General features: G+C 40.8%; 1 protein-coding gene and 1 long non-coding RNA gene across 8 annotated transcripts; one reads left to right on the top strand and one right to left on the bottom strand.

Moving 5' to 3' along the window:
• The first annotated feature begins 4,536 nt into the window (after positions 1–4,536).
• RGS20 (regulator of G protein signaling 20) lies at positions 4,537–109,539 on the top strand. 7 transcript variants are annotated; one of them, XM_004435701.3, is made up of 7 exons: positions 4,537–4,701; positions 34,400–34,417; positions 36,403–36,702; positions 90,336–90,484; positions 97,541–97,627; positions 102,661–102,895; positions 108,436–109,539. In XM_004435701.3, exons 1-7 carry the CDS (start codon positions 4,537–4,539, stop codon positions 108,622–108,624), a joined length of 1,143 nt encoding a protein of 380 aa, XP_004435758.2. In that variant the 3' UTR covers positions 108,625–109,539. The 7 variants fall into 7 exon arrangements, with proteins under 7 accessions (XP_004435758.2, XP_004435759.2, XP_087276693.1 ...); XM_004435702.3 differs by lacking the exon at positions 34,400–34,417; XM_087420567.1 differs by lacking the exons at positions 4,537–4,701; positions 34,400–34,417; positions 36,403–36,702 and adding an exon at positions 37,268–37,544.
• On the bottom strand, positions 21,970–36,645 carry LOC147913058 (uncharacterized). The gene is made up of 3 exons (XR_015549259.1): positions 36,484–36,645; positions 26,118–26,181; positions 21,970–22,250 (listed from the first exon to the last, which is right to left on the bottom strand). It is a non-coding gene; the product is annotated as an uncharacterized LOC147913058 (long non-coding RNA).
• Positions 109,540–112,322: the final 2,783 nt, after the last annotated feature.

Below are 112,322 nucleotides of genomic sequence, written 5' to 3'. Positions count from 1 at the left end.
CATTTCAGGAAGAAAAATAATTTGAAATGATGGTTAGCTCTTTAATGTCTTGTGAAATTTTCATAAATAATCTAAACATAATTGTTAAGAACAAGTGAATTGAATAGATATAAGTAAAAGTTTATAAATGAACTTTTCAACAATAATTATGTTTTATGTATCTCTACTTAAAAATTGTGTCAAGAGTCTTAAATGTGTGTTCATAGCCATCAGATGGTCTCACTGAGCTCAGAGAAACAGAACAAGGTGAACAACGAGATGAACAGAAGAAACCTTCCACAAACCTGACATCATGACCTGTGAGTTTCACAGTGAGACAAGAACAACGTAACCCTGATGGTGACTGAGAGTGGCACTAGTGCCAAATTTTTGGTCAATCGCTCATGTATGAGAGGATGGCCAAATGGGGAAATTGTTAAAGTCATTAAGGAGGCCCTTAAACTGAGATGGCTCTAATGCCTTGGTCGCCTATGTAACCCAGGGTCAATTCCTGAAATGCACTTATATCCTAGAAAATGAAACTAAAACAATCACAAACAGCCAACTAACCTTTCCCAAATTAGGTAACTGCTTAAGCTATAGCCAATCAAATAATTTCCTTGCTTTGCTTCCACATCAGCTCTATAAAAGCTTTTTCCTGAGCTCCTGTTAATGGAGCACTTTCAGTTTGGTGCTGTCCAATTCAAATTGATGTTTGCTCAAATAAACTCTTGAAATTTTTAATGTGCCTCAGTTTATCTTTTAACACTATGATCTGAATGTTTGTGTTGCTCTCAAAATACATGTATTGAAGCCCTAAACCCAAGTGTGATGGTAGTTGGAAATTGGGCCTTTAGAAGGTAATTAGGGTTAGATGAGGTCATGAGGGTGGGCCCTCAGGATTAGTGCCCTTGTAAGAAGAGACACCAGAGAGAGAGCCCTCTCTCTCAACATGCACAAGCACTGAGGAAAAGCCATGCAAGAATACAGCAAGAAGGTGGCTGTCTGCAAGCCAGGAAGAGAGCTCTCACCAGAACCTGACCATGCTGGCACCCCGTCCTCAGACTGTTAGCCTCCAGAACTGTGAGAAAATAAATTTCTGTTGGTTAACCCACACAGTCTATGGTATTTTGTTACGGCAGCCCGAGCAGACTATTACACAATATAAATGAAGCCACTTAATCACACCACCAGAACAAAGTATGAATAAACATCATTGACAACAGAGAGACACTAAAACTCCTGTGAACAGGTACAAAATGCGAAAGCAAGCATACTTAATCCCTCTCTTTCTCATTCAGTTGGAGACACATTTATTGAGTATCCGAAGTTTGACAGTCTCTCCAATTTTCTTTGAGGTTTCTTTGGAGTTGTTCAGAGTCAAGTTGAGGAGCACAGATATAGTCAGATAATTTCAGCAAGCGCAGTAGCAGGGATGCATCTAGAACTACTCTGTGCACCTGGAAGAGGAAGCTGATGCTGCTGCTCACCGAGAGGAGGGGGAGGTCAGGGGGCTCCATTTAAGGACTGACACTTGCACTAGTCCTAAGCAAGGCAGGCACATTAGGAAACAGGCAAAGGGCATTCCAGGCAAAAGGGAGAAAGATTGATTCTTAGATTCTGAATGAGTCCCTTTCCTTCTTTCTACTCTTAACCCACTTGAAAATGTTGTCATTTTTAACATGAAATAGTTTACTTCATGAGAAGTAAAATGCAGAGCATGTTTCTCTGCATAACCAAGCAAAGCTGGTGATCAGGTCTGCTCTGCACATCATCTTGCCTGTACCTCCCCAGCCGCAGACCTGTCATTATGCGGCAGGTCTCATCAGGTTCCAGAAAGAACTCCTCTTTTCAGAGGGGTGTGGAACAAAATCAGGAACAAGGCAGTGAGCAGAACGGGCTGCTACACCGGTCAGCTGGGATGGCTTTCTTCAAGCATCATGGTGTTACCAGATATCTATCTGGCACTAGGGAGAAGAGAAGAGGCAGGTGGTCCCCGCTGCTATTTCCCTTACCTGATCTCTTCAACACGTCTATCGGTGACCTCAGCTGGCATAATTACATGTTACAGCATATGCAAGGTATCCTCTGAGCTGTTTCGTAATTTCTTCATAATTGAGCTCCAGATTTACTACTTACAAATGACATAAGGGAAATAAGATAAAACTGTATTGACAGGAGAAAAATAATAGTAATAATTAATGTATTCATCAAATTAAGTCAATAGCCCCCATCTTTAAGAATTTTTTCACTAGAATAGGGTCATATTATATGTTTGGAGAAAATATACCACCTAGAAGTGATCAGAGGTGGAAAAATTATGAAATTTCAAAGGAATTTCTTAAGTTTGAAATATATGAAATGTTACAAACATCATCATTTCCAATATTTTCTTTCCAACTGTGAATTGAACTTACATTTGCCCATAGAAATAGAGGAGTTCTAGTCAAAGGAAATCCTATTCTAAAAAGATGATTTATCATGAAAAACATACTGCCTCCTAGTGAAGATTATGCTACCAGCCTACCTTCAGTTGTACAAGGACTTTAAGAAGTTTTTGCAGCTCATTGAATAAATTATTAGTTTAATGAAAGAACAGTTTTTCCATTCTCTTTCATACAATAGGCTTTTGCAAGAAACTGACCTACTTTGGCCTAACGGTAACTCTAAGTATTGACACCATGATGCTTTTACAAAGTACTCTAACCAACTATCCTAACAGCTTCTGACTGCACTGGTATTGCCAAAGCAGGTCTAACAGCAATCACACAAGATTTCACTCACTCACTATACCAGTGCCCTAAGTTCTTATGGCAACCAAGCTTCAGGATTTTCCAGGTAAGTTAATTGTATTACACTGCACCATTGGTGCCATAAGGACAATCTCCCACAATCTGAAATTTTAAAAATATGGCCACTGTAGTAGACAGCTTCTAAAATGGCTCTTAATGATCCCCACCTGCCAATAATTCATGCCCTTACCAAATCCTCTCTCCTTGAATGTGGGCTAGACCTACTGACTTTCTTCTAAGGAACAGAATACGGCAAAACGGACGTCACTTCCGAGATCAGGTTACAAAAGACTGTGACTTCTGTCTTGCTTGCATTCTCTTAGGTTCTCTCACTTGTTCACTGTGATGAAGCAGGCTGCCAAGTTGTGAGCTGCTCCAAGGAGAGGCCAACATGGCAGGAGCTGAGGGCTGCCTCCAGTCAACAACCAGCAAGGAATTGACGTCCTTAGTCCAATAGCTTTTAAATCCTGGCAACAACTATGTAAGTGAGCCTTGAGTGAGTTCGACTTTTGTCGACTCAAGTGTCAACTTTTGTGGACTTTTGTGCCTGGCTTCTCTCACTTGGCATAGAGTTTTCAAGGTTCATCCATGTGGTAGCATATGTCAGAATTTCATTCCATTTTATTGCTGAATAGTATTCCATTGGATGGACATACCTCCCTTTGTCTATCTATTCACCGTTTGATGGGCATGTGGGTTTTTTCCAATTATTGGACATTTGTATGCAAGTCTTTTTGTGATCACGTGTTTCACTTCTCTTGCTTTGGTAGATATCTAAGAGGGAATTGCTGGATCATGTGGTAACTCTATGTTAAACATTCTAAGGAACTGCCAAACTGTTTTCCAAACTGGTTGCCACATTTTACATTCCCACCAGCTTTGTATGCGAGTCCCAATTTCTCCACATACTCACTAACACATGTTATTGACTGTCTTTTTGAGTAAAGCCAACCTACCAGGTGTGAAGTGGTATCCCATTGTGATTTTGACTTGCCTTTCCCTAATGGCTAACAATGTTGAGCATCTTTCCATGGGTTTATTGGCCATTTGTATATCTCCTTTGGAGAAATACCTATTTAGACACCTCACTCATTTTTAGTTAGGTTTTTTTCATTTTCAGTTGTAAGAGCTCTTCATATATTCCGGGTACAAGTCATTTATTACGTGCATAAGATTTGTAATATTTTCTCATAAGAAAATCACTTTAATTCACTCTACATGGCATAAATAGAAAGTGTAATAATTCTTGGGCTTAAGTTTGGGTACGAGTTTAGCATACGTTTATAGCTACGAAGCTGACTGTTATTAAAGTGACCTCTTAAGAAACCTAGACAGATTAGGGGGACCATCTGCCTCTTGATTGCATAGCCCAAGATTGTCAAGCACTATTCCCTATCACACAACTAGTAATACAGAATTTTGCAGAACAATCTATTTCCTTTATCATTATAGACTAGACAATATATCATTTCTTTCAGTTTTGATTTAGGATTAGAATTAGGAATACATTGCTACCTGTAGAGGGCAGTCATAATACACCCAGACAATCAGAATAGGAGGCTCTACCTGGAATAGAACACTAAGGATCTGCGGATAAGCTGCTGATCCAGAAAATAGATAATCCTTTTGCTTCCCTTGGTGTAACTTTCCAGGGAGGCCCTCAGCAGACTGAGAGATGGCCCAGCATCAGCCAAAAGAAGAGAAATAGAGTGGACCCGGAGCCAGTGTTAAAATCAGGCCACAGGACTTATTCGGAGCCCTTATTATGCCCCAGCTTTCCCAAGAGAACCAAGAGTGCCTCCAGAAACATTTCTCCAGGCCATCTATGTGGAAGCAATTTCTGCCCCTGCCTCAGGCTGAGGGATATAATGCAAACATTCAGCAAGCCATGGAAAATGAAGGTGGGACCAAGGCTGGGCATGATGTCCAGGTAAGACAATCTCCACAATCCATGATCCTTTCTTGACAAGGAAAGGGCTTATGCAGAACGAATATAAACCATAAGCAAGCTTTAGTGCCATTGCTCACTTTATCTCAGTGATGATATCTCAAAAATGTTTTCAAACCAACGCCAAGAGAAAAACTAGAACCTTGATGATAATTACCTGATCTGTCTAGCTTTCTCCAACCTAAACAGCTTCTCTTTACCAATACAAATGACTATTGAATTATTTTTGTTTGTTTCAGGGGGTAGTGTTTTAAAAAGCAGACGACCTAGACATAGATTTTTGTGGCAATTGCTAGTAACCGTTGAATGTTTTTCTCTGATATAAAGATTATATCCCATATAATAATGAAAGAAAAATTATAGACTGCTTTTTATAAAAATTGGTAGAGAAAAAAATTGATAAATCAATACAGAAACATAAGAACATTGAGGAGCTCAAGGGGTGTTTTTCCTAAATTCATGGTTTCCTAAGGTAGATTTCCTAAGCATGAATTTCCACCGCTAGATAATATTATTTTCCCAAAGAGTGACAATTTTCCTGCTCAGTGTTGTGTGTATCTTTGCAGAAAGTACAGTTTAAGTCTGTAAATCCTCTTAACTATTAATAGAACCATCTCTTAAAAGGTTATTTGGTGTGGAGGGGGACAGGCATGTGTTAATGTCTAACAAATAACGAGCAGAGCTTAGAATTAAATGCTGCAAAATCATACTACAGCAAACCCATCCAACTGCTGTAACACTAGAAAATTCATCTGTCCCTGTGCCACAGCTCATATCCTGATAATAATCATCATTTATTTGCAGACTTTCTATTTAATTCTCTGGATCTGCCCCTTCCCTGATGTTATTTTAACCAATTGGCACAGGAGAAAAAAAGTTTTAAAAAAAGTCATTAGGAAGCTTTTTCTGTAGAAATGTATTCACCTTTGTTTCTGAGCTTTCAGAGATCTGTGAACAAATAATACATGAATTTCCACACTCCCTATTATCACCTAAGCACTAGGTCTTTAGGAAACTAGAATGAAATGGGATATCGTGGCCAGAAGTCCTTAATTAATGGGAATCTAAATCTAGGCGACACGTGCAAAAGAGATTTCTAGAAGGTAGAGTTTGGAGGCTCCTCTGAGGAAACAGACAGCAACAACAATATACATATGTTGTGTGTGTGTGTAAATATGTATAATATATGGACACACACGTATAATTTCAAAGTCAAACTGTCTTGAGGGTATGCTTTAAGCAGAACCATAGGCAAATGAATTGGAAAGGTATTTAAGAATCAGCAGTACCTTTCCATAGTGTCCTGGAATCAACTGCACTGCAGGTGCCAGGCGATCCAAGCTGCCATCCTGACCTCATTAACCCAAGTACACCAGCTCCAGCCTGTGCAGCAGCGGGCGTGGGCAGTCAGGAGAGATCCAGCTGGGATGCTACTGGCCTCTCCACTCAGTTTTGCCTTTTTAAAAAATCTTCCTATATTGCATCTGAATATAGATGCACATGTCCCTCTTATAGCGAATATAAGCATGGCAGAACTCAGTTCATTTTAATTCTACAAATGTCCTTGAGTCCTCGCTATCCCCAAAGCCTTGAGCTGGGTTTTGAGAAAGAGAAGGATATGCTCCTCTCTCTCTACAGACTCACGATATATGGGGAAAGACAAACATATCAACATATTATCATCATATTATCATATTATTGGCATGACTCATGTCAATGTAATTCAATCAGTAAGGCAGTAAGAAATTAGGGATGGAATATAATCAATATGAAGTAAAACAACCGAAAAAGGCCTAATGAAAATGTGAAAGAGGTGAAATTTAAGGTAGACATGAAATAGGAATGGAGGAACGTAGAGAAGTAGACAGGGAGAACATAGGCTAAAATGTGTCTAGACATCCAAGGCCCGTGTTACAACCCTCCAAGATCCTCACAACCTAAGCCTAACACCACATAAAATATTAAACCAAAATGGATCATGTCCTTAAATGTACAACAATATGTAGAATTATAAAACTTCTAGAAAAAAATGATAGAAAATCTTTGCGACGTAAGTGAAGGCAGAGTTCTCAAACATCAAAAGCATAATCCATAAAGGAAAAATTGATAAATTGGGCCTCATCAAAAATAAAAACTTTTGCTCTGCCAAAGTCCCTATTTAAGAGGATAAAAAGATGAGATACAGACTTTGAAAAAACACTTGCAAACCCCATATCTGATAAAGGCTTTGTATCTAGAATATATAAAGAACTCTCAAAAGCCAAAAGTAAAAAGCCAAACAATCCAAATAAAAATATGGGCAAAAGACATGAACAGACATTTCATCACAGAGCACATACAGCTGGCAAATAAACACATGAAAAGATAGTCAACATCGTTAGCCATTAGGGAAATGCAAATTAAAACCACGATGAAATATCACTACACACCTATCAGAATGGCTAAAGTGAAAAACAGTGACAAAACAAAATGCTGACAAGGATGTAGAGAAACTAGATCACTCATACATTGCTGGTAGGAATGCAAAATGGTACAGCCAGTCTGGAAACAATTTGGCAGTTTCTTATAAAACTAAACATGCAACTATCATATGGCCCAGCAATTTCACTATTGGGCATTTATCCCAGAGAAATGAAAACCTATGTTCACGCAAACTCTATGTGGTAATGTTCATAGCAGCTTTATTCATAACAGCCAAAAACTAGAACCAACCCAAAAGTCCTTCAAGAGATGAATGATTAAACAAACTGTGGTACATCCATGCTATGGAATACTATGAAGCAACTAAAAGGAGTGAACTATTGATACACAAAAGGAATGAACTATTGATATCTATCCTTTGGATATATCTCAAGGGAATGATGCAGAGTGAAAAAAGCCAGTCCCAAAAGGTCACATACTCTATGATTCCATTTATATAACGTTCTTGAAATAAAATTAGAGAGATGGAGAATAGATTAGTGGTGCCAAAGACTAGGATGGAGAGAGGGTGATGGATGTAGCTACAAAGGGGGGGTAGAGGGGAGCCTTGTGGTGATGGAACAGTTCTTTATCCTGATTTCCATGGTGGTTACACAAACCTAGACATGTGATAAAATTGCATAGAGCTACACACACACATACATGCGAGTGCACGTGAAACTTGTGAAATCTGAATAAGCTCTTTGAATTGTATCAATGTCAGTTTCTGGTTTTGATATTGTACCAGACTTATGAAGTTCCCACTGGCGGAAACTGAGTGAAGAGTGCATGGGATCACCTGCACATTTTTTTTTTCTTTAGAACTTCCTGTGAATCTGTAATTATTTCAAAGTAAAAAGTTAAAAACAACAAACCTCCAAAGGCAGCTTAGACTAACGGTACTAACACAACAATTGCCTATATTTATTGTTATGGTTCTTCTGGTTGTTCTTTCCATTTGGATCCTTAACCAATTTCATGAGGTCAGTAGCATTGATGTCGCTAGATCTGTTTTAGAGGTGACAAAACAAGTTTGGAAATACTGTTGGTTACATGTGTGAAGTCAGCGGAGGGTGATTTGAACCTAGGTTTTTCCGACACTGATTTCAATACTAATTCGATTGCTTCTGACAGTGATTTAGAAAGTAGGCCATAATTGCGTGGATTTGAAGCCAACCTTCTTACTAGGGTCTTCCCTGTGCATTCTGCCCAAAGTACTCCAACATGGGTCACTAATTTACTACAAAATAAATTAATACCCACACACATATGTGTGCTCATGCACACGCACACACACTCACACACTCAGAATTATTTTCTCCACAAGGATTTTTGCTTCCTTTCATTCAGGGCAGGGAGTGCAAGTGGGAGGCAGGGTGCACCTGGGCCAGGCATTCTTCCTAAGTGATAGACATGAGAAAGAGAAAGCTTTTTTTTGTAGTACACATTTTATTTTATTTTATTATTGAAGTAGCAATGGCCTGTAACATTATATAAATTTCAGGTGTACATCATTGTATTTCGACTTCTATGTAGACTGCGTCATGTTCACCAACAAAAGTCTAGTTGCCATCTGTCACCATACACATGCGCCCCTTTACCCCTTTCACCCTTCTCTCACCCCCCTTCCCCTCTGATAACCACCAATCTGTTCTCTATATCTATGTGTTTGTTTGTTTATCTTCCACATGAGTGAAATCATATGGTATTAGTCTTTCTCCATCTGACTTATCTCACTTAGCATAATACCCTTAAGGTCCACCCATGTTGCCTAAAATGGCAGGATTTCATGAAAGAGAGAAAACTTTACAGCCACGCTGGCAAAAGTCAAATATCTACCTATCTATCTATCAATCAATTGATCGATATAGATATACATGTATATGTGTGCGTGCACTCTGTCTCAGTAATGAAAGTGGTCAGAGCTTAAACAAGAAAGTTGTTTCCACAAAATTATTTTTTATATCATTCCAACGTCAGTGCCCCTCTAAGAATGCAGGCGTCTAAGTGCTCTCCTGCCCCAGACGTGTGGTCCCTTGAGCAGCTGATCAAAGCACTTGTTTTGAGACATTATACACTGAAAGGAGAAAAATCAATTTCAAAGCCCCAAAGGGTAGCTACAAAGACAATGGAGCTTTGTGTGATGAAAAAAATAGAGGAAAGAAGAAAGGAAGAATATCTTAGTAAGAAAGGAATTGTGCTTCTGGTATCTAATACCTTAAAATTAATGTATTCAGAGGACAAAATTATTATATCCTGCCTCCATTCGTGAAAGAGTAGGTTCACTGAGAAGGACAAAGTTGGTTCTTATCTTTTTGAAGGCCCTCTGAAGAGAATTCTATAGCAATTAGTTTAACACTGAAGATGTTCACAAGCCTCTTTGGGAAAAGGCTCATTTGGAAGTCTGTCATGATTACATCGTCCACAGTAAGCCTGCACGTGTTAATTGGCAATCCTCCAGGACCTATTGTAGGGCGTTTCCAGACGAGGCAAAGGGAGTATGGTTGTCTTTAACCCAAAGGTAGTCTGGCTCACCAGACTCCAGACTCAGGGACTTGAATTCTCAATGAGCTATGTGCACATTGTCTTCCTTTGAGGGGGACCATAAAGAAGCCGGTGCAGGTAGCCTTTGGGAAGGTGAAAGAAGTTCTTCAATTACTCAGTCTCTCACTCACAGAACCAAGGACAATTGTGTAACACAAAATTGTGCAAAACAAAAATAAAGTCAAATAGTATTTCAGATTGTCATGAACGGTATTATTATCATCTCAGAGTTTTGCTAACATAGCTAATTTGGACTCTCTTTAACCTTGATGAAGCATCTAAGATACCAGCTAACGACTTTCAAAATAATAAATGAAACGGTGATCGATTTAAAAGTGAATGGCAAAAGGCAACTGCCAAAATTTCTCACATAATTTTCATGAATAACAAATATGATTCACCTTGACTGGCAAAAACACAAGACACCAAATGTTAGATCCTCAGTGTAAGCAGGCCAACTCAGACAACCCATCTACATCAGTCAGGAGGGCTAGCTCATGCTTCAGTAACAATAAACCCCTAGAATCTCAGTGGCTTGCAAATAAAAGCATATTTTTCACTCACAGTGTGAAGTAAGTCAGGCTATTCTCCTCTAAGCAGTGACCCCAGGACTAGGGTTGCTTCCATCTTGTGGCTCTGCCATATTGTGAGTCCAAGGTGGCTCTGGAGGCATATTCAGGAAAGGGAGAGTGGGAAAGGCATACTGGAAGCTTAACTCCCTCTGTGGGAGGTGAATCCCATTGCTTCCACTCATGTTCACCTTTATTAACCAGAGCCGGGTACGTAGCCAATCTGAATGCCAAGGAGGCTGGAAACATAGAGAAGACCAAGGTACTGATAAGCACTCATAGGCCCCACCACACCCTCCACTCAACCCTAATCTCTAATTTCTAACAGAAAACTCAGATGACTACCAAAAAAAAAGTGTGAAGCATCCTTTATACTTCAGAAAAGAATGTATATCTTTAAAAAGATATGTATATATACATACATACATAAAGAATGTATAATGTATATCTGCACTTTCCAATTGATTTAAGAAGTCAATCCTCTGAAGTTAAAGAATTCGATCATTAATTATTTTACATCAACTACCACAAAGTGAAGCTTCTGGAAAAGTGTGACTTTTTCACTCCTCCAGTGGGAATACCATATAAAAAATCCAAGTGTTTGCTTACTAAAACACAATGTGAGCATCTTCACTTTCCACAGTGGAAGTAGAGACTTTTCTACTCTGAAAATAACAGTATACAAAGAAGATCCACATCAGTCCTGTTCTTCAAAGTTTTAGATAAAAACTTTTAAATACAAGTGTTGGTCATGTTTGCCAATTTCTTAAACATTTAAATAATTGTCTTTCAGAGTTTTACATTAAAGATTGAGTTTCTCCACTGGATTATATTTTCAGAGGCCAACATCTTCACCAGCACCACAAAGTGATTTGTTTTATCAAAAATCAATAGTATTTTAATGGGTTTCTTCACTCTTCTGAGTTTTTCTGAGTGAGAATGGGTTAAACGATAAATCGCATTATGTCATTTTCTAACTTAGCCTGAGTTTTCATTCGTTAGTGAGAATATAAACCTAAAGTTTCTGAAAACACAAGTGAAGGACGGTGATCCTAAAATTGATGGTTCCGTGTGGCTTCCTACACATTACCAGTCACACCAGGCTCGGGTACAGCAGGGCATTCACTAACAAGCACGTTATTCCCCGCCGGTGTCCCGGTAGTCTCAAACACTTCATAACTTCCAGGTGCCGTGGCATTGCTACGCCCTGTAGAGGGTGTTGTCCTCCCTGATTATGTGAGGGGAGGACATTCACACTTCAGTGGAAGCCCGTATAGGGCTTCTGTGCAGCCCCATGTCAGGAATACCACCTGGAGATTCTGCCCACCGAGCCAGAATGCTTTCTGCTGCCACTGGAGGCTTTGCTATAGGTTGGTGTTGGCTGTAACACCATGCCATACTCATGTAGGAAACAGAAGAAGTTAAATAATGTATACCTGAGTTATATTCATTATAATATGCAAGCAGATGTTGCATTTCTGAAATTAGTGAGGTGTCACAAAAAAAAGAAACACTCTAGAAAAAGAAGTTTTACATGGAGATAAGACATAAGGTTACCAATTTAAAAAGGGAGGGAGACTTTTAATCGCAGATTGGACACCACAAAAATTAAAATTATCAGAATAGAAAATATCAAAATAGAAAAGTATGTTTGAGAAAGTCTATCAGAACACAGAGTAGAAAGGTTAAGAAATTAAAATTATGAGAGAAGAAATAATAGATATAGAGGACACATCTTGGAAATTCACCTTAGGGATGGATAAAAGGAATAGATAAAAAGGGGATCTGGGTAGATGAAACAGCAATAATCAAATTTTTTAAATACATAATTTTATATTCCTGATATAAAGATTTCAGACAATAATTCAAGAATACATATTGTATTCCAAGCAAACTTAATGAAGATAGAACTAAACCTAGAAATATCCTCATAGAATGTTCAAATTTCAAAACTTAAGACAATATTTCTATAACTATCCAGAGGGGAAAAGACTAAGATTACCTAGAAAGAAACAAAAGGACCTTCACCTTATAACTCTCTGAAGCACTAAATAACTGAAGACAATGGATTTACAGCTAGAAAGGCTTGAAGAAAAAACTTTGTGTCCCAAGAATTATTCATAACCAAGTGTCATTCTTGACTTAATGCAAGAGAAAGACGTTTTAAGATATGCAGGGATATGGATAATACATGACCCAGCCACACTTAGAAATACTAAGAAAACATCAAATGAAAGTCAGCAAAAGCAAGACCCAACCCAATAGCTATGAAAACAAACACAAATGGGTGAGTGTTGGATGAGCAGAGGCCTCAGGAAGGAGTGAGCAGGTCTTCTGGAGATGGGGAGGCTTGAGACCATTCTTTCTTAGAGAAGAAAGAATGAAACTAAATGTACCTGGCAATGCTATTTATGGATGTGGCAGGGGAGGGCAAGACGTGGGGCCCAGGGAACAGAAAGGTCTCCCTTCTCCTTCAGGAGAGCGATCTATTGCAGGGGAAGTGTCAGCACACTTTACCTTCAGAAGAGGCTGCCACCGCAGGAGGCAGCACCTGAGACTTGGGGAGCAGGGGAGGACAGGATCCTGGGCACAGGCTTCCCTGCCCACTGGGTGCGTGGCTGCCAAGGTAATATAGCAAGTGTCAGAGGCGGCAGTGCTAAATAAAGAGGAGCGGGAAGGGGGCGACGGGGAGTAGTGGGTGAGAGCTGAGAGAACTTGGTCACCAGCACATAGAGACACTTTGGAGACTTCTAGAAATAGCTGAGCAGACTCTAGGTAAGGAAGTCTGTGTCTACCATGGTTGGAGCAAGCTCAAAAGATTATTTACTACTGTTAATGTTGCCCTATTTTATTAAATTGTAGGCAGATAAGGCCTGAGACCATCTGTAATGTCTCTTTGACTGTCTGAAAAATATCCAGCTTAAGTGGGACTGTGGTTATGCTTTTTTAAAAAACATCCCAAAGATTCTGAAAAGTTCAGAAGAAGAGTTAAATCACAGACAGAAATTTATTGATCTTAGCTGGTTCTTACCCACCAGTGCTTTTTTTCCCGAGCACCTGGCACGTAGGTTTTCAATATTTGTTGAAATATTGAAACATTGAAATATTTGAGTACTGAAATAACTGAATAAGTATTCTCAAAAATCTTATTTGACCATATTCCCAGGAAGGACATCGTCCTAAACTACATTTGGAGTCCTCTGCTCTGACATTTACTTCTCCGGAATTATTCTCCTAATCTAGATCTCTGGATAGTCTCTCTGCAATTGGCTTTGAAAAGATTACTGAGAATGTGAATTATGTGATATTATTTTATTTTATTTTCATTACTAACTAGCCACACATAGGCTAACCACAAACTAGCCTAATAAACCATGGTTTAACAGAATTCTCTGTGACAATCAAATAAATAGTGAAATAGTTTTTGCTGTTATGAATTTACCACTTACTCAGTCTATGACCACGGGCAAGTTTCTTGACCCACTTGAATCTCAGTCTCTTCATACATAAAATGGGTGTAATAACAGTACCTACCTCATGGGATTGTTATGAGGAAGAAACAAGATAATCCACACAAAGTATTTATCATGGCATTGAAAAGCAGAAAGGTCACAATAAACATTTACGTTATTATTCCAATTTGTTAAATAAACACATCTAAAGTACCTAAGATGAAAAAGAAAAAAAAATCCCACAGAGGCACAAAGAAGTGTTTCTGGAAGAAATGACATGTAACCTTCAATGTGCTTTAAAATAATCCAGGGGAAGCGGGGGGTGGTGTTGGTAAGAGATGAAGCAGAATTGGCAATATGTTGGTAATTGTTAAAATGAACTGATGGATATGAGGGCTCGTGAGTATGTTTGCTCTGGTTTTTATATTTTGAGAATTAACATAATAAAAAGACTTTTTTTAATCTCAAAGACTAGAGCTTAGAATTTATCCTTTAAAATTAAACGACAAATAAATACACAAATACAACTTTCCATATTCTGTTTATATACCACAGTGGGAGCTGCTGGTATATGCTTCAGACATTCACTGGATGTCACAACTGGCCTTGGCCTTTCAGAAAGATCTTTAAAAATGGCAAAAGATAGCCTAGTGGTTAAAGTTCTGCGTGCTCCGCTTTGGTGGCCCAGGTTCTCGGGTTCGGATCCCAGGTGTGGGCCTACTCCACTCACCGGCCGTGCTGTGGTGGTGTCCCATGTACAAAAAAATAGAGGAAGACTGGCACAGATGTTAGCTCAGGGCTAATCTTCCTCAGCCAAAAAATAAATAAATAAAAATGGCAAAAGATCCTGTCTGGAAGTCTAAAAAACGTACTGTAAAAATCCTGCTGGGCCTCAGTGTACGTTTGATTTTCTTTTCATGAATTCTATAACTCTCAGATTTTAAATTAATGGTTAGGAAAAAATATATTGAAGTCTCATTTCCACTGTTCAAAAGATCTCACAAAATCATGTCAGCTTTCCTGCCAAAATCAAGCCAGCCTTCACAAAACTGCAAAATCACTGCAAACTTCCTGGAAAATTTACATTAAAGTTTTGCCTTCTTGCAAGGTAAAGATGTGGATGAACTTTCCTGGGAACCGTAGGTAGTAAACTTGTTGTTAAAGGCTCTGTATGAACCATTTATTTCCATTCTGTGAGTAAAAGCAATTCAGGTTAGATGTGTATCATTTGAGAGTTTATTTTAGAAACTTCTATAGAATGGTTTTGGAGTTACTGCATTTAAAATGACTGAGAAAAGGAATTTTAAGATGAAGCAAATATGTTGAAAGATAATAGTTCACACCATGTAGTGACCATTGGAATATATTCAAATATTCAGGAATGGAACCCAAATTGAAGACTCCATAAGTAATTTAATTTGACATCAATGCTCTAACCAAATATGTTTTTCCATAAACATTTTTGCTTATATTTTGAATTTTCAACACTAAAAACTGTAAGGATTCATTTTCAAATGAACTAAACTATCATAAGCATAGTCTCAACACATTTTTGTAAATGCCTTTTCAAATTGCATATGACTAGAAGATTAAAGGAAACAGCAGCAAGGCAGGAGACTGCCAGCTCGGGAACCTGGGCCCAGGAGTCTGTGGAAGATGCTAGAAAGATAGCTCAGCACCAACAAACAGCCTCCCATTATTGCATCTCCAGGTTCTCATTTCCAATGCCCAGGAGCGAGAATCTGGCCCCGTATGGGTCTAGTATCTACCCCCAGATCAATCAGCCCTGGCTGTCCTGTAGGTTGTGAGACAATCTTAAAGGAGTTGTCCAGCACAGGTTTTGAGCGACTGCAACTTTCAACCAGCATGTGGGCCTCCCAAAGCAACCACGATACTTGAAGAAGACAGCCTGATCTAGATGTTTGAGTCCTGGCATTTTTATATCTATCACTCACAAGCTCTATAATCACATCCCAGACATAAATCCACACATTTCCTCTGTTTATTCCCTGTCTAGCAAAGATCTATGGATGGGCCCCACAGCAACTGAAGTCTAGAGTCACCAGACACACCCACCTCCCCCAGGGGACACAGGTGAACTGTGACATTTTTGTGTGACCCTCTCTGCTCTCTTGAGTCAGGCCAGACACACTGGTATGTGAATATTTTTACCTATAAGTTATTGGTAAAAGTTGTTCGAGGTTGTGTAAAAATAGTTGAGCAAAACATGACCAAATGGAATGAGTAAAACCTTACTAGAAAGAAATGATCAAAGGATTTGATATTACCAATTTCACACTACATTCCCCAATTCTATAATAAATCTGCTCTCTCTGCTTCTCAAGTTGATTTAGCCCTGTTTAGATGAGACTTTTCTCTGTGGCCATTTGCCCAGAAGGTCACATGTTCTGAAGGATATATTTTTTGAAGTTTTCAGTTGAAGAAAGAGCTTTATTACCATCAGCACCATCCAAGGAGGACATGTACTTAATTATGAAGATACTTTTGCTGCAGAACAAGTTTGCTGGATTGAAAAATAAGCATATGATAAGCAAGTAAAGCCAGGTACTACTTTCTATTTTTGTCTTTTCTTAAAACTAGCTGCAAAATGACTTTTTTTTGGTGAGGTAGATTGGCCCTAAGCTAACATCTTTTGCCAATCTTCCTCTTTTTGCTTGAGAAAGATTGTCCCTGAGTGAACATCTGTGCCAATCTCCCTCTATTTTGTAGGCATGGCTTGATGAGCGGTGTGTAGGTCTGCTCCTGTGATCCAAACCTGCAAACCCAGCACTACCAAAGCAGAGCATGCGAACTTAACTGCTACACTGCCAGGCCAGCCCCTGCAAACTAACTATTTTTAACAACTTACTAGTGTCATTAATATCTGTAAGCTTCCCCTTTCCCAGAGTTGCAGTTTTGGAGAAGAAAGCCAGGCATCTTCCATCACTTGTTGGCCCCTGGGGGCCAAAAGTCAGGCTTTTGGGGGCCAATCATTATCCCATGTGCATTCTTTACAATACTCGAGATAGGCAAGGTACAGATGTGGAGAGTGTGAGGGACAGGAAGCAAACATAGGTCTCCCAGGCACCGTGTCCACGAGCCTGGGCCACACTGAGACGTAAAAGAAGTTTGCCTCCCTCTCTCTCTTCCACTTCTCACCTCAGACCCTTTCCCCAGCACCCCGGGGCACACCCTAGGCAGCCCATTGTCTCATTCTGGCCTGGTTTCTCCCATTACAAAAAAAATAAAGTTCAAATTCATTTGCACTTAGATGTAACTGAATTAATATATTGTGCCTACTCACAAAATCTATAGAGAATGCTAATATTAAATCCACAAGAGTGAACTCCTAATAGTGTAATTTGGGGCATATAAAATCTGAGCAGGAGGGAGAACTGCTGTTTGAGGCTATTTCTGGCCCCTCCTCAGGAGCCACACTCCAGCCTGGTCCAAATCCCAGCCCCATCTGGCACTGGCTTCTACTGTTGATTACGGAGAAGCCGGGGCATTCCTGTCATCTTCCCTTCACTTCAAAGCCTCCTTTTTTCTATGCAGTCTTGGCCAAAGGCCAGGTTATAACTCTGCTTGGCTCACCCACCAGAAATGGGCTGTTTTGTAGATACATCAAATCACAAGGGGGAGAAAAAAAATGAATGTCTTTGGGTTTTAGGAAATCTGGACAGCAGAGGGCTCATGACATTTTCAATTCCTTCTCACGGAATCAGATTCGGAGCTCAGCCGCTTCCTCTTGGCACACAGCCCTCCAACATGGCGTGCCCTGATGCAATAGCCCCAGAGCAAGAGGGGCTCTTCTTTCCTAATACTTTTTGAAAGCAAACCTGGAAGGAGTGAAAGAATGGTAAATGGTGACATCTGGTGGAAATTCAAGCATTGCAGCATTTCAAACTAGTAAAACTTGAGGCTAAGTTGTAACTAACCGAAGTCTGATTACTTGAAGACATCCTTTATCCCAACTGAAAAAGTGCAGTTATGTGCATCCTTTTGTGTATCCAGGTACAAACTGCCACCAGGCAGGGTGATGACATAGAAGCAATGTCTTTGCAATGGCAAGAACTGGTTTTTAAATTCAGGTCCAAGTCGGGTTTAATTCTCTGAGTCTTGGTTTTATATCATTTATAAAATCAAGACAATAATACCTGTCACATATAATTTTATTAGGTCTTTTTTTAATCAGATATGTAGAATTGAAAAAAACCATCTACATCCACGGGTCCAGGCTTCCCATTAGTCCTGTGTTGCTGTCCTGGGGAACCCCTGGAACACACGTGCTTGATTTATAGCCAGTTTCTCCTACAACAGTTGTTAACCTGCCATTGGGACACATGATGAGAGCATAGTCAACACTGATTGGCTGATTGACTAGTAGATAGAAATGCATTATTTCCTTACTTCATTCCCACCATGTGGGTGACCTCTTTAAGCTAAGGTCATTGTTAAAATCTTTCTTCAGTCAAATGTCTCATGTGCCTTGAAGGAAATTAATGATAGTTATGAATCCTGAATGCCCCCAAAATGTGTAATTTCAAGTCAGTGCCAACCTCCAGCTTCCTCAAGAAAAACACCCCTTTTAAAATGCAAAGCAAAGCAATCCAATTCAGTTGAGTCCAACTCAAAGAAATCAATGACCGCTAACAAGTTCTCCGGCAGCCAGGCCAGAAGAGGGAGAAAGCCTTAGAGGGACAGGGCCCCGCACGGCCGGGTGAGGCTCCACAAAGCCTGGTTTATTTGGAACTGCTGGAAGAGCTACAAAGCCCGAGCAACCTTCCTGAGCCCTGTCACAAACTGTCCACTTTGGACAGAACAACACCTTCCCTTGTTCTTATCTTCCTGTTTGTTGATTTTTGTGCTCCACCAGTGTGAAATTGGTGGATCCGGTCCTGGACGATGGGGAAAAATGGAGTGGAGGCTCCTCAAGGAAGACCTGCTGGTGTTCCCTTTGGCATCAGGCCGTCTCTGAACACCCATTTTAATAAACCTCGCACCCTGGAGGCTTGCACAAGGAATTGTGGCAGCATCTATGCCACTGGTTCTCCTCTATTGCAATTTAAGAAGAGATAAGATACATTGTTTAGAAGTTAAAAATCATGTCTTTCAAAAAATCTTTTTATTACAGAAGATGTCAAATATACATAAAAGCAGAGAAAAATAGCATTAAAAAACCCTATGTACCCATTACCCAGCTTCAACCATCTTCTGCTCCCAATCGTGTCACTTCTAAGTCCACTCATTTAACAACATTGATTGAATACATATTATGTCTCTAGCAAAGTCTGAAGTATGGCTTTAGGTTTTTGAGACACAGGTCTGAATAAGACGATGTGCTGACCCTCAGAGGGCTTAGAGTCTGTGGGGAAACAGACTATCACAATACAGTGTGGGAAGTGCTATAAGAGGAAGCAGACAGGCAGCTAACCCAACCTGGGAGAACTTCCCAGAGGAAACGGCATCTAAGCTGAGACTTGAAGGCTAAGTAGGAGACTGCCCCGGGAGAGAAGAGGAGCAGATTAGGAAAGGGGTGAGATTCAGGCAGAGGGAGCAGTTACACAAAATGCCCGGACTGTGAATGAGCAAGAGGATTTTAGGAACTGAAGGAACCTTAATACGATTGGAGATTTGAGTACAAAGGAATAGTGAGAAAGAAAGATGAGTAAGTAAACAATACAGATCAATAAATCACGAAAGGTCTTATATGCCACATTAAGTCCTATAGAGAAATGAGGAGCCACTGAATGGTTAGAGAGAGGGAAGTAACACGATCACATTTGCCTTTTAGAAAGATCACTCCTCTGCAGGGTGGGGATCAGGTTAGAGCCGACAGAGGCTCTGTGTAGCCTCCAAGGTGGGACCTGTTTAGGAGGCTGGGTAATTTAATTAAGCAGCTGGGGAAGTCGCAGGGCGATTGTTGCTAAGTGGATGCTTGGGGAGGCTGCTGGCCCTAGAGCTCTCTCTGTGGATTCTGCTCTGCCTCTCCACTTTAAAGTAGGGCCAGGGTTTGGGATTGGGGTTGATGTGTGTCTATGTGTTTGTGTGGGGGGGTGGCGGGTCCCCAAGAAAGGGCAGTGGAGAGTGATTGTGTATCAGAGAATGGGTGCCACACTGAACCCAGAAGTCAGCTCTGTTAGAAGCCCTAGAGACCACCTTCACTAAATCCCTCTGCACAGAAAAGGAAACTGCAGCCAGGCGAGCGCAGACTTACCCAAAGTCACAAGGGAGACTGCTGGTAGGGCCTCCTTCTCCTGGCTCTGCCACCCTTCCTCCATCCATGGCTTTTCCACTGCTCTGTGCTTTGCCAGCCTTCTCCCTTCATTCCACTAGGCACATTAGGAGAGCAACAGAGCCCAGGGAAAATGTTAGGATTCAAATGACAGCAGTGTTGGAAACTTTTGTATATATACTACTTAAGAAAGAGAAGATTTTGCTTACTGTGAGCAGCTCCATCCCCTGCATTTCTCATGCTTGCATTTTTCAAGCTTGTATTTGCCTCCAATAGCTCTTAGGATTTTGACAAAAGTGTTTTTCATTTCTCACAGTTACTAAATCAATCCTTGAAAAGCCTTAGGATGAAATATTACAATATGAACCTTTGTTGACCTGTTCTATATCTTCTTAAGAGAAACTGTATATTAAGTGAAAAATAAATGCATGATTTACAATTATATTAGAATATGACTATCAATCATTTTGGAAAGCTTTGCTGCACTAAGATTACAAGCTTTCTTAAAAAATAATTCAATAGAAATTTCAGAAGTTATACAGAGTTTCAACTATGTTGCATTTCATTTCAGAATAACGATATTCTGGACTCCATGGGTTTAATTTACCAAATTTGTCTGGCATCATATTAGGCAGATTCTCCTAAAGCCTTCACCTTGGTGTGTAGTCCCTAGTATCTAAAATGCCGGGGGCTTCTCTGTTAGCGCTGAATATACTATTCCTTAGTTTTAGGTAAATCAGGCTATTATAGAAGTTGTATTACTCTTTTAGGACCTTAGAGAACTAACCAATTTACTAAGGAAAGTGGAGAATTAGCAGCCACATGATTAACTGACCCAGTACCTAATAGAATTGAAGTCAGTAATTCAATCTCCAGTGGAGGTTTGGAAGCATAACTAGTCCTGGAATTCTCATTACTTGCTGAGTGTGAGAAGAATGAGAAATTGGAATTTTGGTCTAAGAGAATTAATGTGGCCAAAGGTACTTAACTACAACTAGAAACTATCATAAGTATTCAGAGACTGTGAGTCAACAGTATCCCCGTCATCAGTTGCTGTCATCGGCATCAGTCAATAATAACCACGTCTCCTGGATTTGGGTCAAGAAGCATCACAGTCGGGAGGCACAAGCTGGTGGCCCAGTTCTGCTCCTTACTAGTCCTAACAGAAATCACCCAACCTCACTGGTCTGCAGCTTCCTCATTAAATAGCGGAGAGGGAGAGGGTGGTAATGAGTGACCTAACATATAGGAGAACGTTCTGTAAATGTTTGTACATCAGGGTAAAAAAATGTCAATTACTTTTATGATAAAAATAAGTATGCAAAATATAGTGGGGATTATGTTAGGGTACCGCTTATATTCACTAGGAATAGCACGTTTGGTAAAAATATATACATGCAGAATTAAATTAAAAAATATATATATACACACACACCCACACAAAATTTTTTGAATTGTAAGCGTCCATGATAAAAAAAAAAAAAAAAAAACTATAGTAGTTTGGACAAATGCAATTTCTATAGAGCTGGAGATTTCTGAAAAACATCACTAAAGCTTCAAAAATGAGTTTTGAATTTTTGTTTTCAATTTTCTGATATTTTGTGTAATGATAATTGCCTTCCTGATCTCTGAAGATACAGAATATTACAGAAGAAAGAGCACAGATTTTAGTTTAGTTTTGTTTTCTTTTCTTTTTCAGCCTTTATAATGAGCTAACAAATAACAAAGATGGGGGAGAAAGCCCAGGTAGATTTTGAAATCTTAAGACTTTGGTACATAGACCTTTTTTATTCTTACCGTTTAAAAATGTTTTAGTTAATTTACATTTTTGAATTAGAATATTCAAAATTATTCTAGAATAGCACAGCCTGACAGTTGTGAACCAATATAATTGTTGTGGTCACCTCCACATAGGCAGAATGGACCCCCCACACCCAAAATTTGGTTCAAGTGTCCAGACCAATGAGGCCACACACATATGAAGAGACCATAGAAAAGTTTATTATTCACATCATGAGGCCGTCTGAGTAGAGCAGGGCAGGATGCACACAGGTCCAAAAATGGCTTGAGAGAGCAGAGAAAGAGAGTGGCTTGGGGCTTTATGGTGGGGCTGAGCCGAGGGCTCTCCTCTGCAGAGGCCAGGACTTGCATGGTGTGAACTTGCCACAGGTGCCAGAGGAGAGAACACGTAGGCCTTCATATCAGCTTGCCCAGATGTGGGGCAGAAAGGCAAAGCAGAGTAGTGGGGACAGAAAGCTGTCGGCAGTCAAGCTTGAAAAAAAAATGGAGTCAAACTCTTTATTACAATAATACAGAGTATGAAAGTGTATACAATATAAGTAAGCGTATACAAGTAACTCTCCATCCCGCCAGTCACCAACCTCCATTCTCTTCACTCTTACCAGTTTCTTTGTATCCTCCTAGAGACAGTCTATGTATACACCAATATGTGTGTACACACACACACACATCATTCCTTTTACTAAAGATCAAAGGGTAGAAATTAGATAGCCCAGGGTTTGCTTAAATTCCTTCAAACTTGTTCTGCTATTTCCTAGATAAGAGTCTTTAGCCAAATCATTTCATCTTTCTGATCTCCATACAGTCTCCTGTAAAATGAAGATGAGACTAACACCTGCATCCAGGGTTATTAACAGGAATAAATGACATAGATGTTTAGTGTCTGGAATGTAACAATGTCCCTTTTATCTTGTTTTCCTTCACTTTCTCTGGCTGCTCTTTTTCAGTCTCTTTTGTGAATTCCTCTCCCTTTATTGACCCTGAAATATTGGACATTCTCTAGGTTTTCATCCTTGGCCCTTTTCTCTTTCCACTCGACTCATTCTCCCTGGCTAATCTTGGCTGTGTCAATGGCTTTGAGACAGCTTATGGGTTGATGACTCCTGCTGTGACATCATGACTTCATGTGTGGAGATGAATATACAAATGTCTACTAACCATCTAGATTTAAAGGTCTAACAGACACTTCAAAATTAGCAATATGTCTTTACCTTTCCCCAGACTCTTCTAAGTTCTCTATCTCAGTAAAATGGCAGCATCATCCACTCAGTTTTGAACTAGAAATTTGGAGGCATAACCCTTCACCTTGCTCTTATCCTCATTCCATACCTCTAATCAATCCCCAAGTTTTGTCCACACTATTCCAAATTATCTCTTTATCTGTTCATTTAGTTATCGCCATCCCATTTAACACCTTCCTAGATCAAGTCACTATCATCTCCCAAAAAATTACTGCAACAGCCTCTTCCCTGGTCCCCTCTTTCCAGTCATGCCTGCCTCCAAGTAACACCAGAGGAGAGAGAGATCTTTCCAAAATACAAACCCGATTGCGTTAACTCCCTCAATAAATTTTGTCAGTGGCTCCCCATTTCCATCTGGACATGGTTCAAGCTCCTTAAGTTGACTCAACCTTTGTCTATCTCTTCTTCTCTTTCTAGGGATCTTACGCAATTCCAATAGCTTCCAATACCACTTTGTGCTAATGACTCCTAAATGTGCATCTCCTAGACTCCCACCCAGACCTCTACCCTGAGCTCGAGGCTCTTTTACAACAGCCTACTTGATATCTCCATTTGAATGACTCATAGGCATCTAAAAAATGATTTTACCAGGATTCTTGATTTCCCTCCCTGTCTTCATCATTTCAGCAAGCCACCCAACTGCTCAAGTCGGAAAAGCTGGGAATTATCTTCGATCCCTTCTTCTCATTCTGTACATTCAATCCACCTGAAGTCCTATTAATTCTCTCCAAAATGTATCTCAAATCTGTTCTTTCTCTATGGTTTATTCTCATTACTTGGCCAAGTCATCATCTTCTTTCACCTGGACCAGTGCAAAGCCTTTGGTTTCACTATTCCCACTCTCACCCCCTTTCTAGTTCACTCCACGACCAAGTAGTCAAAGAAGTCTTTAAAAAATATAAATCAGATTATGTCACTCTCTTGCTTAAAACATTTCAGTGACTTCTCATTGCTTTTAACATAAAATCCAAAATCCTTCCCATGACTTGCTTGCCCTATTCGGTCTACATAGACTCTCACGACCTCCTCATCCACCACACTATGAGGACAGGTCATTTTCTTCCTCACTCACTTTGAATCCAGAGCATCTAGGACAGTGCCTAGTACTTAAGAGACAGGTAATAAATGTTTGTTGAAACAATGAATAAATGAGTGGCTCACAAGACCCTTCTTGGTCTGGTCCCTGCTTCAGCTGTTCTCTTTCTGCTTCCCCATATCACAATCTTTGTTCCACTAAATGCTGGGAATAGAACGAGAGGTAGCAAGGCCTATCTTGCAAACACTTTTAGTTGGTGGCAGCAGAAATCAAAGTGAGAGAACCCCAAGATATAGATGAAAACTCTGCAGCAGAATCAGGAGTGATTAACTCAGCTGTTCTTCCCCACTGGTGGACTTTCTCAGGCTCTCTCAGCTCACATTTTGAAGAGTTCTGAGTGTTTTTTTTAAATTGTGGTAAAATATAAATAACATAAAATTTACCATTTTAACCATTTTTAAGTGCATAATTCAATGGCATTAAATACATTAACAAGATTGTGGAACCATCACCACTATTTATTTCCAGAACTTTTTCATCAACCCAAACACTCTGCATCCATTAAACAATAACTCCCCATTATCCTCTCCCTAGCCTCTGGTAATCACTATTTTGCTTTCTATCTGTATGAATTTACCTATTTTGGGTACCTCATATAAATGAAATCATACAATATTTGTCCTTTTGTGTCCGGCTTCTTTCACTTAGCATGTTTTCAAGGTTCTTCCATGTTGTAGCATGTATCAGAATCCCATTCCTTTTTATAGCTAATAATATTTGAATATTTTAAAATTCATTTGTCCAACAAATATTTGTTGAGCATTTTGCTAAGGGCCAAGTACTGTTCTAGGCAATATTGCTCTAGCTATGAACAAAAAAGAAAAAGTTACTATTTACCTCATATAGATAAACAAGTAAATATACAGTATGTCATATGGTAATGTGTGCTATGGAAAACCAGTACTACAGGGATAGCTGTATTGGAAGACATCTTTGGGGTAGGGTGGGACCATTCATGTAGTGCCTTTAGGGCTTGTATAAGGACTTTGGATTTTACTCTGAAATAAGAAGCCAATAGAAAGTTTAGAGTTGCAGAGTGACATAATTTGACCTACGTTTTAAAGGATAACTCTGGCTTCAGTATTGAGACTAGACTATGAGGAAGAATGGGGCAAAGGGGAAGTAGAAATACCAGTTAGGGGGCTATTCCAATAGTCCAGTGAAAGATGATAAGACCCAGGGTGTATTAGTCGGGGTTCTCCAGAGAACCAGAGCCAATAGGATATATATGTGAAAGACAGAGAGAGAGAAATTGATTGATATTAAGGAATTGACTCATGCAGTTGTGGAGGCTGGCAAGTCTAAAATCTGTAGGGCAAGCCAGCAAGTTGGAAATTCAGGTAAGAGTTGATGTTTCAGTCTTGATCTGAAATCTGCAGGGCAGGCCAAACAGGCTGGAAACTCAGGCAGGGTTTCTATGTTTCAGTCTTGTGGCCAAATTCCTTCAGAGGGAGAATCTGTTCCACGCCTCTTCCCAGCTTCTGGTGGTTTGCTGGCATCTTTGGCGTTCCTTGGCCTGTAGATGCATCACTCTGAGCTCTGCCTTCATCTTCACATTGCACTCTCCCTGTGTACCCGTCTGTGTCCAAACTTCCCCTTTTTATAAGGACTTCTATCATCCTGGATTAGGGGCCCATCCTACTCCAGCATGACCTCATCTTAACTAATTACATCTGCAGCAACCCTATTTCCAAATAAGGTCATATTCTGAGGTACTGGGGGTTACAACTTCAATATATGAATTTTGAGCAGACCCAATTAAGCCTATAAGATGGGTTGATAGCTGTGAATATGAGAAGAAGTTGGATTTGACTGAAGAGTATGAAAGAAAGAAAGGAGTCAGGGATACTCCAGTGTTTTTAACCCGAACAAAAGTAATCAAGTTGCCACTTACTAAGATGGCGAAGACTTCAGGCAGAGAAAGTTTGGAGGGGAAAATCAAGAGTTCAGTTTTGGATACAATTCAAATAAATATATGGATATATTCAAATAAAGACTCACCTCCTATCTTAAGCTCCTCACTTGGTTAGCAATACCAGCAGGGAGGCAGAGGGTCCAGTTATCTCTGCAAGAACAGAGCAGACAGCTTGCAAGTGTTTCCCTTCCCCAGACATACATGTCACCTAAGTAGCCCTAATATCTAGTCTACTCCACTTCTGTTCCTAGCCCCACCTTCCTCATTATCATTGCTCCATTATAAAACATCTCCATATGATACCTCCCCATAAGCCCTAGAATGGATGGAGGGTGATGTCAGCATCATGGCAGAGTGAGTTGTTCCCCTTGTCTCTCCTCTCTAAGTTACAATCTGTGGGGCATCCACTGACCAACAAAGGACTCCCTGCACAGCACACCAGAATACTTGAGAGATCCATGCATCTACACATCTGAAGTGGCAGAACCTGTGACCCAGCCCCCAGTGGCAGCACCCCTGATGCCAGCTCTACCAGCAGCAATAGCTGCATACAAGACCCCGGGCCCTGGCAGTGACAGCAATACCTGTGAACCCAGTGTCCCTAGCAGGGGTGCTGCCACCGCCCCCAGATAACCCAGGGGCAGCAGCACAGGTGGTGCACTGGGCAGCAACACCTGAGCAGGTGGAGAGTGCACATGGAGAGCTAGTGGGGGACACGAGACCCAGGCAACCCCAGCAGCAGCAGGAGTGCTTGCAGCCTGGTGACCCCAGTGGTAACACCCGAGATTGCAGCAACATTGTGAGCAGCAAGGCACCAGCAACCTCAGAGGCACAGCAGCACAAGGAGGGCACTGACAACGCCTTGCAGAGGCAGTGGAGGGTGAAAAGTGCAGGGTTCTCAAATACAATCAGAAGTAGCTCAGAATGAAAGTAGCCAAAGCCTTACTCAAATAGGAAAGGTGTTTATTACCACTACAACAAATGCACCAGCAGAGGACCAACTCATCAAGTACCATGAAGAACTACAGAAACACCTGCAGAATAGAAAGAAAATGACACCTCTCCAGAAACCAAACTGGACGTCACAGAAGATTACATTCTAACTGACAGAGAATTCAAAACAGCTGTCATGAAGAAACTCAACGAGTTACAAGAAAACTCAGAAAGACAGTTCAATGAGCTCAGGAGAAAGACTTATGAATAGAAGGGGTACTTCACTAAAGAGATTGAAACTCTAAAAAAAAAAAAAAACCAAACAGAAATTCTGGAGGTGAAGAACATAATTAATGAAATGAAAAATAAAGCAGAAAGTATTTGAAAAAAAGCAGACCATACAGAAGAGAGTTAGTGAGCTCAAAGATAGAAATCTAGAAATGATTCAGATGGAAGAGAAGAGAGAACTAAGATTTTTAACAAATAAAGAAATTCTACAAGAAAAATCCAACTCAATTAGGAAGAGAAACATAAGGATAGTGGATATCCCAGAAGGAGAAGACAGAGAGACAGGTGCAGAGAGCTTCTTCAAAGAAGTAAAAGCTGAGAACTTCCCAAACATGGAGAAGGAACTGCATATACAAGTATATGAAGCTAATAGAACTCTTAATTATCTCAATGCAAAAATACCTTCTCCAAGGCATACAAAATTAAAGCTATCAAAAGTCAACGACAAAGAAAGAATATTAAGGGCAGCCAGAGAGGAGAAAATAACTTACAAAGGAACTGCCATCAGGCTATCAGTGGATTTCTCAGCAGACACTCTACAGACTAGGAGAGAGTGGAATGATATATTCAAAATATTGAAAGAAAAAAACTATCAGCCAAGAATACTCTATACAGCAAAGTTACCCTTCAGATATGAAGGAGAAATAAAGGCTTTCCCAGACAAACAAAAGCTGAGGGAGTTCATGGCCACTAGACCTGCCTAACAAGAAATGTTGAAAGGAGCCCTCCTACCTGAAACAAAAAGGCAAAGGTTTACAAAGCTTTGAGCAAGGTGATAAATAGACAGAGAGATCAGAAAATTGCAAGTGTATATCAGAATCAGTTAGTAAACACTTAATTATAACATGAAGGCTAAAAGGAAAGAAAACATCAAAAATAACTACAACCAACTCAAATTGTAACAAAATCACAACACACAAGAAAAGGATAATTTGTGACAACAAAAACATAGAGGGAGAGGAGGAAAAGGATGGAAACTGCATAGGCTAATGGAGATAAGATGCCATCAGCAGAAAAAGGACTATCTCATCTATGAGATCTTTTATACAAACCCCATGGTAACCACAAAATGAAAAATCACAGCAGAGTCACAAATCATAAATAAAGATGAAACAGAGAAAAACATCACTGAAAACCAACAAACTGAAATGGCAGACAGAAATACAAGGAAAAAGAAACAATGAAAACATAGAGCAACCAAAAAACAAAAGATAAAATGGCAGTATTAACTCCTCATATATCAATAATCACTCTAAATGTAATTGGATTGAATTTACCAATCAAAAAACACAGAGTGGGGGCCAGCCCCTCGTGGCGCAGTGGTTAAGTTCACACACTCCACTTCAGCGGCCCAGGGTTCACAGGTGTGGATCCCAGGTGTGGACCCACACACCACTTATCAAGCCATGCTGTGGCAGGTGTCCCACATATAAAGTGGAGGAAGATGGGCACAGATGTTAGCTCAGGGCCAGTCTTCCTCAGGAAAAAGAGGAGGACTGGCAACAGAGGTTAGCTCAGGGCTAATCTTCCACACCAAAAAAAAAAAAAAAACACAGAGTGGCTAGATGGATTAAAAGACAAGACCCAGCAATATGCTGCCTCCAGGAGACCCACCTCAGCTCTAAAGATACACATGGCCTCAGAGTGAAGGGATGGAAGATCATACTCCAAGCATACGGCAACCAAAAGAAAGTGGGTATAGCCATACTTAAATCAAACAGACTTCAAACCAAAAAAGATAACAAGAGACAAAGATGGACATTATATAATGATAAAAGGGACATTTCACCAAGAAGACATAACACTTATTAATATATATGCACCTAATAAAGGAGCACTAAAGTATATAAAGCAACTATTAACAGATTTAAAGGGAGAAATTGACAGCAGCACAATAACAGTGCGGGACTTTAACACCCCACTTACATCAATCGATAGATCATCCAGACAGAAAATCAACAAGGAAACATTGGCCGTAAATGAAACACTAGATCAGATGGACTTAATAGGTATATATAGAATATTCCATCCCAAAGCAAAAGAATACACATTCTTCTCAAGTGCACATGGAACATTCTCAAAGATAGACCACATGCTGGGAAACAAAACAAGTCTCAATAAATTTAAGAAGATTGAAATCATATCAAGCATCTTTTCTGACCACAATGGTATGAAACTAGTAATCAACTACAAGAAGAAAGCTGGAAAAGTCACAAATACGTGGAAACTAAACAACAGGCTACTGAAAAACTATTGGATCAATGATGAAATCAAAGGAGAAATTTTTTAAAAACCTAGAGACAAATGAAAATGAAAACACAACATACCAAAACATATGGGATGCAGCAAAAGTGGCACTATGAGGAAGGTATATAGCAATACAGGCCTACCTCAAAAAACAAGAAAAATCTTAAATAAATAATCTAACACTACACCTAAAAGAACTAGAAAAAGAAGAACAAAGAAAGCCCAAAGTTAGTAAAAGGAAAGAAATCATAAAAGTCAGAGCAAAAATAAATGAAATAGAGACTAAAAAGACAATAGAAAGATCAATGAAACTAACAGCTGCTTGTTTGAAAAGATAAACAAAATTGACAAGCCCTAAGCTAAACTCACTAATAAAAAAAAAGAAGAAGCCTCAAATAAATAAATCAGGGATGAAAGAGGAGAAATTACCACTGACACCACAGAAATACAAAGGATTATAAGAGAATACGATGAGAAGCTATACCCCAACAAATTGGATAACCTAGAAGAAATGGATAAATTCTTAGAATCATACAACCTCCCCAAACTGAATCAAAAAGAAATAGAGAATCTGAATAGACCAATCACAAGTAAAGAGATTGAAACAGTAATAAAAAACCTCCCCAAAAAACAAAAGTCCAAAAACTGGTGAATTCTACCAAACATTCAAAGAAGATTTAATATCTATCCTGCTCAAACTCTTCCAAAAAATTGAAGAAGATGGAGGCTTCCTAACTCATTTTATGAGGCCAATATTACCCTGATACCAAAACCAGACACGAACAACACAAAAAAAGGAAAATTACAGGCCAGTATCGCTGATGATCATAGACACAAAAACCATCAACAAAATATTAGCAAATTGAATACAACAATACATTAAAAGGATCATACACCACGATCAAGTGGGATTTATTCTAGGGATGCAGGGATGGTTCAACATTCGCAAAGCAATCAATGTGATTCAACACTTTAACAAAATGAAGAATAAAAATCACAGAATCATCTCAATAGATGCAGAGAAGCATTTGACAAGATTCAAAATCCATTTATGATAAAAACTCTGAATAAAATGGGTATAGAAGGAAAATACCTCAACATCATAAAGACCATATATGACAAACCCACAGCCAACATCATACCTAACAGTGAAACACTGAAAGCTATTCCTCTACGAATAGGAACGCGATAAGGATGCCCACTCTCACTACTCTTATTCAATGTAGTATTGGAATTTCTAGACAGAGCAATCAGGCAAGAGAAAGAAATGAAAGGGATCCAAATTGGAAATGAAGAAGTAAAACTGTCACTCTTCTGTGGATGACATGATTCCATATATAGAAAACTGTAAAGAATCCACAAAAAAAACTATTAGAAATAATTAATGAATACAGGAAAGTCACAGGGAACAAAATCAACATACAAAAATCAGTTACATTCCTATACACTAACAATGAACTACCAGAAAGAGAAGTCAAGAACACAGTCCCATCTACAATCACAACAAAAAGAATAAAATACCTAGGAATAAATTTAACCAAAGACGTGCAAGACCTATACACTGAAAACTATAAGACATTATTGAGAGGATCAAAGAAGACATAAAGAAAAGGAAAGATATTCTGTGTTCATGGATTAGAAGAATAAACATAGTTAAAATGTCCATATTACTTAAAGCAATCTCCAGATTCAATGCAATCTCATTCAGAATCCCAATGAAATTTTTCACAGAAATAGAACAAAGAATCCTAAAATTTATATGGAACAACAAAAGACCCTGAATAGCAAAAGCAATCCTGAGAAAAAAGAACGAAGCTGGAGGCATCACAATCCTGACTTCAAAATATACTACAAAGCTATAGTAATCAAAACAGCATGGTACTGGTAGAAAGACAGACACACAGATCAATGGAACAGAATTGAGAGTCCAAAAATAAAACCACACATCTATGGACAGCTGATTTTTGACAAAGGAATCAAGAACAGACAATGGAGAAAGGAATATCTCTTCAATAAATGATGTTGGGAAAACTGGACAGCCACATGCAAAAGAATGAAAGTAGACCATTATCTTACATGATATATAAAAATTAACTCAAAATGGATTAAAGACTTGAATGTAAGACTTGAAACCATAAAATTCCTAGAAGAAAACATAGGTAGTATGTTCTTTGACATCGGCCTTAGCAGTATGTTTTTGAATACCATGTTTCCTCAGGCAAGGGAAATAAAAGAAAAAATAAACAAATGGGACTACATCAAACTAAAAAGCTTCTTCACAGCAAAGGAAACCATCAACAAAATGAAAAGACAACCCATCAACTGGGAGAAAATATTTGCAAGTCATATATCCAATAAGGGGTTAATTTCCAAAGTACATAAAGAACTCATGCAATTCAACAACAACAACAAATGAACAACTGGATCAAAATGGGTGGAGGATATCAACAGACATTTTTCTAAAGAAGATATACAGATGGCCAACAGGAACATGAAAAGATGTTCATCGTCACCAATTATTAGGGAAATGCAAACCAAAACTACAATGAGATATCACCTCATACCCATCAGAATGGTTATTATTAAAAAGATAAGAAATAACAAGTCTTGGAGAGGATGTGGAGAAAAGGGAACTCTGATACACTGCTGGTGGGAGTGCAAACTGGTGCAGCCACTATGGAAAACAGTATAGAGATTTCTCAAGAAATTAAAAATAGAAATACTATATGATCTAGCTATTCCACTTCTGAGTATTTATCCAAAAAGCATGACAACACTAATTCGAAAAGATACATGCACCCCTATGTTCATTGCAGCATTATTCACAATAGCCAAGACTTGGAGGCAACCTAAGCACCCATCAATGGATGAGTGGATAAAGAAGATGTGGTATAAATATATATGTACACAATGGAATACTAATCAGCCATAAAAAAGACAAAATTGTGCCATTTGTGACAATGTGGATAGACCGTGAGGACATCATGCTGAGTGAAATAAGTCAGATGGAGAAAGACAAATACTGTATGTTTTCACTCATACGCAGAAGATAAACAAACAGACACATAGATATGGAGAACAGATTAGTGGTTACCAGAGGGGAAGGGGATGGAGGGAGGGTGAAAGGGGTAAAGAGACACGTGTGTATGGTGACAGATGGCAGCTAGACTTTTGGTGTGAACATGACACAGCCTATACAGAAGCTGAAATATAATGATGTACACTTGCAATTTACGCAATGTTATAAACCAATGTGACCTCAATAAAATAAATTTTAAAAAAAGAATGGATGAAGTGAGAACTAATTATAAGCTGCAGCGATATTCAACAGTTGTACTTTCACTAGGAACACTGAAATTCTAAGTGAAACTTAATAGAAACATGTTATTAATAGCTTGGATGACCTCAAATTAATATTAACCTGGGACTGTAATATCCATGGTCTGTTTATCTTATTTATTGTCGTTTTGCAATCTGCATGATTTATAGTCAGCACAAGCAAAGACTTGCCTTTATAGTTTTCAATCACTGTCAATTAGTCTTAGATCCAAGTAGAAGAACTACTTCTCCAAATAACGGAAAATGAAACTGTATAAAATAGCTAAACCACAGAGAATAGAACTTTTTAAATAAATTTCAGGAAAAAAATAGTCATCTCATAAAACTAAACCTAATTTCAAATTCCATTCTGTGATTTTAATTCTAAAGGCTCTCAGAAATTTTTGGTAAAAAAGTAGTTTAATTCTGCCATGGGTATTTCCCTTACGAAATGGTGCTATTTAGGGATGAATGAAAATTTCAAATTTGCCTTTTAAAGGGGTGAGATTTTGTTTATATTGATTTGGGGTGGTGATTTTCTCGTGTGAATGGTTCAATAGCCAACATGATTAATTCGGGAAGTGGATACTCAGTCAGAAAACAGTATTCCCTCAGTCTTCTGGATCCCTAAGGAGCAGTGCTTTCAGGAACACGGATTCGTTTTGGTGGCTAACGTTATTGAAGCCCTCAGACTGTCACCTAGAATCCCGCCTAAACGGAAGACAGGGCTCTCTGGAGCGATCAGCACTGAGGGCAGCTGAAGGTGTTTCCTCAGATGAGTTTTCTCAGATCGCATTTTGTGGCTGCATTGATAACTCCCTAGCTCTGTCCCTGCAGCCGGGCCAACGGAAGTTGATGGATTGCAGCACCCTATACCTATCATGCTTCACACCCTGGCTAGTTAGAGAAGCCTTTAGTCCCTCGCCAGTGTCGCCAGACTCGCTGTGACTGCAGAGTGGCCAGACTTGAGCGAGAATCGGGGAGCAGGCTGCTGATCCGGAGGGAAAAGACCAATCTAGGGAAGGGTTAAAAGGTGAATGTCTCCAGAGGAGCAAAGGAGCCTGGGCTTTGTGTCTCTGGGAATGAGTTTGGGACTTTCATTCTCCTGAACATTTCCACTATTTCTCTCACAAGCATCTCTGTCTTGAAGCACAGGACCGAAGCAAAATGCCTAATGAAGCGTACCCGGGGAAGGGGCGTGCAAGTGACTTGGGAAGAAGGGCTGGGGCGAGAGAAGAGAGAGGAGTCAGGTTACAGATTCGCACAATCTCACAAAACCGTTCGAAATCATGAGCTGGAGACACAAGTTCTGGGACCCACGCAAGGCCCATGAAGCTTCCTTCGGGCCCCTAAGAATGGGGTGTGCGTCGCAGAAGTGTGTCCGCCGCTCACTTTCGGCGTTTTCCACTTAGTTCAGCCCTTGCATGAAGACCGGTGAGGAAGATGGTGGGTGGGCTTAGCCAAGCTCTGGGTCGCCGCGACCGAGCCGGTGCTATCTTGATTTGCCTAGCATAGGGTCCCTCCGGCCCCGGCGCCCGCATCCGCTGAAGTTCCTGGCCACCCCGCAGCTCTCTCCAGGCAGACGCGGCCGCCCCCGAAGGTGCGCACAGGGTTAGCTGTCACCCGCCCAGGTCCAACTGCCCCGAGGCGGCTGAGCTCGTTTGGCACCAGCTGAGTCCCCACCCCAACCCCAACCCGAGGGGCTCGTCCCCTGCCCTCCTCCCTGGCGAGACAAACGCTGGGCGCCAAGGCCAGCTCGGAGCGGTTTCCAAATCGTTCATTTCCCCCGTCGAGCGAGCTGTTGGCGCTTCTCCAGAAGCCTCCTGGGCTCCCCGCTCCAACCGCTAAAATAACTACACCGTGCCAGAAAGCGGGGGTGGGGGGAAGCGAGAAGGATTTGAACGAGGAGAATGAAAATACTAGGAGAACGACCCCATTCTCCAGGAAAAGGTAATGAGGGGAAGCGAAACAGTGTGAACTTACTCGGAAATGCAAACCAAGCTCCACTCTCTCCCCGGGCGCATACCAACGACCGAAAGACAAATCAGCCAACGCGCTCGGCGGCTTCCCAGAAAGGGCCTCATGAATGAGAATGGGTTGCTAGGTTTCCTCCCTCCCTTCCGACAATCGCTTCCCACAAGTCTTCCACCGCCGAAAGAAAACATGCCGGGCCTGGCGACTGCAGAGCTGGGGAACCGCGCCAAGCCATCCAGGCCGCCCGCGGCCGCTCCCGCCTTCAGGACCCTGGAGAGCGGCCGCCAAGCCCTTGGGACCCACGCCCCGGCCCGCGCGCCTCGCCCCCTCCCGCGCCTCGCCACCCTGTCCCTTTTATTCGCTGCTTCCCGCCTCCACCTTCATTTTTCTTGGCAACCACCACTCTTGTTTTTCACAAACAGATTAAATTGTCTTTTTGTTTTGCTTAAGGGGGCTGTTTGGATTGCCTAAGTTAAGTTCCAGTTTGTAACTTCACTAAATGTTAGTGGACCAAGAAGCCCTGAGAGCCGCTCCAAAGTGAGAGGCTGAACAAGGCAGGTGACCTTAAAAACCCACTGAGTTCAATCCTTTTACCCTATAAATGAAGCAGACAAACTCAATGAGAGACTTTCCCAAGGTTAGCTGGTCAAGTCAGTTGCAAGGCTGAGTCTAGAACCCTGGGCTTCAACTTCTAAATTAATGCTTCCCTCTACTTTCCAAGAAAAAAAAAAATACTTGTACCTTCACCCTGGCCACTTAGATCTCCTAAGCGACAAGTGGAAGGTGGAAAGGCCTGTGTTCTGGAGAATAAGATGGACACATCGAGTGCCTGCGGAGTGTGCACCTAAGGACCCCAACACACTCCTGGTCTCCCACCCCACCCCACCCCACCCCACCCTACCCCACCCAGCACAACCAAAGTCAAATTGGCCGTTGCTTTTTCTACCCAGCGTGAGATGGGTCTCGGATTCCTCAGTCTTCTGCCACTATCTGAGTCTCCCCTAGACACCTATCACAATGGAACCTAGTAACCAAGGCCAACTTCTGTGCTCGAGCAGGTAGAGCTCTAGTACTGTGAGAGGTGGGGAAGGACAGAGGAAAGGTAGAATGAGCGGAGGGAGAAGAAGAACAAAAGTCACAAAAGTGAACTAGCAGATTTTCATCCAAATTCTAAAGAACCAAGAGATGTGAACACAGACGCTTCTGTACACTGCATCTCACAGTTAACGTGCATAGAAATCCCCTGGGAATGTTAACATTCAGATTCTGATGCAATAGGTCAGGATGGGTTCCGAGCTTCTGCATTTCTAACAAGCTCCTGGTTGTTATGAAGCTCCTGGTCCAAGGACCACACTTTGAGTAGCACGGAGTTAGAATGGTGGGGAGGGAGAGAAGGGGAGCGGGAGGAGAGCAGGGGGGAGAATCTAACCAAAGGCCTTTCCTTTTGCTCTCACTGACGTCTTGCACCCCCAAAGTAAAGCCTCAAAATCCTGTAGTAAATGGAACTAAGTGCACGTGTTCTTCACCCTTAGCTGGACCCAACAGTAACAGTGCGCTGGTTTTGTTTCTCTTCTTGCCCTGCCTCTTGCCCTGCCCGCCGGCCCTGCACAGCTCCCAGACTCGCCCGCTGCCCCGAAGCTGCTCAGCCTCCTTTCCAGCACGCTCTCCGACCTCGCGCGGGTCTTCTCTCACCTTCTCCGGCGACACCCTGCTGAGGCTCCCCAGCGGCGCCTGGACTTCTCCTTCCCGCTTCCAGCCCTGCCGGTGGCTGGGCTCTGGCAGAGGCACGAGGAGCGGCCGGGTCGCCTCTCGCTCCTGCTCGGGGCAGCTCTGGCACTGCCCGGCCGACCCCCAAGGGGACACCTGCCCAGGGAAGAGGACGCCAGCGCTGGGCAGAGCTCGCCCATGCCCGTGAGTACAGTTGTCTCCACCACGCCCCACCCCCGGCCTCACTCGGACGCCGGCATCCTCTGCTGCTTCCTAACCCCGACTGACTCACTCACGCGGAGCTAGCAGGGGCCCGGCCAGCGAGCGGGGGAGCGTGGCGGCAAGGTCGAGACAGGGATGAGCGCGCTCAAGGAAAAGGCGCCGGGGCTCGCCTGACACCCCCTCCCCGCAGGAGACTCTCGAAGCTACTTTTACTGGGCCATTTCCTTCCATGGTCAATGGAAGCGCGAGGGAGCCCTAGCCCTTCTTGAGGCTGCTTCTCAAACTCACGTTCTGAATGTGTCTCTCTCCTCCCTCCTGCAAGCCTTTCTCAGACGCGCCTCCGCCCCCTCCTCGCGCTCCCACTCCCCTGCCCTCTCGGCTTCTCCAGGCTCTGGAGGCCGGGAGGAAATGACGTGATGTTATTTTTGTGTCAGGTCGGCTTCCAGCTTCAGTTTAGCCCTCCGAGCCCGGGCTCACAGCCCCGGAGGTCCGACTGCGTCTCGCTGCTGAGGACACACCGGGGGCTGTAGGGACACGCGGCGCTCTGTGCACGCAGAGCTGGGCGGCAGGGTTCCTCCGCCACCCTCCAGGTCTTCGCCCTCCTCTGGACTCCGGAGTCCCCTGGGGACGGCTGCCGAGGGTCTCAATGGCATCCGGAGTCGAGAGTTAGCCCCTTCCTCCGCCCAGCCAGGTGGGGCCTCCGGCTCCGGCTGGCCAGGCGAGGGCGAGGAGCCCCCTTTCAGTGCGGGACAACCAGAGAAGGAGGCTGCCCCGTGGTGGGGCGGGGGCAGAGCTCGGAGAAGCACCCTGGGGAAAGGGAGAAGGTAAGGGGCGGCCCTGCAGAGGCGGGGCAGTCCACGGCGTGGCTCTCCAGGGACCAAGCACCCCCCCTGCGCTCGGCGCACCCCCTTGCGCGCACACACACACACACTCGCACCTCCCTTCGCCCCCTTTCATTCACAAGGTCGGAGCACGCATTCCCGCACAGAGGAGTCTCGCTTGGCTCCCGCGCGCCGGAGCAAAAGGAGAGCAGATAGGGGTTTGCAGATGCCCTCAGCGCTCTCCTGGCCTTGCCCTCACACTCTCGGTACTTCCTAATCCCGGGGTGGAGAAGGGGGCTACGGTCCCAGCGCGGATTTGGTCCTGCGTGGGGCCTCGGGCGACCCCCCCAGCCCCCGCCGCAGTGGAGCGCGCCGCCGCCAGAGGGGGCGAGACCTGGGATTGCCCGGCGGGCGAGGAGGGTGAGGGGGCGGGGAGGAGGCAGAGCAGAGCGAGAGAGGGGGAGGGAGAAGGCGGCGAGGGAAAAGACCGAGAGCCAGAAGGAGAGGAAAGCTGCAGAGAGCAATCGCGGTCGTAGTAAGGACTTCACTTGGGATTATAATAAAGATAAGGCACACGCGGGACGCATGCGCACGGCCGACGGAGACGAGCTGGCTGGAGCTTCCCCTCTCGCTCGCCCTGTGGACGGTGGAATCGTGAGTACCCCGCTTCCTCAACGCCCCCTTCTCCTTCTCGGACTCGCCCCGAGGCCTCGGGCCGGGAAGTGGCCGGGACCGAGCAGGGAGCGCACGCTGGGCAGTACCTGGCACTCTCTTCGTCGCCACGGTGGCGGGAGCGGGTGCGAGTCGGTCGCCTCCTCTGCCAGTCCAGCCCAGTCGGTGAGTCAGTGCATATTTTGGGGGTGTGTGGGCTTCGGGTGTGTCCGTGTCTGAAAGGGGGCTTTGAGCCACCAGGATCAATTTCTACCGGGTCCGCCAGGGTGTCCGCACGATTCAACCTTCGTGGCCTGGGGTCAGTGAGTGGGTGGGAGACGCAGGAGCCTAGCCCTTAAACCCTAAAATGTATGTTGACACCCCAAGTATATTTGGGAAACTCCAGGCGGGTTTCCCCTGGTTTGGGAGAAGGACGAGGAAGGGGCCGGGCGCCGGAGGCGGACAGCTTGAGCGCAGGTGGGAAGGAAGAGGAGACACTCCCTGAATCGCAGAACCTCCCTTTAGGAGAAGCCCAGTTCAGGCGGGGGACCGGAGGAGCGGGGCTGGGAAGTGGATACCCGCACGTGGACCCTAGAGGGGCTGACTCAGTGTCGACATTTACGCTCTTGAAAACCGAATGGTGGGCACTGTCCCCCACCGTTTGCCAGCGTCAAGGCGATTAAGGTGCGGGCGCCGTGGAGATTTTTCTTGGACAAACCCGAGCGATTGACTCTTCCGCACTCTTGGAGCCGCTTCGGGAAGTTGGAACGCGCCTGGGCACCCGGGCTGCGGAGACTGGAGAGAGGAGTGGGTGGGCGCGGGATCTAAGGAGAGGCGGCGCGCTGGGAGGGGGGTGGGCTTTTAGGGGTCGGTGTGCTCGGCGACTCTCCTCCCTGCAAACGTGGGTGAATGAGCGGGGGAGGCGCCTTGGACCAGCCGGCGCGCGGAGGAGTGGGCGTTTTCGGGCTGTTCAGTGTGCGGGGCGGCCCTCCTGCGTCTGGGCGGAGTGGGCGGGAGGGGGTGGGTATTGGGGAGTCTTTGTGCTCTGTGACCTGCCCACCCCGCCTGTGGGGGCGTGGGCGGGGAAAGGGCCTTGGCAGAGGCGGAGCCCCCTGACAGGAGAGGGTCGCGAGCCTCCAGGACTCGCAGATGTCCGAGGAAAACCCAGGCGAGCGACCCCAGCGGCGGTAACGAGTGATCGCAGCCGGGCGAGGGGGCGCGGGCTGGGCGCCCGGGGGAGCCCCGCGGCGGAGGCGCAGAGGAGTGAACGTGGATGCGGAGTTTCTGTCCGGGAGGAGGAGAGCGCTAGAGAGGAAGTCTCTCCTCCCTTCGCTCCTTTCTCAGAATCCGGCAGAGGCCGATCGGTCTTTGTGGAGCCCCGGCTCCCGCCAGGCCGTCTGGCTGGAGTTCGCTGGTTGTCCCAACCGCAGCCGGTGCCTTCGGTGCGGGCGGGATTCCTCTCGCCCACCGGCGAGCAGAAGCAGTCACCTGCCCACCAGGGCTCCGCGTGGCCCCCGGAGTGTGGGGAGCAGGGGGCTCCTTGCATCAATCTCCAGTCATCCTCCTTGAGTCAGTCCCCTTCTTCCGGGGCACAGGTCGCAGGATCCCTTGGCTTCTTTTCACTTCTAATGGTTCCAGATTGTGAAATTGACTAAACAAGGGTCCGAGTTGACGAAAGGGTCTGACTTCCTCCGCAAACTTGGCAAGGACATTTCTAATGAAATGACTCTATCTGTAAATTCTTATTTTTTGCTCATAACCTAATTTTCTACTGCGCTTCATCCTGTTTATCTTCTGTTCATTAAGTGGCATCTTTTGTATTACGTATTAGTAACGCATATGAGAGGCAGTATTGCCTAATGGGTAGGAGTCCTGGGCTCTGTAACTGTTTGTATTCAAATCCCAGCCTAGGTGTGTGACCTTAGGCAAGGTACATGACCTCTCGGTGCTTTAGTTTTATCATCTGTAAAATGGGATAATAAAAGTACCTGCCTGGTAGGGTAGCTGCCAGCATTCAGTTTAATACAGTAGAGCTCTGGCACATATGAAACAAAAGCTATTATTACTATTATTATTATATTGATGCCAAATGGGCTAAGTAGACTTCAAAATATAAACAGGTGAGGAACAAAATGCATATTTTTGTATGCTATAAAGAGTATACATAGTGAAATAGATGTCCATCATCAAAATTAGAAACAGTAAATGTTTTCTATGTCAATATTTAAATTTAAGTACAATGCGTTTCTTCATCATCTGGACTCCTTTTATTTCAAATAGTTATGAAATATTTACATACGAGCTTCAAACAGTATTAAGAAAATTATCTCTAAGCTTCAAAATATTTCGCTTTGTAAAACATATGCTTAAAAATACACATTAGGTCATGGTATATACGGAAAACCCATGTCTGCGTTAAAATATTGCGCTGTCATTTTTTTTTTTTAAAGAGAATCTGGAAACTTACCTTAGGAGCTAGAAATGCTAACTTCTCTAAGATCATTTTAGGCAAAATACCCTTGATATCAAGAATATAGAGCGATAAAAGTAAGATTACTTATGCCACCTCCTTCACTTTACAGATGAGGAAGCATTCAGAGAGCTTAAGAGTTGCCGCCAGAGATCTCTAGCTAATAGGGGCTGACATAGGATTAGAATTGGGTCTTCTGACTCACTCTCCAGGGCTCTTATACACCACACTGATGGTTTCCTATTTACTACAGATTTATGAACCTTTAACAAGTAGGAAACCAGAAGGTTTTACGTGAGGAAAAATATACACGCATGTGTTATCTCCAACATAAGAGAGACCAGGAGGTAATGTGGTGACTGTTGTCCCACGGCTTCATCAAGGTCCCTCACAGCAGAAGATATGACTGCATGACTTGCCTAAGATAAGGTAAGGTTACAGATGAAGCTAGAGGCAGAGCCCACATTAGAATTTAAGGTCCCACTGGTTTATACAATTAGTTGCATATTCTATTAATTCCTTGTAGCGGTTTTAAATTAGGAATCGTTTTGAGCTTTTCTTAAATTCTTAAAATCTCCTTCCTGCTGGCTTTGAAGGTCTTTCCAGTAAGATAGCTTTTTAGGAAAGGCCTTCAAAATTACACAGAAGGAGATTTTATTATTCCAACTTTGGGGGACAAGAAAGAGTGAAAGAGAAAAAAGTTCTCGTATTTTAATGCAATAGCCTGATTAGTGATTTCATTCCAGGCACTTGACTATCAATTTCTAAAATCCTACTGGTCTTGCATTTCTGCAAGTGGCAGGCTAATGACATTCACCTTCCACAGACAGATGCAGCTGGTGGCTTAAAGGTCCAGCCCTCACATGAGTGGTTTATGAATTACATGTTAGAGCCTTTCAAGTGAGCATCTGGTCTTGCAAAGTTATTTATAGAATGGTGTGTCTTCCAGGGAAGACACTTCTAGGAACTATGCCTGCATCCTTGAGAAAGGAAACCATGGTTCTTCTCTCCGGTGCGTGAACTGGATTTCCTACCCTTGACGTTGCATCTCTGTATATACCCACCACGTGTTCTTAGATAGAAATACAGGGTAGTAAGCAGGGAGTGACTTCTAGCATGCTCCCAAGCAGAACTGAGTTGTGAAATCACTTGTGTTAAGTCAGGTCCCCATATGATTATAATGTGAATCACTGTCCAGTTGAGAATATCGTGGATTGGTTTTCACTGCACCACCAGATGACTCACAGTGTGAGCTTCAATTCAAATACACATAGTGTCAGTCAGGAGCTAACAGGTTCACTCTGAGTCAGAGCTTAGCATTTAGTACAATAAGTGTGAGTCACTGACTACCCGGCACTGTCTTAGATGGTCCCTGAATGTTACCTTGAGCAGCTCAAGAGTTTAGACAAGGCTGCATGGGGTGAGTCAGTTCATAGCACAGTTGAATGGGCTTTTGTAGCAGCCATTCACAATAAAGTTTGATGCCACTGTGTGCTCAAGGTAATATTACATGATTAAGAATTCATCGAATAAGTTACCTTGATTCTAAGCCAGCTGATTAGAATCCAGCTATTTGCATGGTGAATCATTTACGAAATATGAGTAATGAATGCCCTGTTGCCCAGCAGTGATATTTTACTTGAGTTATTTCAATGATTATTGAATCATTTTGGGAGTGCTTGATTTCTAGTTATTGTTTAATTTTACTCCAAATTGTAAAATTCTTTTGAAGAATGTATTAGCATTTGGATTTTAGATGACAACATCTTGTGCAGAGTTACCCAGGAGTTTGACTTCCTCAGGTCCTGGTTTGTGCAGTGTGTACCTCAGCCCAGCAGTGAAATGGAGGAGAACACTTTGTTCTTGGGTTTCTCTCCTTTTGTGCTCCTGTCACCTCTGATGCGAATTGAACAGTGTTTGCTCAAGGCTAGAACACTTTGTGGTGCTGTTCTAAGGTTTGCAACCTCCAGCGCTACTAATCCTTCTGGGGCTGCATCGCTCAATCAACACATGCTTGCATAGCTCTTTGGTTGCGCAAGATGGTGGAAAGAAGATGCAGCCTATGCCTTACCCCACCCTTGTAAATTACTTTTGTGTTTCAGGGTGGGGTGATAAGAAGATTTAAGGGACTAGTAGATTTCTTGTTGGTAATTAGTGTCAAGAAGTTATTATCCTTGGAACCTATATAGAAAGATATAGATACTTCTTTGCATTTTATGGGGACTGTACATAAAGAGTTCCATTCTTTCTGACTTAATGAAATTCCTGGCAAATTCAGGTCGTTAGGACTCTTTAATAAATTAGACTATAAAACTGAAACAAAGTTTCTACATAAGTGTTGCTAAATTTCAGCGAGGAGCTGTAGGTATTTTTGTGACATTTGTGATTGCTTTTAACTTTGTTTGAGTTAAAACTTATGGTAAAGTATACACATCTTAAGTGTGCAGCTTAATAAACTTTTCATAAGTGAACCCCCATGTAACCATCTTCTGGATCAAGACTTCTCAACCTCAGCACTCTTGACATTGGGATTGAACACCTCCTGTCGTGGGGACTGCCCTTTGCATTGCAGGATGTTAGCAGCATCCCTGTCCTCTGCCCATGAGATGTGCCTAGATGTGACAACCAAAAATGTCTCCAGACTTTACCAAATGTTTTGGGGGGGGCAAGATCACTCACCGTTGCTCTAGATCAAGATATAGGATATTTTCAGCCCAGATCCATAAGACCCCCCTCTTGCTTCCTTCCAGTCAGTACTCTCACTTGTATGTTCTCAAACCACGTATTAGTTGGGCCTGTTTGAACCTGGTATGGAATTATACAGGACGTATTCTTTGCATCTGGTTCTTTAGCTCAGCATTGTGTTTTTGAGATTCACCCGTTGTTGTCGCCTGTGTTGTGCCCTGTCAGTGCTGTGCAGTGTTCCTTTGTGTGACTACGTCGCAGTTCATTTGTCCATTCCGCTATTGAAGGACACTTGAGTTGTTTCGGGTGTAAGGCTATTATAAATAATGCTAATATGAACATTCTTATTCATGTCTTTTGATAAATATAAGCCCTTATTTCCATTGGATCCCCAGGAGTGAAATTGCTGGCTAATAGATCCAGTGTATGTTTAGCTTTATTAGATACTGTCAGTTTTTCAAGCACTCCAAATCAGTTTACACCTCTACCAGCAATATATATACAGCTTCACATCCTCACTAGCACTCGGTATTGTCCACTCATTTAATTTTAGGCCTTCTGGTGGCTCTGTAGTGGTGTGTGGTTGTGGTTTTAATCTGTGTTTCCTTGATTACTGATGATGTTGAGCACCCTTTTTTGTCCATTTGTATATCTTCTATTGTAAATTGCCTCGTAGGTCTTTGGCCCATTTTTCCATTGTGTTGTGTGTCTTCTTCTTATTGATTTGTAAGAGTTCTTTATATATTCTGGATATAAGCTACTGTTAAAAATGTGTGTGTGTCTGTGTGTCTCGTAAATCCCAATCTATGCTTCCCTTTGCACTCTCCTTCCATTATCTTTTGACTTCTGTAGTTTCTGTTGAAAAGTCATGCTTCTCTGAAAGTAACATGTCTTTTTCCTCTGGCTGATTTAAAATTTTTCTCTTTGTTTTTGGCTTACTACAGTTTGAATATAATGTGCCTAGAGGTGGTTTTATATTTGTCCTGCTTTCAATTCACTGAGCTTCTTATATCTGTGGATTGATATCTTTCATCAGCCTCAAAATTTTCGCTCAGTATCTCTTCAGATATTTACCTGTTTTCCCTCTTTCTATCCTGCTTCTAGGACTCAAATCTAACATATGTTAGAATTTTTCCTTTTATCTCCTCATGTCTTTTATTCTGTGCTCTGTTTTGTCCATTTTTTTTTTTGTTTCTCTCTTCTTCAATTTGAATATTTTCTTTTGACCTGTGTTTTAGGTTACTTAACCTGTCTTCTGCTGTGCCCAGTCTTCTGTCAAACCATCTAGTGAGTTTTTAATTTCAGAAATTGTTTTTTTCTAAATGTAGTATGTCCATTTGATTCTTTTTAATACATTTAAATTCTCTGATGAAATTTCCCATCTTTTCATCAATTTTGTCCATCTAATTCACGTCTACTAAATCCAATATTGAGATTGTTTGTGAGCCTGTATCTATTGTTTGTTTTTTCTACCACATTTTTCTATCTCTTCTCATATCTAGTAATTTTTATTATATGTAGACATTGTGTATAAAGAGACTGTGTAGGTTCAGATAGTACCTTCCACCTGCAAGCACTCTCCCTGGAGGGATTTTCTCTGTGAGGATGAGGGGCTGATGCCTTTAGTCCTGACAGGTATTGAAGTGGGTTGGGGCCGGTTGCAATTTTAATAAGACTTAGATAACCTCTGGTTATATCCCATTCCTCAAATATTTTCTCCTGGGCTTTGGATTTAGAACCTAGTGGATTTCTATCTCCTCAGTTTTGAAAGATGAGAGACTCGGTCTCACCTTCACAGGTTGTGAGCTTTGCTTTCTGCCTCCGCCCTCCCCAGATGGCTTCCACATCTGGTAAATGTCTTGAGGAGGCCAGCCATGTGTTTGAGGAAGGCCTTATTACTGAAGGGGGACTTGTTCTCCCACTTGAGACTATAGAGTCCCTTTGTATCCTCAGCCCATGCCCAGAGTCAGCAAATGCCCTCAGGGAAACAAACACCAGGTAACAGATTGCTCACTTTTGAAGAGCTCTCCCTCTGATAAATTTTAGTTAACTTAATCTTTTTACTTCCACAGCTCTCTGATGTCTTTAGAAATGTGATTTTAGTTATCCAACTTTTTAGTTGTTGCATGAGAACAGTGGTCTGCTCTGACCTATTATCATTTTTCTTGAAGTAAGTTTCTTTTTCTTCTATCTTTGGATCACATTTTTATCTTTCTATTAGATCATTTGTTTCCAATGAAGCTCAGAAACTGAACGTTAAAAATTTTGCTGTTTACAAGTATAAAATGTAATATGGGTTTTGTGAGGTTAAAAACATTAGAAGGAAAAGAAGCTTGTTATAATCCCTGCAACTCTTTATGCTTCAAATTAAAGTTGTGTGATGTAAAATGCATGAGCATTGAAAGGAAAGAGAACTGGGTTTGAATTTTGACTTTGCTTGCTAGTTTTGTGAGCCTCTAATACTGATATGTGTAACAGGGATAATTACACTTACTTTACAGTAAGAAATGTATAGCAGAGGGTTCAAGAGAGTATTCAGTAAGTGGTCCCTGTTATCGTTATTCCTCTAATATTTATTCATCGTTATTTTAGGCCCCTGAACATGGTTCTGAAAAAAGCTTTTTAATATAAAAGGCCTATACCTATAACTTAATATCCATGAAAATATTACCAAATAAGTTTATGAATTCATATTTTGCCAAAATGTTTGTCTTTTATAGACCTAAAAATAAATAAGTAAAATTTAGTGGCAGAAAGAGTTACACCCAAAGTAGCCTGCTCTCAGTAAAATCCATATCTGACTGCTTGGTGTCATATCCAGTAGGGTTTATTACAAGATGTTGGCAACAAGAAAACAATATTAAGAAAAGGCTAACAGCATTTTCTGGAAAAGACAGCTGGTTGACCTTTGCAGAGGAGAGTCTGTGTGAGGGCTGTGAGTAATTTTGACATTATCTCCATGAATGATTTCAATGTAATTAATTTTCATATTAAATTTCCTGTTACCAAGCTGCTCTTTTGACTTCTGCATTTGTTTCTTTAAAAAAAGACCACACTAATATACGGAAACAATTAGCTTCTACTCCAAATGTAAGATGAAAATAGGAGTCTTGGAGGCAGTTTGGTGCTTCTGAAATACGCAGGCCTCTCCTGACTTCGGCCGGAAGGACGGCGCTTCAGCCGGTGTCCTTGAGTGTCTCCATCGTCAGCTCCTTAGCTCCGCTGGTCGAATCTCCATATTCCGAGACGGCACTCCTTACGATTTGTGGGCAGATTCAAATTAAGGCACAAGGATTATGGGATCTAGTTCTGTGAAAACCTGGAATTTATCAAATTCTCACTAAATTGAAGTTTTTCCTAAAGGAAATAAGTCACTTCTGGCCCTTTAAATGACTTGTAGACTGGGCTGTTCTTTTGGCAAAATGAAGTACTTATTAATAAAAACACAGAACATCAGGAGCTGGCCTGGTGACGTAGTGGTTAGTTTCACATGCTCCACTTCAGTGGCCCAGGGTTCACAGGTTCAGATCCTGGGTGGGGACCTATGCACCACTTATCAAGCCATGCTGTGGCAGGCGTCCCACATACAAAGTAGAGGAAGATGGGCACGGATGTTAGCCTAGGGCCAATCTTCCTCAGCAGAAAGAGGAGGAATGGCAACAGATGTTAGCTCAGGGATAATCTTCCTCACAAAAAAAATAATAAAAAAATCAATAAAAATACTTAAAAACCACAGAACATCATAAGCAGACCATGTCAAATAAATTTTGGTTAAAAGCGGGTTAATGAAAGAGTACAAAGAGGTATGAAAACAGTAAAATTATGCAGAATCTAATAGAGTAAAAAACTCACCTTAGACATGTTAAACAAATGACAAACTAAACAAAAGGCTTTATTTCTTATCCTTATCTTCTAATGATGTTTTCAAAATCATGAAGGTATTAAACTATAAATACTAATTTAGGTAGAGCATATGTTTGTTAAAATATGTCAAATGTAGTCTGAGAATCATGAGACTACATATAAATTATGTTAATTGAAACTGGTCCTCTGTGAGCCTTTTTACCTATTCCTTAGGGTGGGCGTCTTATTCCTGGATCTCTATATCTAACTGCCTTATGTTGTCTCAGAAAAAGATTATCAAATAGTTACAGTTCCCTGCAGATAGTCTAAAATGCATAACCAATGAACATTTAAATTCTTTGAAAGTTCCTCAATTTTAGATCTGTTTGTTCAACATATCTAGCTATTTAACATTTCATGACAAGGGGGGATGGGAACCCAAAATTCAGTAGATATTTTGGCACAAATTGTGGAAAACCAAAACCGTGAGGAACAGAGATCCTCTCTATATGAGAGAAACAGCACCCCAGAAACAGCAGACAAAACATTCTGTCAGCTCAGCCCCCAGAGAGCTGTCTTGGAACACTAAGTCTGTGTGGAGCCAAGAGAATGCGCTGGAGTTTCTATTAGCACATTCTAGTCAGCAGCAGACCTGCTGGAGAAAGGACTCCAGAGGCATTCGCTGATGGGTGTCCAAAAATAGCCCAAATCTATCTAATTGTGGTCCGTGCACAGCTGTGGTGTGGAGAGCAGGGCACCGTGGGGTGGTGGGATGGCCCCAGCCTGGAGCCGAATGATCTAGATTCATGTCAGTTTGGGGGCTGACTTCAAGATGCTGGGACATCACACAACCTCTCTGAGGCTGAGTTTCCCTGCTGATAAAATGGGATCTTGAAATCTGCTCCACAGAATCGTTTCACAAATTAAATGTAAGGTTTGATTACTACTACATTTGTTCATGTAGACAAAGGGGGAAATTGTGCATTAGTTGGAAACTGTTTGTGGAGAAAGCAGGCTCTGATAAAGAGTTTAGATGTTATTCTAGTGTCGTGGACTGCCATTGAAGGCCACAGGAGGGACAAACAAAATCTGGATTCTGTTTTAAAACAGTAAATATTTTAGGCTTTGTGAGCCATATGGTCCCTATTGCAACTACTCAACTCTGTGTCTGTAGTGGAAAATCTGTAGGGGATAGTGGAGAAGGGGCAGGTTAGGGGGCTATTGTAGCAGCCCAGGCAAGAGATGGTGCCAACCTGAGGAGGGGGCCAGTGGAGCTGGAGAGAAGTGAGCAGACCTGACGTCCATGCTGGAGATGGGCAAGGTTGCTAAAGAGTGAGATGCAGAGAGGGGAATCGAGGTGACTCCTAGGATGTGGATGGATGGGGACACCATGTATGGACTTGGAGGAGAAATAGAAGGGGCAGGAGAGGAGACTCAAGAGTCCATTTTAGATCCTAAATTCTGAGATGTCCGTGAGAGCTCCACTTGTGGTGGAGAGTAGGCAGTTAGACTGATGTGTTTTGAAATGAAGGGATTGGCCTGGGCTAGAGGCAGAGTGTGAATTTGTTAGACTCTCTATGACATGCAGCTTGCTGTGCTGTGGTATGCTGAATTTTCATGAGGTTATGATGGGAAGTTCTTTAGCAAAATCAATGGAATATTATGTTACTACTCTAGAATCTGCACTTCCTTTTCTCAAACTGTAAACAATCTACTGAGAGTTTTTATATATTTATTACAGAAGTCAGCAAAGTAAGGCACATGGGCAAATCCAGACCATTGCCTGTTTTTGTATGGCCTGTGCACTAAGAATGGTTTTTACATTTTCAAAATTTTATTTATTTATTTTTTATTATTATTATTTTGGTGAGGAAGATTGGCCCTGAGCTAACATCTGTTGCCAAGCCTCCTCTTTTTGCTTGAGGAAGATTGTTGCTGAGCTAACATCTCTGCCAATCTTTCTCTATTTTGTATGTGGGACACCGCCATGGCATGGCTTGATGAGCAGTGTGCAGGTCCACACCTGGGATCCAAACCCAGGAACCCTGGGCCACCGAAGCGGAGCGTGCGAACTTAACCACCATGCCATCAGGCTGGCCCCCCAAATTTTATTTATTTATTTTATATGTAGAGACATTTATTTTGAGGAATTGGCGCACAAAATTGTGGAAACTTGGCAAGGCCAAAATCTTGATGGGGTAGGTCAGCAGGGGGGGACCCAGGGAAGAGTTGCACTTTGAATCCAAAGGCACACTGCTGGCAGGATTCCTTCTTGCCCCAGGGAGGTCAGTAACTCAAGAACAGCCAAATGGAAGAGATGCATAGGGCCAGAGATGGGGGGAGGGCCATGGAGCTTCTGTGCCCTCTCTCCCAGTACCTTGATGTGTTCACCAACATGGAAGCTCAATTTTTACACTTTTAAATTGTTGGGGGAGAAAATAAAAAGAAGAAGAATATTTTGTGACACATGAAAATTTTACAAAATTTGAATTTCAGTGTCCATACAGTTTTATTGGAACACAGCCACAGTCATTTGTTTACACGATGGCTGCGACCGCTTTTGCGCTAATAGAGGCAGAGTTGAGCAGTTACAGTAGAGACCATGTGGCCCACAAAGGCTACAATATTCACTCTGGTCTTTTACAGAAAAGTTTTGCCTACCTCTCATCTATAACCTAAATGTAAGTGTGGAGTATTGCTAGGTTCTTGTAGGAAACAATCTATATGAAAGTAAATATGAAGTTCAACCAATAACAATGTTATCTCTTAGCGAAATCGTGCACTCTTAAGAAAAAAAATTCAGATAGACCAAAAATTCAATTAAAGACAATCTCCTATAAGGAATAAAGTCAAAGAATCCAACTTAAGGTTCGTTTTGGTATCCACCATTTCAACATTCAGCATTTTCATATTAAAAGGAAAACTTAATGACAATTAACAAGCCCCAGAAGTGCTAATGAAGAAGCTCTGAAGGGAAATAATATGCACAAAGGTTCTGTGTGTAAGAGAGCTCAGACGCTAGCGGCTTTCAGGGATCAAGTTAGTTATAGCCTAAAAGCTGTAAATAGGATGGGAGCCTGCCATTCCACATCATTTACAATAGGATCATCATCACAGGATGAAAAATGCTAACTAATAATGGACGTAAGGCAAAGTTTGAGGAGCCAATGCTACTGTTCACTAAGGGATCATGAGGAATTTTCTATACGGAAAAGTAGAATTTGTGGAAAAAGAGACATGGCAGGAAAATTTGCCCAGACAGACCAATAAGGAGTAGAGAAGGCTAGTTAGTTACTTATGAACACACCTTTTTGTGCATTTTTATTATCCTTAATTTGCATGTATGTTAACACATTTCATAATCCATCTGCTGTAATTGGTGGAAAAGAAGTTCTTCAACCACCAAATATTCATCCAGACCTGATGTCTGTAAGATTTATGCCCAGCATAAACAGAATGGGCTAGGAGAGCCCCAGCAGGCCGGACCAGAGGGAAGGGGGCTTCTTTAGCACTGGGTGATTTCCTACTCTCACTTGTGATCAAACAAAGATGCCCTGTCCATAAGAGTTTCCGCAGTTCCATCCAATAATAGGGGCAGGGATAGGAAGCTTCATTACAAACGTGATTCATTAAAGACAGTTAAAATAAAAATGTATGTTACTTTTAAGAAACATAATAACCGTATAACAAACACACTTAAAAATATAATATCCATATAATAACAGCAATGTGTTTGTCATACCCAACAAAATTGACACTATTTTAGCATCATTTAATACCAGCTATGTTAGTTTCCTACGGCTACTATAACAAAGTACCACAGACTGGGTGGCTTAAACAACAGACATTTATTTTCTCACAGTCTGGAGGCCAGTTCAAGATCAAGGTGTCAGCAGGTTTGGTTTCTCCTGAGGCCTCTCTCCTTGGCTTGCAGATGCCATCTTCTCACTGTGTCCTCACCTGGTCTTCCCTCTGTGTGTGCACATCCCTAGTGTCTCTCTGTGTCCTAATCTCCTCTTCTTATAAAGACACCAGTCAGATTAGATGACCTCGTTTAACTTGATCACATCTTAAAAGACCCTGTCTCCAAATACAGTCACATTCTGAAATATTGGGTGTTAGGACTTCAACATATGAATTCCTTTCATATTTAGTCCATGACACTAACCATATTGCCTTCTTTCTCCTCAGTCTCTTTACTCTGACTGCTTCCTCTACCCTCCACCTTCTTTTTCACACAGTAACTTGTGGAAGAAACTGGATCTGTTGCCCCGTGGATCGTCCCACATCCTGAATTTATTTGCTTCTTCTTCATGATGCTAACTTCTTCCTCTATTCCCTAAATTCCTGCAAACTAGATGTTAGACCCAAAGGCTCGAATGGAGCAGACAACCTCATGGATAGTGCTTGCATTTCCCGCTGCATCCCATAAGAGGGACACGGTGTCTGCATGGCTCGCCGTCCACTTTTAGTTGTGCTAAAGACATTATTTGATAAAAGTCCTTCTGAACACTTGGTAGGTCACTTCACCATTTACAGAGTGGCTGATAGGTGTGTCTGGGCACATGCTGCAAAGGTAACAGGTGCTACTCTTATTACAGGAGCCTTCTGCTTTCCGAAAGATGTTGACATTGTCCACTCCAGGCAGACTCTTTGAAGCCCTGTCCCTCGGCAGGACTGGAATGACTCTTTGATGCCTACGCAGTAGATCTCTCCTCCTCCCCTTGCACCACCAGGAGCTGCTAGTTCCTGGTGTTATAGCTAGATATAACTTCCCTGGCTGGACTAGGGAGCGATGATGATGATGATGGTGATGGTGATGATGATGATGATGATGATGATGATAATTGATGATAATGATGATGCCTTTCCCCTCTGCATGGTTAATTGGGAGAAGTGTTCTAGGTTGAGGAAACTGCATCACCTCCGGAAATGCATTTGAAGATATCAGATGTTCCCAGACCCTTGTCCTAATATTGAAGGGTATTTGGAGGATAATTAGAAATATGAGTGGCCATTAGAGGAACATGGAAAGGGCTGTACCCTTTTTTCCCTTGGGAGGATATATTCCTTGTGTCACTTTAAAGAAAAAAACTGGATTAATTCTTTTTATTATTATTATTGAATAAATTTGATGTGTAACATTGTGTAAGTTTAAGGTGTACAGCATGTTACTTTGATACATTTATATATTGTAATATGTTTATATATTGTAATATGAGTGCCGATGTAGCAGTGTTTATCACATTACATCATCATAATACAACATTATTGTCTATATTCTTTATACTGTGCATTAGATCTCTATGGCTTATTTACTAGTCTGTACCCTTAACACCATCTCTCTTATCCACTCCCCCCATCCCCTGGTAACCACCATTTTACTCTGTTTTTACAGGTTTAACTTTTTTAGATTCCACATATAAGTGATATCGTACAGTACTTGTCTTTCTCTGTATGACTTACCTTACTTAGCAAAATGTTCTCAAGGTGCGTCCATGTTGTCGCAAATGGGAGGATATCTTCCTTTCTCATGGCTGAATAATATTCCATTGTGTATATGTACCACATATGTTTTTATCCATTCATTCATTGATGGGCACTTACGTTGTTTTCATATCTTGGCTGTTGTGAACAATGCTGGAATAAACATAGGTGTGCATATATCTTGTTGAAATCCTGTTTTCATTTCCTTTGGACATATACCCAGAAGTGGGATTTCTGGATCATATAATAGATCTATTTTTAAGGAACCTCCATCTTGTTTTACGTAGTAGTTGGACCAATTTACATTCCCACCAACAATGTATAAGGGTTCCCTTTTCACCACATCCTCACCAACTTGTCATTTGTCTTCTTGTTGATCCTGACTTATTCTTAATGCTCTATTGCTTTCATCATTACTTCAGGCACTTTCATAGAAGTGTGCATATTAAATTCACATCAAATTTCAGTTCACATTCTTAGGGTTATATTGAAGCATGCATAATACACGATACCCTCTGGGCTCTGGATTTATTTAGATTTCAAAACCAGAGATAGATATGAAATACATATGATATTGAACACAGTAAGGGCTTATGTGGCATTAATGCACTCATTCATTGTCTTCTTTATTAAGTAAAACCTGAAATGTAATTAGTTAAGCTTTATGCTTCTCTGGATGCACTTTGGGAACCCACTTCTCCACTGTTCAATGTAGGAAAGACTCTAAATGGAATAATTGTCTGGGCCAAAGAGCACTTCAGGTGCTTTTAACAAAGTAAAGAGCTTGCATTCCTAATCTTTGTGCCAACCTATGTCTATAAAGGAAATCATGGAAATGCCACATAATGTGACTGCATATTCCTCTGAATTTCCCCCTGTAACATGATGTTCAGGGAAAGTATGTTCATGGTGTATTTTTTTTTCAAATACACTCTTTGAAATTTCTGCTGAATACTAGGAATGATACATAGTTCCGGGCTTTGATGTGACATTTCCCTCAGGAGCCAGGCTGCTCATCTCCCTGCTGACTACACCCAGTGCTGGGTGATGCTCTTGTTCTCTCCTCCTCGTCACCACAGTGCCTGTGGCTCTCACATCTGTTACTGCTCCCACTGCACCAGCACCCATAGCTGCTGTTCCTGCTCTCTCTCTCTCTCTTTTGTTTTTTTTTTGTGATGAGGAAGGTTGGCTCTGAGCTAACATCTGTCCCCGTTTCCCTCCATTTTGTACGTGGGACACCATCACAGCGTGGCTTGATGAGTGGTGCATAGGTCCACGCCCAGGATCTGAACCCGTGAACCCTAGGCCACCAAAGCAGAGCACGCGAACTTAACGATGACACCACCAGGCCAGCCCTCCTGCCCTCTTTTATCTCTCTTTACTGTTCTTCCTTGGGTATTTTTTCTTTCATATTCTGATGTGTCTCAGCTTTAGGTCATGGAATACCTTTGTCATACCCAACAAAATTTACAATGCCCAATTAAAATTAACTTTATGAAACAGAAAGGGGGAATGACTTGGCCAGCCGAAGCCTGCTGCAGGCCAGTGACTTTGATAAGGTCACCAGTATGGGGACAGAACAGAATTGACATCTAGTGTTCCTGTTCTTCTGGCCCTTGTTCTAGTCCACCATGCTACCTATCTAGTGAATTAAAATAACAGCATTTTAAAACTGTTTTATTGAGATACAATTACATACCATACAATTCACCTATGTAAAGCATACAGTTCAATGGCTTTTGGTAATTGAGAGTAACTGTCACCATAAACCATCTTAGAACATTTTCATCCTCCCAAGAAGAAGCCCAACACCCCTTAGCTGTCACCCTCCAGGCCTCTTTCTCCTGCAGCCCCTAGCAACCACTCTCTGTTTCTACAGATTTGCCTGTTTTAGACATTTCATATAAATGGATTCATACAATTTGTGGCCTTTTATATCTGGCTTTTTCACTTAGCAATATTTGCATGGTTCACCCATGTAATAACGGCATCTTAGCTTAAGAAGAAAAGCTTAGTGATCATCTTGCTCCTGCAGTTTGCACATGAGAAAACCCAGGCCCAGGGAGGGGGTCCATTGCTCAGGCCACGAAGCCTGAGTGTGGAGAGTCAAGCTGGACCCAGCGCTCTGCCCGCTCAGACCACTGGGGGGTTTCCTCATTCTTCCTTAGAGAAAGTACACAAGTGTGCTTTTGCTCTGCTCGGCCAGCTAACAAGTTTACACCCTTCTCTCGTCTTGCCATTTTCAGCTTTCGCAGCTATTTTGTTACGACTCGCATGCACGCGGAGGCATGTTGGGTTCCTTCTACGTTTGTGAATGGTCGAGGTGCCAGATGTCTGAGTGGATAAGTGAGACCTGCCTACTTGACTATCTGTTAAATGTAGGCACAAGGTATAGGATCAATTTGTTTATGATCTTAAAACACAATTTAAGGACTTTCCATATTACTCATTCTATCTTTTACATTAAATATCACCAATAAGTACTAAGTTAAAATAATACTAATTATGGCATTGGAGTAGCACTTAATAGTTTTCAGAGACCTTTCATATACATTCCCTCATTTACTACTTTTAACAAATCTTGAGGTAGCTAATATTATACAAATGAGGAGGGGGAGGCTTAGAAAGGTGAAGTAATTTGGTCCAGGCCTCACAGGGGGCAGAGGTCAGAATGGAAGAGGACCTCAGACTTGAAACCCCATGCTCTCTTCCCTATATGGCACAGGCCGCTCCATGGACTTCTTGAAATTCTTGATCGATTGCTCATTATTTTTCAGTGACTCTTCTGTAAGTAGCAGCTGTGAGCTGGAAGGCCAGCCGAGACTTGCAGGACTCCTCCAGATAGACCTGATATTCCCACTCGGCCTCTGATCCTGGTCACCACAGGGATGCTCATCTCGTGATCTGGCTTCATTGGACGCCCCTCTTCCTCCCATCCATTGTGCTCTCTGGAACTCAGTCTGTCATTAGCAAAATGCCCTATTTCTTCACAGTTGCCTCTTAATGTCCCTTTCCCTTTCATCTCTCACTGAAATCTGGCTGCTCTTTGAGGACAGTGCTTCCCCCATGGCCCTGGTAATTGGAGACATTGTTCTGTTCAAATTCCACTACCTAATTCCATTGTTAGAAGTAAAGGCAGGTTTCTCTTTGCTTTCTGTTGCCACTTCCAAAACATGTCGTCCCTGTCTTCCCTCAAAAACCATACCTCTTAAGTTCTGACACAGGCTACAATGTGGTGAACCTTGAAGACATGATGCTAAGTGAAATAAGCCAGTCATAAAAGGACAAATATTATTTGAGGCACCTGGAAGAGTCAAATTCATAGAGCTAGAAAGTAGAATGGTCGGTGCCAGGGCCTGGAGGAACCGGGTGTTGGGGAGTTCATGTTTAATGGGTACAGAGTTTTGGTTTGGGAAGATGGAAAAAACAGATGGTGGTGATAGTTGCACCACAGTGTGAATGTACTTAATGCCAGTGAACTGTACACTTAAAAATGGTTAAAATGGTGAATTTTTTTTTATTGATGTTTTAATGGTTTCTAACATTGTGAAATTTTGGGTTGTACATTTTTGTTTGTCCATCACCATATATATGACTCCCTTCACCCCTTGTGCCCACCCCCCACCCCCACTGCCCCTGGTAACCACAGTCCAGTTTTCTCTGTCCATGTGTTGGTTTATATTCCACATATGAGTGAGATCATACAGTGTTTGTCTTTCTCTTTCTGGCTTATTTCACTTAACATAATACGCTCCGGGCCCATCCATGTTATTGCAAATGGGATGATTTTGTCTTTTTTCATGGCTGAGTAGTATTCCATTGTATACATGTACCACATTTTCTTAATCCAATCGTCAGTCGAGGGACACTTAGGTTGCTTCCACTTCTTGGCTATGGTGAGTAATGCTACAATGAACATAGGGGTGCATAAGCCTCTTTGGATTGTTGATTTCAGGTGAGTTGGATAGATTCCCAGTAGTGGGATGGCAGGATCATAGGGCATCTCTATTTTTAATTCTTTGAGGAATCTCCATACCGTTTTCCATAGAGGCTGCACCAATTTGCATTCCCACCAGCTGTGTATGAGGGTTCCTGTTTCTCCACATCCTCTCCAACATTTGTTGTTTTTTGTCTTGGTGATTATAGCCATTCTAACGGGTGTGAGGTGGTATCTTAGTGTTGTTTTGATTTGCATTTCCCTGATGATTAGTGATGTTGAGCATCTTTTCATGTGCCTATTGGCCATCTGTATATCTTCCTTGGAGAAGTGTCTCTTCATTTCCTCTGCCCATTTTTTGATCGGGTTGTTTGTTTTCTTGTTGTTCAGTTGTGTGAGTTCTTTATATATTATGGAGATCAACCCCTTGTCAGATGTATGCTTTGCAAATATTCTCTCCCAGCTGGTTGGTTGTCTGTTCATCTTGATTCTGGTTTCATTTGTCTTATAAAAAAATGGTGAATTTTATGTTATGTAAACTTATCATATATTTTTTTAAATACCTCTTTTGAACGCATGTCTTAGACTGACCCCCTGCTACTGCTCCTTTCAGCCTGCACGCCCTCTGGGCCCGGCCCGTCAAGTAGACTCTGGCGTGTCACCATTTCCTCTCCAGCATTGTTCCTGTCCTCATTCTTGATTTCTTCAACATCCTTGTAAACGACCTGTGCTACACTCTGGCCTCTCAGCTCCTTCATTTTTCGGCCCCAGAAATCTATTCCTCTACCACACCTCAGGCCTCGTTTACATGACCATCCCCTGGAATCGGTCATGACCAACTGCACCTCCTCAGAAATCTCATCCTCAAAACCCCACCTGTGACCTGCACCTCCCTTCCCTCCCAGTCGCTCATGCTGGTCCTTTCTCCACAAGTTCTCTGGTCTCTGAGGCCTCCAGCCCATTCTCATCCCCCTGACTCCCACACGTCCTCAGTCTTTTCCTTGTTCACTACACCTCCTGCATGTTCCAGGAACATGCCAATCTCATTGGTATTTGCAGTTCCTTCTCCTGAGAAGCCTCGTCCTCCACGTTTTTGTATGCCCACCTCCATATCCATGGTCTCAGCTCAGGTGTTCCCTCCTCAGAGACTTCTCTGGCGCCTAACTGTAACGGTGCCCTCCTCTCATCACGTTCTCATGTATCAACCATTTTACCATCTTTGTAGCACTTCTCAGACCTGACGTTCTCTGTTCTACTCATTTCTTGGTTTTTGTCTGTTCTCTCACTAGAACATAAACCCTTGGCAGAGACGGTCTAGCTCACCCCTATAGGCCCAGCGCCGGCAACACTGACTGCTATAGGAGGCGCTCAGTAAACATCTGTGACCAGTTTAACAGGAAAACCCTTTGAAAACAAACAAGAGTCATATTCTTAACCTTTTTACCCAGATTTATAATAGGGTCATTCTTTACCTCATCTTCCTGATAAATCATCAAACAAAGACCCAGCATATTTTCAACATTTGAGAAACTGTGAAACAAAGCAGCCAGGAAGGATGTTACGAACATATCCCCTCTACCATGTTGTACAATGTCTTGTTGACAATATCCCAGGATGCTGGAGAATATAAAAATCTTTAGCAAGGCTGTGATTGTGCTTATTAGACTCCAGATTTATGCAAAGAGCTTTGTAGAGCTTCTACATGAGACAGATGCCATCTCAATCACTATTATACTTTTTTAAAAAGTTCCTCCTCCATCATGCTTTCCATTTCTTGAACACAAGGGTCAAAAACATTGAAACGACAAAGAAAACAACTTGCAGTAAGAGTAAAATAATGAAGGAATATTTATTTATTGATTGATTTTGTTGAGGAAGTTTAGCCTTGAGCTAACATCTGTTGCCAATCTTCCTCTTTTTGCTAAGGAGATTGGCCCTGAGCTAACGTCTGTGCCCATCTTCCTCTATTTTGTATGTGGGACGCCGCCACAGCATGGCTGATGAGTAGTGCGTAGGTCCACGCCCAAGATTTGAACCTGCAAACCCTGGGCCGCCAAAGTGGAGCGTGTGAACTTAACTGCTGCGCCACCGGGCTGGCCCCAGGAATATTTAAATGTGAGAGGAGGCAGGCAAATGTCTGAAGTCCAACATGCGTGCTGTTGGAGCTGCAAAGACTTCCCAGGGGAGTGGTTCACCTGCCTCACTTGGTGAGGCTCACGTAAGTCCAGTGCCCTGGCAGGTGACAGGCGTCCTGATGATTATAAAATCTATGTTCCATCCTTCTTCCAGTATCATGTCTCCCTCTAGCCTTTCTTGTTTTCACGTTGGCTTTCTTTAAAATTATGCCATACAAATAGAAAAGTGCACATATGGTTTGATAGATTTTCACAAACGGAACACCCCCGTGTAACAAGCACCCAAATTGTGCAACAGCACCCAGAAACCTCCTCATCAACGGTGAGTGCTATTCTTTTTTGTTGTTATTGTCTTTGTTTTTTATTATTGTGGTCACATTGGTTTGTAACAGCGTATAAATCTCACGTGTACGTCATTATACTTCTATTTCTGCATAGATTACATCATGTTCACCACCCAAATAGTAAGTACAGTCCATCACCACACACTTGTGCCTAATCATCCCTTTCGCCCTCCTCCCTCCCCCCTTCCCCTCTGGCTAAACGCTGTTCTGACTCCTGACAGCATGGAACAGTTTTATATTTTCTTTAGAAGACTCATACAGTATATAGCTTTTTTGTGTGGCTTCTTTCACTCAACATTGTTGGTGAGATTCATCTACAGGTTGAGGTATTTGTAGACTGTTCATTCTCATTACTGAATAATATTCCATTGTATGAATATACCACAATTTATCCATTCTACTCTTGATGAACATTTGAGTACAGTCATGCCCTGTATAACAACGTTTCAGTCAACAGTGCACCACATATATCCCAGTGGTCCCCATAAGATTAGTACCATACAGCCTAGGTGTGTAGTAGGCTATACCATCTAGGTTTGTGTAAGTATGCTCTATGATGTTCGCACAACGACAAAATCACCTGACGACACATTTCTCAGAACATATTCCGGTTGTTAAGCGACGCATGACTGTAGTTTTAGGCTATCATGTGTAGTATATCCAAGAACATCCTAATGCATGCTCCTGTGCAGCCTTTCTGGGGAGGACAGACTGATAAGGACTGAAACGGCTGGGTCAGAGCACGTGCATATGGTCAGCTTTAGCTGGTACCAATTGGCACTCCCATCAGCAATGTAGATTGCTCCGTATCTTCACTATCACTTGGCATTTTCTTCATTATTTTAGCCATTCTGGTCTGTGTGTGTGTGTGTGTGTGTGCATGCATGCTGTTCCCTTTATTTTAATAGTTGCAGTATCTGCACTGGATCATTACACTTTTAGGTTGTGGATACTGCTATGAAAATGAAGAAAAAGATAAACTTTTAAATGTAAAAACAAAATGACTGATTTTTCTATTTTTGACAGAGGGATCAGGAGGATCACTTCATCTGCTGGCAATTAATTTTATTTCCTCTAAATCAAAATGGGCAGGTTAATTTATTTAGCAGTCATGTCATCAATATTGTGCACGTGTTTGTATACATGTATGTTTATATAGATATGTATATATGTACATATATAAATATGTATGTCTTGTTTGACACTTATTTATAATATTTCTAATGCCTACTGTATGCAAGGCACTATTCTACCATCATGAAAAAATCACCGCATTAATGTTTTTTTTGTGTGTGTGTGAGGAAGATCGGCCCTGAGCTAACATCTGCCAATCCTCGTCTTTTTGCTGAGGAAGACTGGCCCTGAGCTAACATGCATGCCCATCTTCCTCCACTTTATATGGGATGCTGCCACAGCATGGCTTGACAAGCAGTGTGTCAGTGTGCGCCCAGGATCCGTACCGGCGAACCCCGGGCAGCCGCAGCAGAGCGCGTGCACTTAACCACTTGCGCCACCGGGCCAGCCCCTGCATTAATGTTTTAATGTAGGTTTCTTTTAAAAATATTTTGGATATGGTGAACAAATAATGAGACGTGCAATAGTTGTTATAGGAAAAGGAATATCAGTTTAGAAAAAGGTGTCAAATTTGACTAATCTGGAATGCTAGTTACTCGTCCCAGAATTAATTTTAACCTTGATCTTGGCTACATCTGCACTCCAGCTGGTCACTTTCCACAGCGTTAGGTCCCTGAGAGACTGCACACAAGAAACTAGAAGCAAACCATATTCCTGACAGTTTCTGTCCATGATCTTTGCAGGGTCTCTAACCCTGACGAGCTAGGTTGATGGCCTCGTACTCTCCATGCTTCTTCTCTGGCAGTTCTTCAGCACCTAAGCTGGAGCAGCAGGGCGTAGCCTGTTCTTCTCTCCCTCGGCCTGGCCTTCTCAACTACCCAGAATGAAAATGTACAGCCAGGCCTCGCTGCAGGCTCCCATGGATTCAACCAACCGCAGATCAAAAGGCCTGTGATGGTTGGTTGTGTCTGTACTGAACATGTTCCTACAGACTTCTTTTCTTGTCATTATTCCCTAAACAACAGAGTATAACAACCATTTACATAGCATTTACATTAAGTATTATAAGTAATCTAGAGATGTTTTAAAGTATATGGGAGGATATGCATAAGTTTTATGCAAATACTATGCCATTTTACATAATTGACTTGAGCTTCAGTGGATTTGGGGGGGAAGGGGGGAAACTGATACTGAGGGATGACTCTATTTCCCAAGCAAAAGCACATTCATCCAAAGTCACCTCCCTCCCTACCAAGTCTCACCACCTAAAATACTGCTTCAGAAGGAGGAGTGACAAAAAAAAGGACCACAGAGGGAGGAAGTGCATTTATACCTCTCTCATAGCTCCTTCCAGAATTGTACACTTTCTCTAGTGATCTGAGGTAAGAATGGAGGCAGAGTGATTGCTATGGAGACTTCCTTCGTAATCCAGGGCTGGAGATGTCGACTAGGGCCGGGCTGGGCACATGGAGAAAGAACATGAGAGACATCCTGGGATGTAGACTTCATTTGGTTTTGCCACAAGTTGGAAGTGGGAGGAGTTGAGGGTGACTTCAAGCTTTCCTAGACAGCTAGATAAATAGTAACGCTGCTTGCCAAGATTAAAAAGGAAGAGAGTGTGTAGGTTTGTCCAGGGAAATGATAAGTTCAATTTTAGACATTGATTTTTCCATATTGCAAATATTTTGTCCTGGTTTTTTCTGTAATTTGCAATGATTGCTCAGAAATTCTGTTAGAGAGCCTTTTCCTTGCTGTGAAACACTAAAAAGCTGGCAGAAATTCTCATGCAAACTGTTAATGACTGCCTGACAGCAATTTGAAGATTCCCTAAAGCAGCCCAGAGACAAAGATTTTAGTTAAGTGTTTCATGCTTTCAGAGGTGCCTCTGGGCTAGGTTATCATTGGGAATGCACCAATCTCCTTGAGAAATTCCCATGGTCTCCTGGGATCGGGAAAGCCCAATGTAAAGATTTCAATCAGTATTTGCAAAATGCTATGTAATTGTTGGTTGGTATTAAGAAAGAACAAGTAAAAACATGCATACTTTATTAATTTCCTTCAGATCATATTCTGTTGTTATTTCTAATATTTCCCAAAGGCGATTGTAAAAGTTGAGTAATAAATATGTTCACTTAGTAACAGCATAAGAGACAGACATTACTATTGTAGTCTTAAAACCTTCAGTGGCTTAAGTTACAAACTTGGCAACAGCTATATAAACAAGAGTAAGATTTCCATTCAAAGTCACTGAAAAACAGATGGTAATATACTTAAGTAGTTTTTTTAAAGGTGAGGACATGTGTAAGCGGCCATCTGGAAGTGATTATAATTCTGAAAAGCCTTGTTATTATTAAGCTTTCAGTTGACTTCCCCTACTAGAACAATGAACCAGCTTTTTCTTAAAATAGCTCCAAATTATTCAGACAATAAAACCAAAAGACAGAAAATTTTGAAAACTCATAGTTTTGCAGAGAGAAAGAGTTAAGAACTGCCACTAAGACCCACTAGCTACTAAAGGTTGTTAGCTCTCTGTGTCAGATAAAGTGGAAGATACAGCTTTGATTTGATTTTTGGTCTGTTTGTGCTGAAGTCAGGGCAGGTAATTCCAGCTCTTCATTAATATTTCATGAGCCAGAGTGACCTGGACTTTTTTCTGGTGATGACTGTACCACAGGATAACATTCCAGCGTTCTCTCAAAACTGGCTTATTTCAGGATCCTACTAAACGAAATAGAAACATCCCTGTTGACTGGGAGTCAGCTTATTTGCCAGCTGCTAATGATAACAGGTGGAAGCCTTGGGCAGGCGGAGGGCCTGTTTGTGACTTAATTAGCATCAGGTGATGGTGTTTATGCTTGGGGTATGAGATTCAGAGAAAGCTGTATTCACCTGTTGCTATTTTCAGAAGAGGTAGCTAAACCCAGGGAAGAGCTCAGCGGTGAAATTGGCCCTGCTGGTTTCGGTTAGTCTGTTTTTCAAAGTTCATTGTGTAGATTCTTGAATGAGAGAGAATGAGCAGCCGAAAAAGACTTCCTGTGGATTCATCAGTCTCAAAGCCAAACATCCTCAGAGACAGCTCCCTTCAGGTTCTGGAAGCCTAGTGCTGGTCACACCAGATTTGCACCTCACTCCAGCATGCTTAAGGACTTTAACAGTTCTCTTTCCCCAGCTTGTTCACTTGATTTCTTCCAGTTTACCAGAGTGAGAGATACGGGTAGAAAGGGACCTGGATCGTAGCTCCCTCCATCCCACCCACAGGTGAGCACCCAGTGTTAAGAACAAATGTTTGCAGAAGAACCTGCAAGAGGCTCACACTCAACCCTCTGCCACATCGCTGCTGAGCACATATTGGATGTGTTTGCCCAGTAGGCAGGGTCGCGGTATAGAATATATAACTAATAACTAAAAAATGTGATCTCTGTGAAAAATCATCCTGCTTCCAGGGAAATATAATGTTAGAAAAGCTTTCCCTTAGGGAAACTCAGAAGGCAGGAAGACCAAAAGGAGAGTAAAATTAGCAGCAAATTGTGCCAAATACTCAGAAACGTTACTTGAGAGAACAAGGAAATGAGGTTATCTCTTGAGGCCACAATACAGAGAATATTCCTGGAATATCGCCGTTCTTTTGATGCACCTGGGTACCATGGTCAGTGGGAGCTCAGAAAGTAGTGAGAGAAAAATGAACAGGAAAAGGGGTTCATGGGGAAAGGAGCTTTGTTCGTAATACAGAGCAGCAACAAAAACCTGGTCATTTGAACCAGCTCAAAAAAAATATTGGGAGAGATATTTATAGGGCACAACTGAGGAAATAAGGTAAAATTAGCATGCCCTAGTATAATGCAAGAGGAAGTCTTGCACTTATGGTCCAGGAGGGAGACTCTCCTTATTTGTAGTCAATCTAGTATAGTTGGTGTGTTTGGAATTACTAAAGCTATAAAATACTCAAAAATAGTCTCTGTCTTCACCTCCCACCCCATTTTAACTTCATTAGTAACTTCTTCGATGTGAAAATAGAAAAGGGGCAAAACTGAAATCAGTTACTTTTGCAACATCCGGTAACAGAAATCTGGTAGGAATGACTGAGTTGGTTGGTAGCATGGATCAGTATCCTGTGCTGTGTTCCACCTGTTCTGACCAGTCCCACTCTTCATTGTCTCAGATAAGAGAGCTGCACAATTCCTCACGTTTATAAATCACCTTTCTTGTGAAACATTTGATATTTCGTATATGTTGACAGCCTTCTTATAACTATAAAGATTTAAAGAATCCTTCTAAAATATTTAAAGAATCAGAGAGACTCCATTGGTTTGGGAAGTAATGATTCTACAGTGAGGCAAGTGGCCAGGCTAATAGGCTGTTGCATCCAGTGATCCCAGAAAATCAATGGAAAATTCTAGAGATGGCTGCGTACTGAATGGTTTCATTCATGACATTCTGGAAAAGGCAAAACTGTAGGTAACCATAGCTACATTTTTTTAAACTTTGAAGAAAGTTACAAAAAAAATCTCAGTATATTCAAAAATGCTAAAATTGTACGGGCCACATTGTGAAATCACAATGCAAAAAATGTATAAGCTAATGACAGGCTAGTCAAGAAATTAAAAATAAACTTCTAAAAAACCTTGGATAAAAAAGAAATCTGGAGAGAGTCACGTCAGCAACATGGCAGAGTGAGCTGTTCCCTGTGTCTCTCCCCCTTCGAACTACAACTAAAAGGACATTCATCGATCAGTGGAGGATACCCACACAGCACACCAGGACGCCTGAGAGACCCGAGCAGCTGTATATCTGAAGGTGGATGGACTACCACCCTGCCCCCGAGGAGGTGGTGGAGATAGGTGAGCACCCCACCTCCCGAGGAGGTGGTGGAGATAGGTGAGCACCCTCCGGACCCCAGGCAGCCCAGCCCATGTGTGTGACTACTTTCCTGGCTGCAGTGATCATAGTACCGCTGTGGCCCTGAGGGTGGGAGAGTACCTCAGCATGACTGTGGAAACAGGTGACAGCAGGCCCTAAGGGCCGCCCATGTGATCACTTCCCCACCTAGTGGGGGAGCCCTCAGGGCCATGCAGCCCACAGAGAGTGGCACAGGCGTGGACCCAGTGGGGAAGCCCCGCCCTCCAAGCACAATGGCTGGTGTGACCTAGGAGCAGAGAGCAGCTGAGATCCCATTCTGGGCAAACAAGCTCCCGGCTGCCATGAACACCCATAGTACCACTGTGGCCCAGAAGCAGGGTGCACAACCCCTGGGGTCTGTGGGAGCAGGTGACAGTAGCCCTGAGTCCCCCACATGACTACTTTCCCATTCAGTGGGAGATCCCTCAGGGCCACTGTGATCCCAAGGAGTGACCCAGGCTTGGACAGGCATAGCTGACAGGGATTGTGGCAGTGGGCTCAGATTACACAGCTCCTGCCCCTCACCCCAAGTGGCAGCAGGTGGAACATGCATCCAGAAACTATCACTATGTGCCAGCACAAATCCACTCCATCAAATGGTATAAAGAAATTTATTAATACTCCAGACCAGAAGGAAAAAGACAAACACCCAGAAACCAATCCTGAAGGCATGGAAACCTGTGATCTAAATGACAAAGAACTCAAGACAGCCATCATAAGAAAACTCAATGAGCTACAAGAGAATTCTGAAAGACAGTTCAATGAAATCAGGAACCAAATTACTGAACAGAGGGAATTCTTCATAAAAGAGATCAAAACTATAAAGAAAAACCAAACAGAATTGTTAGAGATGAAAAACACAATGGATGAGATAAAGAAAAATCTGGAGTCCTTAAATAACAGGGCTGATAATATGGAGGATAGAATTAGCAATCTGGAGGATAGGAACACAGAAATGCTTCAGATGGAGGCGGACAGAGAACTTAGACTAAAAAGAAATGAAGAAATTCTCTGAGAAATATCTGACTCAATTAGGAAATGCAACATAAGGATTATAGGTATTCCAGTGAGAGAAGTGAGGGAAAAAGGAGCAGAGAGCTTGTTCAAAGAAATAATAACTGAGAACTTTCCAAACCTGCAGATAGAGCTGGAATTACATGTAAAAGAAGCCAACAGGACTCCTAATTACATCAGTGTAAAAAGACCGTCTCTAAGGCATATATTAGTAAAGCTGGCAAAAGTCAACAATAAAGAAAAAATATTAAGGGCAGCAAGGCAGAAGAGAATAACCTATAAAGGAAGCCCTATCAGGCTTTCAGTGGATTTTTCAGCAGAAATCTTACAGGCTAGGAGACAGTGGAATGATATATTCAAAATTTTGAAAGACAAAAACTTTCAGCCAGGAATACTATATCCAGCAAAAATATACTTCAGATATGATGGAGAAATTAAAACTTTCCCAGATAAACAAAAGCTGAGGGAGTTTGTTGCCACAAGACACCCCCTACAAGATTTGATCAAGAAAGCCCTCATACCTGAAAAAAAAAGAAAGAAAGAGTTTACAAAGCCTTGAGCAAGCAGATAAATAGGCAGACAAAATCAGAAATTGCTAATCAGTACAGATTAGCAAACACTTAATTATAACTCTAAAGATAAAGGAAAATAAAATATTAAAAATAAATATTATCACTTCATTTTAACCACAAATTTACAACACATAACAGAATAAGTTGTGACAACAATTTAGAAGGGGAAGAGGAATGGGTTGAAACCTGCTTAGACTAAGGGAAGAAGAGGCTATCAGGGAATGGACTATCTCATCTACAAGATTTTATACAAACCACACGGTAACCACTAAACAAAAAATCAGAACAAAGACACAAATTATAAATAAAGAGAAAACTGAGAAAACCATCATAGAGAGCTCCCAAACTGAATTAGCAGTCCAAAATACATGGGACAAGAAACAAGGGAAATACATAACAACTGAAAAACAAGAGATAAAATGGCAGCATTAAGCCCTCATATATCAATAATCACTCTAAATATAAATGGATTGAATTCCCCAATCAAAAGATACAGAGTGGCTGGATGGATTAAAAAACAAGACCCAACAATTTGCTGCCTCTAGGAAACACATCTCAGCTCTAAAGACAGACACAGGCTCAGAGTGAAAGGATGGAAGACAATACTACAAGCTACTGGCAAACAAAAGAAAGCAGGTGTTGCCATACTTATATCGGACAAAGTAGACTTCAAGATAAAAAAGGCAATGAGAGACAAAGAGGGGCAATATATAATGATAAAAGGGACACTTCACGAAGAAGACATAAGACTTATAAATATATATGCACCTAACACAGGAGCACCAAAGTACATAAAGCAACTATTAACAAACCTAAAAGGAGATATTAACAACAACACAATAATAGTAGGGGACCTTAACACCCCACTTACATCAATAGATAGATCATCCAGACAGAAAGTAAATAAAGAAATACTGGACTTAAATGAAAAACTAGACCAGATGGACTTAATAGATGTATAGAGAGCAAGCACTCCATCCAAAAAGAACAGATTACACATTCTTCTCAAGTGCACATGCAACATTCTCAAGGATAGACCATATGTTGGGAAACAAGGCAAACCTCTATAAATTTAAGAAGATTGAAATCATAACAAGCATCTTTTCTGACCATAATACTATGAAACTAGAAATCAACTGCAAGAAAAAAGCTGGGAAAGCGACAAAGATGTGGAGACTAAACAACATGCTGCTGAACAACCAATGAATCATTGAAGAAATTAAAGGAGAAATCGAAGAATATCTAGAGACAAATGAAAATGAAAATACTGCATACCAACTCATATGGGATGCAGCAAAAGTGGTCCTGAGAGGGAAATTCATAGCCATACAGGCCCACCTTAACAAACAAGAAAAATCCCAAATAAGCAGCCTCAAACTACACCTAACAGAACTAGAAAAAGAAGAACAAACAAAGCCCAAAGTCAGCAGGAGAGAAATAATAAAAATTAGAGCAGAAATAAACAAAATTGAAACCAAACAAACAGTAGAAAGGATCAATGAAACAAAAAGCTGGTTCTCTGAGAAGATAAACAAAATTGACAAACCCTTAGCCAGACTCACCAAGAAAAAAAGAGAGAAGGCTCAAATAAAATTAGAAATGAAAGAGGAAAAATCACAACAGATACCACAGAAATACAAAGGATTATAAGAGAATACTATGAAAAAGTATATTCCAACAAATTAGACAATCTAGAAGAAATGGATAAATTCTTAGACTCATACAACCTCCCAAAACTGAATCAAGAAGAAATAGAGAATCTGAATAGACCAATCACAAGTAAAGAGATTGAAACAGTAATCAAAAACCTCCCAAAAAGTAAAAGTCCAGGACAAGATGGCTTCTCTGGAGAATTTTACCAAACATTCAAAGAAGATTTAATACCTAGCCTTCTCAAACTATTCGAAAAAATAGAGAAAGATAGAACACTTCTTCACACATTCTGTGAGGCCAACATCACCCTGATACCAAAGCCAGACAAGGACAATACAAAGAAGGAAAATTACAGGCCAATATCGCTGATGAACATAGATGCAAAAATCCTCAACAACATATTGGCAAACTGAACACAGCAATACATTAGAAAGATCATACACCATGATCAAGTGGGATTTATACCAGGGACACGGATGGTTCAACATCTGCAAATCAGTCAATGTGATACACCACATTAGCAAAATGAGGAATAAAAACTACATGATGATCTCAATATCTGCAGAGAAAGCATTTAACAAGATCCAGCATCCATTTATGATAAAAACTCTCAACAAAATGGGTATAGAGGGCAAGTACCTCAACATGATAAAGGTCATATATGACAAACCCACAGCCAACATCATACTCAATGGGAAAAAACTGAAAGTTATCCCTCTGAAAACAGAAACAAAACAAGGGTTCCCACTCTCGCCACTGTTATTCAACATAGTATTGGAAGTTCTGGCCAGAGCAATTAGGCAAGAAAATGGAATAAAAGGAATCCAAATAGGCAATGAAGAAGTGAATCTCTTGCTGTTTGCAGACAACATGATTTTATATATAGAAAACCCTAAAGAATCTATCAGAAAACTATTAGAAATAATCAACAACTACAGCAAAGTTGCAGGGTACAAAATCAACTTACAAAAATCAGTTGCATTTCTATTCTACACTCTAACGACAAACTAACAGAAAGAGAACTCAAGAATACAATCCCATTTACAATCGCAACAAAAAGAATAAAATATCTAGGAATAAATTTAACCAAGGAGGTTAAAGACCTATACAATGAAAACTATAAGACATTATTGAAAGAAATCGATGATGACATAAAGAAATGGAAAGATATCCCAGGCACAGGGATTGGAAGAATAAACATAGTTAAAATGTCCATACTACCTAAAGCAATCTACAGATTCAATGCAATCCCAATCAGAATCCCAATGACATTCTTCATGGAAATGGAACAAAGAATCCTAAAATTCATGTGGGGCAACAAAAGACCCAAATAGCTAAAGCAATCCTGAGAAAAAAGAACAAAGCTGGAGGCATCACAATCCCTGATTTCAAAACATACTACAAAGCAATAGTTATCGAAACAGCATGGTATGGTACAAAAACAGACACACAGATCAATGGAACAGAATTGAAACCCCAGAAATAAAACCTCACATCTATGGGCAGCTAATCTTCGACAAAAGAGCAAAGAACATACAATGGAGAAAGGAAAGTCTCTTCGATAAATGGTGCTGGGAAAACTGGACAGCCACTTGCAAAAGAATGAAAGTAGACCATCTGCTTTTGCCATACATAAAAATTAACTCAAAATGTATCAAAGACCCGAAGGTGAGACCTGAAACTATAAAACTCCTGGAAGAAAATGTAGGCAGTACACTATTCGTCATTGGTCATAAAGGGATCTTCTCGAATCCCATGTCTACTCGGACAAGGGAAACAAAAGAAAAAATAAACAAGTGGGACTTCATCAGACTAAAGAGCTTCTGCAAAACAAACAAAACCAGGATCAAAATGAAAAGACAACTCACCAGCTGGGAGAAAATATTTGCAAACTATATATCCGACAAGGGGTTAATCTCCATAACATATAAAGAATTCAGATAACCCAATCAAAACATGGGCAGAGGATGTGAACAGATATTTTTCCAAGGAAGATATACAGATGGCCAATAGGCATATGAAAAGATGTTCAACATCACTAATCATCAGGGAAATGCAAATCAAAACTACACTGAGATATCACCTTACACCCGTGAGAATGGCTATAATCACCAAGACAAAAAATAATAAATGTTGGAGAGGATGTGGAGAAACAGGAACCCTCATTCACTGCTGGTGGGAATGGAAACTGGTGCAGCCTCTATGGAAAACAGTATGGAGATACCTCAAAAAATTAAAAATAGAAATACCTTATGATCCAGCTATCCCATTTCTGGGTATTTATCCAAAGAACTTGAAATCAACAATCCAAAGAGGCTTATGCACCCCTATGTTCATTGCAGCATTATTCACTATAGCCAAGAAGTGGAAGCAACCCAAGTGTCCAGCAACAGATGATTGGATTAAGAAGATGTGGCATATGTATATATATAATGGAATACTACTCAGCCGTAAAAAAGACAAAATCCTCCCATTTGCAACAACATGGATGGACTTGGAGGGTATTATGTTAAGTGAAATAAGCCAGACAGAGGAAGACAAACACTGTATGACCTCTCTCATATGTGGAATATAAACCAACACACGGTCAGAACAGTTTGGTGGTTACCAGGAGGAAGGGAGTTGGGGGGTGGGCACAAGGGCTGAAGGAGGGCACTTATATGGTGACTGACAAATAATAACATACAACTGGAATCTCACAATGTTATAAACCATTATGGCATCAATTAAAAAATTTTAAAAAGAATAAAAGGAATATGGGGGCTGGCCCAGTGGCATAGTTAAGTTCATGCACTCCGCTTCGGTGGCCTGGGGTTCACAGGTTCGGATCCCAGGCGTGGACTGACACAGTGCTCATCAACCCATGCTGTGGTGGCATCCCACATGCAAAATAGAGGAAGATGGGCACAGATGTTAGCTCAGGGCCAATCTTCCTCAGCAAAAATAGGAAGATTGGCAACAAATATTAGCTCATGGCCAATCTTCCTCACCAAAAAAAAAAAAAAAAAACTGAGCTGAAATTAGATCTGAGCTCTTTGGAGCTGAACTGTTAGATCTGAGCTATTTGGAATTAAACAATAGTGCCACATAGCAGAACTCATAGAATAGGATCAGAGCAGCAATTGGATAAAAATGTATAGCCCTAAATGCATTAATTAGAAAACAGCTATGACCGAAAATAAATGAACTAAGAATTTAGTGCCAGAGGCTAGGAGAAAACTAGCAAAGTGGTTTTAAAGAAAGTAAATAAAGAATAATGGAAATGAAAGCAGAAATTAATGAAATTTACAGCTAAAAAAAAGTAAAATTGATCCATAAAAACCTAAAATCAGTTCTTTGGTTAGTTCTACAAACTAACCTTTGGTAAATCTGATTAAGATAAGATGATTTTTATGGGTTCTACTGTATCTTTAAAAAACAGGTGATTCCAATGTTCCAGTGCATTAAAACAGCTGGGAATTTAAACAGAGAGCAGAACAAGAAAGATCTAAACTGGACAAGGATAGCCCAAAAAAGAAAATTCTAGACCGATCTCACGAAGTGAATGAAGATCGCATTCATAATAGCAACACAAACCACAAGACTACAAAGATTTGTTGAGTGCTCACTCCGCGTTACAGGCACAGGTCAAGTGCTGCACTGGGTTTACTCCGTTGGATCGTCGCCTCCAGGTTACTCACTCTACCAGTTCTATGTGTGAGGAAACAGAGGCTCAGAGAAGTGAACTGAGTTCTCCAAGGCCATACAGCTAATCACTGGCAGAGTTGGGATTTAAACCAGTTTCCCTAAATCCTCAAGATTTTTCAAAATCTTGAAAAATTTTTTTTGCCAATCTGATAAGTAAAAAGTGATACCTGGTTTTAATTCACATCTCTTTTCCTTCCATGATTTTCTGCCATGTAAATTTTGATCTTTATTCTTGAATCACATTTAGTTTTGATTTTGCATCTTCAATGTTTATGGAATCCTTCATTATCTCACACAGTTCCGTTCTCCTCGCAGATGAATTAATCCTACTGGCTTTGAGCTGCTGTTTCTGATACTCCGTTGAGAATGCCAATAGTCTTCCAAATTTTACTTTTGGTAACACTGAACATTTTTTCATAGATGATTTATATATGTGTGTATGCCTCTGTGTGTGTGTGTGTGTGTGTGTGTGTGTGTGTATGATTTCTTCATTTATTAGCTAGTAAACTTTTATAAAAGGAAACCTCCTTATCAACTATTAGGTTACACTGAAGTAATGTTTGTATAGGAAAGGAGGGTAAGAACTTGATTCTTTGCCCTTATTTACCAGTTTTCAAAATCACTTGGTTCCCTAACATCTTGTAAAAGTAATCAGTGAGTGTTTTAGTATCATGAAATCATGGATTTACACATATCTGATGTGTTTCAATTCATTGCAGTTATTGTTCTTGTTGATAGTTAAACTTTCCCATACTGGGCCAGGGGCAACCTTATGTATATTGTCTCTTGTGGTTCAGAAGTTTAGCATTTTTATATAATCAAATCTGCCAATATTTTATGATCTCTGGGGGGAATAGTAAATATATTATGACACATCTAAGCATCTAAACTATGAGATACTATCCAACTATTAGAATGAATGAGATAGAACTATGCATACTGTCAAAGATTTCTGAGACATTTTTAAAGTAAAAATTATAAGGCACAGAACCATACATATCATCTAATGCTATTTAGATAAACATACTAAAACTATTTTAAGGTAAAATTAATTATGTGTTTTTAATTTCATAGAAACGGTTCTGGAAAGATTCACATCAAAATCTTAACACTAATTACTTGTGGGGTTGGGAGAAGAATTGGCAAGTGCAGAGGAGCTGTCATTTCTCTGTGTACCTCTGTGCTCTGGAGAGAAACATGGTTGAATGTTCACCAGCATGTATTCCTGTTTTATGTGGGCTATTGTTTTTTGTTTAAAATTAGTTTTACTATTTTCAAGCTCAGGTTTAAATTAATGTTCTGCCTTTGATGAAATTTTATATCTGTCAGTTTCATTTGCAAATAGTTTCTGCATTTGGGGCCAAAAGAAATGTCAAAAATTAATTGGAATGTTTAAACACCTAAGTGCATGTTAATATTTATAAAAATATGTGCAATCTCATGGGAAACAGCATGATGTATTGGAAAGAGTGACTCTGTGTGGGTGTGTGTGTGTGAGCAGTTTGTAGGATTCTAGTTGCATACATGCTATCAACTAGCCATGTGACCATGGACAAGTCACTTTAGTTCTTTTGGCCTAAAAATTAAGTAGATTAGATCATGGTAAAGTAAAAATGCACATCAAAACTGGAAATATTCTCACATTGCTATATTTTAAAATGCATGTGTCTACATGTAGCTGGCATATTTCTGACGGAGCCACTTGGACTGACAGGCTGGTGTGATGAAAGAGCATTGGATTGAGAGCTCGGTGACCTGGGTTACAGGTCATCTGTGTTATCTCAGGGAATGAGTTAAGCCCCTTTAAGCCTTGGTTTCTTCACCTGAAAAGTGGAAATAATAACTGCCTTTCCTGGCTCATGGAGTTGTGGGATGGAAGAAATGAGGTAATACATATGCAAGTCTCTTGTAATCTGTAAAGCCCTATAAAAAAATAAAGCATTATTCTCTTAATTGGCCTTGAAGGTTGCTCATCACATTGGAGCTTTCAGATATGATATTAATGGAGCTATTTTTTCTATCTATGGTACAGTAAAAGGACTAGAAAAAACTCTTTAGCATGGCAAAAGTATAGTCATTTTATATGAGGTATGATGTTAAAACAAAGCATCTGTTTTGTTTTAAATGTTCATTCATTCAACATCTCTTTTCTTACCATCTACTCAGCTGAGCACAGAAGTTCCACCCTAGCTGTGCTTAGCCTTAGACTGATAGCTGATACTACCCATAGAAGGATAAGAAAACTCCTTAAGATGTTACTAGACTCTGCTTTTCTATGTCTGTTTTTATTTATTGAATAAATGAATTCATAATCTTGGTATACCCAAACACTGTATAAGCAAATCATTACTGTATAAGCAAAGCATTTTGGTTGTGCTTTGTCTTTTCTGAGATACTGAGCTCTGGGGACTGTTGTAAGTTGGAGAAACCTAATTCATACCCGTGTGAGCAGTGAACAGCACATCCTAATGTAAAAAGAACTATGAGATACTTTGTCAGATGAAAAAGAGAGGCGTAGGATAGTGTGTATACCGTACTCCCATTCTCTTAAAAATGTCTGTATGTGTATAGCTATCTGGAAGGATATACGAAAAGACAGATGATGGTGTTTTCTTCTAGGAAACAGGTTTTATAGTAAATCCTCCAGTATTGTATGGTTTTTCCTACCATGTGCATGTGTTATTTTCATCTTTTAAAATGACTTTTTAAAGTAATATCATTAATAAATTACCACATTGTTCCATTGTCTCAGCTGCAGATTAAGGTACTCAGTCATCTTGATGCTAATGCACGTGATAATTCCGGATAGAAGCATTAAAATCGCTTCACTGGAGCCCCTCATTCCACATTAGATATGTGGGCTGAATTGTGTTCCCCACTGCCGAAAATATGTTAGAAGTCTGCGATGGTCCAAATGTTTGTGTCCCCCAATTAATATGCTGAAATCCTAGCCCCTAAAGATGATTAGGAAGTGGGGCCTTTGGGATGTACCTAAGTCATTGGGTGGTGCCCTCATGAATGGGATTAGTGCCTTATAAAAAGAGGCTCCAGAGAGATCCCTAGCTTCTTCCACCATTTCCTCACCAGAACACAACCATGTTGGCACCTTGATCTTGGGCTCTTGATCAGTTCCAGCCTCTAGAACTGTGAGAAATACATTTGTGTTGTTTAAAAGCCACCCACCCAGTCTGTGATATTTTGTTATAGCAGCCCTAGCAGACTAAGACAAAGTCCTAATCCTGGTACCTATAAATGTGACCTTATTTGAAAATAGGGTCTTGGCAGGTGTAATCAAGTTAAGATGAGGTCATACTGGATTAGGGTGGGCCCTAAATCCAATGACTGGTATCTTTACAAAGAGAGAGAGAGCTTGGGACACAGACAGACACAGAGGGAAGACAGCCTTGTGATGTTGGAGGCAGAGATTGGGGTTATGTTGCCACAAGCCAAGGAAGGCTAAGGGCTGCTGGCAACTACCAGACATTAGAAGAAGCAAGGAAAGATTCTTCCCTAGAGACTTCAGAGGGATCCTGGCCCTGTCAACATCTTGATTTTGAACTTCTAGCCTTGAGAACTGTGAGACAATAAATTTCTGTTGTTTAAAGCCATCCAGTTTGTGGTAATTTCTTGTGGCAGCCTTAAGAATATAGTCATATAATATAGACTTTAAGGTTTATTCTTACATGGAAATGGAGGACATCCTTCTGGTTTCTAGTAAAAGCTGTGCAGGCATGGCTATTTTCATCACTAACTGGGCTCTTCCCTATGACCTCCTGGCTTTACTGCCTCCCTTCTAAGTTCTTTGATAGCAACACAATTCTGTGTTCTTAGCCCTGGCACTTTGGATCCACTTTGGATTCCACAAGTCTCCTGCTTTCTCCACTAAGACTCCTTCCTATTTTTGATCTCACCCCTTACTAATCTCTGCTTATGTCCCTGCCCCCAGAATATAATGTGTGACATTTGCTGACTGTTGCCTCTCTTCCATGCTGGATAGTCTCATATTTCTGTACATATGTCACTAATTCAACAAGCTGGACTCAAGCAATAAATTTATTCTTCTACCATCACCTTCAAACACTGTTGGATCTCCCTTCTTCTCTCCTTGACTCTATCTTGGGCACATCCCATAGCTTTCAGATCAGTGTCAGTATTAGAAAAGTTTCATTTTCAGGCATTAAAAATATTCAGTCTCTGGGGCCAGCCCAGTGGTGTAGTGGTTAAGTTCATGCGCTCCGCTTTGGCAGCCGAGGCTTTGCAGGTTCAGATCCGAGGCACGGACCTACATACCATTTATCAAGCCACACTGTGGGCATCCCACATATAAAGTAGAGGAAGATGGGCACGGATGTTAGCCCAGGGCTAATCTTTCTCACACACACACACACACACAAAATGTTCAGTCTCGTCTAAATCAGAACTTGAGTCTCATCCAACTCAGTTTCCCCTCACCCAGCTCAGGCCTCCTCAGACATTCATAGATTCATGAGAGCAGGAGTGGGGAGGGGAGAGAACGATGTCATCTCTCTGTCACCTCTCTACTTTCTCTCCATTTTGTGACAACAAAGTCAAGAACAGGGGTGGTGGTTGTAAATCTGTCATGGGAGGTCAGAGACAACCTGCTCCCCCACAGGAACCTCCCTCATCCCACCTGGCCTCTTACACCTCCTGTCCCAGTAGTACACCTTTGTCGTCCTCTGCCCCAGTCCAGGCCTCTTGAAATGGATCCTTCTAAGAAGGTTCAAGGTTGGCTACCTTCTGTGTCATATACTTGTTTCATGGAAACACTCACTGATCCATGAAGCTTGATTGTTTCCCTTTCTCCCAAAACTGTCTGTTCCAACCAACATCCCCCATTCCATCTTTTCCAGACAGAAGTGAAGGTCCAGTCTCTATACCTCTCAGGCTCTGCCAAGTTCTCCCCCAAACTCTCCTCCTGCATATGAGGACCAGGATGGAGCGGGCACCTGAGTTTTGAAGACTCAGCCAATATCCATCCAGGAACTACAATACAAGTCTTCTCTTCTAGCAAGATCTGCCTGTATCTCCTTTGCTCCAACATTTGGCTAGAGAGAAAGGAGGAGAAATGCCACTGGGCTCTCTACTCCTACAAATTTTCTTCAGTGGAATCTCATTTTCCCTAAAATATTCTCAAGATTAGAAGTGTGTGACTTTCATTAATTCGCTTAATACGTTTTACATGCATGTGTCTAGAAATTCTCTTTAGAACGTGTGGGCACACATCACCCATTGTCTTTATCTATGGAGACTGGGGAGATTCGAAGACCTTATTATGACAGGAAGCATTTCATTTAGTATCCTATTATAATAATATTGCCTCCTTCGTGGCTGCATAATGCCCATCTAACTTTTTCAAAGCACTTTCAAAAGATTTATGCATTCAAACAAATACTCAGGACCTGTTTTTGCAGGCAGTATTTAATTAAATTTGCTGACATATTTTATAAAATTCTAGGCTCACTGTTGTTTCTTTTGTTCTATACCTCCCCTTAGGGCACACTTTTCTTGCTGAAATACATTCTTTAATAGTTTTCTTTGCAAGAGTCTGTGAGTAGTAAGCTCTCTGAGTCTATTTCTGAAAATGTCCCTTTTTTTTTAAGATCTCACTCTTGAATGTTAGTTTTGCTAGCTATAAAATTCTAAGCTGGCAACTTTTTTCCTTCTGCATGAGGAAGATATCATCTCTTTTCTTCTGGCATCTATTGTTGCTGGAAAGAAGTCTGGTTTCTGGTTTAATTATCATTCCTTTGCAGGAAATCTTTTTTCTCTGGTAGCTTCTTATATTATCTCTTAATCCTGAATGCTCTGAAGCTTTCAGCATGATGGTTCTAATTGTGGACTTATCTTTATTTGTCCTGCTTTGTACATAGAGAGCACTTTCTAGCTGAGGAGTTGTGTTTTTTTCAATTCTGGAAATTCTCAGAGCTCCTGCTTTTTCATTGTTGCTTTCCCATTATTCATTCTCTCCATTTTCTTCATAGGAAACTCCTGTTAAATGTATATTGAAACCAGTAATTTCATGCTCCCTCTTCTTCCTTTAAACAGCACTATGGAGATAAAATTTACATACCATAAAATTCACTTGTTTAAGGTGCATAATCAATGGGTTTTAGTATGTTTAAAAACAGAGTTGTGTAAACATCACACTAATATAATTCTAGGGCATTTTCATCACCCCAAATAAACTTTATACCCATTAGTAGTTATTCTCCATTCTCCTCCCATGCCCCCCAGCCCTAGGCAACCACTAATCTACCTTCTCTCTCCCTAGATTTACTTATTATGGACATTTCATATAAATGGTATTATACAACATGAGGTCTTGTGTGTCTTCCTTCTTTCATGTAACATAATGTTTTCAAGATTTATTCATGTTACAGCATATATGAGTACTTCATTCCTTTTTTAAGAATTGATATCTAAATCACATCCCATAAAATTCACCATTTTAAAGTGTTCAGTTTAGTGGTTTTGAGTATATTAACAAAATTGTGCAACAGTCACCACTGTCTAAACCCAGAACCTTTTCATCACCTCAGAAAGAAACCCCATACCCATTAGCCGTCAGTCCCCACTTCCTCCTGCTCTTCACCCCTGCCAATCACTAATCTACTTTCAGTCTCTGTGGCATTAACTAATCTGAACATTTCTTATAAATTGAATCATACATGTAGCCTTTTGTGTCTGGCTTCCTTCACTGAGCATATTTTCAAGGTTCATTTATATTGAAGCAGGTTCTAGTACTTCATTCCTTTTTATAGCTCAATAATATACTATTGTGTGGCTATACCAGATTTTGTTTATCCATTCATCAGTTGATGGACATTTTGGTTTTTCCAATTTTTAACTATTATGAATAATGCTGCTATGAGCATTTGTGTACAAGTTTTAGTGTGGACGTTATGTTTCCAATTCTCCTGGGTAGGTTTCAGGAACCTACCAAATTGTTTTCCAAAGCGACTGAACCATTTTACAGCCCCATCAGCAATATATGAGGGTTCCAATTTTTCTCATCCTAGCCAACACTAATTATTTTTACCCCTCCTATTGAGAGGAGGGTAGTATTTCATTGTGATTTTGACTTGCATTTCCCTAATGACTAACGATATTGATCTTGTTCACTATCTTTTCATGTGCATATTGGCTATTTGTATATCTTCTTCAGAGAAATGTCTAGTCAAATCCTTTTTCCATTTTTTAGGTAGGTTTTTAAAAAAAATTTAAATCCTACTCTCTTGTTGTTAGTACCCTCGAGTCAATTCTGACTCCTAATGACCCTGTGTACAGCAGAGCAGAACCCTGCCTGGTCTTTTTGCATCATCCTCTCATCTTCTGGCGCTGTATCAGACAATGCTCTGCTGCTATTCCTAGGGTTTTCATGGCCAGTTTTTCCAGAAGTGGGTGGCCAGGTCCTTCTTCCTAGTATTTCTTAGTCTGGAAGCTCTGCTGAAACCTGTCCACCATGGGTGACCCTGCTGGTATTTGACATACTGGTGGCAGAGCTTTCAGCATCACAGCAACAAGCAGCCACCACAGTATGACAACTGACAGACGGGTGGTGTGGTTCCCTGACTGGGTAACGAACCCAGAGGCACAGTGGTTAAGAGTGCCAAATCTTAACCACTAGACTACCAGAGCTGGCTCCTACTCTCTTAGCAAATTTTAATTATACAATACAGTATTACGATTATAGTCACCAAGTTATACATTAGAATCTTAGACTTGATTTGTGTTATAACTGAAAGTTTGTACCCTTTCAGCAACCTCTCCCTATTTCCCTGACCCCCTAGCCCCTGGCAACCACTTTTCTACTCTCTGTTTCTGAGTTCACTTTTTTTTGTTTTTAGCTTCCACATATAAGTGATACTGTGCAGTATTTGTCTTTCTCTGTCTGGCTTATTTCACTTAGCATAATGCCCTCCAGGGTCATGTTGTCAAAAATGGCAGAATTTCCTTCTTTTTTAAGGCTAAATAATGTTCTATTGTATGTAAATACCACATTTTCCTTATCCATTCATCTGTTGATGGACACTTAGGTTGTTTCCACACCTTGGCTGTTGTGAATAATGCTATGAACATGGGAGTAGAGATATCTCTTAGAGATAATGATTTTGTTTCCTCTGGATACCAGAGGTGGAATTGCTGGATCATATAGTAGTTCTATTTTTAATTTTTTGAGGAACTTCCATATTGTTTTCCATAGTGGCTGCACCAGTTCACATTCCCACCAGCAGTGTACAAGGGTTCTTTTTCTCCACATCCTCACCAGCACTTGTTATCTCTTGTCTTTTTGATAATAGACATCCTAACCGGTGTGGGGTGATGTCTCATTGTGGTTTTGATTTGCATTTCCTTCATCATTAGTGATGTTGAGCATATTTTCATGTACCTGTTGGCCATTTGTATATCTTTGGGAAAATGTCTATTCACATCCTTTGGCCATGTTTTAATAGGGTTGTCTTTTTGCTATTGAGTTGTCTGACTTCCTTGTATATTTTGGATATTAACTCCTTATCTGATATATGGTTTACAAATGTTTTCTCCCATTCCATAGGTTGCCTTTTCATTTTGTTGATGGTTTCCTTTGCTGAGCAGAAGCTTTTTAGATTGATGTAGTCCTGCTTGTTGTGTTGTGTTTTTTTGTTTTTGCTTTTGTTGCCCATGCTTTTGGTATAAAATCCAAAAACTCTTTGTCAAGACCGATGTCAAGGAGCTTACCCACAATGTTTTCTTCTAGGAATTTTATGGTTTCAGATCTTATGTGCAAGTCTTTAATCCATTTTGAATTGATTTTTGTGTGTGGTGTATATAGGGATCCAGTTTTACTCTTTTGCTGTGGCCATCCAATTTTCCCAACACCATTTATTGAAGAGACTGTCCTTTCCCCATTGTATATTCTTGGCTCTGTTCTTGTACATTAATTGACCATATGTGCATGGGTTTATTTCTGGGCTTTCTCTTCTCTTCCATTGCTCTATATATCTGTTTTTAAGCCAATACCGTACTATTGTCATCACTATAGCTTTGTAATATCGTTTGAGATCAGAAAGTATGATGCCTCCAGCTTTGTTCTTCTTTCTCAGGATTGCTTTGGCTATTCAGTGTCTTTCATGGTTCCATACAAATTTTAGGATTATTTTTTCTATTTCTTTGAAAAATGCCATTTGAATTTTGATAGGGATTGCATTGAATCTGTAGATTGCTTTGGGTAGTATGGACATTTTAACAATATTAATTCTTCCAACTCATGTACGTGAAATATCTTCCCATTTATTTGTGTCTTCAATTTCTTTCATCCATGTCTTCTAGTTTTCAGTGTACAGATCCTTTACCTCCTTGGTTAAATTTATCCCTAAGTATTTTATTCTCTTACTGCTATTGTAAATGGTATTATTTTCTTAATTTCCTTTTTGGATAACTTATCATTAGTATATAGAAATGGAACAGATTTTTTTAGTGTCGACTTGGTATCCTACAGCTTTGCTGAGATAATTTATTAGTTCTAACAGATTTTTTTGGTGTCATGTCTAAGAAATCATTGCTTAACCCAAGGTCTAAAGATTTACTCCAGGTTTTCTTCCAAGAGTTTTATAATTTTAGGTCTTAGCTTTAGATTTGTGATCCACTTGAGTTAATTTTTGTGTATGGTGTAAGGTAGAGGTCTAATTTCATTATTTTGCATGTGGATATCCACTTGTGTCAGCACTGTTTGTTGAAAAGACTATTCTTTCCCTTATTGAATTGTTCTGGCCTCTTTGTCAAAAGATCAGTTGACCATAAATGTAAGAGTTTATTTCTGTACTCTCAATTGATCAGTATATCTGTTCTTAGGCTAATACCACATTGTCTTAATTGCTGTAGCTTTGTAATAAGTTTGAAATAAGGAAGTGAAGTCCACCAACTTTGTCTGTTTTTTCAAAGTTGTTTTGACTATTCTGGGATTTGTTCATTTCCACATGAATTGTGGGATCAGTTTGTCAATTTCTGCAAAAAAGGCAGCTGGTATTTTGATAAGGATTGCATTGAATCTATAGATAAAATTGCAGAGTATTGCTATCTTAGCAATATTGTGTTCTGATTTATGAACATGGGATGTCTTTTCATTTATTTAGATAGTCTTTACTTTCTTCCAATGACGTTTTGTAGTTTTCAGTGTACAAGTATTACACTTCTTTTGTTAAATATATCCCTAATTATTTTATTCTTTTAGATGCTATTATAATTGGAATTATTTTGTTAATATCATTTCTGAATGTTCATTTCTAGTGTATACCAATACAATTGATTTTTGCATGTCCGTCTTGTATCCTGCAACCTTTGTTTAAACTTATTTATTACTTCTAATTGTTTTTTAGTGGAATCCTTGGGAATCTCTTTACATAAAACCATGTCATTTGCGAATAGAAATAGTTTTACTTCTTTTTTAATTTAAATACCCTTTATTTATTTTTCTTGCTTAATTGCCCTGGATGGAACTTCCAATACAATATATTGACTGAAGTGGCAAAAGTAACATTCTTTTCTTATTCCTAATCTCAGAGGAAAAGCCATCAGTCTTTCAATATTCAGTATGATGTTAGCTATAGCTGTTTTGTAGAAGCCCTTGATCAAGTTGAGGAAGCTTCCTTCCATTTTTATTTTGTTGAGTGTTTTTATCATGAAATGTGTTGGATTTTGTCAAATGTTTTTTCTGTGCCTATTGAGATGATCACATGATTTTTGTTCTTTATTCTATTAATATGGTTATTACATTGTTTGATTTTTTTTATATTAAACCAACTTTGCATTGTTGGGATAAATTCCATTTGGTCATGGTATATAATCCTTTTTACATGTTACTGTATTCAGTGTGCTGTTATTTTGTTGAATGTTTTTTGTGACTGTATTCATAAGGGATGATTGTGATATCTTTATCTGGTTTTGGAATCAGAATAATACTGGCTTCATAGAATGAGTTGGAAAGTATTACCTTCTCTTCCATTTTTTGGGAAAGTTTGGGAAGAATTGGTATTAATTCTTCTTTAAATGTTTTGTAGAATTCATCAGTGAAGCTATCTCAGTATGAGCTTTTCTTTGTGGGATTATTAATATTATTATTAATTCAATCTCTTTATATTTTCTTTTTCCTCTTGAGTCAGCTTTGGTAGTTTGTGTCTTTCTAGGAATTTTTCCATTTCATCTCAGTTTTCTAATTTGTTGGCATATAGTTGTTCATAGTGTTCCCTTATAATTGTTTTTATTTCTGTAAGAGCAGTAGTAATATCACCTCTTTGATTCCTGTTTAAATTCCACATTTTGAATTTCCCAAATATCTTTCTTTCTGATTTCTAAATTAATTCCATTCTTATCGGAAAACATACTTTGTATAATATTAATCATTTTAAATCTATTGAGGCTGCCTTATGGCCTAGCATATGAACTATTCTAGAGAATGTTCCATGTGTACTTGAGAAGAATGTGTATTCCACTGATGTAGGATGAAGTACTCTGTAGATGTCTGGTTATGTCTGGTTAGTTTATAGAAGAGGATACATTCTGAGAAATGCATCACTAGGCGATTTTGTCATTAGGCAAACATCATAGAGTGTACTTACACAAACCTAGATGGTACAGCCTACCATACAGTTAGGCTATATGGTACTGATCTTATGGGATGACAACAGTATATGCGGTCCCTCATTGACTGAAACATCGTTATGCAGCACATGACTGTATCTTCATGTCATCTATATCCTGGTTGATCTTTTATCTAGTTGTTCTAGTCATTGTCAAAAGTCGGGTATTGAATTCCACTACTATTATTGTTGAATTGTCTATTTTTCCCTTCAATTCTCTGAATTTTTGCATCATGTATTTTGGGGCTCTGTTCTTAGGTATATATATATTTATAATTGTTATGTCTTCCTAAGAGATTGATCCTTTTATCATTACAAAATGTCCCCTCTACATCTCTAGTAACATTTTGTGTTTAAGTGTACTCTGTTTCCTATTAGCATAGCCACTCAAGCTCTCATATGGTTGCTGTTTGCCAGATACCTCTTTTTTCCATCCTTTTACTTTAAATCTATGTGTATTTTTGAATTTAAAGTATCTCCTATAGACAGTGTATAGTTGTTGTTATTGTCAAATATATTACATTTTTATATGCTATAAGTGCAACAATACAATTCTATAGATATTCCTTTTCATGATTGCTTTTTAAATCAGTTAAGAGAAGAAAAACAAATGTGTAATCATACTGTCTCTTATCATTACCCACGTAATTACCTTTACTGCAGCTTGGTGAGTGTGTGTGTGTGTGAATTACTATCTGCTGTCACTTCCTTTCAACCTAAAGAACTTACTTTAGTGTGTCTTATAAGGCAAGCCTGCTTGCAACAAATTCTCTCCGTTTTTGCTTATCTGGGAATATCTTTATTTTGCTTTCATGTTTTAAAGATAGCTTTTCTGGATATATGATTCTTTGTTAACAGTTTTTATCTTTTAGCACTTTGAATATGTTGTCCCACTGCTTCCTGGTCTCTGTTATTTATGATGAGAAGTCAGCTGTTAATCTTATTGTGATTTACTTGTTCGTGATGAGTCATTTTTCTCTTGCTACTTTAAGATTTTCTCTTTATCTTTGGCTTTCAACATTTGACTTTATGATGTGTCTGAGTATGGATCTCTGAGTTTATCCTACTTGAAGTTGATTGTTTTGTAGATTAATGTTTTTCATCAAATTTGTGAAGTTTATAGCCATTATGTCTTCAAATATTTTTTTGCATCCCTGTGCAAAAAAGTATTATAGTAAGCCTGAGACTGCAGTCCTTAGAATCTTTCCAGTCCTGCTGGCAATATTGGCCCTTGGCTGGTGACTGGGAAATTGACTCTCACAGTGTTTTCAATCAACAGTTAATTCACAGCAGTCATTCCCTGTGCCTAGGGTGTTTGCACAAACAGTAAGTTTTATGACAAATACCTGCTTTCCTTCTGGAAGTCTAGAGTTTTGGTATGTGCTAGCCAGAAGATGCCTAGGTGACCAGTCCCCCAACAAAAATCTTGGGTGTTGAATCTCTAATGGGCTTCCTGGGTAGAAACATCACAGACATGTTGATGGATTTTTGTTGCTGGGAAAGAGTGTGCTCTGTGATTCCTCATGAGAAGGAGAAAGCTGAGGGAAGCCTGCACATGGATTTCTCAGGCTCCACCTCTGTCTTTTCCCTTGCTGATTCTGTTGTGTGTGGGCTGGCTGCTTTTGTGCTTGTTGCTACTAGTATCATGGAGCTACCAGCCCCCTCTTAAGTGCTTGCTACTAAAATCTCCAATGTTTCTGACAATACCATTAGGCGTGAACTCTTCCATGCTCCAACCCAAATAAAGTTAGTCCCCTGTGGAACCCTTTGTCTTGAAGGTCTGCCCGTGCACCGCCGCACCAGAGCTGGGGGTGGGGGCAGCAGCCTGCTTCTCCCACAGTTACACCCCAGCTCTACAAGCAAGCATGGGGGTGGGGTGAGGTGGGGTGGCAGCCCCCGGTCTTCTCAGCTTGTTCCTCCCAGTGTATAATCTTTGTCCTACCAGCAAGCTAGAGCTTCCACCCTACAAATAGGGACTAGGCAGGAGGAGCAAGACCTTGTCTTCTCGGCTATGCTCACATGGAATAGAGGTTCTGCAACACAGAGCTAGGGAGGGATAAGAGATGCTGATGGCTCTACCCTCCTGGGGTAAAACCAGAGCCTGACACTGGAAACTGAGGGGAGAAGACCCTGGTGTCTTCTTGGCTACACCAGCCAAGAGCACAGTTTCTAGCACATAGAGCTGAGAGTGGGGAGGATGGGAGCAGGTCATGGCTCAAATGCCACAGACTCTTAGTAACAGTTAGTATATTTTCTTGAATACATGTTTCTCCATTTGCTGCATGTAATTTTACCTACATTGCATATAGATCAATTTCCCGAGATTTTTATAACTTTTTATTTAAAAATCCAGAGATTTTTTTTTTTATATATATACCAGTTAAATGTTTTGCTGGGAAGAGGGTTTGAGTCCCTCACACAGCCATTCTGGAGGTCCCACCCCTCCATGTTTCTTTATGTCTTAGTCTTTCTGCATAAAATTCTAAATTAATCCTTCATTAATCCTTCAGTACTATTTTCTAATTTCCTTGAAACTTTCTACTTGGTTGTTTCTGCTATCCATCTGTTTTTATTTCATTTTTGTCTGGTTTTGTTTCCTAATTTTTTTCTATTTTAAATGAAAATGATTTCTTCATTATTTTTTTGATAATTTTAACATTTATTTTTCATCTTCTTCCACAAAATTAAGTTTGTATTCCGATGGGCAACTTTAATCACTATCTTTCTTAACCTTATATTTCTTTGTGTGTTTTGGGATTTTGGTTTACATGTTTTTTTGAAGGAATTGTTTCTTTTTCTTTTTGATTATTTTTCTTCCTTGTTTTCAACTGTCTCTGTCATGAAACACTGAGATTTCCTCCACTGGACATCTGAGGATCCTACTGAGAACCAGATATTATGATGACAGTTCAGAATTTCTGACCCATGTGATATTGAGATTGTGGCAGATTTGATCTCACAGCCAGCAGTTCTGGCTCATTCCTGACCATGAAAATGTCTGTATCCTCCCACTGTCCTACAACTAGGCCTCCAGCTTTCTTAAGCCCCAGCAGAGGTCAGCCACAATTGTTTCTTTTATAGCCTCTTTCATAAGGAAGAGAAGATTCCTCTCAGCTTTTAAAGCAGTGAACACATCTCCACTCCCCATTTTACCTGGAGCAATTTTAGTCCCCTTTGTCTTCCACACTAATGTTGCCTCTGTCTGTTACTTGGACCCAGAGCCAAGCAGGCCCACTACTTCCACTTGGCCCATTCATTGACATGTGCATTTCCTGTCCGGCTTTCAGATGTACTCATCTTGTTTTTCTGCTCACCCATTTCTTTTTGGATTGTTCTCATCTGTCATTGCTTTTGTTTGAAACAGAGGGAGTGATCAAAGCGGGGACTGACTGCCCAGCTTGACCAGAGCCCCGAGACTTCCAGGATGTGAATCCAAACACTTCAGTTTCAATGTCTATGTAAGGTGTAAGTCCATCAGTAGGTGCATGGGTGAGCAAATTGTGGTGCATCTATACAATGGAACACTGCTCAGAAATAAAAAAGAATGAACGACTGATACATGCAACAATCACAAAATAATTATGCTGAGTGAAGGAAGCCAGACAAAAAAGAGTGTATATTGTATGATTCCATTTGTACAAAATTCTGAAAAATGCAAATTAACATATAGCAGGAGAAAGCAGATCAATGGTTGTCTGGGGCAGGCAGGAGCAGGAGGGTGGGGAAAAGAGAGAGGTTCCCAAGGAGTGTGAGGGAACTTTTGAGGTTGATGATATGGTCTGGATTGTGGTGGTGGTCTCACAGTTATATACATGTCAAAACTTATCAAAGTATACCCTTTAAACATGTGCAGTTTATTATATGTCTGTGAGACCTCAATAAAGCTGTTTTCAAAAATGTATAAGAACAGACTGATGGAATTTGCCTTTGATTTCTGAAGGCTATATTTAGTCATGAGCAACCTTATGATGTTCTGTAAGAGTTGGCTCACTAAATCATTAAGATTCCTCCAGGTATTTACAAAGAAATAGGTGCATACAAACAAATAAAATATGTTAACTAATAAGATAGCTGGCACAACTTATTTTATACTCTGTAAATAATAGAAGAAAGCTTGCTTAGCTCGGTCAAGTTGCCTTCTCCCGGAAACCTCCAACACACATCATACATACGGCCAAAGTATTATCAGTCTTCTCATTAAAGTCATAAAGAAGACAAAGGTGCCTGATAGTATTTCTGCTTTTCAGTATTTACTGAACTTCCTGGCCAATGAAATAAGACCAAGGAGCGGAAAGGTGTTTATACCTTGGAAAAGTATGGAATGTAAACAGACAAGTGTGATTATTTATAGACAGTGTGATCATCTAACTAGAAAACCCAAGAGAATCAAGAGAGAGACTTCTAGAACTAATAAGAGTATTCAATAGAGAGGCCAGATATAGTATCCTTAGGCTTCCTATACTCCAAAATAACTATTTAGAAACACAGTGGGAGGGAGGAGTTTACAACAGCAGCAAAAATTGATCTATAAAATATTCGGGAATAAGCCTACCAAAAATATGCAAGACCTGTTGGAGGAAAACTCTTAAACTATACATAAGAGAGGATTTAAATGAATAAATATTTCATGTACTGATTGGGAAGACCCACTGTTGCAAGGATGTTGAAACAGTCCCTTAAAACCTGTTGACATTACCGTGTTACAATCTTTCCTTCTTTTGAGAAGCAATTGGGATTTATTTTTTTATTTTTTGCTGGGAAAGATTCACCCTGAGCTAACGTCCGTTGTCAATCTTCTTTTTCTTTTTTTTTTTTCCCTCCCCAAAGCCCCAGTACACAGTTATATATTCTAGTTATAGGTCCTTCTACTTCTTCTATGTGAGCTGCCACCACAGCATGGCTACTGAAAGGCTGGTGGTGTGTTTCCACGCCCAGGAACTGAACCCACCCTGCCAAAGTGGAACATGCCAAACTTTAACCACTAGGCCATCAGGGCTCGCTTGGGATTTCTTTTTTTAATGAGGCAAGTTGCATCAATATCTCTTAGAAAATAACAGTTCCCTGGAACATCTTTAGCTCAGAGCATCTTTGTTTGGAGATTGTGCTGGCTTGTCCTTGCCACTCAGTGTCCTGAATGAAGTGAAACCATCCTCAGTCTCTGTCTCCATTGAAATGCTGCAGATGTGGTGAGAATGTGATGCCCAAGGAGCCCAGCGTCTCTCCCCCAGGGGCGTTAAAGGGGGTCTGTCTCCCAAGGTGCCCAGAAAACGTGGCTGTGAGTTGGGCAGTTGTCTCTGCCTCCACCCTTTGACCAGGTGAGCCAGCCCAGCTCAGGAGGCCTGGACTGCTCAGGCCATGTGGACAGGGGTTGTGAGTGTCGTTTTGGCTGTGGCTGAAGAAACAGTAAAACCCTTTGACATGTACCCCTTGCTATCCTGGAACTTACATCCGGTATAATTAAAAGATAAGGGCCAGTCCAGAGGAGTCATTCCTGATTAGGCAGATACTAAAACAGATGTCATTTCTCATACATATTTCGTATAAATTCAATGTGGGCCTAATCAAAATCCCAACATGGGTTGGCAAGCTGATTCCAAAATTCAACAGGAAGAAAAAACAGGCAAGAACAGCCAAAAAAACCTTTTTTTTAATTCATGATGAGAACTTGACCTACCCAATATGAAAACACATAATAAAACTATAATAATTAAAACCAAGTCCAATAGCATATAAGAATTGGTAATAGTAGGAAGAGATGAATCTAATGTTAGAATAGAATAACAAATCCAGAATTTACTTCCAAAGTCTGATTTAAGATTCTTTATTGTGGCTTTGATGTTTTTTTGCTTTTACTCCACCAACATTCAACAGTAGTATCAAAAGTAGAAGTGGACTCAGCAATTTCTTGTTTCTCATGCTGCTTCTAGGCCTCTCTCCTTCGGCCATTCATGGAGTCCTCAGAGAAAGGAGCGGGTTGGAGGCATAGCCTTGTTTCCAATGGCTTGCTTCCCGCTGAGATAGGCTGGGGTGGCTGTCCCGGCAGCTGGCAGGCCACAGGCCACAGTCCTGCCCCACGTCCTGGGAATAATTGAGCAACACTGTGTACTAGGCGGAGTTCTAAGCGCTTTGCACATACCTGAGTTGGGTACCTTCTTCAGGGTTTGGCAGCTGGTAAAGATTAGATCTGTCATTGGGCCTCAGAACTGGGCGGCCCCCAGGACTTCTGTCTTCCGAACATTTCCTCTTACTGCTGTGTCAGCATGCCTGACCTTTTTGGCGTGGTGCCCCCCATGTCTGTGCCCCTGCCTCATGGACTGCCGTCATTCAGCTGTCACCTATAACTGCTCCCCGTTGGTTCAGCCCAGAGGGAACTCTGGAGCTGCGAAATGCCCCTGTTGTAGCCCTTACCGCGCCGTCTTAAATGTGTGATGTCTGTGTTTGTCTGTCTCCTTTACTGACCTGTGAGCGCCTTAGGGCAGGGACCCTCTTTTTGTCATTTTACTCCTAGAATTTATCATAGTGCTTGCAGATGCTAGGCATTAAATAAATGTTTGATAAATTAATGGATTCAAAGCACCAAATTTTACCAGAATTAGCAAGAATGACCTGGGTATAGTCACATTGCATCTTCTCAACGATGCAAACAACTGAATTTCTGGGTTCCTGTGGTGGTGACTCTGCCCCCGCCCCTCTGACTTGCCCTGTTGCAGCCGATGGGATCGGAACGGACGGAGATGCGGAAGCGGCAGATGCCTGCAGCCCAGGGGACAGCGGGCCCCACCCCCGGCCAGCACGGCGTGGGGACCCGAGGGCCCAATGCTTGCTGCTTCTGCTGGTGCTGCTGCTGCAGCTGTTCTTGGTAAGGCTGGGGCTGTGTATTCACACAGCCCTGACTGGGAAGTGGTACCCCTGAATAGTGCCAGCTTATGATGAATTCTGTCAGTATGTTTTAAACAACTGCTATATGCCTGACACTGATTTGGGTTCTGTGAAGGACAACAACCAAAAAAACAAGAAGAGGCCTCATCCCAGCTCTTGAGGGACTCACAGTGCAGTCCCTGAAATCAGGCGAATGTATGTTAAACAACCACAGAGCGATCTAAGGCAGTTGATGATCGAATATTAATATTTGGGCAGAAACAATGACTGAATGGTTAGAAAGGGGTGGACTCAAGGCTCTCTAGTTGGTAATAAAGGCTTTGAGAAAGAGTTAGATTTTAAGATGGGTCTTAAAGGGTATGGTTATGAAGTAGAGAGAGCCTGGATTTTATCTTCTGCTGCTGCTGTTTTATTAATTTTGTTTTTTAATAAAGAAAAATGTCAAAATATTTGCTTAACAGAGAAAAATATAAAAAAATAGGCTAACTTAGTAGTAGAGGAAGATACACAATCATTGCTTAAATAGATGTACCACTTGAATGTAAAACATCCTTGACCATCTGAGTAACTGTTAAAGGTCTGGAGAAATGTTTATGATTTACACCTAGAAATTATAGGAACATGAGGTGCATTTCTGGAATCTTGAATATGAAAAGTGCTTGGTGCAGCCAAATGTGTGCGTAACTTTACGCAGTTAAATTATTGTAAATTTATGTCAGCTTGACTACAGGTTGGACCAAGACCTCACTATCCAGTGGAGAAGAAGGAAAACTGATATTTGGACTGATCAAAAACAGTGACATTAGAATTGGGGGGGGGGGGGCTGGAGGTTGAAAATGAAATGTCCAGGAAACTTTGGTTTCCTCCTGCTTGACTTGAGCTATCGTTAATTTCCAAGAAGTTCCAAGCTGGTGGGTGGGGCCCAGCAATAGGACACTCCAAAGACTGATGGAATCATGATGCTGGGTGGTCTGTCCATTCAAGACAGAACCTCAGACAGCAAGTGGGGATATGGGGGAGACGGGGCTGACAAGAGCTAAGCAGTCTGGCATTGAAGGCGAGACTTCATTCAGCCCTGTGTAGGAATCTAGAGGACTCCGGAAACCAGAGGAGAGGCACATGTTGGCACACCCTACACATAGGGGTACCCAGGACCTACCCTAGATAGGGAGGATACCCACCAATGGTGAGGAGACTATGTTTAGGCCCCTTTTCCACTCTGCTAATCAATCTCAGTGAGATGACTGGGGATGACTGTCTGAGAGATGTGCAGATGTGAGACTCCCAGCTGGCCTTTACTGCATCCCCCTCCCTTCTCTGCTGCCTTGGAAGGCACAGGAGGCTGATATCTGGCCTGACCAATGTATGGGACTGATGGTGGATAGTGGTGGCTGGTCCCAGAGCAGGCTTCTCCTACTGGCACCAACTAGGGCAAATAAAATATGAATCTATACCTAGACATCATCGTCACAGCCAACACTTACATAGCACGTATAATGTGTGTATATAAAAGACAATAGAACAGTGTCTTCAAAGTACTGGAGCAAAGTAACTGAAAACCTACTCCAACTGTAATTCAGAGGTTGGGTAAAATTAGACATTTTCAGACCTACAAAGGCCAAGAGAATTAACTACCTTCAGACTCTCCCTAAAAGAACTAAGAAAGGATGCACTTCAGGAAAAAAAAAGTGAACCCAGAGTGTAGTCATGGGAAACAAGTAACAGTGATGGACACAAGAAGGAATCAAATATAGCTGTAAAATATGGTATTGAATTTCAAAGCTGTAAACAAATAATCTCATGTTAATGATGGATAAATCAAACAACTTCAGACTTTCTTAGAAAAAAATTATAGGTAACATTTTCTTTCAAAATTAATGATATTCATGATTAGTCCATAAATACAACATACAGTTTCCACATCAATGGAAGACAATAAAATCTATATAGAGGGCCGGCCCCGTGGCTTAGTGGTTAAGTGCGCGCGCTCCGCTGCTGGCGGCCCGGGTTCGGATCCCAGGCGCGCACCGACGCACCGCTTCTCCAGCCATGCTGAGGCCGCGTCCCACGTACAGCAACTAGAAGGATGTGCATCTATGACATACAACTATCTACTGGGGCTTTGGGGGAAAAAATAAATAAATAAAATTTAAAAAAAAACCTTTAAAAAAATCTATATAGAAAACTTTATCAGCATATGACAAAGGTGGCATCAGCAAAGAGAATGAACTATTCTATAAATACCAGGATATTATGGTGCCCAGCTCATCCCAGTGGCCTGAGACTTCCTTGGTTTTAGCATTGAAAACCCATATCCCAGAAAACCTGTGAGTCCCAGGAAAACCAGGAAGATTGATCATCCAAATCCATAAAAATAGATTTATATTCCTACCTGGCACCATATATAAAAACCAATCTCCCCCCACCAGAAAAAACAAGATCAATTGCAGATGGCTTAAAGGCGTGAATGTGAATAGCCAAGAAGAAAATACAGGATAGTATCTTTATGATCTTGACATTGGGAAGAATTACTTTTAAAAATAAAAGCAAAATCTATAAAAGGAGAAGATTCATAAATTTGGCTAAATTAAAATATAAAAATGGGGGCCGGCCCAGTGGCATAGTGGTTAAGTTCACACACTCTGCTTTGGTGGCCCAGGGGTTTGCAGGTTTCGATCCTGGGTGCGGACCTACACACCGCTTATCAAGCCATGCTGTGGTGGCTTCCCATGTAAAGTAAAGGAAGATGGGCATGGATGTTAGCCCAGGGCCAGTCTTCCTCAGCAAAAAAGGAGGAGGATTGGCAACAGATGTTAGCTCAGGGCTAATCTTCCTCACCAAAAAAAAAAAAAATTATATATATATATATATATATAAAAGTGTGTTCAACAAGAGAGATAAAAACGTATGTCCACACAAAGACTTGCACATAAATATGCTTAGCAGCATGATTCAGAGTAGCCAAAAAGTAGAAACAACCCAAATGTCCATCAACTGATGAATGGATAAACAAATTGTGGTATATCCGTACAATGGAATATTATCCTACCATAGAAAGGAATGCAGTACTGATACTGCTAAAACGTGGATGAACCTTGAAAATGTTCTTGTAAGTGAAAGAAGCCAGATACAAAAGACCACATATTTTACAATTCCATTTATGTGAACTGTACATAATAGGTAAATCCATAGAGACAGAAAGTAGAATAGTGGTTGCCTAGGGAGGGGGGAAACAGGAATGACTGCTAATGTGTACAGTTTCTTTTTGGAGCGATGAAATGTTCTAAAATCATGGTGATGTTTGCACAACTGTATAAATATACTAAAAACCATTGATTTGTACCGTTTAAATTTGTGACTTGTATGGTGTGTGAAATATATCTTAATAAAGCTGCTTTTAAAATGTGTTTAACAAAAGATATCAGAAATAAAATGAAAAGATAAAACATACTGGAAGAAGGTAGTTACAGTGCATTTAACAAACAAAAAAATTCAAATCTAGAATATATAAAGAACTTCAGGAGATTAATAAGGAAATAATGACCAAAAGGAAAGTAAGAAAATGAAATGCAGCAGAAAAGAGAATCCACTTGTGCTCCTGCTAACAAGGATCCGATATAAGAAAGTTAAATACATACCCTTCTAAATATAACACCGTCCCCTAGAAAAACCTCTCACACACCTGCAAAAGGAGACGTGTATGAAAGGATTCACAGCATTAATCTGATTAAGAAAAACTGAAAATGTCTCTGAGGTTGATGAACAGGAGAATGGATAAATAGACTGTAGTATAGTTATACAACGCAGTCCCATACAGCATTTACATTCACGTGCTAGAGAAAAAGAGCACATTATAAAGCAATGTATATTGTATAATGACGTTTATACAGAGTTTGAAAATATATTTATATTTATAGGTTTATACATATAGAAAAAAAGTAGCTTAACTATGAATGGTAATGATAAACAACAATTAAGGACTATTGTTATCTCTGGGGTAGAAAGAGGGGAAAATGGGATGGAAAAAAGTACACAGCAAACTTCAACTGTTTCAATATTTAATTTCCTTGATTTTTTTTCTCAACATGCTTTTGAGATTCATCCATGTTGATAATACATAGTAAAGTCGATTTTCAAGAAAGGTAAATGTTTTCTAAGCCCTGGTATTATCTTTCTCAAAATTCTGCTTCATGACCTTCTGGCGTTCCATTTTATGAAAGAAGTCACGCAGATTCTTGATCTCTTGAAAATAAACTTTTTTTTCCCTTTCTGGCAGGTTGAAGAATTTTTTCCTCTTTATAACTCAGAAATTTACCAAAATATGTCTAATCGTGAGTCTCCTTTTACTGAATAGTTCTAAAACATTGTGAGCAACTATTTTGGCTTCTGTTGACATTTTCTTGTTCTACTATAAGAACAAGCTTAAAAAAAATTGACACAAAATATATTCTTCACTTTTTCAAGAACACATTGTCTCCTTAAGAAACATTCCGACTTTTTAAAAAATGAGACATGGAAAAAATGTCAAAGCTTAAATAAATATTGCATTATTTAGTTCGCAGTGTAACTTCCAGTTCTCTTGGGAATTGTGTGTCAAATTCCTCCTTTCTTTGTCTCTTTGCTTTTTCATACCCACTGTGTAGTAATGGTTTCTGCTTACAACAGAAGCTGCGGAAGTCAGGCAGTGTTAATGCTCCTACAGAAAGAACACCACCCCCGTGCCTCTCAAGTGTGTTTTTGTTTTAAGAAACCATTATTTACTGAAGCTTTTTAGCTCTGGCATCATGAAAGCAACAAGTCAAAAGAGTTCCTGCACGTCTAATGACTGCATTTAAAGAAAAATAGCTACACACACAGTTACTAAAAATTCATCAGCAGATGTAGTGAAAATAGGCTGAAAGACTTATAAAATGGTGTAGAGTGTTATGGAAAGATATAATAAAAGGAATAGGAAAGATAAAACAGTAGCAGTAGTAAGATAAAACAAACTCAAATAATGATAAAAATCCATTTTGATATTAATGGGAAACTAAAAGCGTTCCTGCTAAAATCAAGAACAAGGCAAGGATGTCCATATCTCCACTCCTAGTTAACCTTGTATTTTAGGTATCAGTTGATGCAGTTAGACAGGAGAAAACAATCTGAGGCCTAAGAACGGGAAAGGAAGAGGGAAAACGCCCTATTTGCAGACAATATGAGGGTAGTACACCTGGAAACCCCAGAGAATTGTTGCTACACTGATGCAAACACAAAAGAATTCAGTGAAGAAGAAAGATACAAAATTAATGTAAAAAATAATAGCCTTCAGAAGGTAAATAACTCTTACAATTCAAAAATAAAAAGACAAGCCAATTTAAAAAATGGGCAGAGGATCTGAATAGACATGTCTCCAAAGAAGATGTACAAATAGCCAATAAATACATGAAAAGATGCTCATTGTTGTTAGTCATTAGCAAAATGCAAATCAAAATCACAATATGATACCACTTCATACCTGCTTAAATGGCCAGAACAAAAAAGACGATAACAAATGTTGGCAACAAGTGGAGAAATTAAGTTCCTCCAACATTGCTGGTGGGAATGTAAAATGGTGCAACTGCTTTGGAAAACAGTTTGGGACTTCCTGAAAGTGTTAAAAATAGAGTTACTATATAACAGCATTTGCACTCCTAGGTATCTACCCCCAAGAGAAATAAAAACAAACATGCACACAAAAACTTGTACATGTCCGTTCATAGTCAAATTATTCAAAATAGCCAAAAAGTGCAAACAGCCTGAATGTCCATCAACTGATGAATGGATAACAACACGTGGTATATCCATACAGTGAATATTACTCTGCCACAAAAAGGAATGAAGTACTGATACATGCTACAACATGGGTGAACCTTAAAAACATTATACCATGTGAAGGAAGCCAGCCACAAAAGACCACATACTGTATAATTCAGGATAGGCAAATCTATAGAGACAGGAAGTAGATTAGTGTATGTCTAGGGCTAGTGGAGGTGGGAGATAGGTGGTAAAGAGGAGTGACTGCTAAGAGGTATTGGGCTTCTTTTGGGGGTGATGAAAATGTTCTGAAATTAGATAGTAGGAATGGTTGTACACCCTTGTGATTATGCTAAAAACCAGTGGATTGTATACATTAAATGGGTAACTTTATGATATATAAATTATAGCTCAATAAAGCTATTAAGAAAGTAATAGCCTTCATATGTATAAACAATAACCAGTTAGATATGTAAGTGAAAATTCCATTTACAATAACAACAAAAATACTTGGAATAAATTCACAAAGAAATGTACAAAATGTGTATAAGCAAACTTGAACACCCACGAAAGATACAATACAGTCACGAGCTGCCTAATGATGTTTCTGTCAACGACAGACCGTATATACAACCATGGTCCCGTAAGATTAGTACCATACGGTCTAGGTGTGTAGTAGGCTATACCATCTAGGTTTGTGTAAATACACTCTATGATATTCATATGATGACGAAATCACCTAACACCACATTTCCTCAGAACGTATCCACATGGTTAAGGGACACCTGGCTGTAGCAGATTTTGACTGTACACGTTCCTGGTTTTCTTTAATACTTTTGTATGTGTTCCTACAAATGTATAAAACCTCCATTTTGACTGGAAACAAAGTCTGGAGAATGTATACTTTTTTTCAAGATGCAGGCTATGAAATGAAAACCTAAAACATTCCTGATAAACTTACTTTTTTACTACTTTCTAGTGGATATATTTTCATGAAAAGAATTATTATTCTAATTGTAATTGAATAATAATTTTAACTCTCCCTCAATTAGTGTAGACCACAACATTATAGATACAATTTATTTTGCTAATACTTTATTGTCCTGCTTTTGGTTTTCTTAAGAAAACCAATCAGGGTCATTTTTTTCAAGAAAAGGAAGAAATTCTACTCAGTAATCTGGAGTTCTCTTTAAAATATTTGTAAGAAATCTTTCTTTGATACAGAATGATCTCAGCTGATGTGTAAATGTCTTGTCTCATGCAGTCTCACTGTTAGAAACCAAGAAGAACAGAGATCCAGGAGGGCTTCCTATGAACTCAGAAGAGAAGACCTTCCAACCTGTGAAGAAAGGTAAAATCTCGTGTTGTGTAGCTCACTAAAGTGACAGAATGTCAGTTTTATTAGTGTGATGCTTTTTGTATTATATGTTTCAACAGAACACACAATTTCTCTAACTGCAATTTACTAATATCAAATCATATTTGATCAAATCAAGGCATCACATTTTCACCCTGAAGAAGTCCTTTTAATTCATTGGGTGACAGGGAGAAAAATCAGTTCTATTATTAATCTCATCCCTGCTAATCACAAATAAAAATTGATGCTTCCTGACAAAACATGTGACATTATTTTATTTTTACATGATATGCTTTTTAAAATAAAAGACCATAAAGAAACACGTTTGGTTTTCACGAAAGTTTTACAAGTCCATTTTTTCTTAATTATAAACTTATACTTTAGCTAATGTATTATTTTTTAAGTTTAAGTATTCTGAGAAAAAGTTGAAAAAAAAACAACACATAAATGACTTTCCATAATGCCAAATTTAAAAAAATTTTTTTCTTCATATATTATCAACTGATTTACTTTCACTTAACTATTCCTACACCTTTCCTTGGTATTATGCCTATGTAATTGCAGATACTAGACAAATATTCTAAAAGCATTGTTCAAATAGATCTTGTATTAAATTGCTTATTTTTGAGGGGAAAAAAACAAGAAGCCCAAAGGTTACTTAAATATTTTTCTTCATTCTTTTTTTTTTTTTAATTTTTATTTATTTATTTTTCCCCCAAAGCCCCAGTAGATAGTTGTATGTCATAGTTGCACATCCTTCTAGTTGCTGTATGTGGGACACGGCCTCAGCATGGCCGGAGAAGTGGTGCGTCGGTGCGCGCCCGGGATCCGAACCCGGGCCGCCAGCAGCGGAGCGCATGCACTTAACTGCTGAGCCATGGGGCCAGCCCAATTTTTCTTCATTCTTTATCTTATCTATCCTTACCCAGATTTTTCAGTCTGGGAAGCATATTAAAATCTTCCACAATATAGGAATTTGTTAACAGCTTTCATCTTAAAAATTACAGATTTTGCATAAATCTAAAAGTTTTTCATTGCTGGGCTCACAGAAAGTAAGGAAAATGACAAAGTACCTGAAAAAACCAAAACCCTGAGTAGAGACTGCTCAGCGCAGGAAAGAGGGCTTTTCTCTAAGGGCAGGTGCTGACAGGATTCTGGATTCTGGATTCTGGACCAAGGCTTTGAGACTGTCACATCTGGAACCAGAATGCCTACAGCTAGTGCTGGCGGCTCTACCCATCCTGCTTTCCTGGGTAGCCACATTCTGCCTCAGTTTCCTTATGTGTAAAATGGGGATAATAATAGTGTGTGGTGGCTAAGCCAGAGGAGGGCTGTTGTGAGAACTGAGTACGGCCAGTAAAGCACTGAGAATAGAGCCTGGCAAGAGGCAAGTGTTCAATGTATGCTGGCCATTATTCATTCCAGTCACATTGGATTCATAACATCAAATGACTCTTTATCCAATTTAATGCCTTTTACTTCCAGATCTACTTAGATATTAACATTTTATTCTTATTTGTATTTGCCTCATATATTTTTGCCTGTCTACTTGTTTTTAGTTTTTGGTAATATTTTGTATATTTCCCCAAATTGCATTATGTTGGATTTTGGTATTTTGGCTCTGTTTGAGTCTCTATCTTTAAATAGAGAATTAGAATCCAGTTACATTGGGTCAGTTATTGTGATCATTACTGATATATTTAATCTTCTAGCATATTCTTTGATTGTCTGCTTGTAATACCTCCTAATTATTGCTTTTTTTGCTATATGAACTGTGCTTTCTTTACTTTTAGGTTCTTCAGTACTGTGGAAAGCATATATTCTCCCCCTTTTTAAAAAAATTACTACTGATTACCTTTAAGTTTTTCAAAATCATTCTTTAATATATATTTCTTAAACTGATAGAAGTAAAAAGGTATTTTTTAAGTCCTCATATTTAAGGAATATAATTTAGTATACTTTAACTAAGTCTCACCAATTTAATTAACCTTTCTAAAAATAATCCAGGATTTTTATGTAGATTACTTTGTTATTATTTTTAAATTATCTTTTAAACATCTTTTAAAACATTTTTTTCAAAACTAATTTTCCTAGCTATGATAGAGACTATGTTTTCATATGGAATACTTTGTTCATGATGAAAAGCTCATATGCCCACTATAAAAACAAAAAGCCAAACCAATACGAAAGTTTTACAATAAAAACTCAGTCTTTCTCATCTTATTCCAGACCTCATCCCCACCTCCAGATATAACTCCAATCAACAATTTTTTTTATATCTCCTTAAAGGAATTTCCTATGCATTTGCGCATGGCTATACCGAAATGGCACCCACCTACACACTTGGAAGCTAATTTTGAAACCATTATTTAAACATCTCTGTTTAATTGTTTTCTCTGCTGACTACTCTTTCTCTGTAACCTACTTTCTCTGCTCTTGAAATTTTCCCTTACGTTTCACTGCTGGTTCAGTTATAATACATTTTCAAGATACGATTTCAAGAAAAGGACGTAGAATTTACATTGTGAGGCTTTGTATATGTGAGAGAGTTTTTTCTATGACCGTCATATAATTAGGACAAGTTAGCTACATATCAAATTGTTGGGTATACATTCCTTCCCTCTCAAAACTAAATAGAGAGCTTTTGGCAGTGTGCCAGGGTAGATGATCTGAGGGCCTTCCCAATGCAGAACAACAGATTTTGCGTAAATCTAAAAGGTTTTGCATTACTGGGCTCACAGAAAATAAGGAAAATGATGAAGTACCTGAAAACCAAAACCCTAAGTGGAGACTGCTGGGCACAGGAAAGAGGGGTTGTCTCTAAGGGCAGGTGCTGATGGATAATGGCTGCAGGCCAAGTGGATGCGGGGCAAGGGGTCGCGCTGGAGTGGCCCTGGGTCAGGAACTCCTAGACCTCAGAGGAGGCAAACACACGTCCTCTCTACAGGAAAGAACACAGCCTCAGTTTTGACTCTCAGTTTCCCAAAGATTAAGACCAACCAAAAATTACGAAACTAAAAGCAAACAACTCACTACAGATGAGAGTCACTAGAAACAACATTCAGATTTCGAACCCAAAGGACTTCAGATGTTAGAATTATCTGTAATAAAAATATGAAACATAAAATGTAATAAAATATAAGATAATAGAAAATAAAATGGTCTCTGAAATGTTTAGCCCACTTAAAGATGAAGTCACAAAAATGGATAAGCAGAATTCAACTATCAAAAATGTCCAGGGCCGGCCCCGTGGCTTAGTGGTTAAGTGCGTGCGCTCCGCTGCCGGCGGCCTGGGTTCGGATCCCGGGTGCGCACCGAGGCACCACTCCTCCAGCCATGCTGAGGCCGCGTCCCACATACAGCAACTAGAAGGATGTGCAGCTATGACAGACAACTATGTACTGGGGCTTTGGGGGAAAAATAAATAAATAAAATCTTTAAAAAAAAAAAAAAAATGTCCAGGAATACTGTGAAGTTGTGCTATAGTTCTGCAGTAGGTTACAGCGGAGGAAACTGGGCAAATGATATAGGATCCCTCTGTATTTTTTTTCTTAATTTTTTAAATTGTATTCTTTTGAGGCCAGAAGTCCAAAATCAAGGTGTCAGCAGAGCCTCACTCTGATGGCTCTAGGGGAGAATCCTTCCTTGCTCTTCTAGCTTCCGATAGCTGCCAACAGTCCTTAGCATTCCTTGACTTGTAGCTACATCATGTCAGTCACGTGACTGTCTTTTCCCCATGTATCTGTCTCTGTGTCCAAATTCCCCTTTTTATAAGAACAGCAGTCATGTTGGATTAGGGCTCACCCTAATGACCTCATCTTAACTTGGTTAAATCTGCAAAGGCCCTGATTCCAAATAAGGTCACATCCTGAGGTACTGGGTGTTAGGACTTCAACATATCTTTTTTAGAGAACACAATTCAACCCATAAAAAAACTCAACCCTTCCTACAAAATAAACACTGGATCCCATTGGTTTTACAGGTTAGTTCCACAAAACATTCCAGGAATGGATCATTCGAAGGTTACAGAAGTCTTGTGTAAGCACCCCAATGTCTAAGAGGCCAATGTAACAGTGATACCAAAGCCAGCTGAGGATGGTACAAGAATGGAAAACTAGAGATGATCCTCCTCAGGAACTCTGGCCGCACACAACATGGATGAATCTCAGACCCTTAGTGTGGGGTGAAAAAAGCAAGTTGCAGAGGACAACATCTAATAAGCCAATTTTATAAAGTTAAAAAAAAAAAACTAGAGAGTACATTCTTCAGGGTTACATACATACGTAAGGGAAAAGGGAAAAACAGAGTAAGAGAAAAGAGATGGTGAGGATCATTATTAGACTGTGTTTTCTGACCTCAATACAATTAAAATAAAAAATAAATGGAAAAAGGTGAGCCCCACATCAAGTCCAGGGCTCCCTCAGGGATGGGGTTAGGAGGGCAGCGTGTGGACGCAGCACCGAGCTGAAGGCAGGTGGTGGCCTGGTTCTAAAGGGAACTGGTGAATTCATAAGGGCTTGTTTTGTCGTCAGCCTTCATAACTAGCATTTATATAACATATTCTTTTCTCTTTCTCAAATATTACAGAAGTTTAAAAAACACTAACCAGACACTGCCCCGTTGCTGTCCTGGAGGTTACTGTGGTCAGGTCTGACTGAGGTCTGTCACAGGTGACTGGAAGGTTTTGGTCAGGTGGTTGTAGGATTTTTCTTTACTTTTATAATTTAAATACCTTGCCAGGATGTGCCTAGATGTAAACGAGTGTGTTCTTAGCAATTATTCTAGCCATTTCGTTTGCAAGCATTTTGGCAGTAGCCGTGCAGTCCAGCTGGCTAGGTTGCAAGTATCATACTCTGTGTTTCTGCCAAAGCCTTAAGGAAGTGAGAACAGCTCTTTCCTTTCCTAAATGGGCCTACGTGCGCATTTTCATTCTCAGAGGGGAAAAAGATATGTTTCTTGTGATGAAATTCAGATTAACTACCAATGACAGTGTTCCCTTTCGCCCGGTTCTCTTGGTCCCCACCAAGCCCAAGTCCCACTCTGGAGGAAGCCAGCGCCTGGGCACAGTCCTTCGACAAGCTCATGCTCACTCCGGCGGGCAGGAACGCTTTCCGCGAATTCCTCCGAACAGAATTCAGTGAAGAAAACATGCTTTTCTGGATGGCGTGTGAGGAACTGAAAAAAGAAGCTAACAAAAACAGTATTGAAGAGAAAGCCAGGATAATCTATGAAGACTACATTTCTATTCTTTCTCCTAAAGAGGTATGTACCCACCAGAAGATCTTCTCCCAGGAGGCCACTGGTAAAATGAACACCTTCAGTGTTCAGTCCTGTTCACCTGGCATAGTTCCAGCTGCTCCAAAATAGGGGAAATGACTCCACACTAGTCATAATATTCAAATCCCTTTGACCATGGTCCCACCAATGGGCCCCAAGTGCCCCTAAAATCTGTGAGAGATTTTGTGTATTTTTCTGGAAAAAGTGTCCAGAACTTTCATCAGATTCTCCAGGAGTCGTCTATGCATTCTACTGTTAACACTGATTAAAAATGTCACACCCTATAAGCATTTCTTTAAATAAAATTATCCTTTTATTCTGAGCAAAATCTTTTTTACAGGTATCTTTATTTTAGATAGGAATAGCATCATGGATGCTGCAAAGGTTCCCCGAGGGTGTCCTTTTTTTATATCAGAGAAATTATCAGATGGGTGAAATCAAGCAAGCTTCCATCTCTCAGAGTTTTGTGTGCTTTGAAATCTAAAATCTAGGAGGTTAAGTTGGTCTCAAAACTAAGTGCCTCGTAGCTCTAATTATAAAATCATGCATTATTTCCTACTGTGTGGCTAAGAATATAAAGTTAGTACCATAGCGCCTCTCCTGTCAGGGAACTCACGGGAGACAGGGGCAAACACACATGGAGCCCCTGGTGAGCTGCCTCAGGGTGCTGATGGGCTGGTGGAGTGAGCCATCAACACTGGGGTGGGCAGGAATGAGGGAGAGGCCATAGATGGACCAAGGGTAATGAAAGGAAATTACCAGAAACACAATGGGAGGAAGACATCCCAGAGGATAGGAGTAGATGGGACAAGGATAAAAGCATGCAGGCAGGTGGACAGCGAGAGCATCAGTGGTTTGGTGTGGCTGCAGGGTGGGGTGTTTTCCGAACTATTAGGGCTGATGGCAGGCAGCAGGAGGAGGGTTTAGAAAAGGGGATGGTCCGAGAGCATCAGGAGGTTTGGGAGCCATGCTGAGGTTTTCTGATTTTTATCCTGGGAAGCTCTTGGATTTTAGCCTGGTAGTATCATCAAATTTGGATTTTTGAAAGACCAGTATGGCTACAGAATGCAGTCTAGAAGACTAGAGGCAGAAGGACTAAGTCAGTTGTCCAAAGTGGACGTGATAAGGGCCTCACCAGGCCAGCTGAAGAGATACCAGAGAGGAAGGATTGGATCTGAGGTCAGTCCGAGTCTCCAGTGACGCCTGCATGTCTGGTTTGGGCAGACCAGATGGTGGCGTAGTTCACTGACAGGGTGGGGAGCGTGCTCGGGAGACAGGCAGTGGGGCTCAATTTGCTTACTTAGGTTTGCATTGTGAAGTGGGAGGATTCAGTTGACATGTACGAATATAGGGTTCAGAAATTTATTTCCATTTTGGATTAACAAAAAGCAAGAGAATTTTTTTTTTTTTTTTTTTTTTTGTGAGGAGGACCAGCCCTGAGCTAAGATCCGATGCCAATCCTCCCCTTTTTTTCTTGAGGAAGAGTGGCCCTGAGCTAACACCTGTGCCCATCTTCCTCTACTTTATATGGGACGCCGCCACAGGATGGCCTGACAAGCGGTGCATCAGTGCACGCCTGGGATCGGAACCTGCGAACCCCGGGCCACCGAAGCGGAGCATGCGCACCTAACCGCTGTGCCACCAGGCTGGCCCCAAGACAATTTTTGTCCTTTAATTTGTGGCTTCCACATATTTTTATTTTGTCATGATTTTCCTTTTTTTTTAAGCCAAGATTTTTCATCCCTGTCTTTTAAATCATTATACAACCAAAAAACTTCTTAGCAAATTTGTGAAGCAAAAGTGATATAAAAAGATGACCTTTTCCTGCCAAATACAAGCATCTATTACCTGAAATGTAAAAACCTGAAAAATTTAAGAGCATAGTCTTTGCAAAGAGCAAAGAGAACTGGTGAACCCTGGTTCTCTCCTTTAATAGCTACATAACTCTGAGTGTATTTCTGAACCTCTCTGTACCTCAGTTTCCTCATATGTATGAAGGGGACAACACCCCTTGCCTGAACATTTGGGAGGCCTGGAAGAGAGGATGGGTGCAGACGCTGCCTCGGCGCCTGGCAGAGCCGGCACTCCCTAGACGGCTGCTCTCCACGACCCTCTGTGTCCGTTCACCGTCCTGAGCAGACACCCTCCCCACCGAGCTCTCGCAGAGATGTTCTTCAGATGAAGGCTGTAAAGAATGAAACAGTTCCATGTGGGCTGTTTGTGAACTAGAATATTTTTTAGTGTTTTCTGCAGTAACTCTTAGTCTAATTCTCTAACAAGAGTAGGAGCTTTCCTCCTCCAGCCAACGTGTTTTGAGTCCCCCTCTTCGTGCAGAAGCTGTGCTCCTAAGCACAGCTTAGGACCCTTATACTCAAGAAGCTTCCAGGAGAGGATTGCCTAGTGGTGATTGCTGCCCCAGGGATGAGCACAGGGCCAAGAAAGGAGGGAACTTGACCTCCATCTAGGTGGTTGGGGAAGGCTTCCCAGGACCGGGCGAGGGACAGCTAAACCAAGACCTGAAAGAGAAGTAGACTGAGCCAGAGAGAGTAGAGGGAAAGCTTATTCTAGACAGAAGGAGCAAAGACCAACTAGTCCTAACTCCTTTCTTTAAATGCCAAGTGAAATTCCAAATTCTTTAAATTCTTGAGTGGAATAGTGAGGTAGAGCTGGGGAATTAGTGGAAGCAGATCATAAAGTGCCTCAGAAGTTTAAACTTGGAACTTGTAGGCCTACGACTTGATCCTGAGAGCGTCGACCAGCCGGGGGTGGGGTCTGAAGCTGGAGTGTCAGGACAGGGTTTGCACTTTAGACAGATCCCTCTGGCCGAGCCATGGAGTGGTGTGGAGAGGCACTAGACTGAGAGCCAGAGACCAGCTAAGAGGCTGGTGAACAAATCCAGCAGAAAATGCTGAGTGACCTCCACAGGGTCACGGCAGAGAGGAGGGACGAGGTGGACAGATTCGAGAGGTGTTCAAGAGGCAGAGTCACCAGGACTGTGTGGCTGAATACAGAGCCAGAGGGAAAATGAGGGAGGAGCGGGACTCTGAACTGGGTGGGAATAAATAGTTCCATTCATTGACAAGCTATACAAGAAAGAGCTCTGGAGATGCTGGGAATCTGGGTTTTTGTTTTTGATTGAAATATAGTTGACATACAATATTGTGTTGGTTTCAAGTGTACAACATAGTGATTCAACATTTATATACATTACAAAAAGTCCACCCTGATAAGACTAGTAACCATCTGTCATCAAAGTTATTAGAATATTGTTGACTATATTCCCTGTGCTCTGCATTACATCCCCATGACTTATTTTATGATTGGAAATTTGTACCTCTCAATCCCCTTCACCTATTTTGCCCTTCCTCCCACCCACTCCGCTCTGGCAAGCACTAGTTTGTTTCCTATATCTATGAGTCTGTTTCTGTTTTGTTTTGTTTGTTCGTTTGTTTTGTTTTTCTGGATTCTACATATAAGTGAAATCATACAGTATTCTTCTTTCTCTGACTTATTTCACTTAGAATAATGCCCTCAAGGTCCATCAGTGTTGTTACAAATGGCAGGTTTTCATTCTTTTCATGGCTGAGTAGTAGTCCATTGTATAGATATACCACATCTTCTTTATCCATTCATCTACCGATGGACAATTAGGTTGCTTCCGTGTCTTTCCTATTGTAAATAATGCTGCACTGAACATGGGGGTGCAGATAGCATTTTGAGTTAGTGTTTTCATTTTCTTCAGATAAATACCCAGAAGTGGAATTGCTGGACTGTATGGTAGTTCTATTTTTTAATTTTTTGAGGAACCTCTATAATGTTTTCCATAATGTCTGCACCAATTTACATTCCCACCAACAGTGCCTGAGGGTTCCCTTTTCTCCACATCCTCATTAACACTTGGCTTTTGTTGTCTTTTTGATAATAGTCATTCTGACAGGTGGGAGGTGATACCTCATTGTGGTTTTAATTTGCATTTCCCTGATGATTAGCATCTTTTCATGTACCTGTTAGCCATCTATATGCCTTCTTTGGAAAAATGTCTATTCAGGTCCTCTGCCCTTTTTTTAACCAGATTGTTTTTTTGCTATTGAGTTGTATGAGTTCTTTATACATTTTGGATACTAACCCCTTATCAGATACATGATTTGCAAATACCTTCTTCCTTTCAGTGGGGTGTCTTTTGGTTTTGTTCATGGTTTCCTTCACTGTGCAGAAGCTTTTTAGTTTGATGTAGTCCCATTTGTTTATTTTTGCTTTTGTTGCCCTTGCCTGAGGAGACAGATAAAAAAATATTGCTAAGACCGATGAGTTTACTACCTATATTTTCTTCTAAGGGTTTTATGTTTTCAGGTCTTACATTTAAGTCTTTAATCTATTTTGAGTATATTTTAGTATATGGTATAAGAAAGTGGTCCAGTTTGCTGGGAATCTGTTTTGAACATATTAGGTTTGAGTTACCTGTGGGGAGGCAAAAGGAGCTTTCCAGGAGGAAGGTGGATATACGCATCTGGAAAGATAGGTCACTGAAGTCAATATTTAATGATTTAGCTAATCATATTTTCAGTTTTATATTAAACAATAGCATGTGCACTGCATAGCATTAGAACTGTCATGGCCTACAGGTGCAGATAGTCCAGCTAGGGCTCTTCCCACAAAAGACATGTGTGAATTCATCTTTGCAGTGCCAACCTGTACTCGTTTGTCTGGCATCCTATAGGAAAAGTCTGAGCCCAGGAGCTTGCTCTGCTCTGAGATAGGCTCGTCTAGGATGAGCAAAACATCAGAGTAAGAACAGCCAACATCTTCTAGGGACTTAATGAATTCTAAGCACTTTAAATAAATTCTCATTAAATCCTCACCAACTACCACCCTCACTATCCCACTCTGTGGAGAAGTTCATCAGGGCACAGTTTACTTTGCCTAAGGCCCAACAACCAAGCGGTGACAGGGCTGGGATTTACACACAGGCCCCAAGATTTTAACCCTTGCACACGGTGCTTCTGAGTGAGCTTCCACCTCAAGAGCCAGCCTGGCTGGCACTCAGTCCCAGAAATCTGCCAGTGTGTTCTAGCTGGCTACAGCCTGGGACCTCCAGGTTTTCACCCTAGTGTTATCAGGAAATTAGCAAGGAGTAAGTCCATGCACACTACCTTTTTTCTTCAAAGGACATAGTAGACTCATTTTAAAGAAGCAAAACAGTGTTGTGGTTTTCTAAAGCAGTGTGATCTTCACCAGCATTACCGAGAACTTGTAATACAAATTATCTGGCCCCCTCCCCAGATCTGCTGAGTCAGAACCTCTGTGGCTGGGGCTCAGCAATCTGTTTAACAAGGCTTCCAGGGTTCTGATGCCACTGAAGTTTGAGAACCCCAGTTCATGAGGCATTCAGTTTCTCTTTGGGCAGTTTGGATTTGTGGATGACCTTGTTTGGTTTGGGATTTTTAAAAAACAAAACAAGCTATGGGAGTTTGGGATGGATTTCCAAAGAGAAACGTGTCTAATACAGCTCTTGTTTCTATTGGCAGGTCAGCTTAGACTCCCGAGTAAGAGAAGGCATCAACAGGAACATGGTGGAGCCATCCCAACACATATTCGATGAGGCCCAGCTTCAGATTTACACCTTAATGCACAGAGACTCATATCCCCGGTTCATGAACTCTGCTCTCTATAAAGACTTGCTTCAGTCCTTATCTGAGAAATCAGTTGAAGCATAGGATATCAAACATATTTATTATTAATAAAATAATAAAAGACTCACGGACTATGTCTAGTACAGGGAATTAAGAGGTAGTAGTATCTTCTGCTAGAGTAATACTGGGGCTACTTTAATAACAGATGCTGCCTTCTACAGAAGGCTATATAGTCACAATGTAAATTGCAGCCACCTTTAGTGATCCTTTTGAAAAAATAGGGTATGGCTGTCTTAGAAAGGTAGTATATTTACAATAACAGTTGCGTGTTCTCAATGGCAAAGGATACACTAGAAGACTCCATACTGCCTGGGGCATGACCAGCCACGGGACCAAACAGGACTGCTTTTGTTTCACATGAGTTCAGTACCTGACTACTCTCCTCCCCCAAAAAAGACATTCAAGTGTTTCTCAGCTAATTCTTCCATCAAGCTCAGTTTTGAATATTTCACTTACCAGTAACATTACAGGACCCAGATTTTCATTATATAAAGATGTGACCACTACTTGTAAAAATGGTATTCCACTTTATCCTGGAATATAGGTATATAGATACACACGCACACATATGTATCTACACATGGCTGATGTGAAGCACTGGGCCCTTAAGTGGCTCTGTCTCACATGTTTAAGAGAAGTGGGGTTAGAAAATTTTTTTGTTGAAAAGTTACCATTATTTTATTAACAGAATCTGCCAACGTAAAGAATGAACTTTTACATTCACAACTTAGTCATGTTCATAACAAAACTTTCAAAGAAGCATATTTCTATTTTTATTATTGAAAGAAATATGGGCATTTTCACTCTAAAAAAATAAAGCACAAGAGTTTTATCTCAGTCTTTTTTTTCACATGTAAATATTTGGGAAATATAAGATGAAGTAAGGAGGGATACACGCATGGTATCTTTTAGTTCCCAAACTAGGATTTTGTTTTTAAATCCCACTATTTTTATCATAGGCAAATGGAATAACTCCATAGCTTACAGGTAAAAATACTGGTTTGTAGACCTAACCATCCTGAAGAAACCCGTCACTACAACGAATGGGAAAGACATTCTAAAATGAAGTGAGTGTTAAGGACATCCAGAATCTGGCATGGTTTGAGTAGTGGGTTAGAAATTAATTTGCAAGAGGCCCACAGCATGCTTTAGCTCTAAGTGGATAGCTTTCCTCTAGGTCATCTCCCTTACCTGGCCCTTTAGCCTGACGATTTCTTCATTGCCCTTTTCAAGCCCCAAACCTAAGCCCTCACCCTCATTCTAAGTAAAACATCTTACCTCCTACTTTACTGTGAAAATTGTTTCCCTAACCCCATCAATTTGCCGTGTAACCTATAAATATGTATAGACAAGCATCTATTCTCACCTGCTTCAGTCCAGTCTCAGAGAGTAATATGTTCTTTCCTCCTTTTCAAGGCGTCAACCCCTTACATGCTTTTGATTCCATAGCCTACATTTTTTCATTAGACAAAGAGAATATAATTGTGACTAAGGCATAAACCCTGCCCCCTAGTAGTATACATTCAGATGAGGACGACAGATGTATCCACAGCAGCTGCAGTATACTGTAGGAAGTACTACAATGGGGAAGAAACGAGCTGTGGAAGTCTTGAAGGGCTATGGAAAGATTTTGGTGGAGCTAACACCAAAGCTAAAATCTATAGAAGAGTGTGTGTGTGTTGGGGCAGAGGTGTAGGGGAGGTATTTGCAATTGAAGCAATCCCAGATGATTCTAGTCATGGACATGCTGAACATGAGGAAACTGTAAGACATATAAAAGATGTCAAGAAATCAATTAGATGGAGGGACCTGGGTGGTCGAGATATCAGGCTGGAATATTGATTTGGGATTTTTCAACACGTAGATGAATGAGATTGCCTGGAGAGTTATGGCATGAAAAGAGCTGAGGGGAAATCCTTGCAAGCATGGACAGAGAAGAGTTCCCAAAGGAGATTCAGAAGGATTTGCCTTCTCAATACACGTCAGAAGAAAGCCAAGGACATGTGGGGACATGGCAGCAAATGAATGGGAGTACTTCCAGGGGACGGTGGTACACGGTGGTAAATTAAATGCTCCTACCTAGACCTCTGCTCCATCGATTTCCCCCCACTCTCCTATATCGTCAACTTTTCCTTGACTTTTTCTCATACTGTTTAAAAACAAACCTGGGGCCGGCCCAGTGGCATAGTGGTTAAGTTCGCACACTCTGCTTCAGCAGTCCGGGGTTCACAGGTTCAGATCCTGGGCACGGACCTATGCACCGCTTATCAAGCCATGCTCTGGAGGCATCCCACGTACAAAACAAAGGAAGATGGCCAGAGATGTTAGCTCAGAGCTAATCCTCCTCAGCAAAAAGAGGAGGATTGGCAGCGGATGTTAGCTCAGAGCCAGTCTTCCTCACACACACACAAGATATATATATAAAAACAAACCTGCGTTATCTAACTGCTTATTCTTCTCTCTTCCTTTCTCATCAGACTTTTCCCAATAGTCCACTCTTGCTGTCTCCCCATTACCCAACTGCTCTATGGAGGTCTCTGCCAACCAAGTCTAACCCCACTCTTCTCCTGGTCTTCTCGGTGGGCTGCTCGGCTTCCTCACTGACAGAGCCTTACTTGAAACACTACCTCCTTGTCTTCTGAGGTGCTCTCCTAGCTCCCCGCATTCTCCTTCATCTTGACCTATTTCCTCCCCAGGCAGTAGGGCACAGCAGCTAAGGGTTTGGGCTCTGGAGCTAGACATTCCGCCTCTTCCACTTACTGTGTTGATAGTGGGTACACCACCTTTCTGGGCCTGTTTTTCCTATAAAAACGGGATAATAATGCTACTTTATCCCTAATGTTGCTGTGAGGATTAAAACCAACCCATGTAAAGTATAGTAAGCCTTTATTACATGTTAGTTATTGCTGCTATTATTTGTGCACTAAATGTCATGGCCCCTAAGGTTTGGGCTTTGGCTCCCTTTTCTTACTAATCTATATGCTCTCCCTTGGTTCTCACATCCCCTTCTCACTGTTTCAATAACTACCAGTATACTCACGGCACCAAATCAGGATCTGGTCTAGACTTTCTCTGGCACTTCAGAATCAGCTGCCGGCTGGACATCTACACTTGTATATCCCACAGATGAGTGAAACTCAAGCCTAAATTTTGACTTATCACCCCACTGTCCACCCCCATCCAAGCCCAGCCCCTGCCTGTATCCCCAATCACCCAGCCGGTCACCCAGCCTCTTACCTGGGTGTTAACTATGACTCTTCCCTCTTTCTCTTCCCAAACATAATCACCAAGCCCTGCTGATTTTACTTCCTAAATATTTCTCATGTGTCTCTCCTTCCTTCTTCTCACCTCCACTATCTCTCACCTGCCTGGATCATTGCCAAAAGAGCCACCTCACTGCCTCCCCGCACCCATCTCAGCCATTCACATCCATCTTTCAAAGTGCCGTAAGGTGATCTTTGTCACACGCAAAGGTACTCGTCACCATCCCTCCACTCCTTCAAATCTTTAATAGTTCCCAACTACCTGGAGTACAAGTACCAAATTAGCATGGTGTACAGCGAGGGCCTCTATAGTCGGGCTACTGGCACCCTAGCCAACCCCACATTTTAGACTCTAGAATATATATACTTATAGAAAAGGCAAATGTATCACTTCATACTGTCATAACTGCTCACGAGAACTTGGTCCATACTTTCTATTACTCCTCACCCCCTCTCTAA

Source organism: Ceratotherium simum, chromosome 31 (genome assembly GCF_057802395.1).
Source record: "Ceratotherium simum simum isolate JZ-2026a chromosome 31, ASM5780239v1, whole genome shotgun sequence".
NCBI classification, from domain to species: Eukaryota; Metazoa; Chordata; class Mammalia; order Perissodactyla; family Rhinocerotidae; genus Ceratotherium; species Ceratotherium simum.
The sequence above is the reverse complement of the archived record's forward strand: the minus strand, read 5'-3'. Positions and strand labels throughout refer to the sequence as shown.

Bases quoted from the DNA above. Each gene is read 5' to 3' on its own strand.
- RGS20 (XM_004435701.3), top strand. From the start codon at position 4,537: ATGCCCCAGCTTTCCCAAGAGAACCAAGAGTGCCTCCAGAAACATTTC. The intron at 36,703-90,335 runs GTGAGTACAGTT...GCCCTGTTGCAG, and splicing joins GGCAGAGCTCGCCCATGCCC to CCGATGGGATCGGAACGGAC. The intron at 97,628-102,660 runs GTAAAATCTCGT...GTCCCCACCAAG, and splicing joins CTTCCAACCTGTGAAGAAAG to CCCAAGTCCCACTCTGGAGG.